General features: G+C 51.6%; 36 protein-coding genes and 1 non-coding gene across 37 annotated transcripts; 19 read left to right on the top strand and 18 right to left on the bottom strand.

The window, feature by feature from the left end:
- Positions 1 to 877: 877 nt before the first annotated feature.
- Positions 878 to 4,301, bottom strand: B0T23DRAFT_430581 (uncharacterized protein; the record flags this gene model as incomplete). The annotated part of the gene is made up of 2 exons (XM_062840259.1): positions 878 to 1,183; positions 1,269 to 4,301. The coding sequence occupies 2 exons, from the start codon at positions 4,299 to 4,301 to the stop codon at positions 878 to 880; spliced, it is 3,339 nt and encodes a 1,112-aa protein (XP_062690785.1).
- A 2,415-nt stretch (positions 4,302 to 6,716) lies between these two features.
- On the top strand, positions 6,717 to 9,626 carry B0T23DRAFT_321974 (uncharacterized protein; the record flags this gene model as incomplete). Its single annotated transcript, XM_062835269.1, has 2 exons — positions 6,717 to 7,809; positions 7,912 to 9,626. 2 exons carry the CDS (start codon positions 6,717 to 6,719, stop codon positions 9,624 to 9,626), a joined length of 2,808 nt encoding a protein of 935 aa, XP_062690786.1.
- A 525-nt stretch (positions 9,627 to 10,151) lies between these two features.
- Positions 10,152 to 11,036, bottom strand: B0T23DRAFT_192332 (uncharacterized protein). Its single transcript, XM_062833236.1, has one exon. It carries the CDS (start codon positions 10,992 to 10,994, stop codon positions 10,341 to 10,343), a length of 654 nt encoding a protein of 217 aa, XP_062690787.1. The 5' UTR covers positions 10,995 to 11,036; the 3' UTR covers positions 10,152 to 10,340.
- A 392-nt stretch (positions 11,037 to 11,428) lies between these two features.
- On the top strand, positions 11,429 to 12,526 carry B0T23DRAFT_321374 (coiled-coil domain-containing protein-domain-containing protein; the record flags this gene model as incomplete). The annotated part of the gene is made up of 2 exons (XM_062835232.1): positions 11,429 to 11,516; positions 11,757 to 12,526. The coding sequence occupies 2 exons, from the start codon at positions 11,429 to 11,431 to the stop codon at positions 12,524 to 12,526; spliced, it is 858 nt and encodes a 285-aa protein (XP_062690788.1).
- Positions 12,527 to 14,902: 2,376 nt separating this feature from the next.
- On the bottom strand, positions 14,903 to 16,192 carry B0T23DRAFT_406344 (uncharacterized protein; the record flags this gene model as incomplete). Its single annotated transcript, XM_062839101.1, has 3 exons — positions 14,903 to 15,456; positions 15,538 to 15,966; positions 16,027 to 16,192. 3 exons carry the CDS (start codon positions 16,190 to 16,192, stop codon positions 14,903 to 14,905), a joined length of 1,149 nt encoding a protein of 382 aa, XP_062690789.1.
- Positions 16,193 to 18,482: 2,290 nt separating this feature from the next.
- B0T23DRAFT_192504 (uncharacterized protein) lies at positions 18,483 to 21,602 on the bottom strand. The gene is made up of 7 exons (XM_062833237.1): positions 21,221 to 21,602; positions 20,918 to 21,154; positions 20,670 to 20,865; positions 20,538 to 20,613; positions 20,373 to 20,396; positions 19,915 to 20,304; positions 18,483 to 19,859 (listed from the first exon to the last, which is right to left on the bottom strand). The coding sequence occupies exons 2-7, from the start codon at positions 21,134 to 21,136 to the stop codon at positions 18,812 to 18,814; spliced, it is 1,953 nt and encodes a 650-aa protein (XP_062690790.1). The 5' UTR covers positions 21,137 to 21,154; positions 21,221 to 21,602; the 3' UTR covers positions 18,483 to 18,811.
- A 610-nt stretch (positions 21,603 to 22,212) lies between these two features.
- On the bottom strand, positions 22,213 to 23,757 carry B0T23DRAFT_384633 (xylosidase/arabinosidase). Its single transcript, XM_062837486.1, has one exon. It carries the CDS (start codon positions 23,455 to 23,457, stop codon positions 22,450 to 22,452), a length of 1,008 nt encoding a protein of 335 aa, XP_062690791.1. The 5' UTR covers positions 23,458 to 23,757; the 3' UTR covers positions 22,213 to 22,449.
- A 444-nt stretch (positions 23,758 to 24,201) lies between these two features.
- Positions 24,202 to 27,999, bottom strand: B0T23DRAFT_321092 (uncharacterized protein; the record flags this gene model as incomplete). The annotated part of the gene is made up of 2 exons (XM_062835210.1): positions 24,202 to 24,231; positions 24,445 to 27,999. The coding sequence occupies 2 exons, from the start codon at positions 27,997 to 27,999 to the stop codon at positions 24,202 to 24,204; spliced, it is 3,585 nt and encodes a 1,194-aa protein (XP_062690792.1).
- A 1,821-nt stretch (positions 28,000 to 29,820) lies between these two features.
- On the top strand, positions 29,821 to 30,998 carry B0T23DRAFT_192593 (glucosamine 6-phosphate N-acetyltransferase). Its single transcript, XM_062833239.1, has 3 exons — positions 29,821 to 29,877; positions 29,955 to 30,441; positions 30,558 to 30,998. The coding sequence occupies exons 2-3, from the start codon at positions 30,149 to 30,151 to the stop codon at positions 30,796 to 30,798; spliced, it is 534 nt and encodes a 177-aa protein (XP_062690793.1). The 5' UTR covers positions 29,821 to 29,877; positions 29,955 to 30,148; the 3' UTR covers positions 30,799 to 30,998.
- Positions 30,999 to 31,423: 425 nt separating this feature from the next.
- B0T23DRAFT_397651 (uncharacterized protein) lies at positions 31,424 to 32,227 on the bottom strand (the record flags this gene model as incomplete). Its single annotated transcript, XM_062838305.1, has 2 exons — positions 31,424 to 31,732; positions 32,114 to 32,227. 2 exons carry the CDS (start codon positions 32,225 to 32,227, stop codon positions 31,424 to 31,426), a joined length of 423 nt encoding a protein of 140 aa, XP_062690794.1.
- A 387-nt stretch (positions 32,228 to 32,614) lies between these two features.
- On the top strand, positions 32,615 to 32,878 carry B0T23DRAFT_430589 (uncharacterized protein; the record flags this gene model as incomplete). Its single annotated transcript, XM_062840260.1, has 2 exons — positions 32,615 to 32,673; positions 32,746 to 32,878. The coding sequence occupies 2 exons, from the start codon at positions 32,615 to 32,617 to the stop codon at positions 32,876 to 32,878; spliced, it is 192 nt and encodes a 63-aa protein (XP_062690795.1).
- Positions 32,639 to 35,025, top strand: B0T23DRAFT_192667 (alpha/beta-hydrolase). The gene is made up of 5 exons (XM_062833241.1): positions 32,639 to 32,673; positions 32,746 to 33,222; positions 33,559 to 34,490; positions 34,568 to 34,700; positions 34,772 to 35,025. The coding sequence occupies exons 2-5, from the start codon at positions 33,001 to 33,003 to the stop codon at positions 34,937 to 34,939; spliced, it is 1,455 nt and encodes a 484-aa protein (XP_062690796.1). The 5' UTR covers positions 32,639 to 32,673; positions 32,746 to 33,000; the 3' UTR covers positions 34,940 to 35,025.
- Positions 35,026 to 35,051: 26 nt separating this feature from the next.
- Positions 35,052 to 36,530, bottom strand: B0T23DRAFT_384645 (2-deoxy-D-gluconate 3-dehydrogenase). Its single transcript, XM_062837487.1, has 3 exons — positions 35,992 to 36,530; positions 35,358 to 35,906; positions 35,052 to 35,221 (listed from the first exon to the last, which is right to left on the bottom strand). Exons 1-3 carry the CDS (start codon positions 36,175 to 36,177, stop codon positions 35,111 to 35,113), a joined length of 846 nt encoding a protein of 281 aa, XP_062690797.1. The 5' UTR covers positions 36,178 to 36,530; the 3' UTR covers positions 35,052 to 35,110.
- A 613-nt stretch (positions 36,531 to 37,143) lies between these two features.
- On the top strand, positions 37,144 to 38,905 carry B0T23DRAFT_192749 (chaperonin 10-like protein). Its single transcript, XM_062833243.1, has 3 exons — positions 37,144 to 37,340; positions 37,458 to 38,402; positions 38,490 to 38,905. The coding sequence occupies exons 1-3, from the start codon at positions 37,287 to 37,289 to the stop codon at positions 38,784 to 38,786; spliced, it is 1,296 nt and encodes a 431-aa protein (XP_062690798.1). The 5' UTR covers positions 37,144 to 37,286; the 3' UTR covers positions 38,787 to 38,905.
- Positions 38,905 to 40,871, bottom strand: B0T23DRAFT_192681 (GCY protein). Its single transcript, XM_062833242.1, has 6 exons — positions 40,497 to 40,871; positions 40,107 to 40,375; positions 39,945 to 39,972; positions 39,697 to 39,830; positions 39,329 to 39,575; positions 38,905 to 39,220 (listed from the first exon to the last, which is right to left on the bottom strand). Exons 1-6 carry the CDS (start codon positions 40,552 to 40,554, stop codon positions 39,024 to 39,026), a joined length of 933 nt encoding a protein of 310 aa, XP_062690799.1. The 5' UTR covers positions 40,555 to 40,871; the 3' UTR covers positions 38,905 to 39,023.
- Positions 40,872 to 41,722: 851 nt separating this feature from the next.
- B0T23DRAFT_192800 (t-SNARE) lies at positions 41,723 to 43,202 on the bottom strand. Its single transcript, XM_062833244.1, has 4 exons — positions 42,732 to 43,202; positions 42,132 to 42,661; positions 41,971 to 42,076; positions 41,723 to 41,902 (listed from the first exon to the last, which is right to left on the bottom strand). The coding sequence occupies exons 1-4, from the start codon at positions 43,008 to 43,010 to the stop codon at positions 41,864 to 41,866; spliced, it is 954 nt and encodes a 317-aa protein (XP_062690800.1). The 5' UTR covers positions 43,011 to 43,202; the 3' UTR covers positions 41,723 to 41,863.
- Positions 43,203 to 45,463: 2,261 nt separating this feature from the next.
- Positions 45,464 to 56,511, top strand: B0T23DRAFT_397657 (uncharacterized protein; the record flags this gene model as incomplete). The annotated part of the gene is made up of 5 exons (XM_062838306.1): positions 45,464 to 48,676; positions 49,757 to 50,075; positions 50,141 to 50,215; positions 50,329 to 50,461; positions 50,586 to 56,511. 5 exons carry the CDS (start codon positions 45,464 to 45,466, stop codon positions 56,509 to 56,511), a joined length of 9,666 nt encoding a protein of 3,221 aa, XP_062690801.1.
- A 1,506-nt stretch (positions 56,512 to 58,017) lies between these two features.
- Positions 58,018 to 60,399, bottom strand: B0T23DRAFT_320955 (uncharacterized protein; the record flags this gene model as incomplete). Its single annotated transcript, XM_062835201.1, has 1 exon — positions 58,018 to 60,399. The coding sequence occupies one exon, from the start codon at positions 60,397 to 60,399 to the stop codon at positions 58,018 to 58,020; it is 2,382 nt and encodes a 793-aa protein (XP_062690802.1).
- Positions 60,400 to 63,778: 3,379 nt separating this feature from the next.
- B0T23DRAFT_362359 (MIR-domain-containing protein) lies at positions 63,779 to 68,089 on the bottom strand (the record flags this gene model as incomplete). Its single annotated transcript, XM_062836302.1, has 5 exons — positions 67,356 to 68,089; positions 66,993 to 67,282; positions 65,184 to 66,928; positions 64,538 to 64,949; positions 63,779 to 64,473 (listed from the first exon to the last, which is right to left on the bottom strand). The coding sequence occupies exons 1-5, from the start codon at positions 67,649 to 67,651 to the stop codon at positions 63,779 to 63,781; spliced, it is 3,438 nt and encodes a 1,145-aa protein (XP_062690803.1). The 5' UTR covers positions 67,652 to 68,089.
- Positions 68,090 to 68,914: 825 nt separating this feature from the next.
- On the top strand, positions 68,915 to 71,053 carry B0T23DRAFT_192995 (Surp module). Its single transcript, XM_062833245.1, has 2 exons — positions 68,915 to 70,537; positions 70,601 to 71,053. The coding sequence occupies exons 1-2, from the start codon at positions 69,241 to 69,243 to the stop codon at positions 70,909 to 70,911; spliced, it is 1,608 nt and encodes a 535-aa protein (XP_062690804.1). The 5' UTR covers positions 68,915 to 69,240; the 3' UTR covers positions 70,912 to 71,053.
- A 4,490-nt stretch (positions 71,054 to 75,543) lies between these two features.
- On the top strand, positions 75,544 to 76,321 carry B0T23DRAFT_321017 (Phox domain-containing protein; the record flags this gene model as incomplete). The annotated part of the gene is made up of 3 exons (XM_062835204.1): positions 75,544 to 75,729; positions 75,873 to 76,194; positions 76,293 to 76,321. Coding segments are annotated over 3 exons (537 nt in total), but the record flags the coding sequence as incomplete, so codon positions are not given.
- Positions 76,322 to 77,672: 1,351 nt separating this feature from the next.
- Positions 77,673 to 79,289, bottom strand: B0T23DRAFT_193060 (mitochondrial carrier protein RIM2). Its single transcript, XM_062833246.1, has 2 exons — positions 78,902 to 79,289; positions 77,673 to 78,798 (listed from the first exon to the last, which is right to left on the bottom strand). The coding sequence occupies exons 1-2, from the start codon at positions 79,096 to 79,098 to the stop codon at positions 77,841 to 77,843; spliced, it is 1,155 nt and encodes a 384-aa protein (XP_062690806.1). The 5' UTR covers positions 79,099 to 79,289; the 3' UTR covers positions 77,673 to 77,840.
- An 812-nt stretch (positions 79,290 to 80,101) lies between these two features.
- On the bottom strand, positions 80,102 to 83,296 carry B0T23DRAFT_193094 (uncharacterized protein). The gene is made up of 4 exons (XM_062833247.1): positions 83,174 to 83,296; positions 82,725 to 83,076; positions 82,177 to 82,657; positions 80,102 to 82,116 (listed from the first exon to the last, which is right to left on the bottom strand). The coding sequence occupies exons 2-4, from the start codon at positions 83,046 to 83,048 to the stop codon at positions 80,351 to 80,353; spliced, it is 2,571 nt and encodes an 856-aa protein (XP_062690807.1). The 5' UTR covers positions 83,049 to 83,076; positions 83,174 to 83,296; the 3' UTR covers positions 80,102 to 80,350.
- A 795-nt stretch (positions 83,297 to 84,091) lies between these two features.
- B0T23DRAFT_193116 (uncharacterized protein) lies at positions 84,092 to 84,991 on the bottom strand. Its single transcript, XM_062833248.1, has 2 exons — positions 84,943 to 84,991; positions 84,092 to 84,880 (listed from the first exon to the last, which is right to left on the bottom strand). The coding sequence occupies exon 2, from the start codon at positions 84,805 to 84,807 to the stop codon at positions 84,340 to 84,342; it is 468 nt and encodes a 155-aa protein (XP_062690808.1). The 5' UTR covers positions 84,808 to 84,880; positions 84,943 to 84,991; the 3' UTR covers positions 84,092 to 84,339.
- Positions 84,931 to 85,683, bottom strand: B0T23DRAFT_406364 (ARP2/3 complex 20 kDa subunit; the record flags this gene model as incomplete). Its single annotated transcript, XM_062839102.1, has 4 exons — positions 84,931 to 84,987; positions 85,044 to 85,169; positions 85,255 to 85,581; positions 85,681 to 85,683. 4 exons carry the CDS (start codon positions 85,681 to 85,683, stop codon positions 84,931 to 84,933), a joined length of 513 nt encoding a protein of 170 aa, XP_062690809.1.
- Positions 85,684 to 86,232: 549 nt separating this feature from the next.
- Positions 86,233 to 88,506, top strand: B0T23DRAFT_193155 (uncharacterized protein). The gene is made up of 2 exons (XM_062833249.1): positions 86,233 to 86,505; positions 86,583 to 88,506. Exons 1-2 carry the CDS (start codon positions 86,490 to 86,492, stop codon positions 88,211 to 88,213), a joined length of 1,647 nt encoding a protein of 548 aa, XP_062690810.1. The 5' UTR covers positions 86,233 to 86,489; the 3' UTR covers positions 88,214 to 88,506.
- Positions 88,507 to 89,057: 551 nt separating this feature from the next.
- On the bottom strand, positions 89,058 to 89,805 carry B0T23DRAFT_406366 (uncharacterized protein; the record flags this gene model as incomplete). The annotated part of the gene is made up of 2 exons (XM_062839103.1): positions 89,058 to 89,177; positions 89,332 to 89,805. 2 exons carry the CDS (start codon positions 89,803 to 89,805, stop codon positions 89,058 to 89,060), a joined length of 594 nt encoding a protein of 197 aa, XP_062690811.1.
- Positions 89,806 to 90,473: 668 nt separating this feature from the next.
- Positions 90,474 to 92,218, top strand: B0T23DRAFT_384680 (uncharacterized protein). Its single transcript, XM_062837488.1, has 2 exons — positions 90,474 to 90,925; positions 90,989 to 92,218. Exons 1-2 carry the CDS (start codon positions 90,806 to 90,808, stop codon positions 91,856 to 91,858), a joined length of 990 nt encoding a protein of 329 aa, XP_062690812.1. The 5' UTR covers positions 90,474 to 90,805; the 3' UTR covers positions 91,859 to 92,218.
- A 165-nt stretch (positions 92,219 to 92,383) lies between these two features.
- Positions 92,384 to 94,774, top strand: B0T23DRAFT_445327 (uncharacterized protein; the record flags this gene model as incomplete). The annotated part of the gene is made up of 3 exons (XM_062840921.1): positions 92,384 to 92,409; positions 92,561 to 93,041; positions 93,108 to 94,774. The coding sequence occupies 3 exons, from the start codon at positions 92,384 to 92,386 to the stop codon at positions 94,467 to 94,469; spliced, it is 1,869 nt and encodes a 622-aa protein (XP_062690813.1). The 3' UTR covers positions 94,470 to 94,774.
- Positions 94,775 to 95,561: 787 nt separating this feature from the next.
- B0T23DRAFT_384685 (histidine phosphatase superfamily) lies at positions 95,562 to 97,174 on the top strand. The gene is made up of 5 exons (XM_062837489.1): positions 95,562 to 95,996; positions 96,237 to 96,500; positions 96,600 to 96,830; positions 96,904 to 96,971; positions 97,085 to 97,174. The coding sequence occupies exons 1-5, from the start codon at positions 95,818 to 95,820 to the stop codon at positions 97,117 to 97,119; spliced, it is 777 nt and encodes a 258-aa protein (XP_062690814.1). The 5' UTR covers positions 95,562 to 95,817; the 3' UTR covers positions 97,120 to 97,174.
- Positions 97,175 to 97,268: 94 nt separating this feature from the next.
- On the top strand, positions 97,269 to 97,362 carry B0T23DRAFT_t267. Its single transcript has one exon. It is a non-coding gene; the product is annotated as a tRNA-Asp (tRNA).
- A 375-nt stretch (positions 97,363 to 97,737) lies between these two features.
- Positions 97,738 to 99,138, bottom strand: B0T23DRAFT_430608 (S-adenosyl-L-methionine-dependent methyltransferase; the record flags this gene model as incomplete). Its single annotated transcript, XM_062840261.1, has 6 exons — positions 97,738 to 97,932; positions 98,051 to 98,284; positions 98,356 to 98,442; positions 98,620 to 98,627; positions 98,882 to 99,042; positions 99,107 to 99,138. The coding sequence occupies 6 exons, from the start codon at positions 99,136 to 99,138 to the stop codon at positions 97,738 to 97,740; spliced, it is 717 nt and encodes a 238-aa protein (XP_062690815.1).
- A 5,166-nt stretch (positions 99,139 to 104,304) lies between these two features.
- On the top strand, positions 104,305 to 104,673 carry B0T23DRAFT_193252 (uncharacterized protein). The gene has a single exon (XM_062833250.1). The coding sequence runs from the start codon at positions 104,392 to 104,394 to the stop codon at positions 104,638 to 104,640; it is 249 nt and encodes an 82-aa protein (XP_062690816.1). The 5' UTR covers positions 104,305 to 104,391; the 3' UTR covers positions 104,641 to 104,673.
- A 1,593-nt stretch (positions 104,674 to 106,266) lies between these two features.
- B0T23DRAFT_406371 (uncharacterized protein) lies at positions 106,267 to 107,779 on the top strand (the record flags this gene model as incomplete). The annotated part of the gene is made up of 7 exons (XM_062839104.1): positions 106,267 to 106,332; positions 106,404 to 106,529; positions 106,799 to 106,818; positions 106,850 to 106,902; positions 106,950 to 107,093; positions 107,131 to 107,404; positions 107,569 to 107,779. The coding sequence occupies 7 exons, from the start codon at positions 106,267 to 106,269 to the stop codon at positions 107,777 to 107,779; spliced, it is 894 nt and encodes a 297-aa protein (XP_062690817.1).
- A 2,801-nt stretch (positions 107,780 to 110,580) lies between these two features.
- On the top strand, positions 110,581 to 111,651 carry B0T23DRAFT_406372 (uncharacterized protein; the record flags this gene model as incomplete). Its single annotated transcript, XM_062839105.1, has 2 exons — positions 110,581 to 110,721; positions 111,508 to 111,651. The coding sequence occupies 2 exons, from the start codon at positions 110,581 to 110,583 to the stop codon at positions 111,649 to 111,651; spliced, it is 285 nt and encodes a 94-aa protein (XP_062690818.1).
- Positions 111,652 to 113,125: 1,474 nt separating this feature from the next.
- Positions 113,126 to 113,449, top strand: B0T23DRAFT_414160 (uncharacterized protein; the record flags this gene model as incomplete). Its single annotated transcript, XM_062839550.1, has 2 exons — positions 113,126 to 113,350; positions 113,390 to 113,449. 2 exons carry the CDS (start codon positions 113,126 to 113,128, stop codon positions 113,447 to 113,449), a joined length of 285 nt encoding a protein of 94 aa, XP_062690819.1.
- Positions 113,450 to 116,633: 3,184 nt separating this feature from the next.
- On the top strand, positions 116,634 to 118,098 carry B0T23DRAFT_406374 (uncharacterized protein; the record flags this gene model as incomplete). Its single annotated transcript, XM_062839106.1, has 2 exons — positions 116,634 to 117,356; positions 117,418 to 118,098. The coding sequence occupies 2 exons, from the start codon at positions 116,634 to 116,636 to the stop codon at positions 118,096 to 118,098; spliced, it is 1,404 nt and encodes a 467-aa protein (XP_062690820.1).
- Positions 118,099 to 119,115: the final 1,017 nt, after the last annotated feature.

The following is a 119,115-nucleotide window of genomic DNA, read 5'->3' on the forward strand; positions in this document are numbered from 1 at the left end:
CACGAGAACATACTATCATGTAAGCCTTGAAGATTGCGCATCCTTACAGAAAGAACGGAGGCAATATTAGATCTGGTATCGGCGACTTACTCACACAGAGTACTTTTTGTTGCAACTCAAGTTTATGTCTTTACTCTCAATTGTTATCTTCCATTTTCGACCATGTTGTTTCTGCTCCAATCCTGAGCTACGCAGACAAACGTCCGCTCACTTAATAGGCAGCTGATATATGTAGCTTGTGAGTCTGTGTACATTACTTCTTCTTTTGTTCATATCGCTAACAAAAAGAACTGATGGTGGTTGGTGACCAACAGGATGGTCCCAGTGTAGAAGAGGAGAAAAGAAATATTGCAAAAAAGCCAACACTAAGGTAGGTAACTTCGCGAACCTAATCCGCTGTGACGCCTCGTATGCATGCCTCGTGTACTTCACGCTAACCCCCTAATTTTGATAACAAAAGTAAACAGGACAGGTAAAGATCAGGAGATGTGAACCACGGTACGGTCCTAAATCTGTGCGATTGCTGAGCTGGAACTTCCATGTCCTCACTGGTTCTTTACTTGATCCCTTCTTGCATCTCAACCAAGAACCGATGGTCCGAATGATCTGGCCACCAGTCCCTTGTTCAGGATGACCGATCAAGAACGAGTATTATCGTCATGTCGCATCGTTGTGTACCAGCCACTGATAAAGCCCGGACGCTTATCATCGTCCATGTTGAGATCGAAGTCGTTTCCCACCAAAAATTCCATCTTGTAGAACGGAACGATAATACAGAAGAGAAGAGAAGAGACCGCCAGGTGCAGGGTATATGATACGGCCAACCAAAGCTAAAATGCAGAGTGATGAACGCCAGTCAAAGTCAGCGCCGAACATCTCACTTATCGTCGCTCGAAGTCTGACTCGTCTGGGTGGTATGTGACACCTCTGAAGGCGGCGCCGCTTGTGCTGGGTGATGTGGGCTTGTGACCTCCTTTTGCATAGTCGGTTTCCTCTTGGGTCTGGTGACGGCTTTCTTGGAGGCCATCCCGCTGCTGTCCTTGACCGCAGACGCATTGTCCTTCTTGTCCTCGCCATTGCTCGACCCAAAATCTTTCCATTTCCGCCAACCGTCAAAGTCGATAAGGGCTTGCATGCAGCCCCATTCCATGACTTTGCGTTCCAGCCAAATGTAGGTAATGGGCTACATCACGCCATCAGTCAGCAACTATTTAACACTCTCTGTACCAGGATAGATAGATAGCCCACGTGTTCAAGGGAAGACTTACCTTGGTCAAGAAATCATTGCAACCCGCTGCCAGGGCCTCGTGCCTGTCACTCTGCAGCGAGCTGGCCGTGAGAGCTACGATGATGACGGGACTCTTGAACAGCTCAATATTTTCAAGTTTGTCTTCCTCGGGCATCACGTCAGGATCGCCGCCAGATTCGCCGCCATTGGTTCCTCCATTGCTGTTGCTGTTGGAAAACACACCAATCGAGTTCATGCGTTCGAGCCTTCGAATCTCCCTAGTCGCTTCCAGGCCACTCATGATGGGCAGCTGAATATCCATCAACACCAAGTGAAAGCCTCCCTTGCGCCACTTGTTGACAGCTTCTCGGCCGTTCATAGCGGTCTGCCACCGGACCTTTAGTCGCTTGACGAAAGCCTCAAGGAGTTTGAGATTGATGATATTGTCTTCCACAATCAAGACATTAATTGGTGGAACGGCACTATTGAGCATTACCGCTGGCAGAGGTGTGTGGTCTGGCGTGGCTTTCTTTTTCTTGGTTCTTGTTGCCATTGCTGTCGGAGGCCGAGGGGAGGCCACTCTTGCTGGGGGAGTAGTGACCGGATGCTGTGTTGGGATAGCCGGGACAGGCTCTTGCGCAGCAGGTGGCGGAGTAGGCAAGGGCGGTGCCGAAGGGACATGAGGGGCATGCGGAGCTGACGCCGGGGGACCGGGAACGGCACCGGTCGTGGATTGTTCTGACGAGGCAATGGAATGAGTCCTTGATCGTTGAACCTTGGAAACGGAGGATTGCTGCATACCATGATTTGCCGAAGACACTGCGATCGTAGCGGCGTGACCTCCGGCTCCAACTACGTTGAGAATCGTGGGCGATGATGTATGTTGCCTACCCAGGCGAGGACGATCTGGCCGTTCGCGGTACTGACGGGGCCGTGTTCCTCCCGGGGAGGGTAGCTGGGGGATGTGTCCTGGTCCCAAACCGGATATGGTATGAGGATGTGACTGCGGCGGGCCATTAACAGGGGCAGTCATGACAGGGCCACCACCGATGCCGGGGGCTAGATGGGCGAGAGCGCCAGGGCCAAAATAATCGGTACCTCCTTCCGACGGTCTATGTGTCTCTTCGTAATACGTCGGCAAGCCGTGAGGAACATGCGGGGGGCCGGTCCTGGGTGATTCCTTTGGTGTGCGACGGGGCGGGATGTCGATGACAAGGGCTTCGTCCACTGTCTGGCCTCCGGGGAAATATGCATCCAAGGTCCGGGCCATTGGCTCCTCTGGGCCCAAGACCCGCTCCTGTCTTTGCGACTCCCTGGGGGCTATCCGCAGGATCAAATCGGGGGAGTCGAATTGGCGACCTAGGGAGTTGGCGTATTTTCTGAGGATCATATCCCGCACGTCATCGACCAAGTCCTCTTCATTGATCGTGACCAGGGTCGCGGAGCCACCCGGCCGCTTGACCCAGATCTTGCGCGTCACCATGGTGGCGCTTATAGGAAGGAGGTGGTCGTTGGTGTTAGCGCCGGTGTCGAGTTCATCGGTCTGGTTCGCGTCGAGGAGCGTTCGAATGAGAGTCGTCTGGCGACTGGGCAAAAGACTCTGACGTCTCGGTGGAACCGAGGGCCGCGTGAGAGCGGTCGACGTGGAGAGCGCGGTGGTGGTAGGACTACCCGGGGTGGCTGTGGGATCTGTAGACGGCGGATTGAGATTAAGATTGGCAGGAGTCGAGGTCGAAAAGGGCAAGGGCGCGATTGAAGGAGTTTCTGCACTTGGGCTAAGGGGTACGGTACCAGTCGGCGAAAGAGGCGCGACGGAATTGAACGAGACAATGGACGGCGACGCAGCGGCAGATGTAGCGAGTGGTGCAGGCGTCGGAGGCTGGGAGGACGACAAATTTACAGCCGAATCAATCAGACGAACCCTGCGCACGATATCGGGAGCGGCGGTGGTAGGGGTGGCAGATTGAGCAGCGGCGTCAGCGAGCTGTCGATGATGGGAATTTTCAAAGGGATTTGGATTGGGGTTGGTTGGGGTGGTGGCATCAAGGGTGGCAGCATCAATTGTTGTGGCAAGTGTGGATGTTGTTGGAGGCGGTAGAGGTTCGTCACCGGCAGCGGTATGCGCAAGGTCATCATCCTCGTGGATGCTGGCAAGGCTGGAAACTCTTGCGCTGCTGATTGAGACCCGCCGCAGATCGCTAGCGGGTGTCCAGTCGGAGCCAGCACCAGGGGCAGCGCGATTCGTTACGGAGCTTGCAGGTGGCTGGCTGCTGGCAGATCTAGCGCTGGTTGCATTGGTTGCAGCACCTCCTGCCGCGGCAGGCGCAGCATTGACGCCATGCTGCTGGGCACTTTTCGAATTGGGGCTTCCCGTGTCGCACTTGCTGTAATTGTCAGTGCCAGCACGAGCGCTGCTGCTGCTGGCAACGTGCCCAGACCCAGCACCAGCACCGGCAGGATCCGCAACCGCAGGGGGAACGAGTTGGAGATCCGCATTTTCGTCTTTGTCGCCGCTGCCGCCTCTGCTAAGACAGTCACCATTAGTGTCGTCGGTGTTCGACCCGTACTGTTTCAGTCTGCCGTCCTCTCCCGGCTGGCCGGTTATAGCACCTGGGGTCTCGCTTGTGTGCTGGGCGTCGTCAACGCTCCGAATGCTTTGCGCAGCTTGTTTCGGAGAGGTGGCTTGTCGCGATCCTGTCCTTGCGCTGTGGCTCGCCCCGATCAAGAGAGCAAGGAACCCTGATGCCTTTTCCTTGTGTTCTCCGGAGGCAACGTTTGCGGCTCCAGCTCCCGCTCCCGTTCCCGCACCGCCAGCTGCTTCTTCTCCGCCTCCTACCCGCTTTTGCTCCCGGCCTCCTCTTCCGCCTGCGTCGGTGATGGCATCAGCGGATACTGACGATGTTGGTCGCACGCTCTCCAAGTCAAGGTTTTTGTCGCTCCTGGCGTCGTCGTTGGGGCTGTGGATGCTGCCATGGTTGCCGGTGCCGCTGTAGCTCTTGCTGGACGTGAGCAAGGATATGCCGGAATTCCTCCTGGAGAGCCTGGCTCGTAGCTTGGATTTGAGATCGACCATTCCGCCGTGCAGACGCGTGTGTGAAAGCGCAAGGACCCAACGCACTGCTGCAGTCCGTCGAGGCCGCCGAGCCGCAGCAACGCAGTGGGTTTGTGGTGAGGCCGTGGTTTCGAGGAGGGCTGTTCCAACTGGACAGCACAGCACAGCTCCGCACGCAAAAGTCGGTAAGACTGGAGCGAGGGAACAACAGAGAGAAAGGGGAAGGAGAGAGGCGGAAACGGGAGGAATGAACAGACGGCTGTGTATAATATGCTTCTGTCCAAACCTGGCGGATGAGGTGCCCTTGTGCCCAACTTCCGTCGTCTGATTCAACAAGCTGCTAAGCAAGACTAAGCTGCAAGGTGTGAAGCATGTGCGGAGAGGATGCAAGTATGTAGCTAGAGGTAGGTGCGGCTGTAGGGACGTAGTAGTTACCAGCCAAGTAGCTACGGGGCGCGAATAGATAGGATAGAAACTTGGAATTCAATTCTATACGGATCGCTCGCAAGGTCGCAAGGTCGCAGTCGGCATCCCTGAGGGGAGGGGGGGGGGGGGGGGGGGGGGGGGGTGCTGTTGGTTCCCGACGTCCCGTCCCCTCTCGTGCAAATCGATAAGGAGTGGAAATGCTTGGCAACAGTTCGATCGTCGTGGAATCCCCAGATCCAGAACAGTCTGCAACTGCTGTCCAGCCCGTCTGGGCTGCGTGCATTTTTCTCACGGCGGGGGGTTTCTAAATCAATAACATTAATTGTCGGGACCCATGCTGGCCAGGATTGACATGTTTGCAATCCGCACAGGGTGGAAGTTGCGGTTCGTTAGCTTACGACTTGCAACAGACAAGGTCAGTGAAATTGGTGTGTGTGTTCCGTTGTTGGTACGACTGGTTAGCAGTGTGTAAGCCGTTTCCATAGGCCGGTAGTGGCTGGTAGCATATCTCATCATATCTTGTCCTCAGTCAGTTGTCTGACGCGCCAACGAAATGCCATGAAATGACAGCGGAAATGGAGGATGCATTGGGAAATGCACGTACTAGCGCGGTCCGGGCTAGCTACAGGCAAGATGTGCATCCCCGCAGCATATGGCAGCATCCCAATTGCCATGCCATCCGTTGCCCGCCGTTTGCCTTTCATTCGCTGGAAGCCTAAAACCCATGGTCGTGATCTGGCAGAAAACCTGAACAGCAGCGGATAATCGCAGTGGAGCATGAAATATAGTAACTCCGCCTATGATCATGTCCCGAACGACCCCCTCAGCTGCTCAGGTAGTCACGGCAGACTCGACCTGGGGTACTACAAAGCCCCAGCCTTGCCGTCACGACGTCGCTGTCTGTCATACCGCTGATAGGTAATGAGAATGCGAAGAATGTACCGCGCGTTGATTTCCGTGGCTATTGGCTTTCTTTCGCCCATTCTTCGATGGTCCTCCTCAGAGATGCGGCCAGCCGGAGGTCTCCTGTCGGGTTGTTTGTTGCCCGATTTCACCACAAATGACTGATGGCTCAAATGTCTCATTTCCCCCCCACCGGGCCTCTCATGCGCGTCCGGCCTAGGGCCAAGACGGCCTCAACCGGTGACGACACTTTGGCACGGAGCGGCCGGGGACTAGCGTTGCAGATTTCGATAGACTGCCTGTATAGTGTAGTGAGCAAAATTAGCCTCGGGCCCTGGGGCCACACCGCAGGTTTGGGCAGACAGGTAATTGATAGTACGGATACCGACGAGATCCCAGTCCAGGATTTGCTTTTTGTGATGTTCGTTCTTTCAGAAAAACAACGTCTCGTTTGCTGTTCTTTCTCCAACAAAGCCGGTAGACCTGAGACGGTGATCAGCATGAAAGAGAAAAAAGGGGCAACAAGAAACTTGCATGTCCGGCATGGAGATCTGTGAGCAACGACCCGTACCGCTCGCGCGCCCGATTCAGCCCTGTTTGCAGTGTACAAGGAACCAGACGACAACGTCCCGCTACATGGGATGGATGGTTTGTAGAACACAGAAAAATGTGCCAAAACTTGACCACAGCAGCTTGCTGAGTTGAAATGTACTCGGGTTCCATTCTTTCTTCTGAATGCCTTCAAAGAGCCATACGCGGTTTGATTAATCTGCACCATTCAATGACATTACACAGTACATAGGTACCTAGGAAGGTGTACTCATTGCTGCCTGGGAAACCCAACGTTGGGTTTGCAAATTCTGCCGCGCTTCACCATCCCACAATTGCTCCCACTTACCCCACAGCGTCCTCGCAACACCAAAATCCAATTCTGTTTGTTGATGTGGGTTCCCTTCTTCTCTGGCTGCGTACATTTCGACCGTCCTTCTCATGCGCTGTTCGTTCAAGTTGTCTTTCACTCACCCGCGGCCTCACTTTCTTCAATTCAGGCGTCATTTGAAAATTTTTCGGCTATAAGAACCGGGATCGCGGTCGTCGATCGTCAAGATGGTTTCCAAACCGCCTCCAGCTCAGGCGCAACCCTCCAACTCGACATCTCCGCCAGGCACAGGCTCTATTCCTTACGCTCCCTCTGCTCATCAGGAAGTTTCGTTTAGTGGCCAACCTGTGAACTCGATCATATCTTTCCAGCACATTTCAGTTTCACCACCTTACCAGAAGTACTCTGCAGACGAACTCAGACTGGCGGATTATCAGGCAAACAGAAGATATACTGGGTCTCTGAGTGGTACGAAAGTTTCCAATCCATCTACTTTGGGATCAAGCACAATTGGGGCCGTCAACGGTACGGCAGCTGTCTCAACGCCGAAGGAGACCACTGGAAGCCTATTCGGAACCAGCAGCACTGGTGGTGGGAGTTTATTTGGAGCCAAAGCTCCCGCCAGTCTCTTCGGCAACAATAGTGGCGTTAACCCTGGTGCAATTGGGAGTGTCAAGATCAGCGATACACCTAGCATCACCTTTGGGAGTAATAGCACTGGTGGCGGAAGTTTATTTGGAGCCAAAGCTCCCATCAGTCTCTTCGGCAACAATAGTGGCGTCAACTCTAACGCAACTAGGAGTGTCCAGATAAGCGATACACCTAGCATCACCTTTGGGAGCAATAGCACTGGAGGTGGAAGCTTATTTGGAACCAAAGCTCCCGTCAGTCTCTTTGGCAACAACGGTGTCGTTAACAGTGGTGCAACTAGCATCTTCAAAGCTAACAACACTACCGGTGGCATCTTTGGAGGTAATACTGCTCAGATCAAGTTGTCTTCGCAGCCCTTCACGCCTACACCTTCTGCAAATACTTCTACTCCTACCACGAATCAGTCTTTCTTTGGCACATTGAGTCTGCCCGTGGTGACTACCTCTACCCAACAGAGCGCTTCTCATACGTTTTCGAGCCCCGGTACCGCCTCAACCAAGCAACAACCTACTTCTCATCCTGTCTCGGCCATGCTCTCCAGTACCATGACACCTAACAGAGACCGCCGTTCAACATCGGCGACCGGATCGGAATCCAAGAGCGCCAGTACGGACCAGGAAAGTAGTAGTAAGGAGGGAAGCGATGCCACCAGCGATTACGAATCGGCAAGTGAGTACGAAAACCTTATCCCAAAGGCACATTTGCGTCTCCTTGAGCATCGCTTGGACTTGGATGAACTCAATGAGATTTCGACCACCCCGCTTTTCACAGAGCCAGTCCGCAAGTACGCCAAGGCAATCGCCAAAACTGCCGGTGGTCGGAAACCGTTTACTCAATACGGCCTGCTTGGTGGAGATATTGGCTCCCTTGAATCAGAGGAGCCAGCCAACCGGGATCCGCGCGTGTTCTGGAATATCGCAGCGCCTTCCAGCTTCTTCATTTGTGGCAGTCAAGGCTCCGGCAAGAGCCACACGCTCTCCTGTCTGCTAGAGAACGCGATGACGCCATGCGAAGCAAATGTTCTTCCGCATCCACTGACTGGAATTGTCTTCCATTATGACACTTTCATATCCGACACCGGTGGATCCCCCTGCGAAGTGGCCTGGTTGTCTTCTAATCCAAAGATCCAAGTGCGCGTGCTATGCCCACCGACAAATATCCGGACAATGCGCAAGCTATACAGCAGATTCCCCAACATCATGATCGAGGAGCTTCGCCTCAACCAGTCGGATCTGGACACCAGGCGTATGCTTGACCTGATGGCAGTCAGCTCCGGTACCTCCATGCCGTTGTACCTCCATGTGCTCAACCGTGTGCTACGTGATTTGCGCATTGAGCAGCAAGAAAGGGACGGCGCCTTCGACTATACCGCCTTTAAGCACAACATGTTTCGTCAAGAGCTTACGGATCAACAGCTCGCTCCGCTAAAACAGCGGCTTGACACTCTGGAAAGCTTTATGGTTGAGCAACATGCTAAGGCATACGAACATGGCCGTGAACCAAAATCCAACAAATCGACCAGGGCAAGCAGAGGCAACGACTGGACCCCTCGTCCTGGTATGCTTACTATTGTCGATCTTTCCTGTCCCTGCGTAACCGCAGAGATGGCCTGTTCATTGTTCAACATTTGCTTGTCTCTCTTTCTTGAACAGGACTGCAACAGCATCGGGCGTGTTATTGCGCTTGATGAGGCTCACAAATACATGAGCTCGGACACTGGTTCGGCTGAGTGTCGTACCTTAACAGACCGTTTGCTTGAGACCATCCGCCTCCAGCGTCATCTTGGAGCTCGAGTCATCATCTCTACCCAGGAGCCCACCATCTCACCAAAACTCCTCGATCTATGCAGCGTCACAATCGTGCATCGGTTTACCAGTCCCGACTGGTTGAGGGCCCTGTCTAAACACTTGGCGGGTGTGAGCAAGGGCGGGAGGATGTTGGAAAAGGCTTTGGCGATAAACCAAAACATGGCTGATGATGTGTGTATCGAGAATGCTGGCGTTAACTCGTTGGCTCTGGACTATAGCGATCCTGCCATGGAGCTTTTCTCCAGAATTGTAGCTTTGCGAGTTGGTGAAGCATTGATATTTGCACCGAGTGCAATTATAGGAGTGCAGAAGGCCATTCCTCGACCTCCGTCTACCTCGACACCTGCACCCAAGCCTGTCGCTGGATCTGGCCCTATTTCTCATGCACAAAACCAACCCATCAACGCCGTCGAGCGGCCTACCACTGACACGACAGATGATGACGGTTTGCAAGTCCAGCCCGGGTCAGTCAAATCAGGCCAGCAATCCGCTAGCGATAAGCAACACCAGAAGACCGTAACCTCTGTCATCGCTACCTCGAGTGGAACCGAGAAACTCGCCTCTCCCACTCCGGCGGCGTCACCTGCGACGGTCAAGCGGCTGGCCCACGGCGTGCTCAAAGTGCGTATCCGTAATAGGACTACCGCCGATGGAGGCCGGAGCATTATGGCTGCCTAGTCTTTGGGGGATTGTTAGATGTCGCTGTCTGTCTGTGTCGAGCATTGCCAGTGTTCGTTTCACTTTCCTTGAGCTGGTTAGTCCGTTCTCCTTTCTCTGTTTCTTTTTTTTCTTTTTTTCTTTTTTTCTTTTTTTTTCTTTTTTTCTTTTTTTTCTTTTTTTCTTTTTTTTCTTTTTTTCTTCCCTTTCAAGCCTTTTGTTTTGTTCATTTTTGGGCTGTGCTTGAATCAATTGCTGGTTCCATATGATGTTGTCTGCATCCGTGGTGTTGGTACAATTTCTCCTGAGAAATTCATAGCTCTCTAGGGGTTGATTTTTTCTATTCGTGGGAAACATCAGCCCTAAAGTGGGCTGAAAACAGGTCTTGGAATAGTAGATCGATAGGTCGAACCTCCCTTGACAAAAAGCAGTTTGGGATGGGTAAACTGGCCCAGCGGCCAGGCGAACCTCCTGGGCATGAAATAGCGTCCTGCGAGCAGTAAGTTGGCCTCAGTTGTCAACTGACCTTCGAGCGCATGAAATAAGCTTTGTATGAGTAAGTGGCCCTCGTGGTTAGCTGAACACACAAGCGTTGAATCGGGTTCACGGAGGCTGGTTATCCACCCCCGAATCACAGATGGCCCTATGGTATCAGGGCAATGACACTTTAGGAAGTACCGTTTTCACCCTCGGCATGCCTTTAATGGACCTTGTCGTTGTTTTCATGTTTTATGATCATGAGTTTACGGCTAGCATATCAGCGTTTGTGGGCATTCTATGTTCCGCACTTATGCATGATGATACCCCGCAGCGTTGTTCGATCACAGCGTTGTTTGGACTTGATGGTGGAATTCGAGATGTCGGATGGAACGAGAACAAGATGGCTAAGCCTTGACTTGGTGGACTTGAACTCTTAGCACGACCTCTTTTTCGGCCGCTGAACTTGAAGGGATTGCCCTGTGCTTCCGCTTCCAGGTTAACTTGATGGAGGTGATTTCGTTTCTGGTGGTGTGCGTAGTAGTGCTTTAAAGGAAAACAGTGGAATGGGAGGCGAAGGACCATTAAGAGGGATGAATTTCTGTTTGAGAAGCGTATGATCCTGCGAATGTTTTCTCGGGGTGTGGTGGAACGGAGCCTGCGTGCACTGGGGCTTACTGAGCGAGAGAGGTGAAGGAGCCGTGACCGCGAGCGAGCTAAACATAAAAGGGCTAAAAATAGCAGTGGCCGGGAAGTTTTCAAGACGGTGAAGGCCATGCACATTGTGCCATGGAAATGGTTTATCATGTCTGGATCTGTGAATGGTATTAGGGATATGAAAGCGCGTGAGGACCGGCATGATTTGGTCAATGACCTAGTGATAGAGATTTCAACCCACTGCACAGTAGTCATCTAAATCAAACTCCTTTATGGTCCCGCCGCAATTAAATATTCAATGACCACCACGGTACAAGAGTTGCTCCTCTATGCAAAACGAGACACAATCGCTATTTTCTATCTGCTGACTTCTTGTAGTGCACGCACTCTTTGGTGATAAACAGGACCCGACTCCACCGCCGTTCGGCCCCACAGCGACGGGCCCCTCCCGGGCGACGTCACTGAAAAGGCAAGTTGCAAGCGTACCATAATTGCTCTTCACATCTGAAATAACCCATCCTCAAGCTTCGCAAAAATCAATTGGTCAACATAACATAATCTTCATCAACTACACAATAAATTTCCCATCTCAGCAAACCTTCATTGTTGACCTATCAAGTCAACTATGTCACCTAGCTTCGACTCCCCGCCGCCGGCCGGCTCGATAGGACGTCCAGACACCACTGATAATGATTCTCTCTTCGCACAACCCCGCCCACGGCCGGCCAGGTCTTCGGCGCAAACTCTGGAGATACGAACGCGAAACCGGCGGGGGGAGTACCTAGAACGGCATCCAGGCTACTTCAAGTCTACGGAACATGAACTCGCTGGTACGATTTTTTCGGCGTTTTCTCCCGGCTTGGGAAACGCCCACGGAAAAAGGCGATTCCCATATGCCGCTGACTCAGAGGCTGCATCTCTGATGTCCTTCTGATGGCAAATTCTGAGCCATTTCAAGCTCTAGGATACAATCTGATAGCATCACTGATGACTAACTGACACTGTTACCGTGCTTAGATCCAATTTTATACGACTCTCTCATTCGACGGTTCCAAACGCCTGCCGAGCGAGAAGCAGAGGGTAAGGAGAAGGGATATGCTCGCGTATTGGAAGGCTCTTTGCTACGGGGGGAGGAGAAGCTCGCAAGGCTGGCGGTGGCGACGGCAACGGATGGTAGTTCTGGCACTGAAGGCGGTGAGGAGTCACTGACGCCTACGGTAATCGAGGGGCAAATGGACCGGCAAAGCCAGACGACGAGAACCGTCACACAGCCTCCAAGTCAGACAATACCGACATTAGACGAACCAACATCAGCCTCTACAAACACCACATCCGGAATGTTCGCCACTTTCACCACACCAGTCCAACAACCGCTTCCTCGCTTCGGGGGTTTGAGCGAGCCTTCTTCTTCGTCATCTACAGCCTACACCAACATTAACCAAACCCCACAGTCTCCTCCTCTTCCAGCGGCAACGACGGCGGTAACCACTACAGGCCTATCAAGCACACTTCCAGTCTTAACAGGCACCGACACCCCCGCCCAGACCCGCGAAGAAGGTCTAGACCAATGGACCGCCTTCCTGCGCGAGCGGTTCGTCCGCGGTGAAGATGAGGATTTTGATTACAGGATTGTAGACTGCGATGACGAGCTTGATACCCTGGAGAGAAGAGAAGAAGAAGAGGCGTGGTTTGATGAGGAGGAACCTGATTGGGCTAGCGACGGTAGTGATGGGGAGGAGAAGGCTGAGAGAGTGTTGGAGGGAGAGACAGGGGTGCAGGATTTTTGAGAGCCTTGTGGAGTTGGAGGTGTGATGGGGGGTTACTAAGGAAATTGGATCAAGGATAGTGTGGTAATGGACTGGCTGGCTGGCTGATGGTGAAGATTTTGAGGGAAGGGCGGTTGTGGATGGGGGTATGTCCAGTCTTGGGCACTCTCAGGCTCAACTCTGATGGTTGGTATTGGACTTTGATTCCTCTTGAGATACAGGATGAGATATCTTTTTGCGGGACATCTGGGTTGGGTCTTCGCGACGGCTTATCATTTCACGGATCGACGATTAAGCGGCGGGCCTTCAATTTCTCTCGTGTGTCAATGTGGAGAGTGGGTCATGGGATATGATCCACGGATCTATGGGACGTTATTGGGGAATTGGGGGCTGCCATGGGCTGGCTGGTTGGCTGGCGGTGAGGGCATCGGGGCAATGATGGATGTGATTATACCCAGTCTTGAGTATCCCCGAGGCCCAAGTATTGGTGGTTGACTGGAGTTTGGACCCTCTGGATGAATAGGACGTGCTTCCCGTTCATTTTTTTTCTGCTTCATTTTTCTTACGCACATCTCCATTGGCTTTCAGACGTCCTAAGCGAAGGAGCTTGGGAATTTTTGTGATGTCCCGTCGTGAGATGGGGGAAGAAGATGGGCGTCACCAACATTCGATTGGGTTACTACTGGCCTATCGCTGATGTTACCACGGTTCACAGACTTTTCGACATCGATAAAAGATGTCAATACTAGTCATTTATGTGAAAATGATATGTGTTGACTCCGGCTGAAACAAGCCGTTGAGGACCGCGGAAGGGCAGTTAAGCTCGAAGCAGGCTCAAGGCGAATAACCTTATCGTCAGACCACTCATTCACGTTCACCGTCCTCACTCAAGATCACTGCATGGGACATTCAGCTCGATTGATGGTATTTGAATCCATGACTGGCAGAGGAGATGTCTTCTCAATTTGCCTGACATATGTCGTCCGGGCGAACCGAAACGCCGAATCTGATCTTGACCAAATGGATGGTTGCTCGAAACAGTTGCGTTTCAGACCCCCCTTCTTTTATCCAATAGCCTTCAAAGTTTAGCAGCACAGCTGTTCGCCGACCTAGCTGCACAGACGACCAGCTACCTTGGTCGACGATTTCTTTAGCCTATTCAAGAAAAAGCTTAGGAGGGAAGTGTCTTGAAAGCCTTACAAAGTGCCCTTGCTAGCTCTTGCATTAGGTTTGCAGCTCTAGTGCCCTACACCATGGATGACCACACTTGTCGAAAGACAGGACCGCGCTTTCCTTGCTCATGTCTCCATGTCTAATGTATTGCGCTTGAGTGGGAGAAACGAAGGGGAAAACGTCCGGTTCGGTTACTGCACTATTGGTGATACAATTTCGCCGATACTATCTGATGGCTTATGTTGGCGAGCTGACAAGCAGTGTTGAAATTGAAATGGAGGAGGCGGATCAGCTTTCAGTGGCCAACAACCATCAGCTGGGTTAAAGTCGTTCGTATCTTGCATACCTAGCAATCTTGCAATGAGTCTCAAATGAGGTGAGGGTCCGGTTGTTGTGGTACATCCCTCAATGTTGTCAAGTGCTCCTAGCTACCTCTACGCCAGGAAAGCCACATCGGTTTTCTTCGGTTTCGGTTGAATTACTGGAAGATTTCGTCAACATTCTTACCCTCCTCTCCTTATTGGAGGACGCCTATTGTTCCTTGCGCGTCCAACTAACCGAAGCATTGGTGAGGGAACATTGCATTGAGGCTGAGCAAATTCGCTAACGACACTCCCACGCCATCGCCACATATGAATGGCACACTTTCGGGAGCTACGTTTCTCCAAGCATACATATGGTGTGATAGTGGACCGAAAAATGTTGCCCTTTGGGATGGGAAGCCTCGTCATCCTCCGCGAAAGTTCAGACATCGCGTTGAGTAATTGTTGAGAAGAAGAATGGAAAAGAATGTAATCACTGGGCGATGAGAAGTCAAAGGGGGGAAGATATCTATCTGCAAACGAAAAATGACAACCTTAGAATTGGACATGTCAAGGTAGTGATAAACAGACATGTGACATATCAAAGAGGAAATGGGATACACGACGAGATGTGTGAAGAAAGCAGCAAAACGCATGGTTAAGAAAAGACAACCAAAACAAGGACACGGAAAACAGAAAGAGGAGAACTGCCGTGCTAGCTGTCTGCCACCCTCTCAAGTTGTGAACACATGTCCGAAGTAATCCAACTAAAAATCCATGTCGTGGTGAAGGAGAAACCCAACCGTAAGTTGCAAAGACAAAGTGATGAGTGGGAGTTGTGATAGAAACAGCGACCATAAAGTCTTGTAGAAAGTAAATCAACCAAGGACCCCAAAAATTCATTAACGAATCAAATTCGACATCAAGTCCCATTAGCCTGCACTTGCTTCACCGGTTCCTTGAAGCATGCTTCATAGTAGTACTCATCCAGTTTCCCGTGAAAATCCGGATGCACCCTCCCAATCTTCATGACCTTCAAATCATCCTCCACCGTAAACACCCTACTACAATCCAGCCTCGCCAATGGGCTGATATTCTGTTTCCCTTCCTCCAAAATAACCGCGAGTGGCCCAAACATGATGCCCTCCTCCTTGTCCGGCTCCGCTGGCGGCACACTAGTCGAGTACAGCACGGCCAGGTGCTCGCCTCTGGCTCGGTTCTTGGCCATGGATTTTGCCCCTCCGTTAACGATGGCAAAGCACAGCGAGTGGTGCAGCTGCTTGCGAATTACCACGAACCACCGGAAATGCTCGTAGGGCTTTTCCTTGTTATAGTTGGGGCAACTCTCGGGGCAGGCAAGCTCGGCGGGTCGGGCGCGAAGGGAGGCGGAGTAATCGCCGAAGGGCTCGAACCAGACAGTCTTGAAGATACGGCCCTTTGTAAAGAATCTTCGGGGTTTGTCGATTTTGAGGTACTCTGGTGATGGAGATGCGTCAGCTTACTGGAATGATGTATGTGGTGGGGTTAGAAGATAAAGAAGGGGGTAAGATGATTTACGTGGTATCGGGATAGTAAGCGCTGCTGCCTGGTCGTTTGTGGTGTCGCCTGTTAAGGACATAGGGGGATCGATCTGGGTGTCTTTCTTTTGATACTGTGAGTATCGAAGCACTATCCCGTCAATAGGGACTTTCTCGCCGTGTATGCCCAATCCGCATTGTTCACAATTCATCGGGTCTTTTCGATGAACATAGTCCCTGATGTTAGAGTCTCTCTCCCACTTTAGGCGGACATAGTCCGTGGTGGGCTTCTTGTGTTTGACTGCCTTGGGCTGAACAGTTGATTGTGTTACACAACATGATGATGGCTCCTTAGGAACATTGTTATCACCAGGCGCAGTCGTGCTTGTGGTTGTCGACACCGCTGATAGTAATGTCTTTTCAGACGAAGTTCTGTCCGTGACATCTGCTACTTCTCTCGTTGTTTCTTCTATATGCTCGTTAGCTGCAAACCCTCATATGCGGAAAACAAATTCATGGGAATGAGGACCTTTGGGCAACGTAGGTTCTGACATCGGCATGGGGATGTTTGTTGCAGTCCTTGAAACAGACATCTCGGAACCTTTGAAACTTGATGATGTACGGGTCCTGGCTGTGATTTCTAGCTCTGACCGGTCGAAACTTGATGGTAAGCTGGTCCTAGCTGGCATATCCATCTCTTCTAAGCCTTCGAGACTTGGTTGATCTGGAGGTCTTTTAGTTTCCATATAAATATCTGCATGAGGTGACCTGTCAGAGTCCATCTAGATAAAGTGTTCAAACAGAAGCATAGGCGTAAATAGAGAATGATAACAAGGATGGTTTCTAGACCGTGCAGTAATAGTTGTTTCTAGACATTCCAAAATCTGGGAACGAGATGATTTTCGGCATTCAGGCGATATGTGCCAAAGATCGACCTCATCCTCGCGCTTGAAATATAAGCGATGGAAGGAACGAACCATGTACAATCTGTCCCGAAGGCAACTATCTTAGTTGATGTGTCCTGTTTAGGAACTTAAGAAACTCCCATGATGGGGTAGCTTGGCGCCCGAATATGATATGGATGAAGATAGATATCTTCCGTTCTTCAATGTTTCAGGAAATTTGGGAGCTAAGACGACTTAAAAACAATTAGAGAAAAGAGGGATGACTTGCAAGGTGTTCTTTGTTTTTATTGATTTTTTTTTTTTTTTTTTTTTTTTTGTGAGGGAGGCGCAGGTTCTGTACGAGGCACAGTACCTCGTAGGTATTATCGTATGTATTTACGAGGTGCCTGCAGAGAACGGGCTGATAATGTGGCTTGGCATACGCGATGATTGTGTAGACTTGACGGACATCTAGCTGAAATTTTCATCGAAACTGTTCACAGCTTGCATCATTGAACACTCAGCTTCCAGTACCTACGCTATGGATGTCGCAAACGCTGAGATTGAATCTGTTGATCAGTACTGACTTCCTCGTAACTGCCAACAGCTCGTGTGGGTTGCAGAGCGAATCAAGCTGCGGGGGAATTATCCTGTCTTCAGTTCTTCTAGAAATTGGCCATCGACCCCTCCTCCGAGAACAACGAAGGTACTTTTAGTCGTCAACTCGTGTAACGGTACTTCTTGAAACTCTCAATATCATCCTCATCCTCCAACACAAATCATCCGCTTACCTAACGTTCAAACCATCACCCGGCCCTAGTGGTGGCAAAATTACCTAGTACAGCTCAAGAATGCAGCCAGGCTAGTGGTTAGTCGTTTTGCAAGTTGACCAGCAAACGCGTGTGCAAACAGTATATTCAAACTCGTCCAAACGAATATGATTCCGTTGCGTATGATACATACTCTTCACATGTCAATTCTCTGAGCCTAACAACAAAACAGTTCTCGAGAGGAATTTGATCAGTCAGGGCTGAGTTCACTGTTGGCAGTTATTACAATCCATCGCTTCCGAATTATGGCGAGCGGTCGTCTCATAACTGAGTTGCTAGAGAACCTTTGAAGGAAGCCTCCCCGGTTATCACATCTACACGATTTGAGGCGAAAAAACCAAAAAAAAAAAAAAACCAAAAAAAAAAAAAAAAAAGAAAAAAAAAAAAAAAACCCCAACAACTCGTGTGAAACGCAGCCACGCTATTTCATCACTCGAGCCCTCGGATACTTTGTACCCAAAGCTCACTGTACTCAGAACCCGGCCTCCCCGGCGTGCGGCGATGCATGCGGGTTCCCAGTAACCCGGTTAGCGGGCTGTGCCGGTCACGACCCTCCAGCCAGCCAGCCAAATGATACATGTGGCTCAGCCTCAACACATAACTTTAAAGTAGTCTTTCAAGTCTGAAGCCCTCGCTTGGTAGTTGGTGAGAGACATCCACTATCACGTCTTGTTCAGTCACCGCCAAATCTCCTCCTTCGGTCATAACAAGTGAACAGCCAGGAAATAACCTACTGAAAACGTCTGTACACTGATACAGATTGTCTGAAGTCCTAGCCATGAGCATTTGCCCAACGCTAATGTGTAAGCCTTGAATAGCGGCACTAGGTAAGAACCTGAGATCGTTGGCCGCCTCGGCCAGTGATATCTTCCCTTTCTCCTTAAAAAAAAGCCTTACACCATGATCCAGCCATGGCACACAATCCCGCGCTGCAGCATCCATGGGCCGTATCCGCCACCGCTAAACAATTGGAACTTGAAGAGATAATATGCATCCGTCCAGTCTTATACGCAGAAGAAAATGTTTTTCACAGGGTAAGATGCCCTGGTTTGAGATAGTGATACCTATGTTTGGCGAACAGAACTACTACGTTCAAACTGTTGGTGGTGCGACGAAGGGGGGCCATTGTGCGCCTTACTCCGGTAAAAAGAAATTGCAGCTTTTTCTCACCGAATGAAGCCTGCTTCTTGATGTAACATACAGTTTTGGGGTCAAGGCTGGGTTACTTTTTCATCCAGTCGTACAGGTATGAATGGGGCTCCGGTGTTAAGACGTCTCATGGGGGTTTCTTAAACTCCGTCAACCAACCGTAAAGACTCACAAACTTGGTGTTATACATCGCATTGACCGTACATAGGTTATGTTTCGTAGCGTCCAACTTGAAAACGTGAAAGTTTAAGATGAGGCTATCTATAAATACCAGCCATCCTGATGGACGTTGGTACCTCATATTCTCTACCGTGGAAGAAACAACGAAACCAAATGTGGTAAATATGTGGTTGACTTCTCAAGGAGAATATCTCAAAACAACAACTTGGTGAAAAGCGACGTCAACCTACGTCTCCCCTGACGCTCCCTCACCCCAAACCCGGCACTCCACTTAGAACTCCCTATACTCAGGAGGCGGCTCATGATCTCCCTCCACCTCAAGCCCATACCCGCTCCCACTTCCACCAGGCACAGCAACCGAGTTTCCTTCAAGTTCAGTCGGGTGGGATCGCCGTTGCCGCTGGTCTCCATGGAGAAAAGAAGAACTCCCTGCTGCACCCGACCCACCACCGGCATATTGCAAAGCCCCTTCTTTTGTCTCACCTTCAGGTTTTCCACCTTTAGAGTCAATATCTCCACTTTCAACTGCATGCGCACCACAAGGACTTCCGTCGTTATTGATGGGAGGAAGTTTCGACCTAGTGGATGAAATGGGCGGCAGGGTCGATAATCCAGCGGCTGCGGCGGCCGAGCTTACACGAGGTGGAATATGGACTGAGAGGGGCAAACCGGGTGTGAAGTCTGAATTTATACCGTTGCTGTGCGCATGCGTGCCAACATTGTGGAAGCCGAATGACTGCTGGAGCTGTCGAAGATACTGAGCTTGTTGAGCGGCATCTCCGCCATTTTTGGTACCAGCGGCGGCCACGCGATCCAATGCTGTCGGTTTTCCGTTTTGTCCGAACGTGTCGAGTTCTTGTGGAGGGAATTGGAATAACTGTTCATCTGAGCCGTGGTGGCCGTCCCATATGCCAGGGTAATTGTCGTTGTCAGCTTGTTGCGCGGCTCTTCTTAATCTCGCTGTCTTCCGCTTTCTCCGCCGTAGCCAGAACCAGATGATGGCTGCGAGAGCCGTGCTAATTGTGATGCTAATACCAAGGGCAATACCAATGTAACCACCGACGGAAAGGGCTGTGGGATTGTCGACGGGGTAGTGGCGGGAGAAAATTACGTTGTTGACGGCGGACGTAGGTAGTGAATCGATATCATTAGGGTCATCATTACCACCATCACCATCGCTACCAGTAACGCTGGTGTTCGTGGCAATCGAATTATATGCAGCCGCGACATGGGTTATGGGTGGAATGCTGGCTGTGCTACCGAGAGGGCTCCAGCAAGGTGTTTGGCCACCGATGGCGGACGTGAAGAAAAAGTATCCGCTGTTCATCTTGTTAGAAATTGGAAGAAGAATGCAGGTAGACAAGGGATACCTACGCAGGGCAGCAACCACCCGAAACAGAATAGTAGTCATCCGGGCACTGTTTCAGTTTCGCCGAATAACCACGAGCAGGTTGGGGATAGTTGTCGCCACGCTTGTGTTCGATCTCAATTTCGGGCTCTACCTCGACGTTGACAGTGGCAGAAAATGAGTTCGTTGCAGAATTTGCAGCGACTGGCCATGGGCAACACTGAGGCCGGTCGTCGTTACAGCCTTGGAGGCCGACATAGTACATGGTGTAACCCTCGTTCGCGCCCACAAGAGTGAAATCCGTCGATGTACACTCGCCGGAAAGAAGAGAACCCGATCCTGTATAAATCGGGTCATTGACTCGAGTAAGAGGGGCGTGATCCTCATCACTGACTGCATATACAACATCAGGCTTGCTATTTCCACACGATATCAGTAACTTCTATGTTCTAGTTGATTAGTTCAGGGGGACACTTGAACTTACGTCAAGCTTACGTCAACGGTCCGTCTAATAATCTGGTTAGCACAAAAGAAAAAGCCCACGGCATAAGAAAAAGTACATGAAGAAAAAGAGAGAAAGGTGTAACAAACAGGTGAATAGGGAAAGAAGACACATAAGAGAAACAGGAATATTGGAAGGATAGCTTACGGCTGTGACATCTCGGCCATCACGGACGGAGGAGGAGTATCTCCACACCAGTTTTGATACCAATTCAGTTGCCAATCTGGACGAGTGATATCAGCTCACATTTCGCGGCCAAAGTGATGTAAAACTACTCACTGTCGCCATCATATCCATCATTCCAACAATTTGGGTCGTCATTCTCAGCTTGGGACATGCACTTGAAAAACTTCTTTGCATGTTCGCAGAAGCAACCCCAACCCGCCGTCATTCCCCAGGTGTTGACGCCGTTGTTGTTTTGACAAGTTTGATCCCCGCGCATGTAGGGACCGGCGCAAGAATAGAATTGATTAGCCTAGAGGGGGTTAGAAGGCTGTCCCGCGGCATAGAAGAAGACATTCACATACATGACACGGCCTAGATGTCGCGCCCCAGCCTCGTCCTGGCCAACGATCAGGGGGGAATTTTTCTGGCCAAAAGTCTGCTGGCCAGAAATCTGTTTGGCGAGGCTTCAAAGCGGCTTCATAGTGGTTGCCCGGCAAGGCTGACGTTGCCGTTGCCGTTAAGGATGCTGGCGGTATAGGTGAAGCTGCGGGCAGCAACGTGATGGCAGACGTAGCTAACATGGCATTGAGCGTTAAGACCTAGATGGAAAGAAAGGACATATCAGAATGGAGATGTCTGGCGTCGTCAAGCTTTTGTAGCATTACCGGCTTGCAAGTTTCTCAACCTCGTGAAGAAAGCACATTGTTCAGTTTCGGTTTGGGAGCATCCAAACTACACGAAACTCAAGTGGTGTGGCTGAGGCAATTTGGACATCGAATGTCAAGCACATCAAACCTGGCACTCCAAAGACAATGCATTGCTGTCGCGGAGTTGGCACGTCGCAGTAGACGCGAGGTTGCTGCAGAGGTAAACATCTTGCACCCTTTACTTTGTCGTGATAAAAGGAGGCCTCGGTATCGATTTCAAGCATGGGATAGAAGCTGAGTTGTTCAAAGGCATGGTTGGTGTAGAGTGGAGGCGCACTGAAGACACAGGCATCTGTTAGCCATACTTTGAGCCTTTGTATCTGTGAAGAGAACGAGTGGCTCGTTATCGGAGCTCTGGCCTGGACAGATCTTGGCTTAATGTGACCGACAGAAGAGGTCAAATTCACAAGTTGAACTTGAGAGTCGACGTCTGACATTCGATGGGCTGTGTTAACTGGAGAGTTTTGATTGCATGGTGCGTGGACTTGCTGTCCAGGTGACGTTGAGCACCGCAGTGCTTCTGCAAACCAATCTTCCGGTCGTCATAGCCCTATCGCAAAGTATCGCGAAACGGCTAGATATGTGCAGTCTCTTGCAGAAATAGCCTGCTCCAGATGAGAAACCGAGGGATTCAAGATGTCATCATGAGGCCATGATCCCAGGTGAGGTGCCTTGGGGTTCGGGTTCGGGTCCGGGTTCGAGAAGATACTCGTTACGCACACCAGGAACGTGTTTCGCCAGATGGTGTTTGTAAACGTGAAGTCGTGTAGAGAGAGACGAAAGAGTTCAGCAGCGGGCGGGAGACCTTGTGGTCTCCTGATAAGATACCTAGAGGTACCTAGGTATGCACTCAATATGCAGTTGCGGGGCCGTACCTACATGTAAACTTGACGCCGAGCGGGGACTGAATCGTTCACCTCCATGTCAGTTGCTCATTCTTCACAAACAGCCAGGAGAAGAAAAGGGTAGGTAGTCTTCAGGAACCTTCACCGGCAAGCAATCAATTGCACCCTCTTATAACCAGGACATCAGCCTCCAATGGCCGAAATCGTCATGTCAGCCCGAAACCCTTCGAGCATGCGCTCATGAATCGACAAGCCTGGGTATGTCCAGAGAGAAACCATGATTCAGAAGGATAGTCTGACTACTAATAATTCGCCCATACCCATACCCATTCCCATTATACTTTACTTCCCAGCCGGCTGCTTTTCCCCACAAATCTTCCCTTCCTCATCAAAGAAGATCTCCTTAACCTTCACGCTTCTCAAATGATCCACTCCTTTGCTCAGTTCACAGTCATGATGGAACAACCACCACCTATCACTCTTCTCCGGGAACTCGACAATCGAGTGATGCGTCGTCCACCCCAGCACCGGCTCCAGAATCCTTCCACCATAGGTAAACGGTCCATAAGGCGAGTCGCCCACGGCGTAGCACAGGAAATGCGTGTCGCCCGTCGAGTAAGAAAAGTAGTACTTGCCGTTCCTCTTATGCATCCACGCGGCCTCAAAGAAGCGACGCTCATGATCGTCCGCGTCCAGCGGCTCGCCCGTTTCGGGAGCCAGGATGGTCACCTCGCGCACACCCCCCTCGTCCGCAAACTCTAGCATGTCCTGCGTCAACCTACCTACACGAGCTCCCAAGGACTTGACGCCCTTGCCCGTGGGTTCCTTGGGCCCTTGCCACTCGGCGTCAAACACGTTGTTTCCCTTTTGGTAGCACTGCAGCTGTCCACCCCACAGTCCACCGAAATACAGGTAAGCCTCGCCATCATTGTCAACAAACGTGGCGGGATCGATCGAGTAAGATCCCTTGATCGGCTCCGGCTGGGGAGTGAATGGGCCCTCGGGCTTGTCACCAACGGCGACGCCGATGCGGAAGATGCCCTGCTTGTCACGAGCAGGGAAGTAGAGGTAGTATTTGCCGTTCTTGCAGGCGGCGTCGGGAGCCCAGAGCTGCTTGGACACCCAGGGAACGTCTTCGGTCTTGAGGACGACGCCGTGGTCGGTCACGGGACCCTGAGGGTCCAGGGAGGGGGTGGAGAAGACGTGGTAGTCAGCCATGTCGTATTGGTCGCCATTGTCGTTGAACTGGATGTCGGTCTCGCGGTCGTGCGAGGGGTAGATGTACACGCGCCCGTTAAAGACGTGGGCGGAGGGGTCCGCGGTGTACATGTGTGTAATTAGGGGCGCCATGTTTTCTTTTGTTGGTTTGTTTTGGTTGTGATCTTCGCCCGTGTAAGAGGGTGGAGTAAACAAACGGTTTTTGGCGGGGGAGGGTACGGGGGAAAAGTTGGGGTAACTTCCACTTCTGTGTGGGGTAAGGAAATGCGGGGGAGAACCGCTGGGGTAGAAGTTTGGATGAGATGAATGATGCAAAGGCTGGCTGGAGGAGAGACAAAGAACCACAGGATCAATCTGCAGGAACAAGAACCGTTAAATATTATGACTTGACCCAGGGATTCGGGTAGTCTTCTCCATCACCACCACCACCACCACCACCAGGTTAAATCGAACGGAACATGAAGCCGAATGATATGACATGTGGGGATGCAGGTTCCATGTGGTGGGTTACTTTTTCGCTATTTATCCCCATTTAACCGTGACGCCAGCAACCCGGACAAGAGCCGGTTCGCCGTGCTAGGCGCGCCTAGGAAGCCCCCTCATTCGCGAATTGGCCGCTCCAAGGCGAAAGCCCACATGGTCCATCCTCAACCCTCCCATCGTGGTCTGAGTGGTCTGTTCAGTTAGGCAAAGCTGAAAGAAGCTAGAATTTTCTGGATGAGTTGTGGGCGATCTTGAGGGGAAAAGTAGCCGAGATTGATTCGAGAGCTGGAGCTCAGCTGGGATGGAGAAAACTCCATCTCTGGATTTTTTTGGTATGTCTGGAATTAACAAAACCCTGTTGAAGCAGCAAAACCCATGTTCCGTCCAACGCCCTCAAGCACATTGCAATATTAGATTCATCCTCTGTTTTGTCCCGTTTATTTAGGTTATACTAGACAAGGTGAGTAATCGATGTGTTTCGTCTGATTTAACAGTCGCTATATACGCAAACAAACATGTCTCCCAAAAATCATCGTCATATGTATCCCTCCCTCTCATCCCACCCATCTCATCTCCCTCAAACCCCCTCCTTTCCAGAAAAAAAAAACCACAAAAAAATTATGCAGCATCCATAACCCCTGCCCTCAGTTTATTCAACGCATCCTCATACTTCCCGGGGCTATGATCCGTCAACATGCTCGTCCCAAACCTGACCTCCCTAAACCTGTGCTCCACGTCCCTTATATACTTGAGTACAATTCTCTGTGCTGGCCTCCCCAAATGCCCTTCCTGTCCATCCAACAAGAACGCATCCCTTCTTAGGACTCTAGTACTCTCCACCACAAACACCTCCCCTGGGGGAAGAAGCTTATGGCTCATCATACTTGCCCTCAACACTTTCAGAGCGGCGTAAGCCCATTGGTCGTCGTCCGAGAACTCGGGTCCTCTATCGCCACCGCTCCCTGAAAGAGGAGAAGAAGATGGAGATGATGGATCACCTGCGCCACCATGACCTGCGGTCCCAGGATCATACTGCGACGACTGATTCCCTCCATACCACTTGTCCGCAATCCCCGTCTGAAAAGCCTCCCAAATCCGCTGACGCACCTCTACCTTGGCCTCGTTGTTATCCGTCTTAAACGCCAGCGCAACCGCCTGGAAATCATGCAGCACTCCTAACGACAGATACGGAACCATGTCGTTTCCATTGACGATGCTTGTGATCAGTCCTCTTGTGGCCTTGCACAGCGACGCAGACATGGTACTAGGCGGTCCGTACGCGTACACGTGGACCGGTCTACCGGAGGGTAAGCAGACGTGTCGAGGCGGCTGGGCAGTTGCAAACCCGTTGTGCAAAAAGTCGCCCAAGGCGTGCGTGTGCGGATCAGCTGACGTGACGAAAGATGTGGAATTGCAACCCGGGGCGGGTTCGGAAAGCATGACGCCCAATAGGGCCGTGACGCCGCCGCCGAGGGAGTGGCCGGTGAGCACGAGGCCATAGTCAGGGAATTCTTCCAAGGCTTGTTTCAGGGTGTACAGGACGCGGCCGTCGCCGCCATACAGCAAGCGCTTAGCGCTCGCGTGAATGCCCTTGTGTACTTTGTAAGCCTTGCCACGCCAGACGAGGTCGTCGTAGTCACATGTCATGTCGGCCAGGACGTCTTCGAAGCCGAGCGTGCCGCGACAGGCGAGCACTACCGCTTTGGAGTCGTGGTCGAGCGAGATGTAGTGTACCAGGGGCACGCCAGTGTTGGTTGAGCCCGTGCCGTCCGACCCGCCTTGCGGGTCGACGAAGGAGGAGAGAAGGATGCTGCCGGCGTCGGATTCGGTATGGTGTGCAAAGGAGCGTAATTCGTGGTGGGTCTCGGTATCTAAGGCGCGCAGGATCGGCATTTCTTTGGCGATGCCGAGCATTTTGAGGAAGTTGGAGCCGTAGGAGGCGGAGGCAAAACGCATGAAGCGCGTAATGTTTCGCAGAAGATGGTATTTGGGGAACATGCCGTCTACCATGCCAGCTTGGCGCAGTCCTCGCAGCGCTTCCGTGTTGCTAAATGCGCTTTTCTGAGGATCTCTGTAGGGAATGAGAGATGATGTCGATTCGTGTGGCAGGGTATAGATGCTTGGTGTGTACCTTGACTTTACCCGTCTCAAGTTTTGGTATGATGGGAGACCGTACGAGTGGGAGAGGGCAGGGTCGGATGATCGAGGGTTAGCCACAGAGCCGGCGTCTTCGTTATCAGTCTCGATTGCACATGGCGAAGGAGGCCTGGAGTGTCGAAAATCGTCGGCGGCAGAAATAGAATATGATTCGGTCTGTGAGTAAACTGAGTCGCGGCGCCTCTCGTGAACAGAGATATAACTCGCACGCGATGGAGGCCGCATGTATTGAGACCTCTCTACGTTCTTCCTCCCGAGGCTACTTGAGCTGCTCTTCGGAGAGACACCAGGTTCCTCTATCCTAGGAATCGAAGCGGAAGACTGGCGGGTAGCTGGGCGTGAAGAAGAAGGACGATGAGGAGCCAAAACCCGGACAGGGCTAGGTAAAGCAGACTTGTACTTTGGTGAAGTCTCAGGCTTGGTTAACCTTGTACTTCCCGAGCTTTGACTTTCCTTCTTCTTACGCGATGGGGTGTCCGACACAAAAACATCTCTACTAAAGAACTTTCGAAACCCGCTCTTTTTATCGATTGGTTTCCTCTTTGACTCGGCATCCTCTCTGCTTCTGGACGAGAGGGAACGATTGCCAGATGCCCGCGATATGGTCGTTTCCTGACGCTTGGTTGACGAGGAGGCTGTGGGTGGTATTCGAGGTCGCTTCTGGTTTGCTGCGTTCTCACTCCGCTTTTTTGGCATTTGAAGTGACGGGATGCGACTCTTGGAAGAGCTGGAGGCAGCTGACGCAGAAGAGCCAGGACGAGGAGTGGCAGAATCTGGTAGGTGCTCTAGCGACCTGGTCGGTACTGGAAGGAGGGCATCGACTGTCGGCAATGAGCGTTCCGACATAGTCACGGTATCGTCGTCCAACTGCTCGACGTATCCGGTTACTTGGCTGATATCCCCATCCTCCTTGGTGATGGAATACCTTCTCTCCTGGTTGCGATTCAGCCGGTACACAACACGGCAGGCATGGGGGGTGTGGTCCGCCGCAGCCTGTGTCTGTGAGGAGCCTTGACGAGTGTTCCTACTCTCCTCAACGAGTTCCACTCCAGGTGGCGGGGAGACCGGTATGTCGTGTATCGGTCCTTGAATATCGACGGTGATTGTTTTTGTGGTGTTTATCTTGGTGGTGATGGAAACCTTGGCATTGTCGCCGAGAGACCGTATTATTTGGTTCCTGATCCTTTCTTCTGCGTCTTCCTCGCTGTCGTGTGCATCGCTGCCGCTGGTGGGAGTCAGATCCTCTGTGAATTCACCGTCGTGCACACCATAAATGCTTTCCTCGTGGACGTCGACCCGCATACCGTCACTGAGAACTATGACATCCCAGATGACCTCTTCGATCTGATGCGCCCGTGTCTCCTCCTCAAGCGATCGCCGACACCATCTCTGCAAATAGGCCATACCGCAAAGTCCAAGCATCAAATCCATAACTCCCACTTGTTCGCCTTGTGCGCCAGTAGCTGGGTTCTGGAACTCCCTTCGTATAAGCGTGATGATGCTGGCCATGGCACGAGAAGAGTCAGTCGAGCCGAAGAACTGGTCCAAGGTGGAAAGAAGAAGCTGTGAGGTCTCGGACAACATGGCGATTGTTGTTCCGGTCACATGGAAGCCTGTTGTTGTCCAAAAGAGAATCTGACTCATGGTCCGATGTAGGTTTTCCAAACTTTTCTCCAACATATTCTCAGCCTCCTTTCTCCCATGTTCCGAAGAAGAACGAGCGATTGCGTCTCTGCCAGCCCTGCCGAGGATTCCTTCGAGGACAAAGCGACCCATTTCCAAGCTGGACAAGGTTGTCATCTTGGCAGCGTCGAAGCCATAGCCGGTCAAGAGGGTGCCCACCCGGAGGGCAAGACCAGTTGATCTGGTTGCGAAGCTGACGGCTCGGGCCACGGGAGAAGGCAGAAGAGTCCTTCCGGGATTCGAAGGGGCAAGTTCCTGGAGCTGGGACGTGATGGAGTCGTCCGGGACGACAGCCAACCGCGCCCCCTCATAATCTTCGATATCTTCAACATCAAGCGCCGAGAATTCCATCGTACGCCGAGAGTGTTGAGGAGAGACTTGTTGGCGGGGTGTTATGGTGTGTGTGTAGAAATCGTGTCCGAGTTCTGTTACCGAGGTATATCGGACTCCCAACAATCTTGGCCGTCATCCGCCCAAAGGAGTTAACAAACAGATAAAATGATAGTCAAACAGAAGCAACAGACGAAGGGTGTCAAAACTTTGCAAGAACAAGAGGGAAACGTGCGGCTAAAAACAATAAATGACAAAACTCGAGGTATATGTGAGCAAGATGGGCTGAATCAAACAGATGTTCGGGCACAAGGAGAGATGACATGTCAACTCCAAACCTAGGAAACATGCCGTCGAAGGTGGGCAACGGCAAGTACCTAGACATCGCCAGAAAAGCTACGAGTCGAAGACACCTGCCATCCACATCGCACCCCGGTGGCCCCAGGGCCCCATTGTACGAGATGGTGGCGGCATGGACGAAGAGTTTGATAGGTGGTGAAGCTTGGGCCTGGACTTAATACTAACAATTATTAAGTCATGAATCAGTCCAATGGATGACGGTGATGAAGATGAAGATGCGGGTACAGGGGAGACTAACAGACGGGAGTGCAGGTTCTAGCATCGACGTGATGCACAGATGGCGGTCATCTGCCCGTGGATAGCATCAGAGGGCAAGCGCTTTTTCGACCTTGATCCCTCCCCCCAACCCGTTCCCCTAACCAGTAGTAAGGCAGCTGCAACTGTCCAGGGAGGCCTAACCCCGCGCTGCACGACATCAGAGTAACCTGTTCCTGGTAAGTTGGCTCGGTTGGGCAGCCCTCGATATTGGATCATGTTAGTCATTGTTACAGTAGGGTTGTCGTGTCTCGGGCGAGCATGCGACTGAGGACCCCTGGCAGGTCGATTATGGATGTTTTGTTACATATTTAAATTCCCAACCCGACTTGTCGAAGAGCGAGCAAGTCTGCGGACAGACCAGCAGGATGGAAGCAGCTAGAGAGTGGGAGAAAAAACAATCGATCGATGAAAGCTAGGGCCTTTTGTTTTGTTTTGGCGCCCCTTTTGCCCCTCAATCCTTTCCCAACAGTTTAGCTGTCAGCCCACTTTGCAACGCTCCAAGTTGTGACGTTGATGTTCAGCGTTCAAGAGGGAGAATGACGGGAGTTCGAGATAAGAGACACCGCTCATCTGCACTCTGCAACCGACTGGTATGGGACGAAAGTATGCATGCAGTCCCGCGCTGATCCAGTCACAAGTCTTGACATTTCGTCCGCATGGCCGATCCGTAGAGGTGCCGGGGCCCCTCCAGGCCCTCGTCGATTCTTTCGGACGCATCAAAGTGTCCAGTGCCTCAGTGACAATTCTAACCAAGGGTTGAGAAAGTGGTTATATAGAGCGTCAATAGGCCGCAATTGGGGAATTTCGCTCAGTCCAGGTCCAATGCGCAAAGGTGGCGGCGGCAATGTCTCGTATCCTTTATCGTATTCCTTCTCCAGACGCCGTAGCCTCGATAGATGAGCCGACTGCGCCTTCCGGAAGAAGCATAATGATATGTATGGCTTATGTTCCTTTTTGATCATTCCCCTCCACTGTTGATGATGATGGTGGTGTTGACTGCAATAAAGTATTGCCCTTGCTGCTACGTTTGGCCATTGATGCGAAAACTATGGGTAGCATGATCCAGGGCTGAAGTATGCCCCCTCAATACTAATGGAGATGGCGGGGCAGCTCAGCTCCTGTACAGCTGCTGGGCTGCATTGGCATGCGGTGAGAAAAGGAAACTTCAAGATCCCGCCCGTTGCGCCGCCGGCTCAATTCTTTTGTCGGCGCTTGCAAAATACTTGGTTAGACTGTAGTTACCTTTCAGTCATCCACACGACAACTCCAAAGATTAGTAGTGTCCGAATTGTAACAATTGCAGGTGACAATCCTTTGGCTCGTGCTGGCCGTTCCTTACCTATTGTTGAGTCCCCTAGGTACCGCCGCTGCCTGCTTCGGCTATTCCCGCTCGCTGAACATCATCGGAATAAGCGAATAGCGAGAGGACAAGTCAACAATCCGCCGCCCGGTCTCCCTCTCAACGAGCTCCCAATCGTTTCGCCAACCCAACAACACAGCGAAGCGACGACATCCAAACGAAACGTTTCCCATATACCATCATACCTCCGCAATGGCCGCCCCGAAAGAACTGTTCTCCGCCGATCTCCTCTCCCCCGAGGTACAATCAGCCCTCCCCGAGGGCTACAAGTTGCGCGCGCTTCGCCCAACTGACTATGACACTGGCTTCCTCGACTGCCTCCGTGTCCTGACCACGGTAGGCGACATTACCAAGGAGCAGTTCCAGGACCGTTACGACTGGGTCTCGCGACAGGACAGTGGCTACTTTATTCTCGTCATTGAGGACACCAACAGCAGCCCACCCAGAGTGGTCGGCACCGGCGCTGTGTTGGTTGAGCGCAAGTTGTAAGTTAGCCTTGTCTTTGGACTTTTCGCCTGCCAGAACAATGGGCGGCGCATCATCCATCCCATCGCCCTTGGACTGACATGTCTTGACCTTTTCCCTCTTCCAAAAAAAACAGCATCCACAATCTCGGGTCAGTCGGACACATCGAGGACATCGCAATCGCCAAGGACCAGCAGGGCAAGAAGCTGGGTCTCCGTATGATCCAGGCGCTGGACTTTATCGCCGAGAGGACGGGCTGCTACAAGACCATTCTCGACTGCAGCGAAGCCAACGAGGGCTTCTACGTCAAGTGCGGCTTCAAGAGGGCGGGTCTGGAAATGGCACATTACTATCAGAACACAAAGAGCAAAGCTTAGAATGCTGCCAAAATCTAGAATAATCATGTTCTTTGCTTTCTCGACTCGGTATGGAATGGAAATGCTGACTGACCTCTTTGGCTGCATCGGATGCGGCTTGGAGGGTGATTCGTTCGTGGCCGCCGTCTGTGTCGGAGCTTCTTCAGCTGTACTCGGATCCGGCACAAACGATGCTCAATGATGACGCTACCCGAGACATGATTGAATCATGGCCATCGTGATCTTGATGATGACATACAAGTAGGTAGTAGCTCTGGGGATCGCGAAGGGAACCGCATCACGTCTAGGTAACATCCAGTGGCCCTCCGTTACGTAGGTGGTACCTTTGGTATACGGCGTACAGCGATGGATGAAGTTGGGGCATTCCGTCCGTTGGCCATGGTGGCAGCAATTGAACAGTTAATCGAGGATCCGTCGATCGGACATATCAGCGGCAGTTAACAGTTTCCAGATATCGCGACTTGCAAACAACAGTAATAAGCCCCTCTGCATTCCCTCTTGGGATTGGACATTAAATCCCCCTTTTATTGTCCCTTCATTTCGCATGTGACCCCGGTTTGCAGGCGGTGTTCCTGGATTCCCGGTCCCAAAAGACGGCTTCATCCAGGGAATGTGATCCGGCTGGTCAGTGCACCAACCAAGCTTGCATGGACTGGGTCAGCAGACCAGGATCGGGTGGAGGCACTGCTTCCAGTGGACCATCGAGGGACTTTTCGCCCTTCCACTGGATGTTCTGTGTTCCAAGCATGTCTTGGCAAATACCCCTTGATTCGGCATCTGACATGTGATTCTCGGAACCGACCACGTCAGGACCGGACACACGCCAATCACCGGTGATGTAGTGGCTGCTAAGAGACTCGAGACCGATATTGGATCTTGAATGTCTCTTCTCCATCATTGCCCCCAAAACAGGCTTGTCAAAATCCACTCCGCGCTAGAAGCCTCGATTTAGGAGGGCCATCAGACAAGACATGAATCACTGCCATCTGGCTGCTCTGCAAGTCGGCTGCTGTGCGATGCTCGCTCAGATTTCCATCATCTTACATTTTTCTGAACCCGTGAAACGACAACAGCAAAAACAACAGCAACATGTCGGCTTTGTCAGCTGCTGTGTCTCAACTGAGGCATTACAAGGCTTACCACATAGCGAGATGGTGTGTGCATTGTTTCGGCGTCCGGGAGACGCCTGGTTTGGTTTGCTGATGGATCTATCCGGGCCCTGTACCAGGAAGGGGAAAACGGGATCTCCCCGATGGACCATCTCATTAGACTAGGGATGTCCCATTCAGCATTGTAGGGTATGTAGTGTACATACACCAATGTACCCCACGAGGGAGGGAGACACACGTCCACCACGGGACCACCTCCCTGCTTTGGCTGTCATGGGTGAGCCGATCCCGTCACCGTCTTTGGTAATATGTCGAGCCATTCTAGTGTCTCGTTTCTTTTTCCCCACACCGAACTTCCAGAATCCGGTATAATAACTCTGGTCCCCTCGAGTGTCTGGTCGGCTGACTAGACCTTCTTTTTTTCTGAATCTTTCTTCCATCTCATAATAATTCGTATAAACTCGAAAAGCATCGCTCAAGTAACGGTCATATATTATTCACCAATCCTCGTTCCATCCGAACTCATACATACCCGGCCGGCATTTGACACCTGCCAGCACATTTGGCACGTCTGTATAAAGCACATCGGATATCCCCAACTGTCCGTCCACACGCCCACACGCAGCAACTGCAAGCGGGTGTCTCAATCTTGGTCGAAGCGACAGCATCATCCATACTTATAAAAGAAGCACATCCCGTCAGTCAAAATGGGCGAAGATCTTCACGCCTCCATCACTCGTGTGCGCCTTGCTCTTCTTCAATCTCAGTTAGTTTAACTCATCTACCATCTAACGACCCTCTCTCTTGTGTTCCTCTCATCTTACACCAAATCACTTAGGGTCCGCGAGCACCCTGGCACTTCGCCCGTTCGCCGCCGCAGAAGAAGCATCTCGACGGCTGTGGCATACGCCGGATCCAAGGACGGAGTTCCTCTTTTCGCCAAGCAGAGGGTCGTTCGCGTTGCTCTCTGAGGAAGGCTTCATTTCTTTGATCACCTCATCTCTCGGCACTACTTTCTCTTTTCTTACAGCCTCTGTGGCCTTGGATTACTACTTTTTTTTGGTCTGGCTCATATCATTGGTCCTCATCCACCATGTCTCCTCATCAGGTCAACAATGATCAGCAGCAGGAGCAGAAGCAGGGTTCTTCGGCGGGAGGCGGCGGGATTTCATTCAAGGCTCCGCCTGGTTATGGTGGGTTGGGCGGATTAGGCAAAAGTCCCAAACACTGGCTCATGGGCGACGAGGCGTTTGAGGCGAGAATGCCTCATCATGATGGAGTACAGGCACTGTGGGAGACCAAGTGGAAATTCCCAGTAAGTTTCCTTTGTGCCATCGGTTTTTGGCTTTCGTCATTTTGTTTTCTCCCTGTTTTACTACTCAAGTTTTTTTCTGGCTTCATGGGAGCAAAAAGGGATCATCATAGCAAGGGAGAAGGGTTTGGGGGAAACAAAACAGTACCATCATCACCTCGAGTCAATTCAATTTGGGTTTCACTCATCACCTTAACTGCTTGTTTTGTCCACATTGCACCGCACCACAATGATTTGCCCTTTTCCATCTCTTTGTCATTTCCAAAGCGAGCGACGCAGCCAAGCAATCTTTCCAACCCAGGCAAATACAATGTTAAAACTCACTCACCTTCCAACTAGTGCTCCAAATCTCTCTACCCCTTTCACGACGGTCTCTATGCCGACTTCGCTCCCTCCTTCGACGCCCTCATCAAGGCTAACCACAACGACATGACCTCCCCCGCCTGGACCACTACCTTTCTCTCCACGGGCGTAGCCGAACAGCTGGTCGATCAGGGTGACAAACTCGTGGCTGAGCTCAATAACGTTGAACCCCCGGGACGTCTCCAGCCAGAGCAGCAGCAGCAGCAGCAGAGACGCAGACAACTCCGCGAGCAAGCCTCGTCGCTCTACCTCCGGGCCTGCTGCCTTTACCGCATCGCCCGCTTCCCCTACATCACTTCCTTCCCCAAGGTGAACGACCAGACCAAGTGGGATGCCTGGGAGAAGCAGAAGGAGATTTATCTAAAGGCGGGCCAACTGTGGGAGGAAAGCCCCGTGGAGGAAGTCAAAGTGGCCTATCTCGACAGACGGATGCAACAAGGCGAAGGGCAGTGGATCCCCGTTTACGTTAGGGTCCCTCCTGCTGGTACTTCCTCCCCCTCTACCGGTAGTGGCTACCCAACCGTCATCCTCATGACCGGCTTGGACGGGTACCGTCCGGACAACACCGTCCGCTGCAACGAGTTTCTCGCCCGCGGATGGGCGGTGGTGGTGGTGGAGATCCCAGGGACGGCGGATTGTCCTGCTGACCCGGCGGACCCGGAGAGCCCTGACAGGCTGTGGGAGAGCTTGCTGCAGTGGATGGGCACCCACCAGTATCGCGGAGAGAGGGCGTTTGATATGAAGAGGGTCATGGTCTGGGGGTTGAGCGCTGGTGGGTATTATGCGGTGAGGATTGCGCACACGCATAGTCATAGACTGGCGGGTGTGGTGGCGCAGGGGGCGGGGGTTCATTACTTTTACGACAAAAAGTGGATGGAGAAGGTGGACGGGCATGAGTATCCTGCTCAGTGAGTTTCTTTTTTTTTCCCCTTTCCCAGAATGGCATTTAATTGGCAATGGCTAATAAAGCGTGTGCGTGTAACAGACTGACGCCCGCTTTCGCTATGAAGCATGGGTACAGCTCCGTTGAGGAGTTCAAGGCTGGAGTGCAGAAGAAGTTCTCCTTGTTGGAGAATGGGATTCTGGCTAAGCCTTCGACAAGGCTTTTGTTGGTCAATGTGGGTTTTCCATTCTTCCACGGTTTACTCTGAAAATGTTCTGGATCAGCATATTGACGGTTACAATGCAGGGTACCCAAGACGGGTTGATGCCCATCGAAGATTCCATGATGTTGCTTGAATACGGCTCGCCCAAAGAGGCTCGCTTTTTCACTGGTGCTTTGCACATGGGATATCCCCTGGCAAACTCGGCTGTCTACCCTTGGATGGAAAGTGTCATGGCTTTCGTCAGAGAGTAGTCTCTGCTGCAAGAACGACAGTTTAGCTGTGACGGTATGCACTCCCTCGGAACATGTCAGAAAGAAACCGAACAGCGCAACACTTTAGTTAGTCGCTTTTGAGAAGGCAACAAATATCATCATGCTATTTTCCCATCCGACCCATCATTATTGTTTACAGTCTTTTCTCACTTACCGTCCCATCCACCCACCATCAACCACCAACACATGCCCGCTCACGTAACCACTCGCCTTACTGGCCAGATACACAGCCGTTCCCTTGAAATCTTCCGGATTTCCCCACTACAGTACCAAATCGGCCAGAGCCATCACGTTAGCCATGAACGTCTGCAAAGTGATAAATAGGAAGACAAAAAAAAAAAAAAAAAAAAAAAAAAAAAAAAAAAAAAAAAAAAAAAAAAAAAAAAGAATGACGTACCCTCCCAGCCGGAATCCTCGCACTAATACTTTTCAACCTCTCCTCATCTTTCAACAACGCCTCATTCATCTCCGTCTCGATATACCCCGGCGCAATCGCATTCACCGTCACGCCTTTACTCGTCCACTCATTCGCGAAGCTCTTGGTCAGTTGCCCAACGGCCCCCTTGCTCGCCGCATACGCTGGCACCGTTAACCCCCCTTGGAACGTCAACAAGCTCGCAAAGTTGATCACTGACCCCTTGCGTCCGGTGACGGGGTGGGGGTCGAGACCCAACATGTGCGCGCCCACGTCCCGACATAGAGTGAAGACGGCGTTGAGGTTGACTTGCATCACTTCGGCAAAGTCGGAGTCGGGAAACAGGTGGGAAGGGTGTCGACGTTGGATGCCGGCGCAGTTGATCAGGATGCGGATGGTGTGCCCGTCGGAGAGGATGCGTGGCACTAAAGAAGAGACGTCGGTGGGGGAGGAGAGGTCGGCTTTGTAGATTTGCGTGTGGCGGCCGAGAGATTGGATGGCTTGGAGGGTGGTGGTGGAGGTTTCGTCGCGCTGTGAGGGGTGGCTTTTAGAACGGGTTTTTCTTTTGGAACAGGTAGGTACCGGTGTTGAGGGAGCTAGAAGGGGATGGACAGACCTGGACGAGAAGAATATCGGCGCCGGCCTCGGCAAGGGCAATGGCCACGGCTTGACCAATGCCTCGCGTGGCTCCGGTGATGAGGGCAGTGTGGCCCTCGAGGGAGAACATGTTCTGGACACTAGTGGTTGACGACGTCATCTTGTTTGGTTGTTGTGAAAGGGATGGAAGGTCAGGGTAGTCCATGGGAGTGATTCAAGCCTGAATCCGAGGATATATGGTGAAGTTATACAAAGTCAATTGGGCTTTGTGGACCTTGATGGCCCATAATCCGGTAGTAGTAGTGTCATGGTAAGTACGTACCAATTTGTTCCCACCCTCCCACGTCCCACGCCTAGATTCAGTTGTCCCCCACGTAAAGCAGCCCATCATCCCACGCTCACTCTTTGAAGTTTCGTTTAAATACTTGTTCTTCAACCCTTCTCTGCTTTGGGCTAGCCCTGATCGGGATGGACAAACTCCTTGATCAGCTCGACGAGAAGAAGAAGACGAAGAAACATTCATGATCTCTCAACATCCAATCCATGTTTTCTCGGTTGATTCCATGTGGATGCTCCCCTGAAGACGAACAAGTGGAGATCGCCCTCCTCGCTAACACAAGAGCACGAACGGGAAGTGCGGGGAAATTCCTCCTCTCTTGCCCTCTTCCCCACATTTCCCCGCTTTCCCCACGGAGTACAACCAGGTGGTCTGGTCTGGTTGTTACCGTCGGGACAATTTATCGACGACAATTGCAGTTATTCGCTAAAAGTAAGGCCGATGTCCGACGCACGGCAGCCGAGTCATACGAGGTTCTCACGTCTGGTGATCTTTCTATTCTTCGTAATTTGTTTTGGTGTCATTTGGGATTTTTGAATGGGTGAGCAACCTGCGGTGTGATGGGACTATTTTGGTAAGTTTCGTTTCGTCCATCAAACGTGAAACCAAGAGACGTGCTATGGACATGGCCTCTTCTTGTCCATCAGGTTCATTTTCCCCCGGGCTTACTTCACTCCACCAATGTTGCATGGCCGAGTGGATAGCCGCAATTAGTTGAAGTGTTCAAGCTAGGGGCTATGGGGTAGGTTTTGAATCGAGGTTGAACTAGGGTTCTATAATAAGTTACATCTACCACGTCTGGTGTACATGGTTTCTCTCTATGCTTGATCAATATCGGTCTCACTGTGTAAACAAACACCAACCCCAGGGACCACCACTGCAACGACAATCCGTACCTCTACACATCGTCACTCTGTATCGTCTGTGTACGAGGATTCACCTTAGGTCATTGTCCTCACATCATCCAAGCAAACAAAATGGCAACAACAATCAAAGCCTCCGTCCTCCACGGTGCCCGCGATCTCCGCGTGGTAAGCGAGACACTCTCCTTTCCCCATCTTCCCGGTACCCCATACGCAACACCTTCAAAGACAACACCAACCCCAGAATTGAACCCAAAAAAACTAACAGCTCCACTTCCAAAACAGGAATCCCGCCCCCTTCCCACCCTCTCCCCAACCGACGTCCTAATCTCCATTAAGTCCACCGGCCTCTGCGGCTCCGACCTGCACTACTACACGCACTTCCGCAATGGGGACATCCAAGTCCACGAGCCTTTAACCCTCGGTCACGAGTCCTCGGGCATCATCACGGCCATCGGCAGCCCCTCCGTCTCCTCCGATTATGGCCTGAATGTAGGCGACCGCGTCGCGCTGGAGGTGGGACAGCCGTGCGAGGCTTGTGAACTTTGTTGCCCCCCAGGTGCCGGTCCTATTGGAAACTATTCGGGGGAAAAAGGGGGGGAGGGCGGCGGGAAGGGTGGAGAGAGTACCTCTAGATACAACATCTGCCGTGCCATGCGCTTCCGCTCTTCAGCCAAGGGATGGCCGCAATTTCCCCACGCTCAGGGAACCTTGCAGGAGGTTGTTGCCCATCCGGCAAAGTGGTGCCACAAGTTGCCGGAGAGTGTGGATTACACGCTGGGAGCGCTGGCGGAGCCGTTGGCTGTTGCTATGCATGCGGCTGGGAGGGCGGGAATTCCCTCTCGCGTCCCTCACTCCTCTCCATCCATGTCTTCGTCTCGGGGGGCGGCCAGGGTAAAAATTATGGTATTCGGTGCCGGTGCCGTCGGGCTGCTCTGTGCTGCGGTTTGCAAGTCCATCACCAAGGGGGACGCGATAGTGGTGATTGCGGATATCCAGGCTGATAGGGTGAAATTTGCGGTGGAGAATGGGTTCGCTGATGCGGCGGTTGTAGTGCCGATTCTTGACAAGAGGCCGGAGACGATAGAGGAGAAGCTGGAGTATGCGAAGAGTGTGGCCGAAAGGGTTAAGGGGGCTGAACTAGTCAAGGGACTGGGAGGACAGGTGGGTGAGGTGAATGTTACTTTTGAGTGTACGGGGGTGGAGAGTTGTTTGCAGAGTTCGATATATGTGAGTACCGACATTTCCAACGTCTTTCCTCTCAATAACTTCATTTGCACCATATTGGAATACACCGCTGATTTGATGGGGTCATAGGCGACGGCGCCGGGTGGTAAGATTATGATCATTGGCATGGGTAATCCCATCCAGACGCTACCCATCTCTGCCGCTTCGCTGAAGGAAGTTGACCTCCTTGGCGTGTTTCGGTACGCAAATGCCTATCCAAAGGTGATTGAGCTGTTGGCTAGTGGGGATCCGCATCTCCCTGACCTTTCTAAGCTGGTGACGCAGCGGTATAGTGGTTTGGAAAGTATTCCCATGGCATTTGACATGGCGGCTAGGGTGAAGGATAATGAGGGGAATTTGGTGTTGAAGGTTATGGTTGATATGTAGGATGTCGATGCAGTGAAAATGCTGTAGGAAAGGAGAAATATAGTTAGATGAGAAACACAAAGACACGATCAAGAGATCAGTAGAGGTTACGGTTCGCAGAGACGTAGTTAACCTAGTAGATATTATAGACATGGCCAGTAGCATAAGAAATGCCTCTTCATGTCCATCACATGTCATTCTTAAAGATTTATTCACTCTAGTTAAGATATTACCTCACCAACCCGTACCTGGAACAATCTACGACTTATCGGGAAACCCAAAATCCACGCCAAACGGCGGATACACATAGCGCTGCACCTTACCCTCCTTAACCAACCCCTCCGAATAATCATTCAGTAGCTTCTGATCTTCAGCGTCTAACTCGATCAGCTTGGCGTTAGTCTCGATACGTTCCGGGTTTGTTGACTTGGGCAGAACGGTGCTTCCACGGTAAACTGTGGATTTGCAGTAAAGTCTTGTCAGCACTTCTGTTTTCTTTGTGTGTAGTTTCCCAAGCAACGTCACTTCCTCGGAACCAGGATAATGACAGGGAATAAACCTACGGTGATAACTCAACAACACAGTGGTAGGCTTGACCCCATGCTTCTCAGCAATCTTAATCACCGGCTCGGCGCTGGTCACGGGGCTACCGGTGCTGCCGAAGGGCGAGTACGCCATGATGTGAATGCCCTTCTCTTTGCAAAAGTCGACAATTTCTTGCTGAGGCAGTTGCGGGTGGTTCTCGATTTGGTTGACAGCCGGAACGATCTTGGCGTGGGGGAGGAGCTCTTCGAGGTAACGCTTGCTATACTGTTTGTTTTGTAAGGGGCTTAGGTCAATATCATGAAGTTAGAGGTAACGAAGAAGGGACGGGATGGCTAAAGGCTGGGCAGGGTTGGGCAAGGGAGGTCATTAAAATAGGAACGCATACGTTGGAAACACCAATAGCCTTGGTCTTGCCGGACCCTACAAGCTTCTCCATGTTCTTCCAGATCTGGACGTGGCTGTAGTCGCGGAGAATGTCGCGCTCGCCGTTGGGAAGCTTGGGGAATCTGTCATCGTTGCCTATGTGTTGTATTCGGTTCGTCAGTCCACTAAGCAGCGACCTTGGTCTTTTTTTCTTTCTTTTTTTTTGTTCTCCCTCTTCTTCTTTTTCGTATGCCAACTCAACGAACTCACCTTCAGGATTCATCAAAAGTGGCCAATGCTGTTATAGCCCAAATCACCATTCGTTAGCACCTTCCTCAACACACTTCTCTTCAAATTCCACCCCCACCTTTACACCCCCCTTAAAGCAAAGCAACCCACAACAGCAAGAGGAAAAAGACTAAGAAAACATACCACCAAAAACAAATCAACATACTCCAAACCCAGATTCCTCAAACTCTTTTCTAGCCCCTCCTCCGCACGGCTCGTGTACGTCGCCCATAGCTTGGTCACGACAAACACATTCTCGCGCTTGACGATACCCTGGTCAAACGCCTCTTTCAGGCCGGCGCCGACATGCTCCTCGTTGCCGTAGCAGTAGGCCGTGTCGATGAGGCGGTATCCGGCTTTGAGGGCGGCGACGACGGCGTCTTTTACCTGGGTGGATTCGCCTTGCCAGGTGCCTGTTTAAGGGGGGGGGGAGGGGATGGGTTAGCTGCGTGCGAGGGGTGGAAGGGGGGTTTTGTGTGTTTAAGGGGAAGGGGACCTGAACTGGTGAAAATGGAGAACAAACGGGAAACTTACCAAGTCCCAGCGCGGGAATGTTAGCTCCGGTGTTGAGCTTGAAGGTTTTGGTGGCCATGATGGTTTTGTGGTGGTGGTGCTGGTGGTGAGGTATCTGGTTTTGTTTCCAACTACGAAAGAGTCTGGTGTTGCTGCTGCTGGGAAGCTTCAGTGAAGGAGTATGGGGAGTGAACAAGACAAGAAACGGCTACTTTTACATGGAAAATCCAGCTTCTGGGGTCGACTGGAAGTTGTGATGCCAAGATTGAGAGTGGGAAGGAAAGATAGAGGAGGATTGACCAGTTATATCAAGTTACGTTCGAGGAGAAGGTTGTCCAGGGTTTGAGAACCGCACTGGACATTCGGCTAAATGGCAATCGGCGTTAGAGCGTGGGGGGTAGTTGTGGTGTTATCGATTCCGAGAAAGCTGCATGTTTAAACCGGATATGTTTCTTCATGTTGCCTATACCTGACTAGGTACTAATCATGAGACCTTAAATCCCGATTGTAATTATCCATGGACAGCGTGGATGGGGGTAATAACATCGACACACCATTGTGTAACTCGAACATCGTGAACTTGGGTTTGAGGCGTCCAGAAACCCGGCACTCGGGGCTTCTGTCTTTTCGTGTTTAGTCAGCACACGATGGCATTTAGCGTTTCGTCAAGATATCAGACAGTACTTCGAAGGTGGGATATCGACAACCACGCCAATGAAAGCCCCAGCAACAAATATCCGGTCAATAGAACGGATGACATCCTCTCACCTTACCCCACGAAACTTGGCTGAATCTAACAAGGGCCTCGGCGGAACGATTGCCCCTCTTTCGGAATGAGACCTTGTTGTGGTGTCGGTCCGCTCTAGATAGTGGTAACAGTGAGTGGATCGTGTTCCCTTGCCTCTGGGTTTCTTTCTGGGGCTCGGAGCGGAGAGCATTAGTTCCAGGTACCGAAGCTGAGTGGAACTGAAATGATTACAGTTGCAGGAACCGGGGGAGTGGAGTGCTTAGTCTAAATCGATTCCCTTTATTGGTGGCATTCAGCGTAAGCGAATTCCGTCGGTTAAGTATTTGTTGACCATAGATGAACCGAGAGCGAACTTTTGAGTCTTGATCCCTATGCTGAAGTCCAACTTCCTCGGCAAGTAGGCATAAGTAATCAAATGCCCCCACCGATCATCCAGAGGTATACTTGAGGCCTCGATCAGCCCTGCAAGAGGTTATGTTGTGAAACTGTGAACGGACATGGAAGAGCGCAAGCAAAAAAGAACCGCGTCTTCATGAGGAAGAGAAATTGTATAATTAATGCATAAAGTCTACAGGAGACGCCTCTGCATGCATTATAAAGAAGAAGTGTAATATTACTGAAACGCCGCCAAAACTGCCGTCTACCCGGCAATTAATACCCAAAGAAGGAAGAAAATCATCTACGAAGTCGCACAGCGTTAGAGTTTTAGGCAGGTCATAGGTAACAGATCAGGGATATTGGGCTTACCAAAACACCAAACATCTTGGCTAAGAGCCATCTATTACTTGAAACACGGCCCCAATATTTGAGCAGTTCTTTTTGCGCGCCTTCGACGTTCTCTACCACGTCCTCTCTGCATGGTGTGTTAGTACAGTGCTGGTGTGTCGAGCGTCTCGAGACAAACTTACGTGTTGGCATCAATTCTTTGTATCATCTCAGATTGTTCGCTGACCATGGCCGCGAGCTGCCCAAAAATGGAGCCCAGCTCATTGATAGTCGACTCAATGGCCTCGATCGCTTGCCCTCGTTGTTGGACGTAGGTGTTTTGGCCTTCCTCCAACATCTGGAGCTGCATCTGCTGATCTCCCATCGGGTTCAGCGAGATCAGATCTTGCTGCCCTGGTGCTGGCGTTCCCCTACTAGGCGTGCCGTATAGAGGTGACGCAGATTGTTGCAAGGAAGCATGTGCGTGCTGACCTACTGACGAGACGAAGTTCTCGGTCCTCGACCTCGACGCCTGAATGTTCTTGGTTCTGATTTCGAGCACGTCCTTGAAATTAGCACCAACATCTCCCAGCTTGCCCTGTAGAAGCAGGAGAATGTTTTTGTTGTTCTCCCCTTCTTGGTCGGGCTTCGGGTGCAGACGTCTAGAGAGATCTTGCAGGTTCCTGATCTTCTCGTTCAACGAAGACAGGTCTTGCTTGATGACGAAGGTCAACTAACATGATGGTTAGCCAGCCAGATATGGAGTCGAGGCGCGCAAAGATCAAGCGCATGACCCAGCTTACCTCGTTGATTTCGACAGGCCTGTCATCGAAAAGAGTCTTCTTCTTGGCCAGCTGTGCTAGCTTTTCCAGCTTGGCCATTGTCGCAGAGATACCCCTTCCAATCTCTGCAGCCCCCCTCGCAAACTCAGACCTTCTGGGCTGGGCATCGCTGCTGGCAGCATGTTGTTGAGCGGTGTCCAGAAGTCGCTGCTTCCCTGGCTTTGTGGCCTGCCTACGCTGGGCAGCCGCAACAATCTGTCGGAACTCTTCCGTTCGGTCGTTGATGGCAAAGACAGCCATAATTAGAGGTGTATCGGTATATGATGAGGCGGTATTCCGTCCGTTTCCAACAGCAAATCGCGGGGAATGGGTCGTAGAGGGGCGCGTGTACCCCTGAGCAACCGGCACGCGGTTGAGTCGTTATCAATAACACGTCGGAGTTCGTAAGTTAGGAATCGAGACGTCGTCAACTTTGTCAATCGCGACCGGGGGCGAATGCGACTCGTAGACTGCAAGTGTGCGGAGGAGATTATGGATTGGCAAAGTGGAAATGGGCGGATCCGGGGGATGCGGCGGGAGCGAGGCTAATTCGCGACTGGCGAGGAGGTCGGCGGCTCGTCGTGTGTGTTAATTGAAGGCCGTGTGTATGAAAGGCGCTACAAGATGGACTCGCGATGACGTATGAATGAATGGCGGTGTTATATGTTCGTCGTCGTGGTCGTGGTCGTGGTCGTCGCCGTCGTCGAGTCAAATGGTTGGTATCGTGGTCGTCGAGGTTGAACAAGCTCCTCCGTTGTTGTCATCAGCGACGGGAGTTCGATAAGTAAAGGGAAAACGTGGTTACTTCCACTTTACTTACATAGTTTCAGGAGGGCCCGTGACGCTGCAGTGTGTGGCTCGGCCCCTGCAATTCAGCAAGAAAAGCTCACAGTGCAGAATCCAAAGCTGATTGACCAAGACACTGTTTGTTCTTAAGCATTCACTGCAGTTAAGCTAGACTTCGTTGTACATTTGATTGGACATCAGCCCAGTCTTTTTAAAGAAACAACATCCCGATCAGCCTTGAAGTCGACGATACCTCGGCACTGAGGCACTGCAACTCTTCTTCACATTGTATTTTTTTGCCACTCTTTGGAATAGTATGGTTGCCCCCACACTAAGGCCCAAAAGCCCAAGAATGGGAGAAAAATTTCTGGTTATCCGAGCTAGGTGTGAGATATGACCAGAGGTATGTCATGTTTACATGATGGGGTCTGTCAGAATGGGAAGACGCTTGCCCGAATGCCCCTGGCCTCTGGGTTACCTCTACTGCATTTGTGACCCACTGCGGCCCATGGATTTGGGGTACATGAATGAGGTGAACGTCAGGCCGGGCGCTTGGAGCTGAGCGGTACCAGAAACCCAAGGCCTGTCACTGCAGCGCCAGCAAGGGTGGAACGCCATTAGCATCGATCGAGGCGTAACCAAAGTAAGAATTAAGTAGAGACCCTAAACACGGCTGAAGAAATCCAGGGTATCATTTCTAGGGCCTTTGTTACTGCCTCTGAACTAGGGCTTCGCAAAGCCAAACAACCTAGGTAACTTGCAGTACTCCTACTTCTTATTCAAATGGGATTTCCCTCCCTGTCCTGGCGAGTGATGTGATTTGCTGAGGTCTGCATGCCCCGAAGAAGCGTCGCCGTGAAGGCCTCTCTCTCCAGATACCTATACTTGATTATTACCTATAGTGTGGATAAAGAATTGAATGCGAATTATCGGTACATTCCCTTTGTGTAGTGAGTTCGAAAACCTAAAAGAAGCTTCCCTTCGGCTTCACCTCACTTACCTCTAGGTACCCAAGAGGTCTACTACGCAGTACGAATACCCCATATCCCGAAAATGTAGAGCCACAGGTTTCTCTAACTGCATCCGCGGCCGAGTGCGGTGGCATTCAGTTAGTGCCTTACAGAGTGGAGAGTCTAATAGCCTGTCTCATTAAAGCTCGCCCCACGTCCGCCTGACGTTCCAATGCTGCCCTGGGCTGCTGATCCCTGCCGCGGTCCCGGACCATAATCTTCAACAACGAGAGGAAAGAGCAGGGGCATGAATGGATGCAGTGTCATCTGGTCAACTGCCAGCGCAAGTCCAACATTTCAGTTTCACGTCCCAATGTCCGTCTTCGCGATCTCAGTCTCCCTTCTAAACGGAATCCTCCATCCTCGTATCCAACCGTTTCCCACCCTCAAACTTTCTTTTGCGACTCTTCAGTTCCGTCACACATTTACGCATCCATTTCCCCCTCTGGTTACCAGTATATTGCGCTACTTTCAACTAATTAATCGGCCCGCCAACCGACCAAACATTCACTACCACCAACCTAATTTTCGCCATTTGCCTTGCCTTTCTCTGCGTTCCTCCAGTCATCCTTTCACATCGGACAGGCCGTAGACACCTTCGACGCCACGGATACACATCTTCGAAACTACTTATCGAATACTCAGAATCCAGCCCGCAATACATTACGGGATACGCCAGGCTGCAGAAGGCTAATTTTACCTTGAGAATCGTCTGGCATCCGATTTCGGTTCTATTTTCCTCGTTCGACTCGACAGCGCTACTCTGTCGCCTGCTTGTACATATCGGCGCATGCCACAACGACGCTCATCGCCATAAAGACTAACGGCCAATGCCATGGACGGGACATACGGGAATATCTACCCGACAAACAACAACCCACTGTCAGTTGCCCTGCTTCTAGCCTCCCCCTTTCCGTAATGCCCGAGCAGGTCGCTTCTCAGCCCGCAGTCGCTAAAGGCCCGTCCGACACCACACACAGAACCCCCCGCGCTCCGGATTCGAACAACAAATACCAAATCAACGTCAACCGCTCAAAAACGAGAAAATGGGCCAACTTCAAGCCACAGAACTACGACGGCGATGATTGGGGAAGCGAGGAATATGACGATGATGACTCGGAACGTCCATCAGCCCCTCAACAGCCCGTCAAGCAGTACCAGCCATATACACCAGCATTGCATCTTCAAACCCAGCAAACGCCAGCTCCTCCCCCGGGCCGTATCGCTCAGATGGTAGCGGCCTCTTCCACGCCGACGACACCGAATGCCCTGGAACGATCAGGCACCTTTGGACAGCCTCAATCCGATGTGCCACGGACTAGTTCACCCGTTGTTGGAGGTAAACAGGTTCTTCCGTCTATGATGCGCGTAGCTACGATGCCCCAGAATGTTGGCCCGCCGGCCTCTACGCAATTCCCCCCTCGCAAGAGCAGTATGGGTCCTCGCGACATCCCAAACATGACTGACCCGACCCGCCAACCCAGGTCTACCACTTGGGCCGTCCCAACGCAAAGAGCGTGGTCAGACGCTCGATCAGCTTCCCCCAACTTCAGCTCTCCGATATCGTCCAACAAGCCGCTGCCCCTCCCCCGACCTACTGATGTATATCGACGGATGGGAGACGACAATAGCGCGGAGGTGCAATCTTCGAGACGAGGAAAACAGGGAGAGCCGGATAACGTGGCTCCCACTACGGGCCTAAACCCGGGACTCAGTCGCCAGGAGCGTCGAGGTAGTGCAGCGGGGAATGAAGGTGGTGATAATTTGTGGGGTCGGAGGCCGAGTCTAGCTCCAGTGATGGAGCAAAATAGCGAGTATAGGGCCCAAGGACCGCTCGCCGGACCTGCGTCGAGTGACTTTGGTGTCAAACCTGCCGCTTTTGGGGAAGAGGAGGACAAGCTACGGCGGTTCTCGACAAGTCCCACACTGCCAAATCTTACACGCTTGTCAGGGTTCGGAGAAGATCTCTTTTCTGCTCGGTTTTCAGTTTTGGCGCCTCAGCTGGCTTCTATCCCAGACATATCGAACCCTTCCAGTCCAGCAAAGACTCTTGAACCAGAAGGGATCTCTGGAGATGAACGTACCGAAAAGGGTGGTAACTCAGAAAACGGTATCGTTACACCAGCAAATCCCAGTGTGGCGCCTATTTCACTGCCAGTCGCCGAACCTATGTCTGCCGCACCAGCGCCATCACCTTTGATGGGGGGTGCCGCGGTGTCTGACGCAACACCGCAGTTGGCACAGAAAGCAATTCGCTCTGGATCACCGCCTAACGAGTCTGTTGGGCTGCGGTACAACCACGACGATGCTAATCAATCCCATGCGGTTGTTAACGCTCCTCAACAACTGCCATCTACAATTGAACCTCCACAGGAAAAAAATCTCTCTGGTATGGACAAACAACCTGTCCGCCCGCGCCTGCCAGGTGGCTGGGTAACCGAAACATTATCCACGCCGAGCGAAACTCCCCCGCCGGCTCGAAGCGATACTTTTTCGAGCATAACGAGCAACTTTCCCCAGCCTCCAAGTGCGTCACTCGTCGCCAGATCCCATGCTGATGCTGAACGCGCGTCAACTGGCGATCAATCTCAGCAGCACGACTCAAGCGGAACGAGTGAAGCAGTTATCGAATCCTTTCATTCGACATCTGACGGGGAAGCTGTTCAGACAACACCCCCCTCAGTTAAAGACACCCACGCAAGTCTTGCACCGACAATGGAACCTTCAAAACACCGGGACATCACTCCGACTGCACCGTTGAACTTTAATCGTGGTTTACTAGGGATTAACTCTGGCGAGCCATTGCACGTGCTACCTTCGCCAAATATGGGTGGTGGCTCCACCTTGACTACGCCCGGCGATTCCCCCGTCAAGGAAAGTGATCTGCTCAGGGATGAGATAACCAAGTTTTTAGGTGACCCTGAGATATCTGGCAGCTTTCTGGATATCAGCCGGTCATCGACAACACCAAACCATCCAGTTACAGATGCTACCCGAGAGAGCAGCTATTTCGGAGATGTCTACGATGACTATTTTGCTGCGAGCGAGGACAACCAAAGTCAAACCAAACCGGGGGCTACCACGCAACCGTCTGCAACAGAAAAACCTACACTCGTGGCGGCTGGCACGTCAAAGGGTGGTGTTGTAGCGCCTCTCTCTGTTGCTACCTCTACAAGTTCTGGATCTGGTGCCGCTGCTTCGGTCTCCAGGCAAGATGCAACTAAGGAATCGGTTGGGGCCATTGAGTTGCGGCGTCGTTTTTCCTGGGAAAGACCCTCCGAGCAGGATTCCTCAGACGCTCCTGAAATGGATACTACCTACCAGGTAGAGCAAAAGTCCCGGAGCTCTGGCCCTGATGGTGTTTCCTTCACTCCGACGACGCCGGCTGCGGAAAAGATTAGGGAGACAATGGCGCTCACGCGGTCGAATACCAACGAACTCCTTTCTATTTCAACCGAAACTGCAAGTACGCCGGGGATTTCTCATGCCGTAACAGAAGTCAATATGCTTCCATCACGGTCAATGGTGGACCTGGCTTCTCCCATGTCTGCTGGCTCAGATGAGGATTTTGAATTCCGCCGTCGAGCCTTGTCTATGGGTCAAGATAAGATTCTTGCTCAACCTTCAGAGCACCATTCGGCCTTTGGGGACAATGCTTCCAGCCGCTCCGGCTCATTGGAGCCCAAAAGCCCGGTCAATATCTTATCGTTTCGGCAAATTATGGATATGCCTTCATCATCGGATCGACTCAAACACTATAACGAAACCCGACTGCAGTTTGCCGTTATTGATACGGGATTGGATGAGTGGCTCATGGCTATGAGATCCAAATATCCCGAACACTCGAACGCTACGTCCTCTTTCAAAGACTCATTGGCAATCCCTGTTACGTCAATGGATGTGCAGCAAAGTGGAGAGGCTGTGGTACTCAGTCCGGGTTATTTTCAGCAAGGCGGACGGCCAGGAACTAATATGCCAATGCCGCCATCCTTGCCCTATGGGCATTCGGGTTTTGCACATTCAAGCCAGCAGGTTGGGACCAAAGGCAAAGAACTCCTTTTCGCAGCTGGTAAGGCTGGAAAGGGTCTGCTCAGCAAAGGAAAGAGCAAGTTGAGGGGAACTAGCGATAAGGTATTTTTCTAGGTGTCCGTCTCATCATCGTCGGCACGTGGCTCTGCTTCGATTTTGTCTGGATATGGCTTTTAGCATCACCGGGACTGTTCACCGATTGAATGAACTCTTTTGGGCATGGCCTACTGGGTTGTGAATTTTGACAGAGCTCGCAATGTTGGCCGCAGACGTTTTCATACATCTGACAGCAATGTAATATCATATTGAGGCTCTTTGTTCACAACACGGTTTGCGTGTGAAAAGAGAACGTGATGGGAGAAAGCTTTAGTGGGCCCGCTGAGAAATTGATGTCAAAGAGGGTCACAAATTACAAAGGATCATAGTGGAAAATCTTTGCTTGGGTGAGCCACTTCATGCCTCGTATTCCACAATGTCACAGTCGATCTTTAGCAGCCCCAGTCGTCGACTTCGGTTCCCCTTCCGTTCTTCCAAATCGTCGGCGGGAAACGATGAACAGCATGGCGTGCCATATTCCGGTTGCACAATGACATCCATCGTCTACAGAATCAAATTCTTCAGATTCCAGAGATCTGCTTGGCGGCGGCACTGTCTCTTGCCGCCCGCCATTGTTGGCTGCCGTTTGCTCCTTCACACTGTTGATCTGTAGGGCCGAGACTGACAGATTTTCCGTAGCCCAGCATGGTGGCCCAGCGTTGTGTTCCCCCAGCTTCCCAAGACCACGTTCCTATCAGAATGTCCATTGAGTACAACGGTGCGTTCCAGCTCGTGCAGGGCACTTCGATTATCACACACTGGCCTGCCCACTTCGGCTATGACCCATGATCCGCTTTGCTTGCCCTCTTCTGAAGCTGTCATCAGCTCGCTAACTGACTACGATGTTTACTTAGAACGCCCGATTCTTACCACGTCAAATTGTAGCGGATATTGTATTATCACCAGAGTTGCGAGGCCATGGAGTTGTTCAAATACATTGGAAAGAAGTCATAGCGGAAGGTGACTGTGGAAGGCCATGGGAGTCTCATCCGCCATGAACTTATCGCTGGACCGAAGGGATGGATCGCCCATCTCAGCCCAGCAAGCCCAGAGAATCTTTCAGGCCCCTGTCGACGACCCTAACAGGCCCTGCACGGCGTGTTGGGTGCATCAGTTCCTGGACCCCTGCCGGAAAGAGACGCTGGAGTGGACTTTGACCAGGGTGTCCGGCCCCCGCAATTTCAGCACCTGCAGCAGCGTCTCCAGAAAGGGAATCTTCAGGCCGCACCAGGTCCAGTCTGCCTCGAAGGTTGTCTCTCACCTTTCCCGCATCAGCAGTTCCTGACCTTGACGCGCAATCATCTCTATTTCTACGTCCATCTCTCACTTTGCTGGTACCTACCAAAAACACATCTCAGCAAAACAAGCTCAACTCCAAAGACGAGGGCCTTGACGGATTCCAAAGGTCTATTGCTTGTCGATATCACAGCTAACCCGAGCCGGGTCGCTTGTATCGGAAACTCTCTCTAGGCCAACATACAACCACACCATATGAGTCGGAGCTCAGCAACAGCATTGACACCAGATCAACCGGCAACCAAGACGGTCCGTTTTCTTCTTTCACCAGAGACTTAGCACAAATTCGAAGCTCGGATTGTCCATCTAAAACAAAGCTATTCCCCGCGCGAGTACAGCTCCACCAAAATCATCATCTCCAGGCCCAAGCTCCTCGGTTGCTGTTGCCGTTGACATCGAGAGTGGGAACCGCGTGCCGGGGGGGACAACGTCCGAAAAAGTAATTGCGGGAGAAGACGTGGATGGAAAGACTGGTGATAGTCTGAACATCGAGAAGTAAGGCGATAGTGACAGTGACACGTCCTGCGTTGTCGTCTCACAGCGATCTCTTACTCGGATTCCACCGCTGTTTGTGCTCGTCCATGGCTTGGAGAGCTTTGCTGACTTTGTACTGACCAAGAAGTCACTTTGTCATCACCACCTTCAGGCGCCAGGTCGTCGGCCTCACCTCTCACATGGAAGCTCACGCGCAAGCCGCGCACAACGGCCAATACTATTCGCAATCGGCTGGAACCGAACCGCAACAGGTCTACTCCCACCCACACCAACCGCAATATCAGCAGCACCAGCACCAGCAACAGAGCCACGCCCCGCAGTTGCATTTCCAGTCGCAGTCAACCTCTCGGCCGCAGCCACAGCCTGATGGTGCCAATGCGCCGAATAGACATCCGTCGTTTATAGGGTTGCCTCCAATTTCTCGCACATCCACCTTTTCATCTCTACTGGGACCCTTTCAAGTCGAAGGTTCTGCCGGCGACAATAATAGCACCTACAGTGACGCCGACACTACCCCGCGAGACTTAATCCACTATCAACAAGGGCAACAAGGTGGACAACAAACCGTTGTGACAACCCCGCAAACTGTGTCTAAAAGCATATCCATGGCTACGAACCAGACTGGCGATGGTGTACCACCGCATGGCCAGGTTATGCCCCAAACACCTCCACCAGGGCAGATCATCCCAAATATGTATCGCCCAACTCAAAGTCCGGCACAAGGTCAAATGCAAATCCAAGGACAACCATTGCCCAATGGTTTTCCATCACCTCCTGGTGCTGGATCCGTGCTTGGTCAATCGCCGGTCCAGGCCCAGTCAGGTGAACCCGGTCCACCAGGCAACGCCCAGGGGCAACCCGCATCGGCCCTGGCGGGAGCACCCGGGGCTCCCCTCTCTGTCACGAACGGTGGAACTCCGTCCGCGGCTCCACAGTTTACGCCAGCCAACGGCCGGCCCGTCATGATGCCTCCTCCGCACTTGGCAGGACGGTTTCCGCAAGGAAACTGGAACTTGCAGGAGTCTCATCTGTCGGAGCCACTACAGCCTACGAATCGGCACCGTCACTCGTCTAGCAATGCATCACAGCAACCCTTCTACGGTTTCGACAAGGAAACGGGCGTTCCGGCATCGCCACGGAGCCAGAGGGCGCCAGACACAGAGCAGCAACCACATATGCAGCCGGTGGATCAGAACAGCCAAGGCCCGCAACTCAATGGCCAGGAGAACCCCAGGAATCCCATCGAGCAGCGTTCACGCGGAAACTTATCACAAACGAACACGGACGTGGACGATCTACCAGCTCCCGGTCCGATCCCGGCTGCTGATGGAAACAAGACAAGGCGAAACTCGGGTATCTTCTCAAGCCTCCGAAACAGGGTTGGGGCAGGCACTCCGGTCACCAGTGACGCAGTTTCCGATGCCAGTGTCATGACGGACGAAACAGGTAAACAGCAGCAGAGACGCGCTCAAATGTTCAGTGCGCTAGGTTCCGGAGCCGCAACGGAGGCCCCTCAAAGTAAAGAGAGCATCATGGCTCATGGCAGCACTACGCCCGTGAATGGCGGATTACAATCACCCCCTCCGCAGCACCAGCAACAACAGCCGAAGAAGAGTCGAATGGGTCTTAAGGCCATGTTCAGTCGGTCATCGCAGCAGGATGGTTCCCGACCGTCCGGAAGCGCGCAACCAGCTAGGCCTACAACGCAGGGCCAAGTTCAAAGTCAACAACACGTACAGCAACCCGTTGCTGCGAGTGGCGCCAACCCAATGTATCCGCTGCGGCCAAAGACTTCTGGCCAGGTCCTCCCCCAGCAACATCAATCTCTTGCCTCGATTTCTGAAAGCGAAAAGGCTAGGAAACCTTCTGGTGGAATATTTGGCATGTTTAAAAACAAGGACACAAAGCCGGGGTCAGGCACAGGGGCTGGCCAGCCGCTCACGGACCCCAGGCAGACGCTACAAGGTATGGGACGAGGACAAATGGCGATGCCGCCCCCTGGGCAAGGACAATTCTCTCAGCAGCAGTATCGTCAACAATTCCCAGTTGGCCCAGATGGGAAGTTGGTGATTTTCCCTGGTCAGCTTCCTCCTCAGCATCAGCAGTTCATGCAACAAGGCCATCCGGGCATGTATCAGCCGCAGCAGATCCAGATGCAATGGCAAATCCCAGAGCAGGACCGACCCCACGTCAACATGCAGCAGTCTCGGCCTTCGCTGCAGGGTCAAAATGGAGGTCCACAGGATCAGCCCCAACAACAGCATCAGCAGCAACTCGACGCTCGTCAAGGTCAAAGTAATGGCCAAAATGCGGTCTCTGTCGGTCCTGTAAGCCCACCAGTTGCTTCTCCGGTGCCTTCAGACAGTCAATCCGCGGCACATCAGTCTCGTCCCCAGCAAAATACACCTCCCGCCACTAATGGACAGGCGCCTCCGGCGGCAACGAACGGAGGCCACGCCCGGACATTCTCTCAAGGTAGTAATTTACCCAATATGTATACTCTTGGCATGAACGGTATTCAGCCAGATCAGTTGCCTGCGCGAAAGCCGGTAGGGTCCAGGGTTGTCTCAGCCCAGATCCCTTCCAGTCTTCTGCCACAGCAACAACGTCAAAGAGGAGCTTCGGTCTCCTCAACTCAACCTCCTCCACCCGAAAGTTTACCGAGCACACACCTCCCGTCAAGCTTGGGAACCCAACGCCCTGTGGATTCCCAGCACATATTGGCATCCCAGGGCGGGACGTCTCTTCCTGATGTTCCCGCCTCTAACCAGCGGGCGGACCAAGAGAGGTCCGGTACGCAAGACCAGCAAAACCAAGGACCAGGTCGTCAGCAAAAACCGCAACATATGCCCACTGGCCCGCAGAGCCTTGTTCAAGGCACTTCCAACCAAAACATCCCTTTCGTTGGCCATTCACTATCTCACGTAGTAGCAATGGGGCCTGGCTTTCCGGTCCAACAAGAGCAACCACAACCTCACAGAGCGCCGCCACCTAGCCCCGGTTTCCCCCCTAGAAACGTCATGACTATAGCCTCTCCGCCCAAGGAGAAGGAGCAGAGCACTATTTCCAAGCTTTTCAGAGGCACTAAACAACAGACGTCGCCAACAACCTCTCAGGAAAAAGGAAAGTCGTCTTTCATGAGCGCTTTGAAACGGGGCGGCAATACTAAGCAAGGAGATGCGCAGCCAAGGTCCCCTGCTCAGTCACCTCAAGCCAACCAAGGACAGTTTCAGCCAAACCAAGCTCAGATACGACAAGAAGCACAAAAGCCGCAAGGTTTACAACCTCCTCAAAACCAATTTCCGGGACAGCCGCAACAACAACCGCAACAAAAGTCACCGCCGGGACTGAGAGAACGACGGACGAGCCCGCATCTGCAGTATCAAAATGAGAGGCAGGACCCGTCCAAAGCTCCTAGCCCACCGGCGCAAGTAGATCTGGCCATGCGCCTACCTGCCCAGCAGTCATCACAGCAGCCTACGCGTCCATCTGCTACATCCGCTCCTGGCGTTCCCGATAAGCCAAGACCTGCGCCCCAGATGTTCGAGCAACAGACGCAGCAACCTTTGGCGCACGGAGAGCCACATCCAGCCCCTGGTTTGGTTCAAGGGCAGAGGCCGCCGATACCTGGACAGCCTTTGCATCCCAGCCAGATGGCAGGTCAAGCTCAGGCTCAAGCCTTTGCAGAGCAGCAGTTTTTCCAAGCGCAAGCTCAGGTCCATGCGCATGCCCAAATGTTTCAAAGGTTTCAACAACAACAACAACATCAACAACAACAAGCCCAGTTTGCTGCTCAAGTCTCAAGCCCAGATCAACCTTCAAATCAAGGCCAAGGTCAAGGCCAGAACCCACCGACATCTGCTCCTCCGGGTCAAGAGCCTCGGTATGCCCAGATGCCCATTCCAGCTGGCTATTTTCCTGTGCACCAAGGGATGACCCAAACCTCTTCGCCTATGGGCGTGCCGATGTCATACTTCATGAATGTTCCTGGCCAGCCGCCGCAAGGTTATTTTATGCCGATGCCAGGGCAAGTGATTCCTCCAGGGATGCCTGGAATGCCGCATATGTTGCCTCCTGGGTTTGTTCCCGGTCAACCTTTTGTGTACGCTCCTCATCCCGGTGGGCCTATGCCTCCTCGTGGACCTCCTGGAAGCATGCCCATGGCTGGACCTCCAGGAAGCGTACCCGCCACCACGCCTCCTTCCACTGGTGGCTCCCCTTTCTTTACCCCACCGACTTCTCATGGAGGACCTCAACAGATGTTCCATGTTCCCGTACACCCATCATCACCTCCGCCGGGCAGTGAGCACTCCGAACAGCATCCTCCAAGCATCTCGCCTACTCCTCCTCCGTTCATCGGAACATCAAGACAGGCTAGCGACCTTTCTCCTCAGCCTCAGATGCAGTTCCAACAGCCAACGCAGCCATCCCCGTCTCCGCCAAAATGTCCCCTTCCAAACACGCCTTTCTCGCCAGTGAACCCGGACGCCGTTAATGTTCCGAACCCGCCGCTTCCGCCGAGCGAACCACAGGAGCAGCAACCGCAGCAACAGCCTAACCCGGGCCTCATCCCCCAACGACAAGTCAGCCAAGTCAGCGCCATGTCCATGCAGCCCAGCAACGGATCGCCATCAACGAATGTGATTTCACCCATCTCGAACGACAGCGGAGTGACGCAGATTCCCGAGGGAGGAGAACAGGAGCAACTTTCTCGATCTGGATCCGCGGCTCTCCCTCGGGATTCCAGGACCATCGTCCCGGAACCAGTTAATGTAGCCCAGAAACTTCTTGATTCAGGGATTGACGAGGATAGTAATGGAGATGAGAACAGCAAGAAGGGTGAGAACGAGGACCATCATTCGTGGAACGGAATCACCACGGACAGTGACTCTAGGGCTGTTAGTCCGGAACCGCTGCTGTATGAACATGGGCCTATGACACCGCCGCCTAGCACGGTTAGCTTCATCCGCGCGCAGGCACAGGAAGTTCATGTGCACCGGTCGCCGGATAGGCATGTGGGTGATGGCAATATTTATGATGCGACGCCGAGGCAGTCGATTAAGTCACCGGTGTTGTTGCCCAGGCGCGATTCCATGGAAGAGGAGAATGAGACTGATCTCCGAAAGACTGAGGATGAAACTTTCAATGCGAATGAGAAAAGGGATGATGGTTTAGGTAATATTCGTGATGAATCGCCTGCGAACGGAAACAGCCATTTCATCGTTGCTCCTAGCAATGGTGATGGCAATGAAGTCAACAAATCAGCCGAGCCAACTCCAGGTCATCAAGCGCCCTACGAAGCCAGAGATGTTGACCACGCAAAAGCTGTTGGAGTGGAGGATAACGAGAAGGAGGAACCACTTATTCCAGGCCATGTCGAGCATAATGAGCCACAGCAGCAATCCCAAATCGCCGACGTCACGATTGTTCCTGCCGACGAGACCGCCCAGTCTTCCGAGCCGACGAAGGATGCGGTTGATCAGCAGCAGCCGCAGCAACATCAGCCGCTTCAACCTCAACCTCAACCTCAACAAGGAGCCGCTTTACCATCACCATCACCACCAGCACCAGCACCACTACCGGCACCGGCACCGGCACTACAACAACAGTCAATCATCATCATCTCCCCCGAGCCTTCCCCCTCCCAAAGCCCCGAGCCAAGCAAACCGCAACTCCATCAACCCCAGCCCACCGAGAACGGTGCCATCACTACCGCCTCCGGCTTCCTCATTTCTTCCTACCCCTCCAACCACACCGATCCCTCCAATCCCAAAGGAATTCTAAAACCCCTCACCGACCGCTCCATCTTCGAAGAAGCCAAGCGGAAACAACTTCTTCGCGAGCAAGAGGAGAAGATCCCTGTGTTTTCGGATGATGATGATTACATGAAGCAGAACAATGGGACGGGAGCGGCGGGAACGGGAAACAAAAAGACGGATGATGAAGATGCCGTGCCGATGATGAGCGCTACGAGTTATCCGGGGCAGGAGTGGAATCCGTATGACTTTGGTGGGATGGGGGGAGATGGCGGGGAGGGGTGGGAGGATTGAGGAGGGTATTGGGATTTTCAAGAGTTGAGTGTACTTTGTTGTTGGGAAGGAAGCGGGGTGGTGGATGATGGAGGAGACAGGACATGGAAATGAAGGAAGGAGGGAAGAAGGGAAAGAGGGAAAGAGGGTTAACGGGTGATGACGCAAGGGGAGGAAAGGGGAAAAAATAAAATAATCGCCAAGCCGAGAGAGGAGGGGAAAACACTCTCTGTCTAGTTCGTGCTATAAAGAGTGGCATGGCTATTAAACCGTTTTCGTTTCGTTTTAGTTCCACTTCCTACCATGATTCGCCCTTTCCCGGGCTCGATCTTCAAGCATAATTGTTTACTATTATCCAGATATCAACGTCGATACACTTTTTTCGATTCTTCAGTTTCTTCGGCTTTGGTGCCTAATTACTGTGGCCGGTTTTCAAAATGTTTAGAAACACTTCTCTTAGTACTGTACCATATATTTACGTCGTTAGCAAAGTACTTGGGTAGGTCAACCCTTGTTGGAGTGAGCAAGACATTCAGCTATTCAAGTCAAGCAGAGTGGAGCCTCAACTAGTTCGTGCCTGACTAGCATTTGGAACCACCAAGAACAAAAGCAAAAAGGGGTTAGGTTGAGGTGAACTGGCGGGCAGGCATGCCACGCGACGTCGTGACAGGGGATTGAATGATGGGAAAAAGAAAAAGGGGTCCGCGCGTGTGTGCACAATCTTTTGTTGAAGCTGGTTCTGAGTCGGTGAGCGGGACAATTTCCGGCAAGACCGCAAGTCGTCCGGCGCGGTCGTGTCCGATTCATGTGTTTGAAAGGAAATTAATCATGTATGCAAAATTCATATGAGAGAACATTGTTCATTCTGGACCACACACGTTTGTTATTCCAGGAGGATTTATGCATTATGCTAAAGGATGTGCAACTAGCTAGCTGGTCTGCGTGTGCTTTCTCGGATCCTTCGAGTTCATATCAGCACATGTGCTTAGCTAGTTCCCCGGACGACCAACTCTCTTCTCCTGTCATTATCCCTCTTCCCTCCTAATAAACCCAAAGTAAGTATAAGTAACGACATATTGAATAGGTGAAAGTACATGCGAGAAACGAGCGTGTGTGGCTGTTGAATAGGCCCGATTAAGTTAGTATATAGCCATCCTTCTTTCCCTCCTGGCGTAAGTGTAGAAGCAGCTCCGCCCCCTGGCTTTTTATCCTTTCGTTGAGGTGTTTTGTATAATCAAATCCCCCGTTTTCTCCTTGTGTACAATGGGGGGTTGTGAGAGAGAAAACGGTGCCCCATGCGGCTTCGGTATCATATAATACAGTTATGCTAAATATAAAAAAGAGCAAGACAAAAAAAAGTAAACACGATTAGCCTGAACCAAAACGCCCGATATTTTCAATGTTGCGCCTCCCAAAAGTGTATGAACCAAAAACAACTTAATAAAAACAGAAGCGAAGAAAAAGGTGATGATCAAAGCAAAACGGAAGCCCAGTTTTGCGTTTTGCCATCGAGTAAATCGTAATAATTCAAGCTGGGAAAGCCCCGGATATCGTCACAGCAAGTTCCTTTGGTTCCTCAGTTGCTGGCTCAACCTCGGAGGCAACAGGCTGCTTGGGGGTATCTTCGGTGGATGGCGGGGATTGGGTGATTTCCGCTTCGAGGAACTCGAACTTGTTAGCGGGAGTCTTGGGCTCCTCCGAAGCTAACTTGGTCTCTTCGGTAGGTCCCTCCATGTCGTCTGCCGGAGCCTCAACCTTTTGTTCGATGATTTCAACCTGCTCTTCAGACACTTCGCTGATCGCAATAGGTACCACAACCTCTTCCACGGGCACTCTGTCCTTCTCTGTGATCTCGGGTTGGTCGACAGGCTCCGGGGTAATTTTGGAAGTGAGTTGCTCAGGCACCTCGGGAATTTCCGTTTCCGAGCTCTCCTGTTGGATCGCCTCTGCCACCTCCGCCACGGATACCGCCAATTGTTCAACTTCACCAGCAGCAGGCGTCTCATCTCCATCCTTGTCAGCTTCGAGACTCGTCCTGGAGCTCTTGTCACCCCGAAGACTCGGGGCTCGACTGGGCGCCCGACTATGGCTTGTGTGGAAATGGGTGATCGGGAGCACACCGCCACCGATACGGCTCCAAAACATCTGCTCCCGTAACCGTACGCTTTCGGCCCATGCCGCCTTCTCAGCATCCTCGTCATCCGCTCGCCAGTGACCGTCCTTGACTATGCGAAGAAATCCTAAGAAATCGCATGTTGATCGGACTCGGGACAGGCAATATCTGCATAATGCATATCCAGTTTGCGCGGAACCAGTTTCGCTGATCCGAAATCGATGTTTCCGAAGAAATTCCTCCTCTGGCCTGGACTCCCCGCAGAGAGAGCACGGGCTCAACTCGGGCCTCGAAACCCTGCCGAACCTGCTAGTTGTTGTTGTGGCAGCTGGGACTGGCTCTACTACAAGCGAGCCGTCCGTCATCGCTGTAAGGACACTCCTCCGGGCAAGCCAAGAAAGCCCCGGAGCGATATCGAGCCGTAGTGTTGGTTCAATATCCTCGGTCAGGGTCCTCTTGTAAAACCTGGTATCCTTCAAGGCCGGCAGAGGGATGGCAGCGGCGCCGGGGCTGGCGGTAACGGCCGTTGTGGGTGTAGTGGAGGTTTGGGAGAAGGTCGATTGTGCAGTTGCGATGGTCGAAAGAGACGTGCTGGAGGCATTGGCGAGCGCAAGATGAGCACCTACCGATCCTAAGCCCAGGCCAAGAGACGTCAGTGCAGAGCCGGTAGATGGTGTGGGTACGCGCTGCTGGGCAGAGATCCTCTTGGATGTGCGAATGAGATCTTTGAAGTCGTTATACGATGCTAGGTCGGTACGAAGCACGGGCTTCAAGAGATAAGTAAAACTGGTAGGGTACGAAGGAGACATGGACTCGACCACGCTAAGTTGGCGGTCGTGATGCCCATGGTGTAAGCGATCGGAAAGGCCTTCCTCATTTTGCAGCTCAAACTTGCTGAAACCTGGAGAAGAAGGCGCTGTTGGAGGTATCTGCTCGTGCTTCTCGGCGCTCATGTCCTCCATAAGGTGCTTTAGCTCGGCTAGTTGCTCCTGTTGTGATTTGAGTAGTCCCTCGGTATCCACGAGTTGTGCCCTGAGTTGGTCGTTCTTCCGCTGCAGTATCTCCTGTTCGATCCTGGCCTCTTCCTTGGCAGAGATGACCATTTTGTTGGCTTCCTCGAATAGGGCGGCTGTCAGGTTCTCCAACTCCTGTTCAATTTTCTTCTTTTGCTGTTCCACATCCAAACGAGCCTGCTTCTCTTCGGCAATGACTCCCAACAGAGTTGTCTTTTCCGCCTCGACGGTTTTCCTCCGTACCCAAACATCACCAGCCAGCATCTCCCTTTGTTCTTCCACTGTCCGTTCAAGTTGCCTGATCTTGTCGCGTGCCTGCTCTAGCTCCATTTTTGTTTGCGACAGGTTATCATCCAAGGTGGTCTGGTGGTTGATTGCATTGATCAGTTTCGTGCTGAGGGTGGCCACCTCCTGATCGAGGTCGGGATGGTGATGACTGGTCATGGAAACTCCGCTTGCGGGGCTCATAGCCCGGCTTCGGGGATCGGGGAGGGTCGTCAATTCATTCTCATCATCTATGGGCTGCGGGGAGAAAGGTCGTCTAAGGCGAGGGGTCGACGGCGCTGCGTTGGCAGAGGCTGGCTCGCTGACGGATGGTAGTTCGGGTGTTGCATCGGAAATCGAGGCCCTCGAGGCGCTGTTTCGGCTGAGGATGCTGGAGAGAGATCGGGTGTGGCTTTTGGAGAGGCGTCCGTTGGCCGGTATCGGTATCTGGTGCGAGGACCAGCCCGTCACAGTGACAAAGCTTTGCCATAGTCCGTTAGTGGTGGAGACGGCAGCCATGTGAGAGCTTGTAGGGATAGATGTCATCGAGGTGAGCCTCAAGGGTAAGTGAGTGTATCAGGAGTGGTAGCTCCTGGATCCCAGGAAGGGATAATCCAGAACTAGTACCCCAACTTTGGGGGACCATGGATGCCCGGATTGGGCAAGTCACTTCAGCGCACGAGACACTCGGCTGTACAACCCAAGAAGAGCCTGCGGACAAACTTGAGGGTGTAACAAGAAGGGTTTCCAAGCACGCATAGCGGGATGGAAAGTCTAGAAGAGGGCCAGGGACTTACGAATCCAGCTTGTCGGCGTTGGTAAGGACCACACCAGGGACTGGCGGGTCCTGTAAAGGAGAAGCTGGAGCGACAGGGAAGGGCCTAGGCGGCGGCGTTGTGCTTTCCGACTCTATCGTGGCGTGCAATGGGCGCACCGGGCTTGTGTCGGTCGAGAAATGCTGAAAAGCTCTGGGAAGCAAACGGGAGTGTCGCAAGGATGGGAAGTCGCGTGGTGCGCTGAATGGGGTCGATACGGGAAATTGACTATCTAGTGGTTGGTGTGGTTGGGGCTTGTATAACGTCGTTCGGTAGAAACAAGTCGCTTAATGGCAAGCCGAGTATGGCAATCTGTAAGACGGAATGGAAGCGAAAATTATAGTTGGGATAGTGTAGGTAGTTGGGATCCGGCTTGCGGGTGTGTGGTATGGACAGGACAAGGAGCGAAGAACTGCAGCGGAAAAAGGACGGACGACAGGCTCCAAGAAAGAGCAGATGGCAGATGAGCGACAGATGAATGACAGATGATGATGGATGTGTGTGGCAGCAGATCGGGGCGAAAGTCCAAGTGGAAAGTGGAAAGTTTGTCGGGGATATGCGCGTGGATAACGTTATGGCGCAGAACAGCACTGCAGCCAGCTTCCACTTTGCAATCTCGAACCCACCGGACTGTATCGGTACTAGTACGGAGTAGGTACGGATCCGTGGTCTGCGACTTCCAGGTAGTGGCCGGGGCTAGCGATTGTCGTTAATTTATCACTGCGTTGGTACCAAGACAATTGTCATTGGCGCCTTCCGTGTTTCCCAGTTGGTCCTGCGCTCCTGGCAGCACCCGACTGCATGCGCTGTTTATCCACGGGCGAATGGCGTCAAATTACCAAGTTCCTGCTAAAGCGTCGGTGCTGAGAGTTCAGATTCGATTCCTTTTCTCTTTTCTGTCGTATTCTTCAGTCGTCTTCGTGGACTCGCAGCTCCCGTTCCGGAGTCCATATTTGTACCTAGCCACGAGCTCCTGAACGGGGGGATCTCGCCCATTCCACCATGGCCCGAACGGGTTAGCCCCAGATCCTGACCGGGGGCTTTCCGGTGGGGATCTCGGCCTCCCCTGGCGCTGGCGGGCACTGCGATGGGTTCAGACAAGACCCACTCAATCATAGAGTGCAGTCGGGTGCCGTGCGGTGATGCGTGGTCTCGTCTCGAGCTCCCGCCCGTAACCATAAATGGCTTCGCTGTTTCCCAACAACCTCGCACAGCCATGTCAATCGATGCTTGGACCCAACGAACGAGATGACCGCTGTACCTGACCCTTTGACTTTTTGCTGCCGGTTTATTGTGCAGTGCAGTGTAGTGCAGTGCAGTGCAGTGCGGTGCAGTTTTGTTACCCATCCTTAATCCCCTTACACAGTACGTTACGTTACGCTGTTGCGGGGAAATGAGACGCACAACATAGTAAGCCTCGCTGATGCTGACTAGCCTGGTTACATACATAAGTACACTACATGCAGCGACCAGCGAGCAACCGACCTAAGTGTAATGAGTGGGCTATTGGGGCCCTGGACGGGCGGCTTATCCGTTCGCTGGGCATGGAATTTCCTCACGTCGCCCGAGATCACTGCCTTGGATCTGCGCCTTTCCATATCCAGGATCACGATATTTTGGCGATTTTGGGATCCCACTGATCCTCTTTGCCACTGGATCTCCACGCTCCCACAGCATCCATGAGGCGTCATAACGACCAGGGTATCTCAACTTCCAAGGCGGTGCAATTGCAAACGAGGCACTCGTCACATCTTCAGGGCCTTCACAGTTGGCCTGTGATCACATCACACGGTCCAACTATGGGCGTTGCTGCACACACACATTCAGGCACCTTTCCCATCATCCGTCATTGTTATGTTCGTTGATCGGGGACATTAGAGTCGCCAGAGATATGAAGTATCATGGAATAGCAAAATCAGTGGCTCACAGCCCGATCATATCTAGTCGCAAATGATTCCTGCCATGGTCTGATAAGTAAACATGAGATACTTGAACACGAGCTACCTACAGCACAAATCCTGCCTAGGGTCTTGGCTTCCCGAGGTTCCATCACGGCTTGACTTGGCAGCAGCCCAACCTGAAAGTCTGGATATGATGGCAATCACGAAGATCCGGTGCGCCCAAAATAGCAAGAGACACCACAGAAGTGAGGTGCTTAGTGCCACTTTAGAGCGCTGTCATGATTCGGTACAACGCTTATCCCCCCTCAACTCGTCCCCTTCGCTTCGTTTCGTTTGACGTTACAGGACATGTCGAAGACGAAACCCAAGTTGGAAGGCCAACACGGTCAGCACCATCGCTGAAGACGGAGGAAGGCCAGTTAACAATAATCCACGCGTTACACGGCGAAAAATGCGTGGGATTGCTTGAATGACAAGCTGGTGACATTTGCTCGACAATCGAGACCACGACAAGTCAACCTTGATGTAAAGTTTCAACAACTACCTACCAACCTACCTAAACACTAGACCCTATTGTCTCAGGGAGGAGATGAATCAGATGCAAGCAGACAAATGTTCCATTAATGTGTCTCGGCCACGCCATAATTGATCACACTCAGCGCCATTCGGGTCCCAGGGACCATTGTCTCAGACAAATGGTCCAGCAGTGTTCTTTGGGAGGTGCTACGAACAAATTAGCTAACGCCCGGACGTCAAACTCCCAGTCCGACTTCGAGTCCGGATGCAAGCCGGGTGCGGCTGATACACAAAGGAAACAAACCGGCAAAAAGTTTCAATGAGACACATTGGTAAACCGAGTACGCTAGATGTACAACATTGATTAACAATAAACAAACAGTAGCAAGTCAAGCTATGTGTGCGTGTGTGAAGGAAGGGTGAACCAAGAGCTACCCATTACTCCCCCCATCTGTTTTTCTAGATCTCCCTTTATTGTTTTTTTTCGCCCCATGCCTTATTCTCATCTCCCTATCTGGCTGGCTGAACCAACCGTCTCTATGCCTTTATTTTGGTTTTTGATCAAAGAATATCGATTTTCCCTGGTGTCTGTTGCACATAGATTGGATTTGGTAGAAAAATGGAAACGGAGAGATGCTTATGGCTTCAAATAGTCACCACAATGATCTAAAGCTCATCCTTCGCCTCGGCCTTCTCCCCAACCTCCTCGGCCTTCTCCTCGACCTGGTCGATCTTCTCCAAGACCACTTCTTGGGCCTTCTCTCCAGCTTCTTGAGCCTTCTCCTGAACCTGTTCCGCCTTCTCGGCGACCTCCTCTTTAACGTTGTCAGTCACACTCTCAATCTTCTCCTTTGATTGCTCAGCGGCTTCCTCGACCTTCTCGGCGAGCTTCTCGGCAGCCTCCTCAGCCTTCTCCTTGGCTGGTTCAGCGACCTCCTGCACCTTTTCCACAACCTGCTCAGCCTTCTCCTTGGCTGGTTCAGCGACCTCCTGCACCTTTTCCACAACCTGCTCAGCCTTCTCCTTGGCTGGTTCAGCGACTTCCTGCACCTTTTCCACAACCTGCTCGGCCTTCTCCTCGACCTGTTCGATCTTGTCGCCAGCCTTCTCCGCGACGTTGTTCTTCAGGTTATCGACATTGTTGGCCACTTTCTGGATACGCTCGACCATCTTCTGGATCTTCTCCTGAGCGGCCCTGACGTCGTCACTCTGCTCGATGTCCTGCGACACGGTGGCTTCGTTGCTCTCGCTGGCCGGCTTAGCGACCTTCTCTTCGGCTTCCTTCTCGCCGTCGACGCTCATTTCCGCTTGGGGAACGACCTCTTCGGCAGCAGGAATTTTAGGAGTCTCTTGGTCAACGCCTGAAGTATTGATGTTAGTATTTAGACACCCAAGTTATCAGTATATGGCGGTAAATTGACGTACCCTGAACATCCGGATGCGGGGGTGCAACGGGCTGAGAAGCTTTGGGAGCCCGAACAACCTTAGGCATACCGCTTCCACCAAGCTGGATTTCGTTGCCATTTGCATCGATAACGCGTGTTCTCGTTTCATACTTGGTCTTGAACTCGACCTTGCCTTTGAGCGCTTCGACTTGCTCCGCGTTGAGAAGGTTACCATCCTGGTCGCGATACTCAATCTTCTCCTGCCGAGAGATGACGCGCTGGCCCACCGGGTTGGCACTAGGCTCCTGCTTGGCGGCTTGTTGCTCCTGGTTCACAATGGGCTTTTGAGCCTGAGGAGGCGCGTTAGCCACAGCAGGCCTCTCAAGCGTGCCCTGAACTGGGGTCTGGGAAGGCGTCTGGCTTGTTGGGGTAATTCCGTAGTAATTGTCGTACTAATCATCAAGCGAAGAGTGTTAGTATCCAAGGACATGCTGTTGCTGTTTCAGCTAAATCTTTCGAATGTGGTAACTTGTCGCTTGCTGCTCGAACTCTTACTGGCAGTTCAAGATATCCATGGTGCCTTCATCCGCCAATGCATAAAACACCCACTGGCTCCCACCATCATCTCTTTACCCCCTCTCGGGCACATGTCTTGGGGGTATGGTTTGATGGGGGATAGAACTTACGCTATCCAGGAAGGTATTGCAGTCAAAATCCCAAGTGCTGAAAAGCTTGACCCGGTTGCATTCAGCCTTGGTCCAGGGGTTACCGTAGGCCAGAGGAGAGAACAACCAGAAGACGACCATCGACAAGGTAAGGAACAAAACGGCGCCGAGTCTGTTGAAAATAACCTTGTCCTTGACGAGAGAAATCCTAGCAGTCACAAAGTCAAAGACTTGGCAGAAGGCAATGATGGCGAAGTACAAGGCCGGGAAGTAATGATGCAGGAAGAGTTGACGCTGCATAAGGTAGAAGGGGAAATAATGAAGAGCCCACCCGAGGACAGAGGTTCCAACTTCGTAATCAAAGCGTTTGAAGATGGGATTGGCGTAATCATTGCAGCTGCGCTGCCAGCGGAGAATAGCAATGCCCTTAAAAAGGACGTAGATAACAACAGCAGCAGTAGCGCTCCACCAAATGATGGGGTTACCCATCAAGTAAACCTGGCGATGTTGCCTGCCCCAGAAGTTGATACCACGGCGGAGGATAGGCCAAGCCTCGGGGCGAGAATCCCAGGCATGAGACTCAACAAGGCCGGCATTCGTCTTCCACATGACCTTCTGAAGCTCCCAGAACTTGCCGAAGAAGCCAGGGTTGCGATAGTTGACCTTCTCGGCGTCAGCTCCGAGCTGCGGATGGTCGTTGAACTCGATATACCAAAGACTGTTGGGAAGGGAACCGCCCTTGGCGCATGTGACCTCCTGTTGCTCCGAGGCCCAAGTAGGAAGTTTAACCTTGTGGGAGAAAAGAACACAGCCCGTCATGATGTGCACCAGCTTGAACTTGGTGTCAATGGTACGAAGACGTTCCTGAGCAACGCCGCTCTTGGACTTCTTCTTGACAATTTCGACACGGAAAAAGTCGTTGGCATCTCCATCGAAGCCCTCATAGCCATAAGCTGACACCTCGTTCTGCCAGTCAGCCTCAGTTACGGGGGGCCGAACGTCATGCGAATGGAGACGACGGTGAGTAGGGAGATGATAGAGACGGAGAATTGCGCCATCCTTGATATAGGGAGTCTCGGGAAGGTGGTCCCACGCGCCAGTTCCGTTGATGGGCTGACCATCGATACCGAGAGGCTGGGTCTGGTTCTCAAGGAGCCAGATGTTGTTGTCATCCTTGTGGGGATAGAGAGTAATCTGCTGTTGCTTTGAGCCGGTGGGATACATCAAGGGGTGCGAATGCAGATAGCCACCCTGGGTGTTGACATGCCTGATGGTAACGCGGCTACCCAGAAGAACGTCAGCCGGGACATCCTGCATGCCCTTCGAGTTCAGAGTCGACTGGAACTCGGAGCTCATGAAGCCGTCACCGTCGCCAGGGTTGGTAAGGCACAGGAAGTGGATTCCGAACATGGCCATGTAGAAAGTAAGAGGGATGACAATGAGGCAGAAAGCGCGGGCCATGAAGTGCTTGGCGAACGCGCGAGGGGAAACATGCTTGTGATCGCCAAGCACAACCCATAGCTGAATCAAAGTCAAGCTGCCAACCCACGCGATGGTGAACAAACCAACCCACTTGATACTAGCGGTGATTCCTAGACCAAGACCGGTAACAACCAGCCAGAACCACCAGCTCGGTGTGAAGGCCTTACCAGGTCCCAGTTCTTGTTGGTTGGTGAAGGCAGTGAAGCCGAGCGCAGTAAGGGCGGTTCCAATCATCAGGGGCGAGTCAAGCAAGATAAGCCGGGCCTGGGTGAGAAGGCCGTTCTCTGTAGAGGACAGGTTCGTTAGTCGTGTGAACTGTCCGATTGTTCTTCTTTCTCTCAGACGTACCGAATATGATAAGACAAGCTCCCATGAAGGCAGTGGTGCTACGGCATCCAGCTGCCTTGAGAGTGAGGAACATGGTAGGAGCCAAAAGGATACCGCAGATAGCCGGGAACATGCGCATGGCGACATAAGGAACGCCAGGCTCGACGTAGTCCTTTCCAATCTCCTTGAAATCAAAGCTACCGTCGAACCCAGCGAGCCAGCCGAAGAGGGTAATCATGAGCTTTGCGAGGGGTGGGTGGACGTCCATGAAGAACTTGCCCTTGATGTACTTGGAAGCGAAGCCGCCGAAGCTGTTGCAGACATTGAATCAGTACCTCTTCTTCCAAGCGAGCAACTATATCCTCCAATGGGTGGATTACATACTGGACTTCGTCAAACACAACACTGTCAGGCTGGTAAATGCGGAATAGGCGAACAACGGCAGACAAAATCGTGATGATAGTGAGGAGCACGAAGTCGGATCCGGGGAGCAAGAACGGATCATTGTCCTGGACACCTTCGGACGAGTAGTCGTCCTTGACCTTGGCGGACTTGTTTTTGTTGTTTTTGTTTTTGGACACGACCGCGGAGGTCGGCACGGCCTCGTAGGCGGGCGGCGGGGCATAGGCCGGGGCATATGCCGGCGGCGGCGCCGGCGATTTCTTGCCGGAGCGAGCCATGTTGGCGAAAGTATCGGTAGGACAGCAGTTGGTTGCGGATCGAGAGGGTACTTCTGGGAGGTTTCGGAGGCCTCGTAGGGAGGTCACTGATCGGTGGGATCGTAAACTAAAGATTAACGAGAGTCGAAGAAGGTTAAACGATCATTGGGACAGGGCTGCCCGTGTCATGGATAGTTCCGACGAAACGGAATGGGAACTTTCCGGGGCCGATCGGAAACTGGCCGTGGGGAAGAAGAGTAAGTATAATGGCAGTCAAGAGAATAGAATGGAAAGAGGAAAGGGAAGACAAGTGCAAAGACGACTTCGCCCTGATGGAATCCGTCCTGGCCTTAGACCTTTGTTGAGGCAGTGGAAAACTAGAGAAGGGAAGTGGACGAAGAGGAAAAAAGGGTATGTCTAGCTTATGAAAGGGGCACAAACCTAGGATGTGGTCTGAAGTGAGCGAGTGATGCTCGCAACTTGAAATGGACCCGCGGAATATGATCTCGTGGCTCTGGCTCTGCCTGAAGCTGAGGTGGACAGTGGCCTGGTCGGCCCAAGAGAAGACGTGGAAGGGTGGCAGGGTCAATGATGGAGCTTAAGTGGCCTCAATATCAGCCCCTGTCCCGGGCCTTGGCACCCCTCCCCCCGTCGTGCGTCAAAGTTCATTTGAGCTCCACCAAGCGAAGCCATTGGCCAGCCCGCCGTTTACGTACATATACGGCGCCCCAAGCAAGGCCGAGCTCCCCAGTTTCTGGGCGCCATTAACAGCTCACATATGTAACTGGTCCAACACTTGCATTCGAGTTGAATTGCAATCTGACGGTTCGGTTAACAATGTCACCAGTTCTCTTTCTCTTTACTCTTGTATACTCTTCCGCCGTCGCATGTGAGCGGCCGTTGGCCTGCCGTGTGCACCATTGCTAACCCCCAAGCCACTACACCACCTCTCCTCATCATAGACGAAGCGTGATGGCGGGAATGAACATGTCTAGTGGGTAAAGACATTGAAGATTGAAGACTGGGACAGGATAGACCATCAGTGAGTGACATGTGTATTACAAACAGCCGGCCAGAGTGACCAAGACGTAGCATCCAAAGTGAGGAGAAACCTGCCTCTACGCAGCTTATATGCAGACCAAAATCCCAGAGAAGAGGACTGTCCTGCGAACGACAGAGAGTTTTTCGATGGGCATTTCCTCTGAGGGGATTGGTCCCATATGGTCTTAGAGTGGCCAAGTATCTCACTGAACCCTTTCTGCATAGTACATGTGTGATCTTCACTGCGACATGTCTTCCTAGTATACAACAGTGTCTCGATAGGTATGCAACAGCAACCACGAAATGGCTGTCCCGTCAGCCGCTAACAGCCTTGTCCCGGTCACAGTACAATTGTACAGTAAGGCTTTGGCCGGGCGGCGCTGGCTGGCCTGGGCCAGGACTAATCGGGGGGGATATGGACGCGCACGGGCCAATCATACTACAGTTTGGTCAAACCGCCCTACAAGGTGCAAAGCCATCTGGAGAAAAACAACATCATCCCATCTAACCCAAAGTCGACATCAACTGCATATCGCCGTCTTCCAAATTACCGGCGATCTATCGACATAATGGCCGCGACCACGAACGGCGACCCTTCCGCAGCGGCCGCTTCACTTGACAATATCAAGCCGCCGCCTGGAGTTATCATCCCGCCACCAGGCGAGATTCGCGAGGCGATCGAGAAAACGGCCGGATATGTTATGCGTGGTGGACTAGGACTCGAACAGCGCATTCGCGAGAACCATGGCAAGAATCCGAAATTCAGCTTCTTGATGACCTCGAGCGATCCGTACAATGCGTACTACGAATGGCGAAAATCAGAAATCAAGGCCGGACGCGGCACCGCCATTGCCGCTGGTCGCGTCGGCGAGGCTGCCCCAGCCCCAGCCAAGGAAGAGCCAAAGGGCCCTCCCAAGCCGCCTGACTTCCAGTTCTCAGCGCGTATGCCTCGTATGAGCCAAAAAGACCTGGAAATTGTGCGAGTAACAGCCCTGTTCATCGCAAAGAATGGCCGCCCATTCATGACACAGCTCTCTCAGCGTGAGGCCAGCAACCCGCAGTTCCAGTTCCTGATACCCAACCACACCTTCCACAACTTCTTCCAGAGCATGGTCGATCAGTATTCCATCCTCTTGCGCGAAAGCGATAGCAACGGAACAGGCAACCAGGCACTACAAGAACGTATTGCCGAAGTTAAGCGGAACATTGACGATAAGTACCACGTGCTGGCGCGTGCGAAACAGAGGGCCGAGTATGCGATTTGGCAGGACGCTGAAAAGGCAAAGAAGGAAGAGGAGGAAGAAAAGAAGAAGATTGAGTTCGCTCGTATCGATTGGAATGACTTTGTCGTCGTCGAGACCATTGTCTTTTCGGAATCCGACGACCAGGCTAACTTGCCGCCTCCCACAACGCTCAACGACCTCCAGTATGCTTCGCTAGAAGAGAAAAACAAAATATCGATTAGCTCCAATCTCCGGATCGAAGAGGCCTTCCCATTCGAAGACACCAGCTATAACGCCTACCCCCCGCAACAGTACGGAGTCCAAGCGGCACCTTCTCAGCCAGCCCAGCAACAGCAATACCAATCCCCGAATACTCCCAATGCCCCGCAGGCATACGGCACCCCTCTCCCCGTTGGAAGCCACCCAAGACCAGAAGAGGAGGAAGCGGCGCAGAGAGTTCGGGCGGAACAGGAGGCTAGGACACGGGTGCAGCCAACCGGTGGACTGGCGCCGATGAAGATCAAGGATAACTATGTTCCTCGGGCAGCGCAGCGCGCGGCCAACAAGTTTGGTTCACAAATGGCTTTGTGCCCTAACTGCAAACAGCAAATTCCACTTAACGAACTGGATGAGCATATGAGAAGTAAGCAAGCCCCGCCGTGTCCCAATTCGTGCCCATACAATGTTTTACTGACAGCTTGGTTAGTTGAACTCCTTGATCCACGGTGGAAGGAACAGAAGGCCAAGGCGGACGCGAGATTTGCTACAACTAACCTCTCTACTGTGGATGTTGCCAACAACCTCAAGCGACTGGCTAGCGCACGTACCGATGTTTTCGATGCAGTAACTGGTCAGCCCATATCCGAGGAAGAGCAAGCTCGAAGGAAAAAGGTGGCCATGCATAGCTACGACGGAAATCCCGAGGGCAGGAGCCAGGCACACATCAACCAGTTGCAGACCTTCAATCTCGACGAGCAGATCAAGGCCATCCACCAAAAGTTTGCCGACAAGAAGTGAAGTGCCTCACCGATTGAACGTTCCCTAGATCGTCTTGTCGAGCGGTTGACGGTTGAACCCCATTGGGCATTTTACTTCAAACTAAGGCGTGCCGAGGAATTCCTGCTGGATGAGAAGATGGGCGTTTCCTAGCGGACCAAACCCAGACATCAATCCTTACATGCAGGGTCTTGGGTATCAATTGTGAGTTTTTTTGAGATCGGGACCGCAGGTGAGGAATTCATCGTTTCGTCGACCAATATCTCTACTTCTTCGTCTTGCCGAGCTTATGCCAACCTTGTTGCACTTATACAGCTTGCCAGGCGGCTCCAGAGACTCACAACGAGGGAGAAGAAAAACAAAAAAAGGAAGCATCATTATCCTCTCGCACCTGTGAGTATAAATACACCGGTAAATCAGAGAGATGTATGGGAGAAGAATTCGCGACTGCGATACTGGCCGAGGCTTATCTGGAGCTTCGAAGCATGCTCTACACACGTATAGTGAGCGGTCGTATAGATAATCAATCGGCCAAAATGGTTAAGCCATCGCTGTGGACATAATATAGCGACATCAACCGTGTTTTCTGGATCCCAATATTGTTCGTGATACTAACAGATAACATGAAGCAGGCATTCCTCGATGCTGTCGCTCTACTACACAGTAGATGCAGAAACAACAAGTGCGAACTATCGGCAACCGTTCTCTGGTAGGCGGGTAATGTAACGTGTAACGAATTTTACGGTAATATATCCCTACCTCCAGCATGGATCGTCATCGAGCGCACTAGAACCGGGATTTGGGTCGAATACATTCCACTTCGGGTCCCCCATTTAGCCTGCCCCCCTCCCCTCATAGCGTGTGGTTACCGGGCCGGATAAATCGACTGTGTGCCCAGATAGATCCCCTGTGTGGAACCGGTCTGGCTAATGATTCACCCATGTTCTCGCCCGCCAAATTTCCACCAAAATGACATGTGTGCAACATCCACACCAAAATTGCACAAAGATTTACACAAACGAGGCTTTCTGAGATGCTGATTTACATGAATATGCTGAAATTGTAGAGTTTATATTTATACTAGTATATATAATCTACTGGTATTGGTACTACTAGTTCGATTAGGAGAACTAGTACAGCTGTTGGGATTGCTATTGGCTAAATGGTGGCGGTTAGTAAGGATTTAGATATAGCGGCTACTGTAAGGGAGGGGGGGGTATTATTAGCTGGCGGGTAGGCTAGTAATATTACTATTATTAATACCCTTAGTATATTAGTAACGGCGGCGGGGATTAAATTTATTATTATTGATTCGTAAGCTCTCGCAGCCGTGCCTCCAGTTGTGCCTCTCTTTACTATGATTCTCTTAATTCTTGGAGTTGTGTTTTTAATATCTCTATCTCTAGCCTCGCGCTCTCTACCGCTGCTTTTGCCTCCTGCTCCCTCTAATTGGCTAGTATTGCTTTGGTTATCCTCTTCTTCTTAGGAGGCTATAAAGCCTTGGGGGGGGCATTATAAGATGGATCGCATCTAACGCTGGAGGAGGGGAGAGGAGGGAGCGCGGGTATGGCGGGCATGGGCTAGGCACCGTTGCGAGCCTTCCAGCGGTTGGTGATAATTAGGAGAGGGTCTCTCTCCCTACGTAGTAATAGCTACTTTGTAGATAACGGCTGGTAAAAGACACGGTTAGTAAGCGTATTAGATAAATAATATTTAAGAGAGGGATATTTATTTACCGTGTTTGGTTTAAGTAACTAGTGTTTATCGACTATACTTTGAAGTATAGTACCGTTTAACCGTACGATATTAATTATCCCGTGCCAGCAGGGTAAGCTATATTGCCTCGTAAAGTGGGTAGAACACTTTGCTTTTAGTCCCTCTAAATTAGATTGTGAGCGCTTAAGATTATTATTGGCCAATTGAGTTTGCCGTTAGAGTAATTCAAGGTAAGCGAAGCTGGTAATGAACTTCAAGTCCGCTAGAGCAGTATGCCTGAACTTCGCCACGTCTTTTGAGATTTAATACGTATATTTAATTATAAAGTTCTCTTTCAACTACTTAAGGGTTTTGGTAATAGTGCTTAATAATTAGTTGAAATTAATACAATGATTTTTGAATAGTGTTTTCAAGACGCTGTAGGCACCTTTTGTACGGGAGGTTATTTATATATTAAAATTGTAGTATGATCTGATGGCGAAATGGGTAAATTCGTACTTCAATGGGAGGTAAACGTAGAGAAGGTAGTTGGTTATAGCTGTAAAAAGAGGGATTAGTAATTATATAGATAATAATAGAAAGATGTAATAATTGTACTTTTTTGCTTGGGGAACTCCCTCAATAATACCCGCCATTACTGGTAGAATCCCTCCTCTATATTAGAGTATATTATTGCCCTCTATACGGCTAAAATCCTATCCGTGTTATTGATCTATTTATAGTTTGAATTATAGGGGGTACGATTATTAATAGGTTGAATGAAGGGATTTTTAGTCCCTGATTCGAGGTAGTAATTCCGGTTATTTCCATTTAATAATTGGGCGGCGACTTAGCGAATAATAGAATCTTCATTAGCGGGGTTGATATCTATATAATGGTAATCCTTACGGAAATGACTCCCGTCACTGCCACGGTTACCCAACGCTATACCCTCAAGACTACCCTCCTACTTCTTTTTAACGTTGAAGGTAACGTTCTTTATTACATACTAGAGATAAATCTAGTATTGGGTTATAGGGAAGATTGTCCGGCAAGCTCTCTTATACGTTTTATTATAGTCAGTGATAATGATTAGAGGCTAGGGGATACTATACTTTAAGAGTATAGCATCAATTTACTAAAATGCCTATGTAAAGCATGCCTCCTTCTCGCCACTTAATAAGCAATAACCGATATTGAAAATCGTATGTATAGCCATTATCCTATATATTTAAAGGAGAGGCATGTCGAATTTATTAATTTTGTACGTATAGTCCAAGCTTATGACTTCGGGATTCTTCCTCAATTGGTTAATATACTATAGATAAGTTTAAAAGATTCTCTCAATCAGACCAAACTCCTCGCCGTTGTAACGGTAGACTTCATGATGAATCCCCTCTATTGATTGTAACCGGTCGAGAAATTATTAGGTCGGTATAAGGGCACCCGCTTGCTTCATTCTATTGGCCGCTAGTACATTAAGTACGTCGCGTTGCGTAATGGCAATACCAGGGAATTCGTTACGGATAATAGATACGATGTTTAATAAGGAAGTCTTTAGTTGTTTAGCCAACCGAAGGATACTAGCGGTTACCTCCTCTATACAATATTAGCAACGATTGACGGCGAGATAATTGGTATTGTTGGGGTCGAGGGGATGGTTGTGGTCTCTCCTTATAAGGGTAAACTGCTATACCCTAGTTTTAGTGCTAAATACCAGCTTTATTTGCCACTTATAGTTTCTTTTTATATTCGCTGCCAACGGTCTTTGGAGCGGGGCGTTGTTATTGCATTTCTTGCCCCTGCGCTTCTTCGCTATAATATATTCGATATCGTACCGATAAGGGAACCGAGTTACTCCCTCTATCCGGTAATTACTAGTACGGTTCTTAGAAATACTAAATCCGAGTTGTCTAGCGATATTACTAATTTTTCTAACGGCGGTATTGATATTGGTCTACTAGCGAGAAGAAAGCTCGGCGAAGGCGGGCTCCTTCTTACTAACCTCCTCCTTATTCTCTATCTCTTTATTTTAGTTCGAAGAAGAATTCGACGATGACGACGAACTCGAAGAGCTTGAGGGGGAGCGATGGCGGCGGTGGAATACAGGGATCGTTAGAATTAGGGCCGGAGCTGGAGATGGAGATAGCTTCTCGTCTTTAATAAGGTTGTTGATATCGAGAAATTTGTGGTTATTGTCGCGCGGTTTAGTTTTGATCCATTCAATTGAGGGGGTCGGACTGGGCGCGCGCGCAAGTATAGGGGAGCCTGCTGGGGAGGAGGCAGTTAGATCGATAACTTTAGGTATTTCTATAGTGTACGGTTAGTAATCTCGATAAGTATGACCCCCTTAATACTACACTCACTGGCTCGATAGTAAATAATAACGGCGACGGCGATGTGCTTAATTGCTTTAATCGTTACTACTGAAGTATAGAGATGTCATACGATGTTGTTCGCTAGCAAATTTGGCGGGCGCTGACATGGTTTGCCATTGGTCGGGCGGCCCCCACACAGGGGATCTATCTGGGCACACAGTCGATTTATCCGGCCCGGTGGTTACGGCTTCGTGAGCTCGTATTTCCAGCTGTAGCTTCCCCTCGTAACGTCGTTTTCCTCCAACTTCAATCGACAACCCCCACCTTCGTCTCTCCAAGTTGCATCATGTAAGTTCATCCACTTTCATCGACGCACGACGGCCAGATCCGTTGCGCCCAGGCTATCTTGTTTCCTCGTCCATCAAGACTATCAGCTACGCTGTCACACAAGCCCTCTTCTGACAAAGCAACAACTCCAGCGCCAACTACAGCAAGGAGATTCGAGCTGCTTCCCGTCATTTTAACCGGGAAACCAGCTCTTCGCGTCCAGTAATAACCACTAAACCAACGTCCTTCCCAAACCGCGAAAACGGCGTCCTCCAGCGACTTGGGGTCCGCGGCCGGTGGTGCGCGCGCTACCTCTCCCACCTCGCCAACGTCGCCCACTAGCCCGGTCAGCCCAACGGGGTCTCAGTCAGATAAAGCAAAGGCGGCGGCGGCGGCGGCTGCCCGTCTGCACCGGCCCATCATGCAGTCTCTACCGGACACGCGACAACAGTCGTTTGATGAGATTTACGGTCCGCCCGAGAACTTCTTGGAGATCGAGGTTAGTCTTCACCCCGTCGCCCGTGGGCTCGCTCTGTCACAGAGCCGGCCTGGTCACCCTAGTCGGAGTCGGATGTCCATTCTCGACGACTATTCCCAATGCCCCGGAGACCTGACCTCACTGACATGTTCACCCACGAATAGGTCCGCAACCCCCGAACCCACGGTATCGGCCGCCACATGTACACCGACTACGAGATTGTATGTCGCACCAACATCCCCGCCTTCAAGCTGCGGCAGTCGACAGTACGCCGCCGCTATTCGGACTTTGAGTACTTCCGCGACATCCTGGAGCGGGAGAGCGCCCGCGTGACCATTCCCCCGCTTCCCGGCAAGGTGTTCACCAACCGGTTTAGCGACGACGTGATCGAGGGCCGCAGGGCGGGTTTAGAGAAGTTCCTCAAGATCGTCGTGGGGCACCCGCTGTTGCAAACGGGGAGTAAAGTCCTAGCTGCTTTTGTGCAGGGTGAGTTTTTGTTTCCTTCCCGTTTCTTTCTTCTCCAGACTGATCGATCGCGAACCTGACTAACACCGAAACCTCTCCCTTCTATCCCAAAATAACAGACCCCAACTGGGATCGTAACGCATGGTGACTCCTCTTCCGCGAAAGCTGGGGAGTGGGAACCCCGCGCCTGCGCTTGGGCAGCGCCCCTTCGTCTATATCGTCCACCTCCACATCAACCTTATCTTCTGCCTTTTCTTCTTCGTTAGCCAGTAATAACCATAGCGTTGTTGTCCTCCACAATACCAATACTAGTAACTATACCACATCATCGTCATCATCATCGCCGCAACAATCGCAACGGGGTCACCAGTCACAATCGACGATGCGAACGCCGAGAAAACTGCGCAAACGTCCTCCGCGGGGTTACGCCGAGACGCAAGCTTTGTATAAGCTGGCGGTGGGTGATGGTGGCGAGGAGTCGTGATCACGGCGATGGATGACAGTTTGCCGAAGTTTGCCCGGAAGTGAACAAGGTTGAAATGAAGGGCGTTTTCCGTGTTTGTGTTTGTGAGTAACATGAGCTGGGCGGACAGGAAGAATGGGCGGGCCATCGATGGAGAGAGATGTTCAAAAGTTTGTCTGTCGATTTACTGTCTGAGAGTGTACATGTATTTTAGGTCAGCGACATCATGGAAGGCGTTGATGATGCCAGCCGTTGCGAATAAATATCCTCGGTTCTATTTCAGTGCCTTGACTAGAAGTACAACGCACAGCCTAATCGCAAAACACGGCCGAACATGGAAACGATGATGGTCGAAATATCCCGGATTCAAGTCACTTTATGTCTATTTCCTATAATGCCTGGTTGTTTTCCGCTGTTCCTTTTGTTTTCCCACAGATATCCGCACCGAGTGAAGCCCTTGGTATGTACCATCACGTAGCCCACCTCAGGCTCCTAATAGCTGAGCTTCCTTGCTTGCACCTTCCACTTCTTGCTTGCTTGATCCCCGACCCATTGACCGGCACGAAACCTCCAAGCCAGCTCTAATCATTGCGCTCCTCTCCATTTCACTTTCCGCTCTAACACTATCGTACACTGGAAATTTGTTCCTCCGCTGCTGATCTCTCTCCCCTGCTGATGCCTGGACTGCTTTGCTGTTTGTTGGAATGAAAAGAAAAATCATGAAGAAAAAAAAAACAAGGAGTGGGGGGTTTATATTGGGAACCGCGGTTAACCCGGCATCCGTGTACGAAACCCACACAAAGCACCTGCTGCTTCTGAACAATGGCTGAGCAAGCAAGTAGGTTAAGGGTGTCTTGGAAAGGTTCATTCACCCATGGCTGTTCCTTGCGTTGTAGTTGTTGTGATTGCTGGGCACAAGCAGGAAGCGGATAGAGGAGATGGTTCGTCGTTGCGGACGCTTACACCTTGAAGCGCCCTCGTGAAAGGTAAAATAATCATACGTGGCTGGCCAAGGTCTGAGGAGTTGAGATGGATGTACCTCGTGTTCGTTCTCTGTCCAAATGTTGGGGATAAGTATAAAGGGTGGGACAGAGGGTAAAGGGGGGTCTGTTTCCCTATTTGTCTTGGTTCGGTAATGTCCGTCCGGCCGTCTCAATCCGGGATTGAATTGTTGTGATCCCGCATCATCGTTGGGTTTTTTTTTTCATGACGGGGTACCAAGAAGCCTGAGGATGGCTTCGTACATGCCGAACATGATGGCGGCGCTGGGCACCGTCCGGAGCATATGCGGCGTCATACCACCATACAGACCGGCCATACCCTCCTCCTTGAAGACGAGCTTAAAGCACTGAATCAGGCCCGTATATTTGGGCTTGCCGCCGTCCATGGGTGCCTGTCGTAGACGGGTGCGGGCGACCTCATGGGGGTATGTGAGGATGGCGGCGACAAGCTTCGCGCCGCCCGCAGCGCCCGCATTGCCCGTCCAGTTGACCGCGTGGTCCCACCAAGTCTTTTGGCGCCCGCTCTGCACAATCTTCTCCTCCCGCAACGCCAGCGCCGTCTTCATGCGCTCGTATAGCACCCACTGCAGCGTCGACTCGGCCACGCCCAAGTAGCTCGCGCTCATGCCCTTGTACAGGCCTCGGAGCCCTTCGTTGCGCAGGATCTGCCGGATGCAGTCGTAGCTGTTCTGGTACTGCCGCCTCGTCACGCCTCCGCTCTCGGCCGCCACGTTCTTGTCCAGCTGCAGCCGCGTCTTGACCATCCATATCGGGTTCGTCGCGGTGCTGGTCACGATACCCGCCAGCACGCCCGCGCTGAGGTGCACCCATGTGCCTTCCTGTCCGTTGTTGAAGTACTTGGCGATCAGCCGCTTGCCGTTGCCGTAGGTGAAGAAGTTGATGGAGCGCGCGGGCACGACGCCGACGAGATTGGGGCCGAGGCCCTTGAACAGGGCGCGGGGGCCTTCTTGCCGGTAGACAGCCGACAAAATCTGGCCGGTCTCGCTAAAGTGGTACCAGGCGGCGCGAATCGGGTTGAGGGGCACTCCTACGTGCGATTGTCGCGAGGCTCGGAGTTGTGCTTGGTAGAAGTCGGACTGGAGTCGCGTCTTGAGAACGTCTAACGGGGCGGTTAAGGCTGCGGCTGTCATACCACCGATTCTGTTATGTGCGCGAGAGCGCAAAAGTGTTAAGCTCAGCGCTCTTCTTGGCTGACGGGGGCGCAAGTGGCTTCCCGTCTGTGGAAGGAATTGTTGTTGCTTACCCTCCTGCGACAAAGTGCGCCCATGATTTTGCAAAGGGGGTTGCCTCGATCTTGTCTGGCCGTACTAACGGATCGGCTTGGTGTGACTCTGGTACTATATCGCCTGTTTCGCGGGATACGACCAGCGGAATGTGGTCGCCTTTGTAATGCTGGTCGGAGGGACCGGGTACCCTCCTGGTGGCCGGCAGTGACTCCATTGTGAAGTAATTCTTCTTGACGACGGATGTCCTCTCCTCTCTGTCGATGGATTCAGTAATCACCCAGAACAAGTCTGGCGATCAGAGTGCGGATTGGGGGGGTGTTGTGTACGTTTGTCCGAAGTGGCTCGACTTTGGCCGTAAAGGTAGCAAAATCGTTATCAGCGATAATCGTTCGCCCGACTTTTTTTTTTTTTTGCCAGTCGGGTGCCATTCACAGGCAGGTAGTCCCACATCATCCCTGTGCGGTTAAAATCCGGCCCTGACCTGACTAGTGCCAGGGATCAGCGGGTGTCGTCATCATCCCAATCGGCAGGCCCACCAGTTTCCTTATTAGGCAATCAGAAAACAGCAAGGGGTAAAAAGGGGTTTGTTTGCTTTCCAGACCCTCTACAGTCCGATGCAGGTTTGTTTGTTCGCTTGGTACACTAGGTAGGTACTTCTGGTGGTATATACTAGACGAAATCAATCCCGAATAGTCCCAAAGCTTACAAGGATGAGTTAAAATGGCTGAATACGAAATATAAAGGCATTAACAGTAATTGACATAGAGGTAACATATTGAATACCAGGAATGGCGTTTCCAGGGTAATAACACGCGTTACTTAGAGGTAGCTATGAAGACGTATAGGAAAGTTGACACGAAGTCTCGAGCTGACAAACAGACCAGTTTTTATTGTACAATATATGTACTTCACGCTCATGATATGATTGTTTGCGGGCTCACAGACCACAGGAACACACATTCTTGACATACCATTTTCTATCTGACGTTCTAAAATACAAACCAACTCTTCCTGGCGACCTCACCATTAACAACGCTGTGCAGTAAACTCACAGTGATGTGCAGCTGTACCCTCGAATGAGCAGCAGAATTAGTGGTGATAGAGAAGGGAATAAGAACGAAATGATGCGCATATCGCCATAGCGATGTTGGGTATCTCAATGCTCATTGACGGAAATCGGATGAGGAACAAAAGACCCAATGACAGGTACGCCAGTGATCCCAATGCAGATGTGCAAGTATGAAGCCCAATTGATGGTTTCCCTTCATGTCCACCGATATTCCGCGTAACTTCGTCCTGGTATGAATATCTGATTGATGGTGGCATTACTGATAAAGGTGGTAAAGTCGATGATGCTGCAATCCTTTCAATGTTGAATGTGGCTGAAAATAGGATGCGGAACAATGATCAGGGATGGTACCAATAAATACTCCTCGTCATTGTCTCCTTGGCCTGACCACTAAAGCCTAAGCAGCCATAAGCTTCTTGACCCTGCCGTTGTCTGCGTGTTGATAGCCATAACAAAGGGCCCGTTTGAGGCAATTCTCGATAGCTGCCAATTCCATCTCCATCGCCTGCTTTAGAGTCATGTTATCGTACTCATCGCCAGCAGGGAAGCCGATCTCGTGCCAAAGAAAGCCAAAGTAGCCGTTGCTGTTCATCTTGGTGGCCTTGCTCAGAATCTCAGATCTCTCACTGACAGGCTTGAGATTGACAAAGCGAGTGGTCTCCTCGCGGATGATGGCAATATACCACTCGAGAACATCCAACGGGACTCCTGGCTTCGGGCAAACCGACAGCTGATGGGTCCAGAGATCGGGGAACCTAGGTTGGTTGAACTCTCGCTGCTTCATTTCACCCATGCCAGCGGTGAAGGCAATGTTATCCTTTTGAAGGACGCTGAAGCCAGGGCATAGCATGGCTGTGTTGACCAGACGCTTGAGAAGAAGTTGATTGAGAGCGATGTGGCTATCATGGTCGCGGCGCTGGGTGGTGTTGCGAAGCAGCTCGATGAGACGAATCGTGGCATTGTATACGGCCCAGCGTTGGTGAATCGTGATGCAATCTGACTTTTGCCAGGGCAGCTTCCTGATCGTAGAGATCATGCACTCGTAAGGACGCTGGGGGCAGCTTTTTGTATACTGAGCACGCTGTGGCATCTCAACAAGCTTGACCAGCATAGCCATCTCCTCGATCATAATAAAGCCTTTAAAGGTCTTCCAGGGCTTTGCCTCAACTGGAGATTCGATTATCGGTTCTGCGCCTCTCCAGGTCACGCCGGAAGCCAAAGGAAAGAGGTCCTTCATCATACTGGCCTGGCCCGACAACTCCACATCAACGGGGCGATCAGCAATACGAGAAGGACGGTTTGTCCGTTCAGCAGCTTGGTTCAAGCGTTGGACAGCTCTGATAGCATCATCTTGAGTGCAAAACTCAATGTATGCATCCTGTGTCTTGCCATTGATTCGCTCCATGATGACGTGCACGGATTCTTCAGTCAGTAGTTTGGCGTTCCGACCAAGGAGTGCCTTGATCTCTTGATGAGTGGTCGTATAAGGAAGATTGGTAATCTTAACAACTCCGGCATCCGAAGCTGAAGCTTGCGAACAGCTCTCAATGAAAGGAAAGTTGTCAGGATGCAAAGCTACCTCTGCGGTAGGGAGACCATACGGACCAAGGACGGTGAGCCTGTTCAGCTGCTCTGAGCGTACAGCTCGCACTTCTGAAGGGGGAGGGCCAGAAAGGGGCATATGTGGCATGACCGCATAGTTCTCGTTCGGGGTTTCATACCCTGAATGGCGGTTAGGAACTCTGACAATAGCACGCTCATCGTTGCCCGCCGGAGAGAACGGATCAATCCCGGAGCCGGTGACGATACCGGCTTGAGTACCGTGGGTGTTCGGGGCATGAGCAGTATCAATCATGAACGGAGGCGGGGGTTGAGAGGGAAGTGAACCTGCGCGGGGTGCAAAATTTCGGGGTTCGGTTTGATTAAAAATCTCCTTCGTGTGCGAAGGGGTCTTTGTAGCTTGAGACTGGCCCAGGTCGGTCTGCGGGTCATTTACAGTCTGGTTGTGTTCAGTCCTGGAAGCATCGCCGGTCTGCTGGCCGCCCTGAGGCTGCATATTGGAGCCTGGACCTCCAAACATTGGGCCGTAGGCGTAGTAGAGCTGGCCAGGCGCCAAGCGAGTGACACCCACGACTGGCTGGGCATTGGGCGATTGCGCAAATGCTAGAGGACCATTGGACCCATTAGTTGGAATGTATGAACGGTGGGAAAGGGGTGTCAGACCATTGGGGTCGGTGACTGGGGCCATCTGATGTTGAGGATAAGGGAGGCCCATGGGCGCATATCCAGTCTGACCAGCGGGTGAACTGATACCGAGGTGGCCGCCAGACCCGTTAGGCACGAAGCCCTGACCAGTCTGGAGTTGAGAGATACCCATGTGCTGGTAAATGATGCCTGCCTGCTGATTATCGATGCCATGGTTGTTTGATGACGGCCAAACAGGTTGACCTCCTGCCATTACCTCGTTCGTTGGATTAGGTGATATGTCATTGCTCATGGCTGGGCTAGGTTGACCTTGTTGAAAAGATTGCGTTGCTTGAGGATACTGAACCATGTAGGCCATCGAAGCTTGATGGTCAAGAGGGGCAACTCCAGCGGTAGTAGAAGTTCCTTGTTGACAGCTTTGGGTGTGGCTTGGGGTAGACCCGTTCTGCTCGCGTCCGTGGTTTCCATTGCTGCCGTTTTGATCGAACGCACCAGTACGCTTGTGATGGAAGTTAGTGAAACCGATCAGACAGACATACACCAAGATGTTTCTTTTGGATCCATACCTTCTTATCCTTTCTTCGCAAACCTTTGGGAAAATTCGTGCTGGAAGCATTCCCGTTCTTCCTTTGCACAACGCTTGCCTTGGGGGTAACATCGACATCTTGAGCCATAACAGCATTCGGAGACTGGACAGGCTGGACAGGGAAATCCTCTTGCGAGTCGTCATCCAACAGTGACACGCCACCATGGCCCTCGTGGTCCTCGGAATCAACAGACTGGATCGACGAGTTCACCATATTGTGGCGGCCCTTTTCAAGCATTTTGGAAACGGCATTTCGGGCCATGCTCGACGGCTTGGGCATCATGCGTTTGATGTCCGCCATCATGTAATTCACTTGGCCGTGTCGCTAAGATCTATGTGGCAGGACGGTTGGTTAGCGGTCAGGAAGGAGGATGGGATATAAGGAATACTTGAAGCGCATTTGATATGGAGGTTAACTGATGCACATACCAGTAGCGGTACCTCTAGGCGCACACGAAACGACAGCAAGTCTCCTAAATAATTGTTATGGCAGGTGACGGATGGTGGTTGCGATGATAGAAAGTTGGCTGCTCAACTGTGCTCAGTTTCGGTGCGCGGGGTCGATCGAGGTATGCAAGAGGGTGGAATGCCTGGCGAAATAATATGGTCGATATGAGCAAACGAACTTGTAGGGTCCAATATCCAGCGCAAGTTATTTGGTCGGAGTAAGACAGTTACAACTTCCAGTATTGCGCCCAGTGTCTATGCTGATAAATATGTATCGCTTTCCAGAAGTGGAACAGGGCAGTCGAGAAAAGGTTGAACGCAAAAGCCTTGCGCGGATCTACCACTGCCTGCCAGCTGCGTTTGCTTTCGCCCGTCACCAGGAGTTCAGACGAAGACCCTAGGTGTGGATGTGTCGAGGTTAGATACCAAGCCTTGTCTGTAAACCTGGAAATCTAACGAAATCCAAGGCGGTCTTACCTTCACCTCCGGTGGCAGAATCCAGATCCCCAGAAGGCGCGGTGATGACAGGCAGTAGAAAGTTCCAAGGGTCAGTGAATCTCGTTGGTCGTCGATGAAGGACCTGCTGCGGGTGTTGGATGGAAGTTAGAAACGAATCAACAGAACTTTAGCATAGAGGTCGCCGAAAGATTTCAAAAGATTGAATATGGTGAGCCTTGGCTATGTCAAGTGAAGGGGAAGAGTGACATGTGTCTGCCTATTGTTTTGCTTGTCAATTCAAGTCACGATGCGGTTTGAAGTGGATAACTGACAATAAGCTGAGACTAGGTTGATTTCCTATTTCGATCTGGTCCATCAGTCGACTTCTGTTCAGTTGTTATTGTTCAAGGGCGCCATACATTACCATACTACCGCATGTGTTCTCTCAGGACAAGGTTGGGTGAGCCAAATCTTGTTCATTAACAAGAACTCCCCATTCAACAAGAGGCCTTTGTCAGCTGCCAACCGTCAGGAAAACTAGTAGCTTATGATCAGTTGCACAGCACACTCCTCACGCGCTCCCTACCGGTGCGTCTTCCGGATGCCTTTGAGGGACGGTGAACTTAACTGTCTTTGTAACAGCTTGAACCGGTTGATTGCCCATTTCCTTTGCGTGCCATGAACGAGTGTTTGGAGAGTGTAGACACATATTATGATGTCCCAACCGCAAAGATATTGCCACACTTCGATGTTCGCAATCCAGTTGCCTTCACGCATTCCCAGCACAGGGTCATCAACAACTGTCTTCCACCCAAAGCAGAGAGGCAGGAGCAAATGGCATGTAAGGGGCGATTTGTCATGAACATGTGGGAGATGTCCACGATGCCAAACTGGAGGTGAATGCACCCAGCACATACCAAGGCAAATTGACCGAGAAAGCCAATCAGCACTTCAAAGGGTAGACCGAAGAGGGAATCGCGAGAGATGTGTGGTAGCGAGAATGAATTTTGAAAATTGTGCCCGCGTGGACGAATCTGATTATGCACAAGTTGGCAATTCCGACCGTAGAGGTGTGTCGGTAGAGGATTATTATTTGGTACCATGGCATCTGGGTGCACTCGTAATTTCATTGTGTTTCTCTTTGCCTCCCAAAAGCGCCATCCACATGCGTGCAACATGATTTCACGTCGGGAAAATCCCGGAAACAGCAAACGCAACACCAGTGATCTCCAGAATACTCGCTTAGTCGAACTGTTGGGGCGAGGGTTGTTAGCATAGCCACCCATTGTGAGGGCTGGTTTTCAAGGGCTTACTGGTGTCAAGAAGGACTCGGCAACGAAACGCGCCCGCGCATTTAGCTAAGAAAAGTGTCAGTTCTGTGAGCTCATAAATGTGGCAGACATGATCGACATACAAAGAGCTTCATTTCAGAAATCTCCTTGTCAACCTCCTCCATAAACTGGATGATGAAGTCCACCAGCTTATGCTTGAGCATCTCCTCTGTATGGAAGTTGGTGATCAGGAAGGAGATGTCGTAGCCCTGTAAGCACGAACGCACAGTTGTCAGTTCCACGTAGTCCTGAGCATCATGGTGGTTCGTTCGTAGATCCCGGGGCATCGCGCACCTTGATGGGCTTTCTTCTGAGAATGAAGAAGGACTCGGCTCTCTGTGTCAAGAACCGGGTGAACTTGTGTACCAGGATGTGCTCGATCTCGTCGGCCTGCTTGATCTTGATGCTAATGCGTATACTGTTGATACTGGGCTCGATGAGGACTCGCTCGTTCTCGTTACGCGCAATCGTCAGGGGTGTAAGCAGCACTTCAGGGGAAGTTCGGGCTTCGACCTCGGGGACATTGTGCCGTTCGGCGGTCTGGGACGCAAAGTTGGAGAGACAGAGGGCGGCCGTCAAACTGCTCCGGACAGCCTGGAGGTAGGGACGTAGTGATTGCGACTGTGGGTTGGGCGTGTGTGAGCAGATAGACTAACAACGTAGGAATAGCCGGGGCAGCGGTCAAGTCAGCGTCGATGCGCGCGGGCGCTACATGCTCACCATTGTGCTTTTCCGAGCTGCGCGACCAGTTCCCTCCGGTGATGGTTGATGTCCGACCAGTTAAAGCAATGATATACAGGTGGTCCGTTTCGTAGAGTTGTGTTGTGGTGGTAAAGCTCGTCGCCGTTGTCGCCGGCGTTGGTTTGGATGTCGGGTGGTGCACCAGTCTGGTATGGTCCCGTCTCGAGGTTCCCGCAAGGTGACGCCTGACATGGCCCGCCCAAATGGAGCTAAGAAGTGCTCCCGTGCGGTACCTGTACACTACGTAGGTACCTGTAGGCTGTAGCTGCTTCCGGGCCACTTCAGGGCAGGGGCAGGTCTGGCATCGCCCAGCTCCAGCCTGGAGACGGGGCTTGGTGGGTAGCCCAGGTGAGGTGGTCCGGAGAAAGCCAGGTGGATAGTGTGGGTAAGGTGGGGTATATTCAGACCATCTGAGTGGGCCGCATCACAGTTGTCCACTCAGGCCCGATGCCAAGGGACATCCATAGGTGGCTTGTTGCATTTCCTGCGTTAGATGCATAAGCTAGGTATCTGTAAGCTCGTCCAGGCACGGCCAGCTACGCAATCCCGCCCCTGCGCCAGCCCCGCGCTGTCCCGTCTTCTGTCACCTTCGACAACTTTCAAATCACCAAGCTTGTGGAAGTTGCCTCCGGATCTGCCTTCCAATATATCAAAATCAACGTTGCTGACGAGGAGGCCCTTAACTTCTTCCGTCTTACCGTTTGTCCACATCTGCTCTTTTTGACTACAGCTTCCACAAGCACCACGCTCCATCTAAGATCTAGGACAACAACGACAACAACACAAACATGTCGACAATCAACGGTATGCTTCTTACCCTTTCGACCTTTCACTGCACAAACAGCGACTTTCCTTCGGGCTGTATGACTAACTCTATCTAGTGGTGGTGAAACACCAAGGAAAGAAATACGACGTGGATGTCGATACCTCCGCGACCGGCGAAGTCTTCAAGTACCAGCTTTACAGCCTGACTGGCGTTGAACCCGACCGGCAAAAAGTGCTCCTTAAGGGCAGCCAACTCAAAGATGATACCGATATGAGCAAGGTGGGCCTGAATCCCGGCCAGATGATCATGATGATGGGAACGCCAGGTGAGGGTGGAGGCGCAATCGTCCGACCAACCGAGAAGGTCAAGTTCGTCGAGGACATGACGGAGGCCGAAGCAGCACAACAAGCGGGAGCGACTCCGGCCGGTCTTCAAAACTTCGGCAACACCTGCTACCTCAACTCGACGCTTCAAGTTCTCCGCTCCATTCCTGAGCTTAACGACGCTCTCAAGTCATACAAGGGTGAACAATCAATGCTGGACCCTACGTCGCAGCTCCGGAACCTCTACGATATGATGTCGAAAACACAGGAGGGCATTCCTCCGCTCGCATTTTTGAATGCTCTTCGTGTCGCCTTCCCCCAGTTTGCTGAGAGGGAAAGAGACGGCCACGGTTATGCCCAGCAGGATGCGGAAGAAGCTTGGTCGCAAATCCTAACCCAACTCAAGCAAAAACTCAAGATTTCGGAGGGTGACGCCGCCAGAGACGCATCCTTTATCGACAAGTACATGGGCCTTGAACTCACCAGCGTCCTCGAGTGTGACGAGCCCGGCGCCAAGGAAGCCGGAGAGGAACCAAAGACCTCGAAGGAGCGTCTCCTCAAGCTCAACTGCCATATCGATGGTCAGACCAATCATCTCAGGGATGGAATTGTCAATGGTTTGGTGGAAAAGCTCGAGAAGAAGTCAGAGGTTCTGGACAGGGAAGCGACGTACACTAAGCGTTCTCAGATCTCCCGGCTACCCAAGTATCTAACCGTGCACTTCATGCGATTCTTCTGGAAACGCGAGGTTCAGAAGAAGGCCAAGATTATGCGCAAGGTCACATTCCCCCACGAGCTTGATGTGGTCGAGTTCTGCACGGATGAGCTTAGGAAGGCTCTCATTCCCGTCAGGGACAAGGTCCGCGAGGTGCGCAAGGAGGAGCATGATATCGAAAGAGCACGCAAGCGCAGAAAGATGAACCCCATTGACGGCGAAAACGCTCAAGGATCCCAACCTCCGTCATCAAAGGACAAGAAGAAGGACGAGAAGAAGCCTACTGGCGGTGACGTGGAGATGATCACAGAGGAGACCTTCAAGACAGACGCCGAGTTCGAGGCCGAGAAGCAAGCTGAAGTACTCGCTGCCAAGAAGGAGCTTTACACTTTGATCAACCAAGATCTTCTCAAGGACGAAGGTGCCAACCAGTCCGGACTGTATGAACTTCGCGGTGTGATTACCCATCAGGGCGCCAGCGCTGACAGCGGTCATTATACGGCCTACGTCAAGAAGACAGGGATTAAGGATCCTGTCACTGGCAAGGTCGGTGAGGAGGATGGCAAGTGGTGGTGGTTCAACGATGACAAAGTCTCTGAGGTGGAAGCGGAAAAGATCACTGCCCTGGCTGGCGGTGGAGAGTCACACTCAGCCCTGATCTTGCTCTACCGCGCGATTCCCCTTCCCAGTGCCGACGGAACCCAGTAGGGCACATCACAGCCTTTGCTGATTCGGCGCTAGGAAACTTCGGATTAGGTTTTCATGCTAGCGAGACGGAGTTGCAGTAATGATATCTAGGTAGTATAAGCTTCGCCATTGCTTCATGAGCGTGATGCAAATCAGTCTTCATTTGTCTATATTATAATTGGTGTCCGCGCGCGAGAAATGTAAGACTGGTTTGTGCTTGCCCTCGTCTACACGGTGATCAGAATTCCACGTGCTTGTGCAAAGCCAAGCTTGAGTTGCAGGGGAAAATGTCTATCGCTGCGCATTAGGCTCGGGTCGGTGCTGTGTTTCCCTCGTTGAGCTTCTTCGTTCCGTTCCAGCCGTCGTACCTATATCCAACTCCCCACGACAACCAGCTTTGAATCAGGGACTTACCTTGTGATGCAGACACCGACCGTCGCCTTATCACGCCGGTTCCTCCACATGATACGGGCATCAACACATAGGTAAGACTATGGTAACTACGACCGGCCCTTCCTTCCCACGATACTGGCTCGTTCGTGGATCAAGCAGGCCCCCGGAATGCCGTGGCGAATGAAAAGGGTTCAAGAGGGACACTCATATCCCTCTATATCCTCTCAGTCGTGTCGCCGGTCCAACTCGCCCCCCATGCCGGCAATTTCATTGCCATTCCCCCTTTCAACGCCGACATAAAGCCCCACTCGACCAGATTTCGGGACGCCGAGGACGAGAGGGGTGATCCCCTCAACTTCCACGTAAACCCAACAAGCTTCACGTCCCCTCCCATGTACACCACACCCACTGTACTTCTGCCTTCGTTCTCCTTCTCGCTTGTCGTCATTGGAGTTGTCTAAAACGGCGGATGTTATCTCCTCGGCGTCGCCACCGCACCGCTCTTCACTTTCTCCTCCTTCTCCTTCTCCAGTCTCATGCGCTCCCTCACATCGGCCAGCTTCTGCTCAATCTCAATCTTGGTTTTGAACAGCTGGGCGCGGCGGTTGACAAGCATTTCAATTTTATCATCGGCGGTGGCTTCTTGAATTTTTTGCTTTTCCTTGTGTTTTGTTTCCCTAGGGTTAGTTTATTGGTCGTCATTGATTAGAACGGGAAGAAGTCAAGAATAAAAAAAAAAAAAATACCTGATTCCATTCCTTCTGCGTCTTAAGACCTGCGCCGTAAATGGTTCCAGTTACAGTCACCGCCGTAAAGGCTACTGTCCAGACGGCGGCCTTCCATTTGGGGAAGGGGCGGGATTGTTGATGTGGCGCTTCTTCTTGTCCTTTTCCTTGTTGTTGTCCTCTTCCTGCTCCACCTCCTCCTGATCCTCCCGGTGGTGATGGGGCTCCTCTTGATGAACCCCCCGCTGTCAATACCGTTGTTGGGGAAAGTGGGGATGATGATGATGATGATGACGATGCTGGAGTCGTTGTGATCGCTGGCGGAGGCGATTGTGATAGAGGGTTCGAAGCTTTGACTCCTGTTGGCTTCGCTGCTACTGTTGGCGATGCCGGCGCCGATTGCAGTGGTGAGTGCTTCGAAGCGGTCGCTTTTGCTATTTTTGCGGTCTTGTTGAGCGCTGAAGCGGCGACTCTTTTTACTGGTCCGGTGGCCATGGTGGATGAGGTGTTATCCCCGAGGATTCAGAAGATATTAAGCTCAGAGAATGGCTAGGTGTCGTATTGAGGGTTGTTATGCTAGCTGCTGTCTTGCCTCCGATCTTGTGGGTTGAATTGAGGTCGTCGAAAGGTGAAAATAGGTGGAATGTTGCATAGCTTGCTCTAGCTTGTCTCGCTCGTCTGTTCGGCCCAAGAACCGACCTCGGTTTAACCTACCCCGCCTACCCGGTACTTCAAGCTTGACTAAAAGATCGAATATCGTCTTTTGAGACTACTTTTGCACGCCACGAACGTCACGATTCTGCTTCAGTTAATGGAAGTGATAACTTTCGGATATCGTGTAAGTGATGATACACATAAAGGATTCCACTTATCATCTCAATAGCAATTGGGGTAACCCTTGTCAGGTACAGAACTCCAGACAGGTCCCGTACTGTAGACTTAGAACGGGCCTTGCCAGCAGTTGCCGCTGTGACCAGCTGCCCGTCATAGGTTGCCCTGGCTATAGGCTTGTGTTGTGCAGCGCGAACCGAAGGTTGTACGGCAAGTAATACCTCTAGAGGTACCTAGGTTACCTGTACCTACCTCTTTTCATAGGCGAGCTCTGATAGTGCGTTATCTTTCAGCATCTTGTTCCGTCTTCCCACCACCAGCCCAGGCAACGACCCCGCTTGCCCACCTTGCACCAATCTCTGCCTCACACCCATACCTATAATCACGAAAACTACAGTTCTTGTTCAATTTATCGGGCGTGTTTCATGTCACGGTCGATGATCCAGGTTTTGGGCCCATCTTCCGATGCTGTGAACCTAAACTTGATCTTTTGCAGCAAAACCCATCACCCCAGCATTGGATCGCGTTCAGTCGCGCGCCTCTGCAATCCTGTCAGCATCACCGCCTACAATAACCTAACCGACGTTAGCACGCTATCTTATTAGAAGCTTAAGTGGCCGGGGTCAGCGCAAACCTTTCTCAGTGCAATATCTACGCAGTAGCAATGTCAGCTACCGCTCCCAAGATCGTCACGACTGGGTATGTCCACGAAGCCCTGGACAGGTTTGAAGAACAAAAGATCGGCAAGATCGGGAGGAACCTGGAAATTTTGCGGAAAGAACCTGCAAGTGCTATCTCCCAACCTGAGCTTCTCTTCCATGCTCGAATGCTAACACTCTTTCTTCAGCCTGTCAGAAACATCAATCTTCGCAAAGATATCGGGTCGGTAAACCTCGCGGTGGGCGGGAACCTAGAAGCTGTGTTTGTACAGCTCAATGGTAAACAGGCTACAGCGGAATGTGACGTGTGCAAGAAGAGTCTAGGACCGTTTGTCGGTTGTATTCAACACCCGAGTGTTGGCGATGGTTCATGTGCGAATTGCCTGTATAGGCGTCAGGGAGTCAAATGTACACATCGTGTTTCGATGGACACCGACAGTGACGACCTCCCGCTCATGCAGAGTCGCAAGCGGCAGGACCCCAATGTATACCCGCCACCTTGCACCAAGAAGAATGTCAAGAAGCAAAGAAGGACCATCGAAACTGAGACGGCTGGACATACTGAGGCAGAGCCGCCAATTCATGGCCCCGGCACAGCGCTTGGTTCGGCTGCAGACCACTGGCTAAAAAGTCTAGCCTTTAGCAAGTACGCTTCCCCAGCTCCTACTCAAGGAGAAAAGGCGAACAACGACTATGCGCCTAACCCGGGACACTTCGAAAACGGGAAGTACACGTCTAGCTCCGGACTCATCGAAAACAACAACTACACTCTTAGCCAAGCACCTGTGGCCATGAGAGGCAACGACTACGCCCCCAGCCCGACGCCGTTCAAAGGAACCATGAATGACATTCTCGACCACGATACCAGCAAGCCGATGCTTGCGTACCTGCCCAGGAATGTTTCCCCCGAGGTGTTACGCTCCATTGCCCAGTACCACCAGGACCTTGCGGACGACCTCCGCATGGAAGCCAAGAGGCTTGAGAAGGAGATGCGACAAGAGCGCGAGCGTGAGCGTGAGTGGGAAGTACGGGCTGCCAGACAAGCGCAATATGAATGAATGAGTGTTCCGATCCGCCGGTCGATCCTCGTCATCCAGGAGTTCGAAGAAGTTTCCCGTTTTCTTTGATTATTTGCTTTCTTTTTTCCCCTCTTACTGGCTGGTTTGCATTAGCGGGCGTGAATGAGGTATACCCCATGGCGGCCTTGAAGGGAGGCAATGGTTTTGACATCTGGAAGGCGTTATGAAAGACTGATGTAGAACAACATGTAGACGATGAGAAAAGCCCGTCTTATTTCTGGGAAGGTTCTGGAAAGTCGGAAACTGTCCCGTGGCTCCATAGGTCCATAGTAGGCATGGTGGTAGCGCTCCAAGACATTTTGTCGGCTGTGATATCTACAAAAAAGAACCAAGAGATCTGATTATCTGTTTTGTCACTCGAACTGACTTGATAGTGCTGTAACTGATTCGTGGAAGTCATTGCTCACTTCCTATCAAGCCGTGTCAATTCTAGATCCTGCGGATCAGGGCTACAAATCTGTTTCTCTCCCACATTCTACTCAATCGAGCTTCCTTCATTTAATCATGTTTGTCGTACTATGTTCCAGACTGTACGTTCGTTTCTAAGGACCTTTATAGCAAAGCCTAAAGAGTGTGGTTTGACATTCTTCTCTTGTGAAGCGACCAGGATATGGAAAAACCACACACCACCTCACCATAAGCCCCGACTACCAACCCAAGTTTATGTTCCTTATATAATAGTCTTCCAGACCGTGTGATAGAGCCTTTGGTTCCAGTGCGCGTCACTCCTCCTCTAGAAGTCCCAAAACCTTTCCAGCTTAGCGATTTTGCCACTAAGCATACTCATCAACAACACTCCACAAGCTTCAGGCCATACAAATGGCATATGGTAATGGCTTCAGACGATGAAAATTTCCTGGACGCTACTATTCGGAATAGTGGCTCGAATGTTCCGCGCATAGAAATTTTGGCAGACGAAATCGCTGGATTTGTGTCAGCCAGCCGACCCGCCAAAAGGAAGCGTGACAAAATGGTTATCCAAGACAAGTGGAATCTACAGGATCCCTCACAGGCCGCCACGAACGAAAATCATGATGATAACGCCAAGTTTTCAAGGCACTGGAAGCCACCACAGGGTATTATCACAGACAAGGACCTTGAAGAGATTCATGCAAGCCTTGGTTCAAGCAATACGAAGATTAAGGAACTGAGAAAACGCAAGGTAAGAGAAGACAGCGGACGAAGGTAATAAGCAATCCCGGAGCCAAGTGACCTGACATTAATACAGGCGGTGCGCGAGATCGCTTTACGGAAACGCATTGACACAATAGACCTTACGGAAAAGCACCAACTCGGAGCAGCTTATCTTCAGCTTACGGGTCAACAAACTCAAAATCCCTGTAAGGAATGCAAAGCTGGCAAAGGGCCCTTCGAGTTTTGCGTCTACGGTGATGGCAACAGGTGTGGCAACTGCTGTTACCGTGGCAGCGGCAACGCTCGCTGCTCTTTTCAGGTAACCGGGAAAGAGAATACTGAAGCTACCAATGAGTCCCCACATCACGCAGACAAAGATGCTTCGGTACCGGATACCGAATCAGTGCCGGACTTGCTCTCTGAACCTGGAATCGGGATAGGGCTTGAACATCATCCAGAGCCGGAGCCGGAACATCAGAAGGGCGGACGAGAACTAAGACCACGACCGCCACAGCCACCACGGCCGCCACGGCGCAATAGAAAACTGCCACAAAGAGAGCAGGATACTAAAGTGACAGAAACTGCCACAGTTGGCCGAAATCAACAACCTGACACACCCCTTAGCCCTCCACCCGCAACAACAATGACAAGAACAACAGCAGCAGCAGCAGCAGCAGCAGCAGCAACAACAAGGCAAGAACTACCATCAGATGTTCACGAAGCACAACTCCCTGCTGCCGTAGGATCAGTGGTTAACGTACAAACTTCCCGCGAACGATGCGAATGCAGGCCGAGAGACACCCGCCCCGAAGGACAGCAGCAAAGCGATGACACCACGGGCCTACAGGGTACCAAAACCAAAGACAGATACGAACATACAGCATACGGTGAAAGGGACAGAACCGAGTCCAGAGTAAGGGACATGGTGGATACCGCCAGAGATAGGTACATGGAGAGGGAGAGGGGGAGGACGCGAATCGCCAACGACCGCTCTTACTCTACCGGTAGTCCTAGCCCCGGTCCTCCCAATTCTATCCTCGCCTGTCTTCCCCCCAACACTCCAGTAGAAATCATGCGTTGCCTAGCGCAACATTACCAAAATCAAGCGGATGAATTGCGGCTTGAACATATGAGCCTTTCAAGGAACAGGTCGGCGATGGCATTGTGGCAAGGTGAAAAGCGACAGGACACTGGCAAGGAAAAAGATACAAGAGCGTTTGGCAGGGCTGCCGTTAGTGATGATGCGGGCCCTTTTTCCATTCTCGCATGTCTCGGAGATTCTCCTATGGAGACGCTGCGGCGCCTAGGACTGCATTATCAGTTTCAGGCGGATGAGTTGAGGCTGGAGTGCGTGAGGATTGACAGGGAGGAGAGAACGAGGAGACAACAGGAGCGCGAGAGGGAGTGGGAGCGGGAAAGAGGAGGAAGAGAAGATGGCGGCTGGACTGATAATTAAAGCGGTGTTGCTCGTCGCGACACTGATCTATTAGTATCTACAGGATGGTTGAAGGAGTGGGAGTACACTACGATATACGAGTGGTTGAGGAGTGGACAGAAGTTACCTACTTGCCTTTTTGACGGGAATCGAATGTACGTTACGAGCACGCAGTCCAATGCTGGTTTGTTTGCTACAGCCAGCTAACTCGAGACCTCTGGTCAACTTGTCCATGCGTTCCAATGAGAAGTTGACGCGATTGCGATGATAGGGGGTGAGAGTTAGTATAATATGTCGAGCTTCACATTAATAATGTGTTACCGAATAAATTCTATACACTTGAAGTACTATTGCGACGTTCATGATGGGTTATCATGTGTCTTACTCGGGACACAGAACTAATACACAACCCAGCATTGGACTGTATTGTAAAATTCAAGCTCTTTCAAAGTATCCGTGCAACCCCAAGCTTGACCGAGACATAGCCGAAAACAGTTTTACGTGTTCCGTACGCAACGGTGGGCGTAGCGAAGACCCGTGTATTGTCATATATTATACATGCACGCTACGTATTGTAACGAATACCTTACACTGGGAAAATTTACGTACCGAGCGTTCGTCCCGCTTCCACGGGCGTGGCGTTCATGGAGCGGGCCGCGCTTTTACTTCCCGTCATGTTTTAGCGTCCTTGAGGTTTCTGTCCGACAAGGGCGGCCGGTGGGACGGGGGGACTGGACTGCGTCCGTGCCTTGTGAAAAGTTCCCGTTACTTTCAGTTCCGTTTACGTAACTTGCAATTCTTCTGCCGAGTGGATCACAACTTCTTTTCTCCCCTTTGCCCTGTCAACTTCACCTCCTTGTACTCGTTCCAATTTTGATTTCTAAGAACTGATAATGGCCTTATCAATCAATCCACAGGCTGAAAAGTCCTGGTGCGCACTGGCGCAGTGCTGCTCGGGATGATTCCCATTCGTCGAATTAGGCTTAATTGAGAAATCATCAGATCGGCAATGATACCGAGGGTGCAATGTCATTGGTAGAAATTATGGCGTAATCATGGCGTTCCATTTCCGGCTGGGGAACATAAGAGCGGATGATGTCACGATATCCGAGAGAGAGGTTGCTTCTTGGAAGTGTCCTGCGGTCGAAAATTAGTAGCTACCTCAGGGTACTCTGCCTCGTCTGTTAAAGTGAAACCTCCCTTTACCCCGGCTGTTCCGGCAGTTTCATTGTTGAGCAACGTTTCACTACCTATATCAATTGTTTACTTCACCCTTCCGCCACTCCTCACGTTATTCCCATCAAGGCCAAGCAACCCAGGTCAAATTCAAGTTCCACCTTCGATAACTCAGCACTCGGAAGTAGCAAGGATGTCAACACCCCGGGTATTCATTATCAGACATGGCGAGACCGCATGGTCTATTGATGGCCGTCACACTGGCTCGACTGACATCCCGTTGACAGCGAATGGCGAGAAGCGCGTCAAGGCGACGGGGAAAGCGCTTATAGGTGATGACCGCCTGATTGTTCCCAAGAAGCTGGCCCATATGTGAGTGAACTTGCAAATTGCCCAATCGGTTTGGTTCCCTTAAAAAAAAGAGGAAAAAGGGATAGGAAAGACAACACCCAGTGTATACATCGCCAAGATACGTTAATGAACGATGATATAACCAGCCAGTCTGCGGTCGGTACTGTCAGCTGACTTTGGCCTGTGGTGGTGTTCAAATACCACGTTTTTGAGGCCAACAATGACCAGCACACTAAGTAACACTACCTACTATGCATACAGATACGTATCTCCCCGAAAAAGAGCCCAGCGTACCTTTGAGCTTCTAAATCTCGGTACTAAAGGTCCGCTTCCATGGAAACGTCATGGCGAGTGCGAATCCAAGCCAGTTCCATGCGATGCCGAGGTTGAAGTCACCGAGGACATCCGCGAGTGGGATTATGGTGAATACGAAGGTATCACTAGTCCGCAAATCAGGGAGAAGAGAAAGCAACAAGGCCTTGAACCCAATTGGGACATTTGGAGGGATGGGTGCCCTGGAGGAGAGTGAGTTGTCCAGTCAACACTGTTCCCATGCTTCAGCTTGTGTCTCGTTCTTTGTTCTTTAGTGTCCGGTTGCTGATCACAGGAAAATCTCGTCTGCAGGAGTCCCGCAGATGTCAACGAGCGCTGCGATCGTCTCATCAAAGATATTCGGGAGAGGTTTCACGCTCCCGCGCTCAATAAGCCCAAGGGAGATCCTGATGCGGAACGCGCCGATGTGTTGATTGTTGCCCATGGACACATCCTTCGTGCGTTTGCACAGCGATGGACTGGGCTGTCTCTGCACGAGGGACCTTCGTTTTTGCTGGAAGCTGGCGGTGTCGGTACCTTAAGGTGAGTGCAATCGGCGTTGTATTCATCCATGCCTTGTCACAATTGCAGGAAGCTGACAGGATCGATGCCAAAGCTATGAGCATCACAATATCAATGAGCCTGCTATTATTTTGGGCAGTGCTTTCCATGTTGATCTTGAGGGTAAGTCTATTTTGCTAGAAATGAACGTGTGGTTGAACGCTGCGTTGCCGTAACATCCTTTTCTCTTATTTCATCACGAAACAGACTGTTTTCTGTACTGACAGCAGATTTAGATGATGCGAAGCTAGATAAGCTGGAGAATATGTAAATTATTCTTAAACTTCGGGAATGGTAACGAGGGATGGATGCCAGACGTTCTCGGTGGAGGTGAGCGGACCCATCGTGATCTGGATATATAAGGCTCTGTTGAAAGTCCGCCACCAACAATCAGCTACGGTGGATGTCCACATCCACAAGTCTTCCGTAGTATAGTGGTCAGTATGTGAGCTTGTCAAGTTTGAAAATCAGCCTCGATTCGCTCGAGACCCGGGTTCAATTCCCGGCGGGAGAGACCTTCTTTTTTCCTCCTTTTGGGAGGTTGATCCAAACTGAGATTCGTCTTCTATCATAGATGAGTTAGCATTTGCATCTGTGAATTTCTTGTTACTCTGTTCCTTTTTCGTTTCCTTTCTCCGTATCGTATATTGTGGCTATTTTGGCTGCTTTCGATGACAGCCTCGGCGTGGTAGCTGAGTCTACCAACAATCCTCCTAACGTTACTATATACCTGCTTGCATGTCGCTACACACTGTTGAAGAAGTTTTCCATATCATCAAAGTTCCACTGATAAACTAGTGGCATCATGCGAATGACTTCATTGAAGCTTTGACATGAACCATACCTATCTTATCATAAATGGCGTTACCAAATAGAGCCCTCCCTGCTCTTATTCCTTGGTACCACGCGCAAGGAAGACCTGTCTACGGACCTCCTCAGGCCTGTTTTCCGTGGCCTTGTTGAAGGCAATTCCGATTGTCTCCAACGCAAAGTCCTTTCCGGCGCCAGCATCTTGGAAAATCTTCTTGACCTGTTCCTCGGAGAAGCCATGGTGCGTGATAGTATGCGAAGCAGCATGACTGTCCTGTAATGTGGTTCACATGGTTCAGTATGTCATCGTACTTAGCACAATCCATTTTGAATGCGTCTGTAGCCCCAGCTTCGACGATAACCTCAGGGAAGTCGAAGAAAAATAGACGTACATCAGCAACCTTGCTATGAGGCAAGAAGTCCAAGATCAATAGAACACCGCCAGGCCGGAGCCGCTCGACCAGCCTCTGTGCCGCAAGAGCGGGGTCGTCAAAATGGTGGAAGCCTAGCCCGACAACGGCGATATCGAAGTGGTGAAAATCGAAGCCGGAAAACTCTCGGGGATCAGGATCGTTGGGATCTAGAAGGTTGCCTTGGTAGGCATACATTTCGTCGCGAGCAAGGCCCTATCGGTACTTGATTTAGTTCTCCGTTCCGCACATATATCATCAGAGGGAGAGGGAAAAGGGTCATTTACCTGGTTCTCAGCTCTGGCATTGTACTGAGCGACCATGTTCTCCGAGAGATCAATACCGACGCATTGTGTGGTGTAAGGAGCTAGAGCCTAGAGAAGTTGTTAGAACTCAATCTGCGATCATCCTGATGGGGCGTAGATGTGATGACTGCATGCCGAAACTTTGCACGGGAAGGAGAGCGGGACTGCCTATCGGGAACTCGGTCCCATGAAGCAAATCTCTGCGCTCTTCAACCGTGTTGAGCGGACCAAAGTAGGTTGACTTACTCTAGACACTACAACAATGCGTCTGGTTAGCGATGCTGCACAGAGAACGAGAAGACAAAAGCGGCAAGCCGGGTATAGACAGCCAACAGCAAGCCACTGGAGCAAGATTCCAGACCTAACTACCTGCTCAGAGGCTTTCAAGAAATTCAATCCACACATGTGCAGTGAACTTTCCAGGCCTCTAAGCCCCTCAAATCTTGCTAAGATCTCCTTACCCCGACACTGCAAGAAACTAGCACTTTGCCACCAAGGATGCACTCACCAACTCCAGTACCACAGGCGTAATCCAGAAGCCTCACACTTCCAGCATCGGCGTCGTCATCTACCCACTCGACTCCAATGAAATCAAGTCTGGCCCGGATTTCCTCGACAATCCTGTCCAAGGTTTTTGCGTGCTTAGCATCGTATGCTGCAGCTTCGTTGCTGTTGTAAGGGAGATGGCGTTAGCGTCTGTTGACCCAGCAAACAGGGACCTCGGCTGTCTTACTTGAAGTATTCCTTATTCTGTTCTGAAGCCATGGTAGGCAAAGTAGCCTCGTCGATAGTCTGATTGACGCCGATGTGGTTGACAGTATAGCAGCTACAGTAGCCTCCTAGCGTTGTAGGCCGGGTTATGATGTCTAATAAAGCTGTCCGACAATCACGAAAAGCGTGCCCCGGCCCGTAGGACTCGGGTGGATTTTGCCGCCGACCCGCCGCCGTACGGGTCACGTACCGAACGTAAGCTTACGCTACATTACGGGTAGATGACAGTGATGAAAAGACCTTTAGAGGTAACTAACGTTTCTCGTTTTTACTGGTACCGCATTACATACTGCTTCGTACGCTACACGGAGTGGCATGTCTGCCGGACCTTTGCGGCTTCGGCTTCCAAAACGAGCCGACCCCGTCCGGAGCACATACTACACTACTATTTGGTGAACGTGATCATCTTCCATACTATATTTGTAACACTCGAGCGTTTAGATCATAATCCCATTAGCGGCCAACAAACACTCGTCGGCTTTCTTACACTTTCTACCAATTTCCCCGTCAAACTACATATGGGCGCCCGACAGTGGTTGAATGCATGGCATCGTCCACCTATGACATTTTGATGTTCTCAACTCCTTCTCATGCCGTGCCGTGAGGGTGCGGCGTGCCGTGCCATAATGCCAAATGACAGAGGCCAATGGCAAATAGCTCCAAACCTTCATGGCTCTCGCCCATATGGCAGATTGCCCATCACACCAACCCAACCGGACCGAAGGTCTCCTGTCAAGGGCTTGCTGACGGGTTGACGATGACAGAGTTCAACAGGCTCAGCCTTGATCGGTCCTGGCCCACCCAAAACCAACCACCAACGTTCTCTTACGCGATGTCCCGTAATATGTGGTGAGTCACCTTATCCGTAGAAACTTCTACGGTTAGAGTAGCCGCTTCGGATCTTATTGGCCGCGAGAAAGGGGCACCCGGGGAGTGTCAATGCGTACAACACGGGTTGGCAATTCACGCGAGGAGGAAGAATGGTAAGCAATTTGTAATGTAGGCAGGCAATAACCGCTAGAGTACCAATGCTCTTCAACCATTATCCGGGCAAGATCTTGGAAGCAGAACGTGATGAACTTTGGTTACTTGTAAGGCTGCAGCCACCATCGGGACTTTGAGAGGCTGGTTGAAGTTGAAGCGCTGTCCGAAAAAAAAAAAAAAAAAAAAAAAAAAAAAAGACCACTTTGTCGGGCTGACCAAGGTCTTTTCCGAGATTAAATTCCGACGTGCCTTCCTAGGCAGTAATCTAGGGTCAGATCTCTGACCTAGCGCTAACAAGCATTCTACGGTTGCCATTCCTCAAAGCGAAACGGTACGGACATAGTCTCTCCATCACATCCACAACCTTGTACCGTTTTCCGTGTCCACCAGCGACGTGATTGACTTTGGAACAAAGGGACCAGGATCGACAATCATCCCAAGCTGAAGCAAACGTGTACCGGAGCTGTGAACCGAATCCGTCACTTGATCTTTGGGTTAAGTCTTACCTACAGCAATGGGATCCCCCACCCCCGCCCGACCCGAATGATCAGATATTACAGAGCCCTTTTTTTTTTGAAAAAAAAAAAAAAAACAATAAAACACAATCACTGCAGTACATACCTAGGGTGTCATAGGAGGAGGGGGAGCCAGAACAGTTTCGGATTGACCAGCTCAACCGGAGACTGCACTCGCGCCTATTCTACGGTCGTGTAGGCTTCATCTTGCTGTTGAGGAGAGAAGCCGTCATCTGGCTTCACGATCCCGTTTCACTCCACTATCTGGGAGAAGTGGAAGCGGCAAGCTGTGGAGATTCGGGGAACTAAAAGGGATGAACTTTCCGGGGAGAATGGAAAGGGAAAAGGAAAAAAATGACGGTACACTATCTGATATAAATGTAAGCTAACATAGTCGGGTGGGGAGTCAGCCCAGGTCTGTCAGCTCATCTTTCCAGTAATGAACCAGGTGCGCACCACCATTATTTTGGACGGCCGCAAGACACAACCTCTGGCCATCTTCGACCGCTTCAAGCCTGTTGACAACCGTGAACACTAGCTTGACTAGCGTGGTTTCAACACGGTAGCACAGTAGCATTGACTCCCGTCCGTCCGTCCGTCCGCCCGCCCGCCCGCCGCACCCGGTTTTGTCCAAAATGCTGGCTGGCCTGCGGTGCCCGCTGACGACGTGACCGGCCGTTGGGGTGCGTTCGATCCTCCAGGATCCAAAGGGCTCCCAGCCAGTCGTATCACAAGCGAGGGAGAAAGCGAGAGGGCCGCAGAGAAGCTCGAGGTTTCAACTTTGCAAACGAGATGTAATGTAGGGTCGGCAAGATCAAAGTGCAACTTCAGGCGCACGTGTCCGATGACTTCGAACCGTCACAATTTGACAAGACTCTTTTATTGAGGGTTGAGTAGTATTTTAATTCCTGGGCACTGCAAAGTGATCCAAATTTGTATATACACCGATCGTTGCGGAACATGGCGGGACTGGCAAGCTAATTAGCAATGATTCATCATGAAAAGAGGGTCGAGAGGGAGTTGATCAGACATAATATCCAGATCCCAACTGATGGCTGTGCATAGGCGCCACTGTAGCGCTCACGTCGGTTGCTTACAAGTAGTAGCTGATGGAGGCAACGCCAGATCGAGCCGGTGAGCTTTGGCAAAGACATGCTCCATAGGTACTCCGTAGTTTACACTTCTTGAGCACTTCAAGCGCAGAAATGACTGGCAATCCAGGGGGGAAGGACCTCCGCATAACAAAAGTGTTTGACGGTATTTCTCTTTACCAGTGAAGGAATGGCATCCTCTCAGCACATATGACTTTTAGGGAATACGGTACCTATGATCCGATCTATGCAGGATACTAGAATAGGCCGTACTTGTGTGGAGTATAGTAAAGCCGGGGCAGTTCGTAAAAACGGAGCAAGCTACGAATCGAGCTAGGGAAGGGAGGGTGTTGGTTTCTTGGTAACCTATTAAAACTTGTGATCCACCCAATAAGAGGTCAGATGGAAGAGAAGCCGAAGGAGAAAGAAAGAAACAAAAAAAAAAGAAAGGACGTTTCTTCCCGGCGCCGGGAGCAGCAATGAAACCAGTACACTAAAATCAACAAATGGGACTCGCTAGCACGCCTAGACTAGTAGTCAGTTAGGTCCATGCAAGTTGCAGTACACTATGCGTCCAGATACTACCCCTATTTGTGAAATGGAAATACCAGCAGCACGTAATGGACCAGGACCTACGCAGTAGACAAGGAACATCAGTGCTTCACCCCAAAAGGGCAACATTTATTTCATGATCCTGCCCTCACCGCGCTGCGCACTTGAATTGCTTTGCTATGTAGCTTGGTCAAGTTCGTTGGTGAGGTAGGAGAGTTGGTGGTGACATGTACAGGTTAGCTTGACGGCAACATGTGTGTGAGCGATTGTCAACTGCTTTGCCAACTTCGGCAGCCCGCCGCGATGTACCATGAGTAGAATGTATTTTGTGCCACCATGTTAGCACATTGAACAAGAGGATGTAGGCTTGGTCAACTTCCGGTTTCAAGAAGCCAAGAAGGGTGCTGTGAACCGACGTGATGAGTTGTGAACGCCGACATCTCGCATACAGCAACCATGACATATCAGGTGGTCTTGCCTGTCAGAACACGGCGATTCCAGCAATCTGGGAAGTGCGGTACTGCCCGCCGGATGGGTTCTCGGGTACCGTGCGGAAAGCGAAGGCGTCCGAGTAGAAAAACTGTGAAATAAATAACCGTCGTACGATACCTGTTAATGTGCGTACTTACATATACCACGATGCCGCTTCGTTTCCGTTACGAAGCGTGGTATTACGAAGCGGGTCGCAAGTCAGCTGGGCTCCATTGAAGAAACGGAGCGGAGCGAAGCGAACGAAGCCAAGAAAGGCCACCTGCCAAGAAGGAATTGAGTGATCGATGGGGACAACTGAATGGAAGAGGATTGTTCGGTCCCCACTAGCTGCATCGCATGGACCCTCGCGTCGGTCCGTAGAAGCCTAGGACCGACTCCTTGGGTCTTGTTTTTGTCTTGATTGGGTACACCTGGAATCCGGCCCAGCAGCCCCTGATGCTCCTCGCGATAGGACTTACGCTGTTCTCCAGTTGATCTCGGTAATCCTGGCTCGGGCCAGGCTCCCGGTATAGGGCGCCTCTTATACAGTAACGGCAACCCGATGGACGTGTCGGACGAAGTGAAGTTGAAAAGCTGTTGTTAGCGAACACTACGTATCTGAGTCACAAAATTAATCGCTATAAGGGACGTGCGTTCTTTCCCCGTATTACCGTAGAAACTCGGTCAATTGGCAAAACCAAATCCCTCTTTGAGCGCCCGACAGTAAGCACAGGAAGCAGCATACTCCTGTACATATGTCCGCTCAGTTAGTGAAGGTCATACAATACTAGCTAACACTATCCTGCCTGCGTTCCAAAGCACAGGCTCGGACTTGAGCGCTACAGATCTTTCTGTGCTATGTCCCAAAAACCTCTTTTTGGGACATTTTGGTTTTGCCAATTGACCGAGTTTCTACGGTAGCAAGATGTGTACACGGGTTGAACCGAGCGTTCTGTTCCGAGTCCCAATCCGTCATCCGGTTTTCTGTTTCTGCACTTCTGGCAAGCCTTGATAATGGCACAGAAAGCATCACACACAACGCAATGTATGAATATAACCCTGGCGCCGGACGCACAGAACCGCAGAAGCGTGCCGTAAACTTCAACAGTGGTACACTACACCTTGCTCCAGTTATAGTCGGTCTAAGTAGACTGCATCCTGAGCTATTCACCCACGCCTATTCTTCCTGCACACTGCTGTGTAGCACCTGCAGGAAGAGAATCAAACAGTAGACGGGGAACCGATCAGTGGCCCTTTTTGGATGTCCGCAAAGTTCCGTTCTCCTTGTCGTACCCAATAGCATGGCCATGACTGCAGCATGTTAGCCATTAACGGAGACTATGATGGGCAGGCCTCGCAAGTGGTTGGTCAGGTCGTGATAGGTAGCTGAACAGTCAGTGACCTTGCTTCCATTGCGTTTAGGCCTCACTGCTTGTGTACCTGCTACTACATACCAACTGCTGCAGAGCGCTGGCCGTCTGTACACCTGCCGAAATAGATCCATTGATGTGATAATGCGTCGCTATGCCACTCGTATACAAATGCGCTGTAGGGATACACGCGGTTGATTGCCTTGGGCGAGCGAGCGGTTAAGGCAGAAGACCAGATTCAGGAGGCCGGGATCCGTTTCTAACATGCGGTCTCCCTGCCGCAGAGTCAGGCGGAAAGCGCAAGACGCTCGTTTCCAGTGTTTCCTCCTCTTCGTCGTCTCGAGCCGAGCCGCCGAACCTTTTCCCAACGCCAGCCACCTTTCCGCACTCACCGAGGTCTATATTGTGCCAGTGAGTGGTGTGGAACTCTGGGTAGCACGGTTTTGCGCGGACGCCTGCAGTGCTGTCCTTCCACACTCTCACAGTTTCTGTTGGGCTTCACCAGAAATCTGATGGAGGGTACCTAATCGATTAGTCCGTTAAACATCAGACTCATCCTTCCCATTTCGACCTTGTGTGCTTCCCAGGCTGGCGAACTGGTCTTATGCTGACCAATTTGGTATACCACGAGAGAAGGAAATAGCCAGGGATGCTATTTTCCCGCGTGCGCCCACTCCGGACGCCTCAGCGGGAGCCGTCAGATTTCACATTTCGGTTTCACATTTCGGGCCTGCCGCTCGCTTGCCTTGGTTGAGTGACAGGTCTGAGGATGGCACCCGAGATGCCCCATAGCGCATCGGTAGGTGCCAAACTCCTGCTGTGACAAGAATACCGCATCAAGCCATGTCTCCCTTCAGTGCAACCACAGGCGACCTCCGGGTAGGCGGGTACCCAGCTTCAGCCAGACGATAGTCGTGGAAAACAGGCGGGCGGGTGGGCGGCTTGCGATGGGAATTTTTTTTCCCTTTGGGCTTCATGAGCAGTGAGATGACTGGGCTCCCCATGCGTCGAAAACTCGCTCATGCGAGTGAGAGTCCAGGATCCCCATTGTTTGAGATCTGCCCCATCACCTCTCATGCCCCCTCTTGCCGAGGTTGTCAGTAGAAAATCTTTGCTCTGGCCACCTCTAAGAAATAGTCAGCAACATGCACTAGGTAGACTGCATGCGCTCACTGCACCTGGGATCCTCCTGTTCAGTCGGTTCCTCGCACAGCCGTGGTCAACCATTTTCCCCCTTTCCGCTATGGTATCGGATATCAATTCAGAGGTTCGATTGCGGAATAACTGATGGCAAGCGCCGGAACCAAAAAAAAAACAACAAAAAACTACATGGATGCTGGGTGATGGACAGGCGGAGATGATGGAAGCTCACCGCCGTTTGCCTACGAGTCTTTCCGTCTCTTGCCCTAGGAGCCTAGGTACCAATCGATGAAACTGTCCTCCTCACACTAGTTCATGGTCACAGTTCACTAACCCGTCCGGTCCGCTCAGGATGGGGATAGAAGGTGCATTGCATCCTCCGATAGGTCCTGGTCGTTTTGCCTCGCAAGTCCGAGCGCTTCCTGGTTGCCTCTGATGTACTGCCGTGGCATGCGCATCAAGTGGTACCGTACCATTTTGCCAGTTTCATGCTGTCTTTCTTTCCTATCCATTGCTAAGAGTCAGGTGGGCTAGAAAACTGGCGTCTTCTCTCCACCTTTCAGCTCGAGTTGAGCATCAGCCAGGCAAACGAGCGCCAATCCCCGTACAACTGTACAGTCCGACGTTCGCTCTCTGCTACCTTGATCGGTTGCAAATCTGGAAAAACGAGGCCGGAAGGACAGCGACTGGCTTGTGACTCGTCGACCTGAACTGAGTGACGGCTCATATTGCTCAAATATCGAACTGCGACAAGGAAACCTGTGTGAAGCCGAAGGTTGTTGGACATGACATTTATAAAAGGTGACTAAGTTGTGCTGACGGCTTTCCGTCACATCTGGCGCTCTAGTATCCGTCGCATGGGGTTTGAGTGTCAAAAGTGTGTACTGCACGGCGTAGCGCAGTTTTGAATGCATGACGACCACCGTGTAAAGAGGCGGGGACTAGAAAAATCGTTTTTAGGGACTACCATCCCCGAGACTCGGCGATACACACTCCCCCATGCATGGGCTCGCATCTTGCCCGCGTCACTTGAACGGCGGGCGAACCCGCCCGTTTTTCTTACCCGTCCGTCCTACCGCACGTCCCAACGCGTTCTCCCTGCAGTGGTCTTCACCAGAAGCTCCTCGCTGAACCAGGAATTTGATAACGCTTATTACCGGGTGTTCCAATCACATCTCTTGCAGGGTGTTGACGTTTTGACGGGTTGCAGTAGTGTGCGACACAGCCCCACGAAGGGTGGCATCATCCCGGTCGCAGCTGAGGTTCTCGGGCTTCTGCGAGGAATAGCGAAATCGGGCCTTTCTCGCTAGTGTCGTCAAGGCCATTGTACTGTACGCAGTACAGTATCGCTCCGCATGGGGCGCGTGGAGACAGTCTTCCACTTCTGACCACTGATCACGGCCGGTGTAATATTCTCTGGATCGCAAAGGTACCTGTTTTGTGAGCATGAGCAGAGAATGGCCTTATAGCCCATCTGCTGTATGTTTCCGGGCGTGCGAGAAAAGGAATGGTAGTGGTGACGGTCGTACAGGAGCCACGCGGCGTGCTGCGGTACAGTGCTGCCCGGGCGCGGGCTTACAAGCGACCCAAGGCAGCTTTACGAAGTACATTCACTTGACATGATTTACGTTACCCGTAAATACGATACTGTGGTTTCCTTTCCGCCTGTACTTACTGCATAGTACATCATCAATCTTGGGAGAAGTCTCCATGTCCATTTCGGCCGAGACACACAGTTTTCTTTCCTCTCCGTGCGAGGACGAAAAACTGCAGCGAAGAGGCAATGACGGACATGCAGCACGCCCGGGATGAAGCGGAACGGGAAGGTACAGTTGTGGCCCCCAATGCAACGTGGCCCAACAGGGCCCTCCAACGTTTCTGCTACCTTGTGGTGCTCGATCATCCGCGCCAGCGTGGGCCGCACAAAAGGTCGAGGAGGTCACAGCGCCCTGAGCGCCAACTCGGACTCGAAGTTGGCTCGGTCAGGTAACGTGTTAGGGGCATGGCTTGTCGTGTCCTGGCCGAGCTTCGTTGTAATTCCCGGCGGTGGTCGGTACGGCGTTGGAACGTCAACCGGACGCCAACCAGAAGACGCCATAAGTTGGTGGCTTGTTGCTCACGCAGAAAATGATTCCCAGCATGTTGGTACGCTGTGTTCGTTCTCGGGCCTTTGTGTCGACTGAGTAGTGTACGTACTATATCTGGTAGCTTTTCACCAATCAGTATCTGTTTTGGCACACAGTGCCGCATGCACTTACCGGGCAGAACTCCGACTTGACATACGACACAGACCAACTTTAGGCGAGGAGATGCTCTCAATACGGAGAGGAAGACGGAGATGGAGCCTGACGAGCACCCACGCGTGGCCCGACGGGCCGTGACGGGACCTGGGGCTCGCCCTGGACGTGAAAGCTCCAGTCAGATGAAGTGGATCAACGCAAATAGCGGAACGCTTTCGCCTGAACGCCTCGAACTCGCCCAGCCAGCCCCGGGTAGAAGGAACGAGGTCTGACAGGCTGACCCCAGATACCGGGATAGCAGATGGGCCATGGTCATCTCCAGAAAAGGAGAGATTGGAAACAAGAAACAAAGAAAATTGACGCCACACCCTCTCCTAACCGATGCTCGCGGCACATAGGGAGACAGGGTGTCGTGACGAAGTGGGTGCACTAACGACGGAGCAATGACACATTCTTTTTCGGTGTTCCCGCCAGGCCCGCCAGATTGAGCGGAAAGAATGGTGGAGTACAGGACTGTTTCTGCACGTGACTGCCAAGAAGGGCGCTAGTAACTAGGAACCAGGCCTCTCTGGTTTCTTTCCAACTGCATCATCACCCTCTGTCTCTAACCCTCCCTCCAGAGATGTGATGTCCATCAACGTGACTGTTTAACGGTGACCTAAGTATAACCTTTTGTGAACACATGAAGGAATTTCACTCTCGAGAGTCGCGATCCTCCGCAAACCTACTAGGGACTTGAGCTTCGATAGGTTGCTACCTAGCTGGGTCAGTTTGAGCCGGTTGCAGACATGCAGACCGCCTTCTCCAGCCGCCAGACATTCAGACAAGCGCCGTGATGGGGAACAAGAGAGCAACTCGGTCTCGCGCCCACAGCCAAACTGGGCAGACCTTGTTTTAGCCTGTGCCGCTTACCTACAGGTGTTGGCTCTCCTCAACCACTACGAGCAGGATCGACCAAGATGATGTTTGCGCGTGTGTCCGCGACACTAACCACGTTTGGTCTCTTTCTTTGCATTGGTGGCCGTCATCTAACTATCAAGAGGTCAGAAATCAGTAGCTACATGTAAAGTCTTGCTGGTGACTGTAATGAAACTTGCTAATCTAATGACACGAATGTAAGATCTGTGCAAGTGCTCACCTTCGTCGGTCGTCAACTCACTGTTTCGATATACATTTTTTTTTATCAACTTCCCGAACTATAGCATGTGTGGTCTGCTCCGTCACTGTGCTCACCAACGCCCCCGAGACACAAAGAAAAGACATTCAGAGATAACACAATATCACGAGTGCGGCCCCAACACAAGACACAACAGTACCTATGTGCCACTTGAGATTCAGGAACAAGAAATCGGTTAGGGAAAAACAGCACGGAGCAACGAGGAACAGGAGAGATGAATTATTCCGGACGCCACCCTGCTTTTGTTGTTGTTGTCAGAAGGGATTACTGCCATTCCGGCCACGTACACATGCTGTTTGCATGTACACAATGTCATAACCGCAATGGAGATCTGTAAGACCAGGCGTACCCAAGCGATAAAAGTTTCCTGTAGTTTGTCACAGTGAAAGCAACGGGGAAAGAATGCTTGTCACCCAACGGAGGAATAGATGGGGTGGTAGGTAAATTCAAAATCCGATTGTGGAGGAGGTTGGGTGGTTGTTAAACACGGCGGTGGTCATCTGCAACCGGAGCATCTCCCTACTTCGTATTCCATCTTTCTAGTGTTCGAAGAGACTACACTTGGTTGCAGCGCAATATACTTGACGTATGTAAGGCGCTACCTTGTACCTGGCACATTCTGTAGCTTCTCTTTGTTCAAGTCGTTCTCCTCGGGCGCTCGGTGTAAGGCATTTGACAATTCTTGTTTCCTCACGTAAATGTACCTAGTTAATGAGGAGCCATAACTACCATCCACACACACATGCGGCAGCTTGGGTGATGTATTATGGTATCGGGAAGTGTGTAGAAGAAACAAACAAATCCAAAAAAGAAAAATCATCCTTCGCTGAGGGTATCAACGTACACTTATATCTCCTAGAACACACCAACATGCTGTGATCGATAAGGCAGTTCCGGGAGGTCGGTAAAGGCATCCATAAGCTGTTCGACGTAACTCTTCGATAAATCCATTGTCAAAAAGGACTCATGGACTGTGAGCAGGTACACCAGGAGAACAGTCAAGATATCTTGGTACATACAAGCGATCAACACGCCAAATTGAAATGCGCAAACCGAAATTGTTTTCTACAAGTATACAGTACATGTGAAATTTTGGGCACACAGTACATACCCTTGCCATGGGCCCGGCGCCTATTGCTGGTTGCTTTCAACTCACCAATACGCAGTGTCCTGCTGGGTAATCTGCCTCCCGTCCCGTCTCACTTTGGACTTGTCGCGGTATGGGATCGTAAGCAAACAAGCCCGGTGCATGCGCTCAGCCGCCGGGGTGTCGTTACACCAATGCCTAAGAGTTCCGTTTTCTAGGCGCCGCCAGGGTTCAGTTTGATCCTGCGAGCACACCGCGCTGTAGACGTAATTGATGACGGAGAAACCAAGAGTTGTGGCTATACAGAACGGTGAGCGGGTGAGGGGGGTCGAGATGCAAATTGCCTACGAGTTTGACAAGCTGTGACCAACCCTGAATTTCCCGCCAGCGCCGCCACCTAGTGGACGCTCTGCAACTACTATGCTACCTAATGATGCACTTGAAAGTTAAAAATCCGCATGGGCCACCAACCCAACCCAACATTGCTACCTCTCCGCACACGGACCTCCGACTTCCTGTAGTGTAAGAGCTATCAAAACTGTATCAAGGTGCAGAAGAAGATGACAACAGCGGGATGAGTCTAGAAGGAGGCCGGGGAATAGAAGAAAAAGGCCCAACGGTTGCCAATCGTAGACGTTTCGTCTTAGCGCATACCTTAGATATGAGCATTGTTCCTACCTCTGTTCGCAATAATGATGAAAGCAGCCCCCCCTTTTTCCACAGGCCCGGTTGTTGGCGGCTGCACAGCATTCCACCTTGCCATTTGAATTCACTGCGAGTAATTCGCAGGTTTTATCGTCGATGAAGATATGGGAACCGAGGTCAGCCAAACGAGTCAGGAGCTATGTACCAGTACTGCCTACAACGACCGGCCTGGAACCCGTCCCCATGGATCCAGCAGACGGGCCAACAACGGGAACGGGAAGGGAGGCATGACATTAGCAGGGAGTGTAAGCACTGCGTGTCCACTTTCTTGGGGAGGGTCTGCCCGAACCGATGGCGGCGGGAACCAAGTTGTCAAAATCTGGTAGTGCAATCTTGCGCCATTCCTGGGTGGCTCCCTCTATCCTTGGGGCCCTGGAAGCGTTGCAGCATGTAGACTACCTAATGAGTGCATTGCCTCGGAGGCATCGAGCGGCGTCAACCGTCCTGGGCCGCGATTCCATTATGGCGGGGAATCTGGAGACGGCGACGAGACTACATATGGTTTGGATAGTTTCAGGGAGGCAGCCTCTGATGTTGACATCCCGTCGGTATTCTCGAGGGGAGAGGAACACCCAAGATAAAAAAAGGGAAAAAAAAAAAAGGGGGGGGGGGGGGGGGGGGGGGGGTGGTCCAAGATCTCTCACACCTTGTCTCGAGAGACCAGGTGGCATAAAGTCGACGCACACACGGCCCCGTATCGAAAATAGTCTGGAACTTGCATTTTTGTGGTCCCCCTTTTGTGATTGTGGAGATCCGAAGCGGCTTGTTGGGACGCTCTGACAAGGATGCTTACACTATGTTCTGAATCTGGGGCTAGTGGACGTCAGCATCCTGGGGCATGACTCTTCGGATATGCGACGGGGGAATGTTGCTGAGGGAAGATCTGAGAAAGACAATCAGGATATTTCGCCAAATCACGGGTTCTCATCGCCACGATATATATGTTGAGCGAAGGTATCTTGTAGCCTACGTTAGAGTAGGAGCGTGGAGGATAATGTTTCGTTGGCTCGTAATTACCATCGTTTGGCTAGGCCGTTGCCGCTGAGGCGTTCCAGTGCGCTGAAAACCAGTGTGAAAGGCCGGAGCAAGAGGCATCCAATTGTGTTGGGATTCTGAAGAACGTCGCTATCTTCAAAACCTCGGCAGCGCTTTTCGACATGCAGAAGTGCGAGTGAGGCAAGTTTACCATTGTGCTGTTGTACTGCTGTGCTGCTGTAAAATGCCAGCTGCCCTGACTTTGAGCAGCTGGAAGGCTTTGCCGTTGCGTTGGTGTTAATTCGAACCCAGCAAATCTTGTTGGTTTCGTTGGACCTATCAAGGTACCAGTTGAATCACCCGTTGAACGATACCGTAGGTATTCTTTTACCTTGGATTGTATCTTGTGGAGACAGTGATAGAAGATGGAAATGTTGCTCGGCGCAACCGTCACCACAAAATACATCAGTGTGAGGAATAATGGCAGGTACTCGGGGTGTGTGGCAAAGCTGCACCTGGGATAGTGATATGCTAGGAAGGAGCTATGGTTCAGAAATCGAGTGCTGGTGCAGTACGTCTACCTCTAGAGGTAGGACTACCAAGTGGAAGCGAAAAGAAGAGGATGCCATGATCCACGGGATTTAATGCCTTATTAATTTCGCTATCAGCTGTCATATTAGCATCTTATTCATTAGACCCTTCACTACAATTTCCGGAGAGACACTCGAAGCGGACTGGCAGAGTGGACTTGCCCGATGAAAAGACAAGAGTAAGCAACACTCGCGGTGAACAGGGTGTTTGTGCTGTTAGTGACGCCCAATGAAGGGGTTCGAGCTTGGTAACTGTGTAGCAAGGGACGCAACCACCGTTTCTGAGTTGGTTACTTATGCTCGATCAAACAGGATTGCGACCGTGCCGTGCAGAGGCGCCTCCCTTCAGTTGACAGGACGGCATGACAGACGGACGGGTGAACCCGGTGCACTATAGTCACGGGAAACGGGAGTTCGCGAATTGGAGGACATCAAGTTGCTGCCTTTGGACAAGGCATGCTCAAGATTATGTCGGCTGCAATGCACAATGTGAGATCATCCACTTGCTTGTCGGCCACATTTCCATGCCTGGGTTCCATCTCTGGGCCGCCACGCATTCAGCGTCAGGCTCCATGACACCTCTGTACAGGAGGCGTAAGCACTGGCAAGGACAACCCGGTCAGATTGCTCTGAGGATCACGGAGCCATATCTAAAGGAGTATTTACCCCTATTTAGCCTATCCAAGTCCGCGCCCGTCTACCACCCAACTTCAGGATGTCCAGCGCCGTCCGGTCTTCAGTCATCGAGATTGAGACCGACTGGAAACATAGAGTCTTCGGGGACTGCTCGAGCGGTTGCGATCGTTGGAAGCTTGGAAATGATAGCGGTTGTGACATTGGCATGGCTCAAAGCTGTTCGCAATGCTGCTGAGACAGTGCCCCTCTGGGCGTAATATTTCAGGCCTTTTTGCTCGCGACATCTTCATCTCCAAGGGCAATGGGTCGCACACCTTGGTGTGAACTACCTGTTATGACGGCCCAACCACATCCCTAAAAGACGGAGGAGAGCGAGCAACCAGCCCACCGAAGCCACTGTCCCGAGAAGATGCATACCCCACGGTGTTGAATGTGGATTGTACTTCTCATGTCCCGGCCGCTTCCCATCTGGCGTTGTCTCTCGCAGAGATGGGACAAGCAAAAGGAGACTTGTCTCGAGGCTACACCGCATGACGCTGTACATGGCAATGTTTGGAGGGCCGGTCTTCCTTTGTACATCAGGCCTTATGAAGACAGTGAACTAGTTGTGCGTCTGATAGTCCGTTTGCGCCTCTGTACGCCGTTTCTCTCCAACACTGGGCCGGGAGTGGACGTGTGTTTCTGATGAGAATGGCCAAGAGGATTGCTAAAGTGCCTCCATGTTTCGGGCCACGACAGTGAAATTCCCGAGACTGTTGGTGCCAGTGTCTGACGTTCCGATGCATATTCCGAATCGGACTACCAGTCAACTAACGCCTAATCTTCCCTGCCTCAAGTTCGCAAACCTCTTTTTTTTTAAAAAAAACAAAAAAAAAAAAATTTTCTCGAAAAAAAGAAATGGAGGATATCGCGCTAAGGCAAATGGCCACTAAAAGTTTGGGTATGCTATTGATCGTTTGCATGGACTTGAATTCTGCTCCCCTGCCACAACACAAAGGTTAGTTTGGAACACATGGAACCCTGATCCTGGAAAGGCATGAGGGGAGTGATGTAGGGACACATTGTGCTTGGCTTAGTCAAAACTCAATCAGCTGATATCAAACGATCATGATCACCACGCCGCATGAAGGGCTGTACAGGTAAGATTGACCTTGGAAAGGTATATCAGCTTTCTGTTGGTGCTAAATATGGGCCGGAATACCGGTTGATCGACGGCGATTTAACGGGCCGAGTTCTGAGGTCTGAAATACCGTTGTACATAAATGATCCAATTCTTGGAACATGGAAAACAGTACGGTGCTGCTCCTTGCTAGACCTTGGCAGATACATTTACCCACATGGAAGGTAGAGGTACCTAGATATACGAGCTGTACTGCCGCCCTTCTCAGATGCAGTATATCATTCAAGAATCCTTGGAAGCGCGGGTCCAAATCTGTCGTCATGTTATGTCTCGCCCACTGCCGTCAATGGGTATTTCAAGTAACTCCTTGCTTCGCGGCCTAGAGGTAATTGCGTGCTGGGTATCGGCTTTAGTGAGTGTGGAAAGAGGATAACTCGATTTTTTGGCAAAAGCGACTAGGTAAGCGAGGAAGCTGCGGCCCCATCTGCAACCACCTGCTAACCGCAAATCTTTGCCTTGCGATCAGTCATGCCTATAATAACTACACCGGGCTGCTGCCGTTCAAGTGAGCTGAAAACAAGGATGGGAGTGAGTGGAGGGAGGACCTATTAAGCATAATCTTTGTTATGCAATTGTTTTTGCTTTCGGCTTGCTAATGATGGGCGGGTATGGCGGGCGGCTTTCTAAAACCTACCCATGAGTCAAGTCTGGTTGGTGGTGGCCAATCTTGTCCATAGTACAGTGCAATCACGAGGTACCATCAAGAGTATCAGAAAGGTGTCAGAGATATAATCCAATTCTGTAATTGTATATATAAGTAATATGGAACCTTGAGTACAAGTTTCGGAGATCTAACGTACTATATTAAATCTTGCCATTTTTTATTTAATTTTTCAGATTAATGGTTTTTTTTTTTTTTTTTCAGAGTCTATATATAACATTTTGTCAACATAGGCAGACGCAATACGCTAGCCTTCCTCATTCTTTGGACGCCTACGACCAAAGCCGCTTCGTGAATGGCATTCACGACCTTGACCATTTTGCTGTGTACCGGTGGGTATCTCGGATTAGCACGATGCTCCTAGGACAACACGATACCGCCCGGTCCCCGTGTCGTTGTCCGATGTGACTCGGAATGACCCGCGACGGGCATCGGACCGCCTGGGCGTCCCCATTCGAAACGGGCAGTCCCGGCGCGCAGCACCCGCCCCGCCTTCACACATATTTGACGGCTTGCAAAGCGAGTCTTCAACCCTTTCCCATAATCCGGTGTTATGCCAGATGTCCAGAACCTTCCGTTTCGTCTCAGTCTTCCACTCTTTAGACGACTCTCGGACTGATCTTTCAAAGGGCGCCCGTATCTTGCTGCTCGCCTTCCGCAGGACATCATCCCAGCTTGTACCTTTTTTGCTCGCTTGATTTTGAAACTGATCTCTTTGTTTCGATGATATCCCAATACTACCCAAGTAGGATCTGAAGAAAGGACAGGTGTCATGTGTGATAACTGAATGTGGAGTTTGTTACGAGAATCGTACATCGTCGTTATGGTATCTTCTACACAGTACAACTTGGATGAAATGCAAATTGCGGGCCAAGATTGACTGCAAAGTCTTGAGGTAGCTGTTCCAAGGAAGTACCCCCCAGCCAGTTCCAAGGTCAGTGCATGCTAGGGAGAGCGGTACGTACCGCCCCGCTCCCTCGCATCGTAACAGAACCTTGGAGATACTGCATGGATACGGAAACTTACATACAGGTATGACTGCGCACACCGTATCTGCTGCCGTATATGCGCTGCAGTGTTACCTTCCCTGGCTACCATACGGTAACGTCCACCTAAACGGTCCGGCTTACCTACCCCATCGCATGCAACGCAGGCAGCCTGCACGCTAAAGCTCACTAGCGGGCACTAAGCACCCAGTCCACCGTCGGTCGGGTTGGAATGGAAGCTGCCGTGGCACTGGTCGTGGTTTGAGCCTGTGACCCAACGCAGCGGGCAAACCTTGCCAATCCGTCAAAAGCCGGGCGAGTCCTTTTGAAATAATAAGTAATCAGCTCGCTTCTTCCATCATCCCTCCGCAATCCAACCTCTCAAAATTTCCCTCTCCAACCCGCGCGCAACTTCCACTTAGCAGAAACCTAACAACAGAGACACTGGTCGTCGGCCGCGCTTCGCTGCCGTTTTCCTTGCGTCGTATTTTTCTCTTCTCTTTCGCCACCATCTGTGTCGCAACGAACCATCGGCGAGTGCAGAATAGCCATTCTGACAAGCCTTTAATTCGACTGTGATACTGAGTTGGGACCTCGGCGCATCGTCATCGGTCACGGCCACGGCTTGTCCCTGCCTGCATCTGTGTTTTACGCCTGCGCTGGGGCGAGAGGAAAAACAACGAAGAGTCGGACTGAAAAAAAAAAAAACTCGATTGAAGACAGAACGATCCTTCTATTAGGAGTCGTACCTCCCAGGTCATCGCGCCTGGTCACGCAAAGTCAGTTCACCCAAGGTATTTTTTTTTCTCTCTGCCAAACGAAAGCATTTCAACTTCCTGCGCCACATAAGCGCGATGGCCGATATGCTGTCTTTGACGGCTTGACAGCTTCATTTGCTACTTATCACCACATGCCACTTGGGTGACGGGGTTGCAGGTCCAACACCCAACTTGCTTCTACCTTCACCACCAACTACGTCGCACAACACGCTCTTCAACGTGCCTAGCACGACCCCATCCCTCGCAGCTACTAACACAGTCGTTAGTAGCCTCTATCAAGAGTTGTTTCGACACGAAAGCTCTTGAAAAGCGGACATTGGTCCGAAAAGCCAGCACTGACCTAGCTCATGATGGCGGGTAGAGGTTACCCCTCGAGAGACGGACCTGAGCAGTCTAACTATCCTTCGCCTCCGGGTGACGACGAAGAGAGGCGGTCACAGTATCCCTTGCCGCCATTAACGACCACCAACATGGCGATGCACCCATCGGCCCCGGCCCCAGCTCCGGCCAACGGCTATCCCCACGATCAGCGCTACCCAGATCAAAGATTCGGGGCCGGACAGAGGTACCCCCAAGATCCAAGAGGGGATCCCAGAGGCGACCCCAGAGGCGCCTGGACAGATGCACGGGCTCAAACGAATAATGGATACGGCTCGCCGAATCCACCGCCTCCCGGTAGCTATCCCCCGTTGTCTGCGACTCATCCCCCCGGATACGCCCCGCCGAATTCGAATCCGCCCGCGGGTGGATTTGCTCCCCCGACTTCGCAGTACCAACTGCCGCCAGTTCAAGCCGCACAAGATCAAAGACCGTATGACGACAGAAGGCCTTATGATGAGAGGGGACAGTACCCAGACAGAGGCATGCCGTCGGATCCATACTACCAGCAGGGTCCACCACACCAGGGACGCGGCGGCGGGTATGGTGCAGACGTATATCAGTATCGTTATCCTCCGGCGCCCAACTACCCATACGGACCCGGTGCTCCTGCGGCCCCCCCGCCTCCGCAGCCGCAACAAGCTGCTCCGCGTCAACGGACCTCGATCGCGTGCAAGTATTGCCGGAAAAGGAAGGCAAGTACATTTCAACTGCCCCTCTTTCCACGAGCCTTTTGCTAACTCTTCGGCTCAACAGATCCGATGCAGTGGGTATCAGAATACGACGAATGGCAAGTGTTCCAACTGCGACAAACTGCGTATCGACTGCATCTTTCAACCTGTCAGCAGCAATCCATCGACGGCATTTGTTCCCGTAGCAGCGGTGGCAGGCGGTGTTCCTCCTGGAACACCACTGTTTGGAGCATATGGTCAGCCTCTGCCTTCTTCTGCGCAGCCACAGCCGCAGCCGCCGCCGCCTCGTGGCTATCCGCACCCGGCATCAGAGTACCCTCCCCCACCACAAGTTCAATCACCTAGTCTCCATTACCCGCCGTTCGATGACAGAGATGCCAGTCGCCGGAGACCTCGCCCACAAGATGAGGAACATGCGATGCGGCTACCTCCCCCAAACAACGCTCGCGACGATGATCCCCGGCGCAGGTCCCCAGCTTCCATCCACAGCAATGGAACACCGCCGATCTATCAGCAACAATATCCTCAGGGTGGCTATGAACCAGATAGGTCGCCCACTCCTCACAGGAATAGCCCCGGTAACCCCGCGCCGACTATTCCGTCACAGCCAAGCGCACGTCCTGGAATTCTTCCTCCCAACGCCCCGAACCCGATGAGCTTGGATCGGTTTTTAGAGAATGACTCCCACAGAGACACGAATAGGATTGACCGCGATATGCTCGGCAGGCTCAACAGGCGCAGCTAGGAGCGGCTCCTTCTCGATGCTTAGAGGGCTTGGGCCAGTCTTTTGGTGTGGCTTGAAAAGACGCTGGGTGTCCATGTTTTCGCATGATTATCGCCCCGCTGAGCGGGAGCGAGAGGGGAAAGTTGATGATCTAATCTCATTGTGTTATTTTGTGTTCAAGGTCTGCCGCAGGTTGCTTTTTTTTTGTATGGCTCTGGTTTGCTTTATCTTCACGCACGACTCGGGAACGAAGAGCCATAAGCAGAGGGCGGGTGGATTTGTACTTGAAAAGATCCGGCTGCCTCAAGGCTAAAATGGGTGTTGGGTGGCTCTAGTCATTTGTCTGGTATGTTGCATGTTACTCGCTTCTCTTTTATAATGGCGCGCAACGGGTACACCATTTGTGGTCAGCGGCATGCTTTTCGGTGGGAGGCCATTTTATCAGTTATTTATGTACTGCAATCGCATCAGCTCTTTTGAGCCATGATCTGTAGCTCTGAACTCTAGCGTTGAAGGTGCGTCGTCTACTCTTGCCTCGTGAGTCGGTCATGTTTTAAAGGCCTTTAAATAGTGGCGAGCCCATGTGAAAATTGGCTTGCGTTATACATTTCCGGGCCATCATCAGCACCACTTTCAAGTCGTCGAAATGTAGCATAGGTTTAGGTATCACGCAAAAAGCTTTCTTGCGAGCCAACATCCAGTACACCAGCTCACCAGTAACTCTGACCAAACTATACATGTGGCGACCAATGGGCCGCAATTGTTCCTCGTATTACTATCAACGCATGCGAGCAACCGTATGTGTCCGTTTCGGTACTGTCTGTCTTAGACAATCGAACAGGCAAGCTGTTAGATGCGATGAGTGCCAACCACTATAACCAAGAAAGGGTCTCCTCTAACTACCTAGTGCCACTAGCCACATGAGAACCGGAAATATGGTGATAACACTCTTTCCACTCCTCTGCTTCCTTCCTCTTTAAAGAGAGGAGGGAATACCTTATTTGAGATTCTGCTCTTGCGTACGATACATGACACGAC

Source organism: Neurospora hispaniola, assembly GCF_033458365.1.
Source record: "Neurospora hispaniola strain FGSC 10403 chromosome Unknown B0T23scaffold_6, whole genome shotgun sequence".
NCBI lineage: Eukaryota > Fungi > Ascomycota > Sordariomycetes > Sordariales > Sordariaceae > Neurospora > Neurospora hispaniola.

Excerpts from the sequence above, each read along its gene's own strand:
- B0T23DRAFT_192995 (XM_062833245.1), top strand. The coding sequence starts at position 69,241 with ATGGCCGCGACCACGAACGGCGACCCTTCCGCAGCGGCCGCTTCACTT. Across the intron at positions 70,538-70,600 it reads ACTGGATGAGCATATGAGAA|TTGAACTCCTTGATCCACGG; the intron begins GTAAGCAAGCCC and ends CAGCTTGGTTAG.
- B0T23DRAFT_192681 (XM_062833242.1), bottom strand. The coding sequence starts at position 40,554 with ATGGCCACCAAAACCTTCAAGCTCAACACCGGAGCTAACATTCCCGCG. Across the intron at positions 40,376-40,496 it reads CATTCCCGCGCTGGGACTTG|GCACCTGGCAAGGCGAATCC; the intron begins GTAAGTTTCCCG and ends CCCCTTAAACAG. Across the intron at positions 39,576-39,696 it reads AGGCTATTGGTGTTTCCAAC|TATAGCAAGCGTTACCTCGA; the intron begins GTATGCGTTCCT and ends CAAAACAAACAG.
- B0T23DRAFT_192800 (XM_062833244.1), bottom strand. The coding sequence starts at position 43,010 with ATGGCTGTCTTTGCCATCAACGACCGAACGGAAGAGTTCCGACAGATT. Across the intron at positions 42,662-42,731 it reads GGCCTGTCGAAATCAACGAG|TTGACCTTCGTCATCAAGCA; the intron begins GTAAGCTGGGTC and ends CCATCATGTTAG. Across the intron at positions 41,903-41,970 it reads CCAAGATGTTTGGTGTTTTG|ATGATTTTCTTCCTTCTTTG; the intron begins GTAAGCCCAATA and ends GCGACTTCGTAG.
- B0T23DRAFT_193252 (XM_062833250.1), top strand. The coding sequence starts at position 104,392 with ATGCGGTCTCCCTGCCGCAGAGTCAGGCGGAAAGCGCAAGACGCTCGT.
- B0T23DRAFT_192749 (XM_062833243.1), top strand. The coding sequence starts at position 37,287 with ATGGCAACAACAATCAAAGCCTCCGTCCTCCACGGTGCCCGCGATCTC. Across the intron at positions 37,341-37,457 it reads GTGCCCGCGATCTCCGCGTG|GAATCCCGCCCCCTTCCCAC; the intron begins GTAAGCGAGACA and ends CTTCCAAAACAG. Across the intron at positions 38,403-38,489 it reads GTTTGCAGAGTTCGATATAT|GCGACGGCGCCGGGTGGTAA; the intron begins GTGAGTACCGAC and ends ATGGGGTCATAG.
- B0T23DRAFT_192593 (XM_062833239.1), top strand. The coding sequence starts at position 30,149 with ATGGCCGCCCCGAAAGAACTGTTCTCCGCCGATCTCCTCTCCCCCGAG. Across the intron at positions 30,442-30,557 it reads GTGTTGGTTGAGCGCAAGTT|CATCCACAATCTCGGGTCAG; the intron begins GTAAGTTAGCCT and ends CAAAAAAAACAG.
- B0T23DRAFT_384645 (XM_062837487.1), bottom strand. The coding sequence starts at position 36,177 with ATGGACTACCCTGACCTTCCATCCCTTTCACAACAACCAAACAAGATG. Across the intron at positions 35,907-35,991 it reads CCGATATTCTTCTCGTCCAG|CGCGACGAAACCTCCACCAC; the intron begins GTCTGTCCATCC and ends CACCCCTCACAG. Across the intron at positions 35,222-35,357 it reads CGAGGATTCCGGCTGGGAGG|TGGGGAAATCCGGAAGATTT; the intron begins GTACGTCATTCT and ends TTGGTACTGTAG.
- B0T23DRAFT_384685 (XM_062837489.1), top strand. The coding sequence starts at position 95,818 with ATGTCAACACCCCGGGTATTCATTATCAGACATGGCGAGACCGCATGG. Across the intron at positions 95,997-96,236 it reads CCCAAGAAGCTGGCCCATAT|ATACGTATCTCCCCGAAAAA; the intron begins GTGAGTGAACTT and ends CTATGCATACAG. Across the intron at positions 96,501-96,599 it reads GATGGGTGCCCTGGAGGAGA|GAGTCCCGCAGATGTCAACG; the intron begins GTGAGTTGTCCA and ends TCTCGTCTGCAG.
- B0T23DRAFT_192504 (XM_062833237.1), bottom strand. The coding sequence starts at position 21,136 with ATGTTAGCTACGTCTGCCATCACGTTGCTGCCCGCAGCTTCACCTATA. Across the intron at positions 20,397-20,537 it reads ATGGCCGAGATGTCACAGCC|ACGGACCGTTGACGTAAGCT; the intron begins GTAAGCTATCCT and ends CCAGATTATTAG. Across the intron at positions 19,860-19,914 it reads TCGGGTGGTTGCTGCCCTGC|CGGATACTTTTTCTTCACGT; the intron begins GTAGGTATCCCT and ends CAAGATGAACAG.
- B0T23DRAFT_192332 (XM_062833236.1), bottom strand. The coding sequence starts at position 10,994 with ATGACTACTGTGCAGTGGGTTGAAATCTCTATCACTAGGTCATTGACC.
- B0T23DRAFT_192667 (XM_062833241.1), top strand. The coding sequence starts at position 33,001 with ATGTCTCCTCATCAGGTCAACAATGATCAGCAGCAGGAGCAGAAGCAG. Across the intron at positions 33,223-33,558 it reads AGACCAAGTGGAAATTCCCA|TGCTCCAAATCTCTCTACCC; the intron begins GTAAGTTTCCTT and ends CCTTCCAACTAG. Across the intron at positions 34,701-34,771 it reads CAAGGCTTTTGTTGGTCAAT|GGTACCCAAGACGGGTTGAT; the intron begins GTGGGTTTTCCA and ends GTTACAATGCAG.
- B0T23DRAFT_193094 (XM_062833247.1), bottom strand. The coding sequence starts at position 83,048 with ATGATGGCGGACATCAAACGCATGATGCCCAAGCCGTCGAGCATGGCC. Across the intron at positions 82,658-82,724 it reads TGCGAAGAAAGGATAAGAAG|CGTACTGGTGCGTTCGATCA; the intron begins GTATGGATCCAA and ends TTCCATCACAAG. Across the intron at positions 82,117-82,176 it reads CCCAGTCACCGACCCCAATG|CATTTGCGCAATCGCCCAAT; the intron begins GTCTGACACCCC and ends ATGGTCCTCTAG.
- B0T23DRAFT_384680 (XM_062837488.1), top strand. The coding sequence starts at position 90,806 with ATGTCAGCTACCGCTCCCAAGATCGTCACGACTGGGTATGTCCACGAA. Across the intron at positions 90,926-90,988 it reads AAATTTTGCGGAAAGAACCT|CCTGTCAGAAACATCAATCT; the intron begins GCAAGTGCTATC and ends CTCTTTCTTCAG.
- B0T23DRAFT_193116 (XM_062833248.1), bottom strand. The coding sequence starts at position 84,807 with ATGTTGCACGCATGTGGATGGCGCTTTTGGGAGGCAAAGAGAAACACA.
- B0T23DRAFT_384633 (XM_062837486.1), bottom strand. The coding sequence starts at position 23,457 with ATGGCGCCCCTAATTACACACATGTACACCGCGGACCCCTCCGCCCAC.
- B0T23DRAFT_193060 (XM_062833246.1), bottom strand. The coding sequence starts at position 79,098 with ATGGAGTCACTGCCGGCCACCAGGAGGGTACCCGGTCCCTCCGACCAG. Across the intron at positions 78,799-78,901 it reads GCGCACTTTGTCGCAGGAGG|AATCGGTGGTATGACAGCCG; the intron begins GTAAGCAACAAC and ends CGCACATAACAG.